Source organism: Agelaius tricolor, unplaced genomic scaffold (genome assembly GCF_023055355.1).
Source record: "Agelaius tricolor isolate 1412-34295 unplaced genomic scaffold, bAgeTri1.0.p SCAF_3, whole genome shotgun sequence".
In the NCBI taxonomy this organism is placed as follows: domain Eukaryota; kingdom Metazoa; phylum Chordata; class Aves; order Passeriformes; family Icteridae; genus Agelaius; species Agelaius tricolor.
This window is the reverse complement of record NW_027269263.1, coordinates 4612796-4737803: the sequence shown is the minus strand read 5'-3', so window position 1 is coordinate 4737803 and position 125008 is coordinate 4612796. Positions and strand designations below refer to the sequence as shown.

Genomic DNA, 125008 nt, shown 5'->3' with positions numbered 1-125008 from the left:
TTTTTAAGTGGCTCCTGTTTGCTTGATTTTAACCTAATTGGAACAAACCTAGCTGATTTAATATGGTGGGAAAAGATAACCCATTATAGAACTTTTCTGCAAGGATGAGCAACATTTACACAAGTTCTGAATGCTTGGTGGGGAGGGAGGTACTACACAACTGAAATTCATCTCCTCTTCCCCTTCTTCACAGTTTTTTTTAACATGCAAAGGAAGCCCATAATAAAGGGGACCTAGTATCTTCCTTAACCACCATATTATCTGTCTTTGCAGCTCTAAACAAGGTCATGGTTATGTGCAGAGAAATCATGACCAGCTTTTGCTACAGCAGTTGTTGCTACTGAACTGTAACAAACTGGGGTGGAAGAGCAGGTGCACAGTTGCTGGATGAGACCTGTAACTGTAGCTGTGTGTGGTGATTGTCTTCATACCAGACATCACAATCCTAGAAAACAGATGAAATCATGACAAGGGTTACACCATGGCTCCAGCCCAGTTTATAACTGCAGGTATTCATGCTTTTACTGCAGCATCCATAAATCTTGTCCACCTTGCAGCCTGAGAGGAGATCTGTAGTGGAGAAGGGATTTCAATGCCTCTGTTTCCTTCTTTACCTTTTTTTTACCTTGTTTCTGAAGTATACACCATATAAGCTACCAGCACTTCCTTCCTCTTTGAGCAGAGCTGAGTGTGTGAAAGCAGACAATTTCTTTCAGGTGGAAGTTGCCATGCAGATCCTCATTTAGTGTTTCATGGGTAGATATGGAGAAGATGGATGTGAAGGTTTGGAGAAGGAAGAATTGTTTTTATAGCATCAGCTAAAGCAATGCAGGAGGGGAAATGCCCTTAAGACACCCATACCCACATCAGTTGTCTTAACCCTTTTGTGACAAGCTTGCTGTCCCTTATGGTCCTGTGCTGTGGCTTTTATTCTGTATGTGTTCTTGAGGGCAATTGATCAGACTTCAGTGTCCTGACAGTCTCTGGGTGCTCAATAACACTGCAGCTTGCAAGGGGCTGTTTTAAAGGATGTGGCACTGATCAGTTGAGCTGAAAATGCTGAACTGTTCAGAAACTGGTTCATGAACAACTTGGGTGCCAATATGATGGGGACAGTAAAGGAAGGTTATTTAATGCTATCCATCCTTTAGTCTCACTCTCTCCTAGCTGGCTGATATTTTCATGGAGAAATCAGGCTAATTAAAGTGAGTTTGTATGTGAAATGACATCCTACTGGTTTGAAGATATCAATCCTATCACAGGGCCTAAAAGGCTGCTTCTGCAAATTGCTACGTAATGAAGCCTTATCCACTCATTTAGCAGGATCCATCTACTTAAATTTGGCTGATGGGACCCTAGCAAAAAGCTCTCTTGAACCTATAGAATCCTGTTTATTTTCAACTCTTCCAAGCTGAAGAATTGCCTGTGAAATGCCATTCTCTCACTGGAAAGCCATGAAGTGTCTGGGTAAAGACTTCAGGCTCTGACTTTCAGGTTTGTAAGACTGGGAGAGGAAGTATTGGGGGAAGAAGGATGTAAATGTTTAATTTCCTGTCTTGCTCACCAATATTCTTTAGACTTCAGAAAGACTGAACAGAATAAAATGACAACATTCCTAATATATCTGCTAATGTATCAAAATCCAAGTGCAGTTTGAACATGATTCTTATTATGTCACTAGGCTATGAGCACTTCCTATGTGAGGGGGTGGGAGGGAAATTACAGTATTGTTACTCTGTAAATCCATTTTATTTGGAAGCTTGAATATTTTTCCAAGTGCAGGAAGTGCAAAGTATTGTACACACTCTGTGTGACATCACGTGGTCATGTGAAAGGTTGCCAAAACAAATGGGGACCTTCATGCCAAGAACTGCTTTAGAGAGCCAAGTGCTTCCTACCACTGACAGCTACCCTTTAAAATGTCAACCAAGCATTATTGAAATTTTCAAAGGAGTTTCCTGGGAGAAGTTCCACTACCTTAATTACTCTTTTTTTTTCTACAGTTTTTGGGTAGAAATAAAAAAATAGCATTTACTCCAAAGATAGGTTAGCTTTTTTGATAATTGAAGTTAGTAATGGTGACTTGCATCATTTCAATACAGCTAATTCCAGGTTATGAGTGTAGGAGGACAGAATCTGAAAGATTTGCAAAATGTCTGCTTCTAAGATTAGAGCGACTATACTACAGGATTCAAGGTTAGAACTGGACAAATGTTCTTATTGTGAGCCAAGATACTAAAATATCTCTTGCATAACTAGGAGAAAAATGAGGAGCAGGGGAAACCTTATTGTTGTGTAGCTTCAATTAAGTAAGGAAGGAGTGCCTACTTTTCAGAAGGAATGTTGAAATATTATTTAAGGCACAGAACCACAGATGATTCAGAGTTAGAGAAAAGGTTGTGCAAGAGCTCATTTTGTCTTGCATTAAGAAGATGGATTAATATGTGTCACTTGAAGACAAAAAAACCCCCTACCAAAGTCCTCTCTAGCCTAGTAGGGCAATGCTGAGCAAAAAGAAGTAGCCTGAACCTGAAGTAAATTAAAAAGCATACATTTTTAGTAGGGAGATAGTGCTTTTCCCCCTTACTATCACAAACTAGGTGTGGAGGTAACAAATTCTCCATCTCTATCTTCAAAAAATTATTTCACCTCTATTAAGTTGTTTTGATAAGTTACTGGGTTTGACCCATTAGAAATTAATGAAATATAATGACATGAGCTAACAGGAAATAATTTAGTGGCTCCTTCTGGCTTCAAACCTGTGATGTATTTATATGCAGTATTTGTTGGAGGTTTTTAGTTTTCATGCAGTTGCTTTAATTATAGAGACATGCTGTGTCAGCTAACTGTGCACAGCAAGGTTATACAAGGTAAAACCTAAATAAAAATAATCTCTTGTGAATTTCCTATATCACAATCTGCAGTAATTCCCAAGTGAATTGGTGTTGTGACTGTACTCAGGCAGGCCAACAGTTCTCATAGGTGTTAGAATAAGTCTAAACAGTAATGTAGTACATGCTTGTATGCAGTGGCTACAGTTCAATTGCTGATGTAAGTAGGATTATCATTTCAGAAACTCATTTTCCCACTCTGGATGGACTCTCTGGGCAGCCTGGTATTCTGGAATTGAAAGGTTTCTGTGGAGGCCAGGAATTCTTTGATAATCAGATAGTATTTTTTGAGTCCAGCTGGGAGCAGCATGCCTGTGTACTTTGTTCTGGTAGATCTGTTCATAGTCATGCAAAGGGATCTTGTTCAGACTTTTTAATTAAAGCTCACAAACACATTTAATTTAATGCTTTAGAATGTGTTTTTGTTTTGTGTTTTTGCTAAGTCAAAATCTTAATAAAGGTGTCCTACTTGTCCTTATTCAAAGTGGTATCGTAGGTCATGAGTATGTTATGGACAGTTTTCTTTCTAATTTTTCTGCAATATTTTGCTTTTCTCTTTTCCAGTTACTTTAAATTGTAACTCTACTCCCTAAAGAGTTTTTCTTACATGTGCAAGTCTAGCTGTAGAAGTATACACCTTTTTTAGCCTGCAGACTGGGATTATGTATGAAACCATTCTTGGACACAGTGTAGAAGGTGTGAGTGGTGGGAGCTTTTGTTTGCTGTCTTTGTAGGGTTTTAGACAAATAGAGCAGAGTTTGGATTCTTAGATTGCATCAAATGTTAAGGACCTACTGTCCAAAACAGGCCATCAGAGGTAACCAGTGTTTAACCCACTGGCAGGAAACAGTTCTGCTGTGACTGAAGTATTTGAGAGGAGTATAGTGGATTTCTGCTATCTCCCATTTAGCACCAAGTGAACTGTTGGAGAAAAGGCATCTTTGAATGTGGGGTAGAGTGACTGCCCTTCAAGCAAGCTCTAGAAATGCAGCTTGAAAAACAGAGCCCTTAGCAGGGTTGCCTGTTCACTTACACTGACTAAATTGCATATTTTAAGGATTGTGATGCTGTTGGACTGGGGACAGATGTGTAAATACAGATTATTTGGGTTCATTCAGAAAACCCAGAAGGGCTTTTAACACAGAAATGCTTCAATGTTAAAGCAAGACTATTAACTGTACAGGCATGAAGCGATTCACTCTCAAAATGGACCCAATTTTAATAAAAAGCTCAGGATTTACCTTGGTGAGGCATGTCTGGGATGTGCCAAATGCCTCCTGTATTGATTCAGAGATCAAATTGCTTTTCTTTTACTGTAAATATTTCTCTCAGTATGGTGTCACTTTTAAACCATCCAGTACAGTAGTTTTTCCTCTTCAGTCCTAGCTTGGGTGGACAGATGTCTACAGGGAATGCTGCTCATCTCTGTGGTCTGTAATGTCTCTGATAACATGCCTGTGATGCATCTTTGGGACTTCTTGAAAAGCGAGGATGATGAGCACAGTCACTTAAAACAGAAACCAAGTATTGCTATGTATATACAGGGGAAAGAAGAAATTATGTAAGACTAGACTGAAAACATGGATTTCCCACATTCTCAAATGCATATGTTCGTCTTTCATTATGATTAATATCTAAAGCCTGCAAAGTCTCTTGAAAGTTCTCAGCTTAAGAAACCTTTTTCAGGAAGTGCAAGTGTGTGCTCTAAATATCAAGAGATGGTTCTGATGTGCAAAAAAGCAATTTAGGTCAACTCCTGGGGCAGGTCTTGCAATCAGGAGGTGTTCCTAGAGCACTGCAAGAAGCTCATGTGAAAATGTGACCTCTGGCCAGCTGAAAAGGAAGGACAACCATTTCTATGTAACTTTATCTGGACAGTGGGGACTTGAGAGCTAAGGCAGGAGTTATGCAGTGAAACGACACAAGCATGAATGAGGCTTTGCACCCAGACAGCCAAGTGGTAGGAGAGCAATGGGATCCTGATCCTGTCAGTCAAAGTCATGGCTGTGTGTGCAGCAAGAGGAAATCACAAACCCCAACCCAGGCCACACCATACAAATGCTGGCAGTGAAATTGTATTGGTAAAATATCAGAATAAAACACATGAGACTCTATTTTCTTCATGGTGGAAAAAGCCTATTCTTTATTCATGTAACTTGTTTTTATACACTTTTACAGGCCTCGTGTGGGACTCCTATTGGTTAGGAGCTTTCTTGCCAATTTATTGGTTAGTAAAAGGTATTTTACTTGTCCATCAAATCTCTCTACTCTTAAGTTGTTTACAAATTTTCTTCACTGGTTCCCATGGGGTAGATTTAATGTTTATGTAGGTGCTAGTTGTTTTTCACCCAGGAATAGGCTGTTATATTAATGAACTGGTCACACCAGGATTGCTTTCATGTGGGAATTTGCAAACTGCTGGCTCGACAAGGCTAGCCACTGATAGAACAGACCTGATTTTGTGAGGCCTTTATTTTATAATTTTTCTTCCTTACTGCACCAGTAAAATATGACCATGGCAGTACAACCCCCTGTATCAGCACCATTTAGCTGAGCAAGGAGGTCCTTCTTGCTGATAGGTTGTTAATTGTGGGGCTGCACTGATTCCCTGAGATTGCTCCACTAGTAGTACCTTTTAAGTACCTTTTAGAGCCCGATCAAATCCTGAGGTGCCAAAAAGAGAAAAAATGGGGAGCTGTGTCTTCAGAAACTGCTTATTCCTCTTAGAAACACTTCTGCCTTTGAACCATTTCTACGGAGAATGTTAAGATGAAGTCATTGTGCTTTAGAGCATAACTGAGATCAGGAAGAGGAGTATGGAGCCACCAGGGTGGTGAAGTCTAGGGACAGTTGGGTATCTGTGGTGTGGAACTTGTAATTAGTGTTGGAAGTTGCACAAGAAGAAAGAAGGGAAGGAGCAAGTGGCAGATAATTGCACCTTTGGGGAGCCTACAGAGAAACAATGCTGGCATGGAGCTAAAAGTGATTTACAGAACAGAGAAACAGTTGTTAGATAACTAGAAGCAAAAACATAACAAGAAGCAGAGGTGCTCGGAGATGTATCTAGAGAGGGGTGAGCCAGGAGGAACAGGAGATGTGCATTAAGTGCTGCACTTGTATCAAAGGCTGCTTTTATCGTGAGGGAGCATAGCCAACACAGAAAACAAACAGCAGCTCAAACAAAGCCAAAAAATACTCCTGGCCAAGAGGCAGTTTCTTTGAAGTGGGTATTCAGGGTAGGCTGGGAGAGAAGTGTCCTGAAGCCAGCAGCAATGTCCAATATCCAAGGATGGTCCATCAGGCAATGTCAGCTCCTGTTGGAGTCACCTCCGCACACCCTGGGCCCTATTCCTGTCTCACCACCTCCAGCTCCCCTGCTTTCCTCTCCCTGAAGGGCTGAGCCCAGCACATGGCACACACTGAGGATGAGAGAGGTAGAGGGCTGGGCATGCACTCCTGTGACTTGGGATGCCTGAGAACCTGAGACTATAAGACTGCTAGTAGAGTTGAGATAAAAACAGTTATGTGAGGTGGTTTTGAACATCACTGCCAGAATCTTATTCCTGAATATCTGTTCTTTCTGCAATGAATAAGTGGCCCAAAATAAGTTATTTTCAAGTACAGTGCAGAGCTATTGAATTTTATGACTTCACTTTTTATTACATGGATTAATTTTGTTCCTTAATACTGTTCTACTGTAACTGTATTGTAACAGATGCCAGAGTAATTTCCTTAAGCTTTTTCTCCAGAGACAAGAGCTTTTCTGTATCATAGTACAGTTCCATCATGAAGAAGTTTGTTTCTTTAGAAGCTGAAAATACTACCGTTAGCCTTTACTTTCACTTTTCCCTTCCCTCCATTTTAGTACAATGCTCGCTAGAGAAAAATGTGATTACTTATTTTAATATGCAACAAAGTGAAGTTGTTATTTTTCAAGCATAAGGTTGTTCATTTAAGAAATGCAGACAACTTTCTGCTAAGAATACATCATTAAATTCTCATTCTTTAAACAAAGTTAAATTTAGATCTGTATTTATTACACACTTTTCTTAGTATTTTCTGCCTTTTTTGGAACACGTATAAAAATTTGGTTTATTTCTCTCACGCTGGATAAACCTCAAACTAACACACCACCAAAAAACTCTAACAGTGTCATGTCCCCATGAGAATCCTGCCTTGTTAAACTGCACAGAGTTTCCCATTTTTAGTTGTGTGTGTACTGGTGTTGTCTGGCTATTGGCAGCTCTTTCTGTTTACACTGGAGGAATTATCCCCCATTATTCAGGCTTGGATGATGGATGTGCATCTGTGGCCTCAGATGGGGTAGGAAGGAGGAACACAAGCATTGCATCCTCCAAAGCTGCACCATGGACCTCGTCCCAGGGAGGCTGGGGGAGCCCAAGGACAGAGCCACTTACCAGGCTCCCCCACCATGGGTTTGTTTCCAGCTTGAGAAAAGTCTTTTCAGCTTTGCCATGGGGTACAAACCCTCTGGGTGTGCTTTCCCTGAGCAAGAGAAACATCTCCAGCACAGAGCTGAAGGGAGATGGCTCTGAAACCTTTGTGAGATATTCATATAAAGGAGATCTCTCGTCCCTTGGTCCATCCCAGTTCTGTGACAGGTGATAGCAATGTTTCTTGGTGCTGCCTGGATGCTGGGAATGTTCTGCTCAGTGTTTGATGCCCGGGACTATGGATGCTGCTCCAGCTCCCCAGCCAGTGCCAGCAGTCTGCCAGTGTCAGCCTGTCCCTGCTGGGACTCACACCACTGTTCTGTGTCCCTCAATGTCATTTAAAAGGCTTTTGGCACATTTTTAAAGCTAAAGAACAGCAAGCATCCTTTTGCACAGCCTCACACTTAAGAAGGCTACTTCTAAATAGGGATCTCAAAAAAAAAAAAAAAAAGAAAAAAAGGAGTATCATAATTTCATTAATTTAAAAAACTAAAAAACCAACTTCAGCCTGAGAGTTTCTGTTCATGGTCCCACACAGCACACAATGGTGTGGTCCCACACAATGGAACTGCATTGGTGCAGGAGTGGAGCTGTGAAGGAAAACAGTTGCCACCAATGACCCAATACCCACATCACAACATTCCCTTTTTGGAAAGGGGTAGCTCTGGACTAGCTCCCCAGCTGGATACATGATGTACATGCCAGATGTTATCTCCCATTTTCCTTCACCGAGGGGGAATGCAGTTTGCAGCCTCCAAGACAGCTTGGTGATGTGAATGAAACCAACAGCATGGCAAGGACTCTGAGAAGTCACTTCAAAAATGTGCTTGAGACATATAATGAAGCAGCAATTTCACCCCGGGAAGGTCCTGGTGTTTGTGTAAACCTCTGACATCCTCTCGCTGAGGGGGCTGACGATGTAACATCGCATCTGGTCAGCTGCTTGAGAAAGCAGGTTTGGAGGCTTCACCAGCCCTCTTCCTCCTCACCGAGCGATGCACGTCCAATTACATACACCTGTTGCACCAGGTGAACGACACGTTAAATGGATTCAGCTGTGTGTAGTACCAGCGCGAATTTGAATCGTCCCCTCTCATTCTACTTCCCTCCCTGTAGAGGAGTTACCATCTCGCCGGTGAGGATCGGGATGGTAACTCCACCGGCACCAACTCCAACACCTCCAACGCTCCTGGGGCACGGAGAGCGGCTGTGAGGAGGGTCCGGCGCTGAGGTGGCTGTGTGCGGCCAGGGCGGGAGCGGAGCCCTTCGGCAGCGCTCCCCGGGGCGGAGGCAGGTGCGGGGGGCGGCGGCAGCGCGGGGCCGGGGCTGCCCGCGGGGGCGGGCGCTGCGCGCACCTGGGCCCGCCCCGCGCCGCGCACGGCGGCAGCGCCGGGGTCGTGCGGCCGGAGCGGCGGGGCCGGAGCCATGGCCCGGGGCGGCGGGGGCCCGGCGCCCTGAGCGGCGCCATGCGGGGCCGGCTGCTGGCGCGGCTGCGGCGCCGGAGGCAGCTGCGGCTGCTGCTGGCCCTGGGCGCGCTCGCCCTCGGGCTCTGGGCCGCCTACCTGGAGCTGGTGGCGGTGGCCGGCGGTGGGGCTGCCCCGGAGCGCAGTGAGTGATCCCCGGCAGCGGGGCCGGAGGGGACGGGAGGGAGCGGGGGGGTCCCGTCCTTCGCAGCCCGAGCACCCGCGGTCCCCGGGAGCCCGTGCGGTGCCCCCTTCCCCGGCCGAGTGAGCGCAGCCGCGGGGGTCGGAGCGCGGCTTTGGCCCCGGGAGCGGCCGGGCGCTGTGGCTTCCCTTCCCTGCTTTTGGCCTGCCTTTTGGCTCTCGCCCCCTCTCTGCCGGGAGACCTACCCAAAGCTGACCGTGCTGGAACTGTAGAGCGCGGAGCCGCGGCTTTGAGATGTCTGTCGTTCTTGCTGCTTTGGTGTAAGGCAGCAAGGATGCTTTTTGATGCGAGGAGAAGGAGGGGATGCGCACCCGCGAGAGGCGCCCTGCCCGCCCGCTAACGGGCTCGTTGCGTGCAAACTTTGGGGAGTACAGCGGGGCTCGGGCAAAGTGCAACGAGCTGCGCTTTGCTCTCTGAAGTAGAGGAAAATTCTGTCAGTGTCTTGTGGTTCGTTTTTGAGGCTCTCTTTTTTGAGTTACAGAAAAGTTTCGAATGGCTCATGGTTTGGTAAAATTGCCTGCGATGTTGGTGCTGTTTATTAAACCATGTCAGTACTCGGTACTAATCTAATTTGAAAGGATGTTTAACTACATGTTAGTGTTTAACTGTTGATACTTTCCAGTATATTGGTCCTTTCATTATGCGTTATAATCCTCCAAATTTATACTCCCACGAATCAGGCTTGGTTTCAATCTTAAAGCTTTGGACAGTGGCTGTGCAAGGGGCACCATGAAGGTCTACTCCCACAAAGTCCATCAAAGGACTTCAGCTTGTATATTTGTTCTGTATTATGCATGCTATTAAGGCTAAAAAGACATATTTATTATTCCAGCAGTGTAACAGGTCTGATTTCTTTGGCTAGGATAAGTCCTCTAGTAATAATCCTCTTTTTATGCTTGGCAGAATGAGAAGATGAATTGCCCTATGAGTCTGCTTTGCATTACATCTTTCATGCAATCTCACCATGCCTTTTACTGTACATCGCTTTGGCAAAACCCCACCAAAAATGCTTAGAGACGATTTGTACAGGTGGGCAGAGGGCTCGTGCAGGAGCAAGGGAGAAAACAACTGAGAAGTATTTAAAATAGTGGTTATGGGGAGAGAGGGGCTGGGTAGGGTGTTTGGAGTTGCACAGCTGATGGTCCTTTCACTGCCAGCAATGCGGAGGGAGAAGGAGGGTGAAGCAGAGATGTTCAGGAGAAAACAACTTTGTTAGTGAATTGGGTTATTCCTCTTTGCTCTAAGGCAGGGTTATTTTTACATCTTTGTTACAAAAGTCATTCTGTTTTAAGACTGAAACTGGAAACAGTGAGATGACTGTAGTTACTACCAACCAAAACAGAACATGAACAAAATAATTGCATTATATTAAAGTTCAATTATATAAAATTCCAGATTCTCTCAAATCCACCAGAGACGCTGCTGCTCATTGCAAACAGGAGGTATTTAAATGCTGCTGGAAAGGGTGGGAGGGTAAAATCCTCTGGCAGGCAGTTCCTCATGGCTTAGCATCACAGGGGGCTGTGGTCACACTGGGCACTTGGTGTCATGTTTTCCTGGCCTTGCAGCCAGAATCCTGGAACCTGCTAACAGGAGGAAGGTTAATCTGTGACCTTCCCCACCCTTCCTCTTGCCCTACTGCCTCTAAAAGCCTGTTTTGTTTTAAGAGAAATCAGAAATCTGAGCAGAAGACAAATAGTATTTGTTTTCTTTTGGCTGTTAAAACTAAGTAATATTTTTTTCTTTGGGGAGAGGGATGGCTGTGCTTGTGACTCCATGTGGTGACTCTTTCCTGGGTCCTGGGAAGCTGAGGGGGGGAGGGACTCTGCAAGCAATGAATAGTTTTTTGCCTTGTTTTCTGCATTGTTTTCTGTTGCATGTCCCAGGTGGGAGCCCTATTGTAAATCACTCCTGGGACCAACCAAGAGCTGCCACCCCAACTTAGCTGATGCAACAGTTATTAATGATAAAATTCAAAAGCTCTTTATTGGGCAGTTTTTCTGGACAAAAGGCTCCTCCATTGGGGCCAGAAAGGTGAAAAGCTGTTGGGCTTGAAAGATCTACAGGAGATCACTGTTTCCATCTCCTGTGCCTGTAATGGAGTTTCTTCTTGCCTCACTGAAAGGCATAATAGTACAGCCTGTGCATGGAAAGCCAAGTTTGTTTTTCTCTTTCCAGAGAAGTGAGTCTCCCTCTTGCAAAGCTGTAAAGTCTCAGAGAAAATATTGCTCCTCCTCTCAGGCCTGCATGTGATGGAGCACAAGCCCCTGTGATGCCCCCACAGCATCCCGGCTCTCAAGTCTGTGTCTTAGAGCAAGTCTTCAGGCATGGTGGATCTTCCTGAGCTTTATGCTCCTCTCATCTTACCCCCCAGGTCAGTGTGTGCTGGAGAGAGCAGATCAGCACCCAGGGATGGGTGTTTGAGTAAGTGATGCTGAAAAATTGGGGCCCTGACTGTCCTCTCTTGAGGTGTGTGCAGCTCTGCTGTGCAGCAAAGTCAAGCAGATAAAATAGTTTGGATAAAAGTGAATGAGGAATTTAGGAGAATATCATGTAATCATCAGTATCTATTGGCATTCATGATGCTTCATCACCATGTGCTGAAAGAGTCTCTGGCCTGAGGAAAGCTTTGCTGTAATGTTAAAGTGAAAGGTTGTGAGGGATCAGCCTGAGGTGCAGAACTCGTGCCTGGTGTATGCCATGGCTTGGCATTTCTGTGTGCCAAAGCTGATTGGGAAAGTTGAGCTTTCAGGGAGGTTGGGATGGGCTGGACTGGCACAGAGGATAGTATGGGCTCTTGTGAGTGATGGCTTTCCTTTGAAGGTGATGCTGAAATGAGTAGTTAGTCGGGTAAAGGAAAAGAACTTGGTTTTTTTCCTTGTGATGCGAGTGTATTAAGGTGATGCTCTTACATATTCTTTCCAGGGAGCCTTGTTGGCAGGACTGTTTGCTCATGGGTAGGAGGGTGTTTCTGTTGCTGAGGGGTTTGCCTTCTGGTTCTTTTATTTTTTTTTTAATTGAGCATGTTTGGCTGGTTTGCTGCTCAATAGGTGTTTATAGGAATCTTAAACATGTTTACAGCTGAGTGAAGAGAAACAAGCAGCCTGCTGTGAGCTGAAGATGGGCACACTCTCCTCACGTGGAATGTGGCCTGTTGTCATCCAAAACAAGTTTTAACAGGCAGGACACTGCCTCCCTGCCAGAAAACCCAGAGAGCTGGAGACAGTCTGTTTACTGCTGCTGCTGACAGGCACTAACCTCTCTGGAGTGGGCTCTCCACTAGGAATGTTTTCCTCATCTTTATGAGCTGCTACACAGCACACTTTGCTCCTGCTGGAAATGGGGAAATTTTATTATTGAAAGGGTGAATGAGGTGTTGGGAAGGGAGAAAACACAGAGGTGTGGAGAGCAAGTCCTGCATCTCGCCTTTACTGCTGTAATGCAGGGCAGGGAGAGGTCTTTGCTCAGGGAAAACCCTTATCCCAAAACACTGCCACTTCCAGAGCTGCTGCAGTGCTGTTTGGATTGAAGAAGTGGGTCTGACAACTGCTCCTGCTCCCTCTGTTTTTCTATTCTGTGCCCAGAAGTGTCTCGTCTTGCCCCCCTGTGCAGAAGGGTGTGACTGAGGGAGTCACAGGGCTTGTGAGGCTTGTGTCAGTGGGCTGTGTTTGCAAAAAAATCCTGTGTCAGCATAGTGAAAGCACAGCCCCATCCCTGTAGAAACTTGGAGGTGAGGTCATTCCCAGCCATTGCTGTGCACAATCTGTTTTTTCTGCTGAAAAGACCATGGTATTTCAGGAGTCTATAAACCATTTCAACTGATTTCTTTTATTTCAGGTTGTGCTCAGTGTCACACTGAGCCAGGCCCAGGGAAGGTGTTCAGGATCAGGTTGGAATCCTGTAGGAACAAGGAGTTGGGGGCCCCTTTCTTAACTTGCCCTTCCCAGCTGCTTCGACCTACTCCCATTCCTCCACATTTGGTTGTTGTGAGTAAATAGCACTGGGAGTGTGTTATCTTCCTATCTTGGATTGTGGTAGTGGTTTGTGTCTCATTTAGGGTTTCAGACTGCTGCTTTGCTAACTCAGGAGTGCACATTCCCGCTCTCTGAAGTGGAAAATAGGAGGGTTCAGAAGAAACCAATAAAGAAGTCCTCATGGCAAGACTTCCAACTCCCCAGTATGAACATCTTCAGTATCCCTTTGCTTTCCCAGAACGTTCTTATTCCTGCACCATGTGAGTTCTGACCTTCAGGCAGCCAGGCCACTGCAGAGCAGTGCAAGTTGTCCAAGTATTGATGTGAGTGGGCAGGTGAATGTGTTTGTATGAGAAAACTGTCTGCCAGGAAGGTGAAGTTGGACATTTAATGTAATGTATCAACTTCCTCCCCTTGCCTGTGTGCACACACCCTGAGGAGCACACCTACACCTGCAGGTTCATTCCCATGCTCATGGCTGGCTCCTGCAATCCCTCACACGCCATCTCTCCTGCCTGGGCACGCACGGTATCGCTCTCCTGCTGAGCTAATTGCCCCCAAGGTTCTTCAGTGCGTGTGGGGAGAGATGGGGCCATGTGGTGTTTGAAGGGTGTATTTCCTCTCTGTGCAAGCTGCTAACCCAGGTGTCCCCCTCAAAGCAGCCTCTCCTGAAGGGAATGTCTGTACCATGAAGCCTGCATGTGGTGTTTGTGTGCTTAGAAGGACACTTGTGAGGCCTGTGCCCAAAGTACATTGTGGGCCTGTAGCTGTGGGGAGAGGGATGTCTGAAGTGTGATTTCTTCTCTGTGCAAGCTGTTAACCCAGGTATCACCCTCAAAGCACCCCCTCTGTACCATGAAACCTGCATGTGGTGTTTCTTTGCTTAGCAGGACACTGGTGAGGCCTTTGCTCACTGGGCAGCGCCATTGCCAAAGCACATTGTGGGCCTGTAGCTGTGGAGGGAAGGATGTCTGAAGTATTTCCTCTCTGTGCTGTTAACCCAGGTATTCCCCTCAAAGCACCCCCTCCTGAAGGGAAGGTCTGTCATGAAGCCTTCATGTGGTGTTTGTGTGCTTAGCAGGACACTGGTGAGGCCTTTGCTCACAGGGCAGCGCCATTCCCAGAGCACATTGTGGGCCTGTAGCTGTGGAGGGAAGGATGTCTGAAGTGTGTATTTCCTCTCTGTGCAAGCTGTTAACCCAGGTATCCCCCTCAAAGCACCCCCTCTGTACCATGAAGCCTGCATATGGTGTTTCTGTGCTTAGAAGGACACTTGGGAGGCCTTTGCTCACTGGGCAGCGCCATTCCCAGAGCACATTGTGGGCCTGTAGCTGTGGGGAGAGGGATGTGCCCTGCAGGCAGGGCAGGGGTGCTGCCAGGGGGTCAGGGTGACCAGAGGTGCTGGGGCATCCTGCTCTGTGTGTGTAAGGGGTGCCAACATCCCCAGCCCATGGTCACAGCCCAGACTGCTCCCACAGGCTCCAGGAGAGAGCCCAGGGTGTCACTGTTAGGCTGGACGTGACATACACACACGTGATCAGGGTGGAAGAAGAAAAAGGTTTTTTATTCTGCGTGTTCTCCAACTTATATATTCTTAACAAAGCGTGATCTTCATTGGTGCAAAGCAATTAACATCAATATAATTGGCAAAAGTTTTACAGAAATTTAATAAGGCACGTATACACATCTACTTATGCAGGTAGTCTAGCTTACAAAAATTTTCATGTATCTTTTCTAATCTGTTTCCTTGCTGATGGCCTTGTCTTCTTCCTTGCTATATATACACTCGAAAATCATCAATTGTTATTTCTTCTATTAACTCAGCTTTGCTTGCAAGCCAGCTGTCAAAGCCCTCCATACCAGGGTTTTAGGGAGCAATGTGGATCACCCTGGAGTTTGGTTGGGAGGTTCATTGGTGCAGCTGGTGGGGAAGCCCAGATCTCAGGTGGCTGTGCCATGCTTGTCCTGGGCCAGTACATCCCTGCCCTGCTGCTGGGGTAGGTGCTGCAGGTAGGGTGTGAACCTGGTGCTTTTTCACCACTTGACTTCCTGTCAGGTGAGTGTTTGTTTTCTTGGAGCTTGGCCTGCAGTTTGTGTGGCCTCAGCAGATCCCCAAATAATTTGCCAAGATTACATACCACCTTTATAAATAAACTCTTGTGTCATCTCTTCATGTACTCATGTTAACTATGACAGATTTATGTAGTGGTGTGCCAGAACAGCATGTGTTCCTGCACACACCTTCCTGTCATGAGTGGGACTGGGTTAGAATAGCTTGGATCTTACAGGGGTACCCTCCTGTGCATCTCCTCCACACCACAGGGGGAGGGCAGAGAAATGATGCTGTCTTCTGGAGATGTGTCTGTGTGCTGCAGTAACAGAGAGGCTCTGCCTTCTCCCACCTGCAGGTCCAGGCAGATGTGAGGGAAGATGGACATCATCTCTCATCTACTGGTTTGAAATTACTGACACCTGCAGGATGGAGAAAGGCAGGATGCTCTCCTGAGCACAGAGACTGCCTTGTAGGTTCTGGCACTTGGGAATGGAGTAATTATGGGGTTCTTCCTCCTAGCCTCAGGAGTTTATATGTTTTGTCCAGTTTCCCTTTCCTATTTGTTCTTGCTCTGCACTGATGCTGCCTCTTACAGTCACTTCCCAATTCCACTGCTTTTTTTTTTTTGACTTGCAGTAATAGCTGAGAAAGACTTTCCAGAAAAGGAAATAAGCTGGCAGATTTACATATGGTGTGAGATTTCAGAAAGAGCCATGTGCCTTGGGTGGAAACAGTTGTGAATCTGGGCCTTGGACACTCACCCTTTTCGTGATGTTAGAAATTCATAGCCTGTGTGTGTCATGAGCCAAGCCAGAGTACACTGGGATCTTGACCAGAGCTGCTCTGTGTTTCTGTTTTCCTGAGAAGACTTTCCTGTGCCAAAGTGCAAAGGCCTTTGATGTTCCTGATCTGGAGAGAGTTCCTGATGCTTTGATGGTCTGGGATTGTGCTGACATTAAGGAAAATAATTTGTGTTGCCATAATAAATAATTTAAATCAACTACACAGAATAATAATATTCAAGCAGTCAGTCTTTAAGATGTTGAATCATTTTAGACAATCCAAAGATTTTGGGTGGACTTGAGTCCCCTTGAAGCATCAGTGCCCCTCAAAAGATCACTAATTCTGATTTTATAATTTCCTAAGGCTTAGTTATTTCAGCATTCTCAGACTATTTCCCATTTGAGCTGTCTTGGAGGTTTTTTGAGGGATAAAAGAGGTCAATGTGGAGTTTTTTTCCCCAGCTTCTGAAAGAAGGGGAATAAGCTGTCACAGATTACTTTACAGTGTAGGTCTGATACCCTCATGTGGCAAAACTGTCACGTCTGGGGCTATTTTTCCTTTTCTGTGTCACGGTTTTCCATCAGAGATACAAATGGTCTCAGGCCTTTGCATCATCCATGGGGCTTTCCCTTCTTACTCCAGTGACCTCGATGTTAATTTCTGACAGTTCAAATATTCTTTGTTTGTTTTTACCAGTTGGAAATTGTCAGCCAGTGCTAGTCAGTAATGTAAAAACACTGAATACAGATCAAAGGCTTGACGGTAACAGGCATGTGTTATCTTTTTGACTTTCTTTTCCTCATGTGTTCTGAGTTGTGAGCATTAGGAACTAGTAGCCTTACATGGTAGCCTGTGTTTCACTGAAATATGTAAATTCACACTCACTAAACAGTAGTTCATTGTCACATACTGTTGTGTTCCATTCACCAGTAAAAATATTTTATCTGTGTCATTGCCTGTGATGGCCACAGAATTGCCTAGTAGAGCTCTCTTGGAGTGGGGATAATCTGCATTTATGATATGTGTAATTTTTCCTGCCATTCTTAGTAAATCTTTTTGCCTCTCCTTGAGGAGGCTATTTATTTATTTCAATGTCATTAGTGTGGGCTTGGCCCATATATTTGGTGTTGGTAACTCCCAACAGCTTTCTCAGAGCTGCCACTCCTTTCAGCCTAGTTAAGATGTCTGCAGCCCTTCTGGTAAATACTTCACTTCCTAAATTAGTTTTATTTATATTGCATAATGCAATTTTCTGTAAAATTGCAGTAGTCATGTCTGGATGCTATTAACCCCATCTGAGCTACAGAACAAAATGTATAATGGGCTGAGAAGATCCTGTCCAGACCACCCTGTACTAACAGCCTCCACTACCTGCTGCAGCAGCTCACTGCAGTAGCTGCCACAGTCCATGTTTTGTTATAAACAGGCCAGTTGGGAGTGTTTTGTTTGTTTTCCATCAAAAATACAAAATAAACAATCTGCCCAAACCAAGTTTTTCCATTGAACCTCACTGAACTATAATTTCCAGAGGTGTTCCTTGGTAATAATTATCTGCTTTACATAAGGAGTAAATAGCAATTTCAAAATGAGGCTTCTCCCATGCCTTGAAAACATCAATGCGTGCTTGTGTCAGAGTGAATTCTGTGACCAACAGTTCTGCCCCACAGCCTGCACTCTCACAGCAATGGGAGGGAGTAGTTAGCTGCATCTACTTGGAAATTCAAAGTAACATCCAAGCCAAGGGGTTAAGAACAAAGGCATTATTAAGTTCTTTCCCAGCTCGTGTGTTGCTTCTTTTTCTTGCTAGGGGAACAACAACAACAAAAAGGCAGTGAGAAGGTTTGTTTTTAAATCTAGAGTGGAGAAAGGGTGAAGCTTGAACCTCTGTGAGACTCCTGTTATGCCAGCACAGTGGCCAGAGGGAGGCTGAGCCTCATCTCCCAGGGAGCACCTCTGCTGAGTGTGGAGAACTGAACATTTGCAGGGAACTGCATCAGTGGGGGCAGTCACAAAGGACCACATTCCCCCTCCCTATTCCCCAGAATCTTGTAGGCACCATCTCATCCAGGGAATCCCAGGCATGGGCTGAGGAGGAGGCTGGAGCCTAAAGCACCTGAGGGGAGGTGGAGAGCAGCCCAGGGGGCAGCAGAATGGTGGGATCCCCAGGAAAGGGGCAGGATGTGCAGGTGGGATCTCCAGGAAAGGGGCTGTGAGCCACCTCTCTGCCTTCTGTTCTGGGCCCTATAACCACAGGGACTGGTGACCCACAACTCCCTCAGGTTCCAAGGGTGTTCAGAGCAGAGGTGTCCCACAGCAGCAAGGCAAGTGGGTGCCCACTTTTTTGTGGGAAGGCAGATAGGGACACAAAGGAAAGATGAGAGATGTCATCAGCCACGTGGTAGCAATGTAAAATATCTGCATGGATCTAAATTCATATGGATTCTAGAAAGATTTTCAGCACTAAACACAAGCCTGAATGGTGGTTGTGGAAAAAAGGTGTTGCCAAGTTGGTGCTTGGTTTGTCTCCATGTGCTGGCTGGACCACCAGCTGTAAGCACCTCAAGCCCCAGAAGTGGTTTGGTGTGGACCATCATTCTCCTCTCCCCTCTCAGGCAGGGGCAAAACCCTCTTTACACAGGTATTTAATTAATCAGGACCTAAGCAGTCCTTGGTTTGTAGGATGAGGAGCACAGCAGAGCTTGTTGCATCACCTTTTTTTGCCCGTGTGCCTTGGCTGCTCTCTGTCACCAATTCCCAGGGGCATTCCTGATCTTGCTCTTTTTCAGCTGCTTCCTCAGTCAGGAAGAACTTTGTAAGTTGCATGAGTTGAAGGCCAGTTGTACTGCTCCGTGTTTTGCTATGTTAGGAGCTTATTTATACTTGAAAAGATGTATTCTAATTTTGCTTCTGCTGTTTTGGTTACTTTTTCTTCAGGAAATTGCACACACTTTGTGGTACCAGAGTTTGACAGAATTTAACCTTGGTAATGGGTGTTTTCCTTTTCCATGGAATTACTGGCTGTAGCTGATGATCTGTATTTACTTGTTCACATTGCTCACCTGCTCCAGTAGTGGAGCTAAGATTGTCAGCATTGAGCCTGAATTTAATTTGCTTTTTCTGCCTGTGCCTTTCATCCACTGGCAGTTTCTCTGTTGCTGCCATGGTGTGCTGCTCACCTGCACCTGGCCTGCAGCTAATAAATCCTTCCACCTCTCTTGTTCCTTTCCCTTCTCCCTGAGCCCTCATCACTGCTGCTGCTCTGAAGAAGTGCTGATGTTGCTAGCACATCTCTGCACGTGGGATTCCTCCCAACATACCACCCTTCCTTGCAGGTCTTCCAAGGCTTTTCCAGGCACATGGCACTTCCTGCAGTAGGGAAGAGGGTCCTTGGTGTGTGCTGGGGGGCAGGGGAAGGTGCACTCCCTCTTTGAACTCCTGCTGTAGCCTGCCCCAGTCTGGCCAGTATTATTTCAGTTTGTCTGAACTGTCTGATCGCTGTCTGCATTCCATCAGCCCCAGCCATGTGGCCGATTTCCTTTGGTTTGCAAATTGTAATTGCTCTGCCAATTAACTCTGGGTCTTCCAGTACACTTTCTTGAGTGCTTTTTCCCAAACTCCATGCTTCCCAAAAGACATGGCTAGTTGGGTTTTTTCCTGTTCTTTTTTTTGTGGGTTTTTTTTTTTGGTTGTTGTTGTTGTTGCTTTTTGGTTTTGGTTTTTTTGTTTTGTTTTTTTTAGTTTTTTGAGTTTTTTGTTGTTGTTGTTAGTTTGTTTTGTTGTTTTGGTTTTGGTGGGTTTTTGTTGGTTTTTTGTTTGTTTTTTAAATCTTTATTCTTTGTAAATTTTGTTTTCACCTTTTTCTTAGAACTCTTTGTTTGAATTTGATACACAATGCAGGCAGATCGAGGAGGGAAAGAAGCATTTTAGCAAGTTCAGCAGCTCACGTAGAAGTAGAGGAAGAAAGAAACTGGAAGGTAAAATCAGCAGAAGAGGAAGCATTTGAAAGTACAGATGACAGGAATTATTTAACAAAAGTAAGGATTTGCCAAAAACGGGAGATAGTAAGATCAGAGCAGAGTGATCAGAAAATGCCAGTGGCCCCTAAAATATTGTGATGTGTAAGGAACTGAAGGCTAGATTAGAAGGAAATACTTGGGGTTTCAGTGGAGCAGGGACTGGAACAGAGATCAGAAAGAGAGATGTAGAAAGAAGAGGGTGCAGAATAAACCACTATTTTAGGTTTAAAAGAGGTAGAGGAAAATACTGGGATAAAACTTACAGAAGCTTGTAGGAATCATAAGCTGCTCTACTAGGATGGTTAAGAATGTATTTGGTCTCATAAGGGTGTTGTTTGGTGCCTTGAAAATCAGTAGCATGATGGCTTTTTACTGTGGTTAGTGTCTGTGTAGGGCATTGTGCTCAGTGCTGCAGATGCTGCTCTTGACTGGCAGAGTGTGGTTACCTGGTTTGTCCTGGGTGTCACACAAATACTCAGCACTTGGTCAGTTTTTTCTGCAGAAAAAGGTTTGCTAATATAGTCAGAAATTTTTTATGTACCCCTCCTTATTTGCAAAGGATGTCAAGTCCCTTTTCTCAATGTACAGTGAAAATTGAATAAGAGATGCTTGGTTTGCACATAGTCCTATGGTTCATGGTCAGGTAGCATTTAATCCAGAAACTCTCTAAATTTGCTGAGGAATTGCTGCCTCTGCTCCTTTCATAATCCTCAGGGCCCCCTTCCAGTCTTGCCATGCCTTTTGGGGCTTTTCCTCTTACACAGAGGGATAGGGGTTGTTTGCTGGAACCAGTGCAAGTTTGCATCTGGACACGGGGAAATTGTCCCTGCTCAGCTCGCACCCTGAGCACTGATTGACAGAGCAGGGTTTGCATCAGCAGGGAAGGCATCCCATCCCTGGGCAAGGATTCTGTCTGTGATAGGCAGCATGCTGGAGAAGAGACCATTATGGGAAGGAGCCAGACCAGGCTCTCCTATGAGCAGTGTTGATGCTTGTTCAGCATGGCACACTGGGGTCCAGCGTGCACCACCTCCAGGACTGTCCCAAAGTGTGTAAAACTCATGGCATGCTGTTGCAGGTTTGCAGCCTCAGTTGTTCCTCTGGGCAGAAGGAGAATGCTGAGAGCTCCCAGAGATCCCCTGGGAGCTGCAGTTTGTCCTTGCTCCATCTCTCAGCCATGGGGAGGGATTTGCTTCAGCCCACATCAGTGTGGCATGCCCTGCCCTCACCTCGGTGCTGCCCAGCTCTCCACAGCTGAGCTGCTGCTGCTGCCTGGGTGGAGAGCCAGAGGCTAAAATTAGCAGGGAGCTCTTCTCTTGCCAAGTGCTGTGTCTGACCCAGCTGGGCCTGGCAGGGTAGAGAGGAAAATGCTCTTAAATCTCTCCACACAGAGCACCCTGCATGCCTGCTGCCTTCTGGGAGGGCTCCCTGAGAGGGTGGGGGTGCCCTGCCCTGGGTATGCTGGAGCAGTTGGGAGAGCAGGGTAATGCCAGGACAGTCCTGGGACAGGGTAGGAAATCCTGATTCTCAGAACTCTGTTTCCTTCTTGTTCTCCTTTTGAATGTCATATAAACAGCTGGGGAGGCCAGCTCTTGCTCCTGGGCACTTTGAGAGCTTCAGGCGTATCCTCGCTTGTGGAAAGGTTTTCTGGGCAAATGAGGGGTTTGGCTGCCCTAAGAAAATTAGTGTCTCTTCACCACTGCCAGCCTGCCAGAACAAGCTGCTAGAGATTTCACTGTCCCCAGGAGCTGCCCACCCTAAATGAGAGCTTGTTTGTTCTGTATTACAGGGTGGCCTGCAGGAGGGGCCGTGGCCTGGTGGTTACAGCACATATTTGGGCTAACAGGGACCTGGGCCAGCCTTGTCTCTGCTGCTGAGCAGCCAAGGCTTTGGAGCAAGCTGCTTTGACCTCCCATGCCTCAATTAAGCTCTATGTCAAAGGTGTCAGTGACAATTGTTATTTATTCTTTTAAAATGAATGAAAAAGCATTCTCTGGGCTCCAAATGCGTTCGCAGCTAGGAGAGAGCCTCTTGTTTCATTATTCTGTGGTGCCAAGCCTGCCCTGCTGGAGCAAACCTGCTGGTTTGGCTTCCCCAGGCATGCTGCCACCCTGCCTTTTGTGAACCAACTCTGCCATTGTGTGTGAAGCAGGGGCAGGAACTTGTCTGGGCCCCCAGAATACAGATCTCATCTCTGACCTTTCCCATTCATTGCACTTGCCTGAACTGCACAGCCTGGGGCAAAAAAAGGGGTGGAAGAATGCAGCTGAGCTGAGGACTTGGTCATTAAACCCTTTTCCTTTAATTCTTTTAATTCTTTTATCCAAGGCCCTTGGGTAGAGCTGTCTGCAGTGGGTGCAAGGGCAGCACAGTGGCAAAGTGTGACCATTGTAGGCAGAACTACCAAGGAGGACAGTCTGAGGGACACCATGGGTGTGGTGGAGCAAAATGAGCACCTCTTGAGTCTAAAAAAGGTCAGAGTAAATGTTAACATGGTTTGCATTGGGATTTGGGTTTTATCTGCAGTGGGTGGTGGGCACTGCTTTTAGGGAAAGCTGGGCCAGCTGCAGAAAAAAGAAAAGAAAGGAGGCAGGCATGTTCACAGTCTGCCTGGTGACTGTTCCTGCTGAAAGGGATGTGAAACTCCCCTTTTCCTGCAAATAGCAGAGAAACAGGAGCAGCTGGGATAGCTGCACTAGCTGTCTTCTGCATTTGATCAGCCAGCTTGGAAAGTGGCCTTTCAGTATCTGGAATTGTACAGATGATGTGTGCCAGCCTTCTGCCAGGTCTCCATCACTTTAGGTGGACAGGGAAGAGAGAGAGCTCCAAGCACTGGAGGGGATGACAGGGGATGTGGTATGACAGGGTCCACCCTTGCTCCTGTCTCAGCTCTAGGCCACAGGTGCCTCCCTCCTCTGTGGTTTCATGCTGGTCAAGTAAAGGAAACAAAATTGTTAAGTGGGTCTCTGGCTTCACTTTCCTTTTCCCTGCTGGAGATGGAGTGAGCACTGCATGTGTGAAGGACATCAAGGTATTTTTAGCATGGGTGAAGAAAGGCAGAGTATAAAATACATGGGCAAATATGCCTCCTACAGCTGCAAGAGAACCTGCTCAGGGCTACTGTTTCTGCTGGAAAGGATTTATTTGCCTGAAACCAAGCAAGGTGAAGAAAGCACCACTTTCTCTCACCACAAGCTGGGGAAGAAGGCAGCTGTGTCTTGGTCTTCCCCCTCACACAAATCTGGCAAGTCCTAGTAGAGGATTTTTTCCTGGTGCTGGCAGCTCCTGGCTGTGTGTGCTGGCAGTGGGAGTGCAGGGGGGCTGGGGATGGAGCAATCCTGTGGGGTAGTGATGCTGCAGGGTCAGGGGATTGAGGCATTTGTGTCACTTCAGCTCACAAGCCTGAGGATGCACTTGCCTTTTCCTGGATGAGTCCTGTTCTGTGATGGAAAAGTGGCTTTTTCCTGCACTTGCTGGTTACAGTGAGAGTGACCTCCTTGCCCTTTGTCATCATCATTTACTGAGAAGTGGGTGAAATGCTTTTTCCATGTTCCCTTCCCCTTGCTGAACTCAGTTTTGATGCTGACTACTGGCAAAAATACAGATTTCTAACCAGGCAGCCAGTGGAAATGGCCTGCTTTTGCTGTCTGAGGCTGTCCAGGAGGAGCCTGTGCTCCAGCTCTGGGCTCCCCTGTCTGTGCCAGTCAGGCTGTGAGCATTCCTGCCCAGGGCCCTGCAGAGTTGCTGGGAGGATGCTGGGTGACATCAAGTGCTTTAGGCACTGTGCAGTGGGCTCCCTCTCTGCCCTGGAGAAGGCATTGGGAAGGGACTGGTGCTTCCCTGAAGCTGGAACAGCATGCATTGCCAGCACTTGGGCAAATGAAGAAGGGCTGGAGTATGACTTGAGGGGTGCCCCTGTGTCCCTGTGCTAAATTCAGCTCTGCAGCCAGTTTGTTGAAAATCCACCACTGCAATCTTTTGCTGCCTTCCCTCTGGAGAGCTGGGCATTTACAAGGTCTGCAGAGATCTCTGCTCAAAGTTAAGCTGCTAAAATTCACAGAGATGCCTTTCTTGGGTTCAGCAGGTCTCAAGACTCTTTACAAGTCTTCTCTCAGACCCTGAAACTGGGTGGTTTGAGTGACCTGCTACTCTTTCCCTATATCCCCTGGTGTTAGAATGGGGTGTATGTCTCTAACTGTTGAGTGAAATTAAAAGGCACCTTAAGGTTTTAGTCACTGGAAAGCTTTTTTGGGAGAGTGGAGCTTCATACATTGGTTGGCTGAAGGTAGAAGCCCCTAGAAGGAGGACAACTCAGGTGTTTGATACTTGGCTGGTTCTCAAATCAGGTAGTGCTTGATGGGGGGGGGGGGGGGGGGGGGAATCTCCCAGAGCAAGCATATACAAGTTTAAAAAAAAAGAAAATAAAGAAAAAAAAAAAGAAAATAGGGAGTGAGAGAAAGCGGTGATAGCAGGGAGTAAAGCATTTGAGCCACCATTGTGCTTGTGGCAAACACTCAGGACAAGCCTTGTCTAGCCCTGGCCACCTTGGCAGGCAGAGGCATGAGGCTTTAGTGATTTTTCTCATGAATGTGGTAGATCCATTTGTGCAGTTGGAGGCACACAAGTTATCATTTTTCTTTAATGCTTTCAGATTTTACCAGCAATGTCTGTTGTGGGTGCTTAGGAATTGTCATTTCTCTATATGGCTTAAATGAAACCATGTGTACCTTTCTTTGCAATTCTTTGTCAATAATCCAGATTTTAAAAATTACTAGTATTATTTCAAGTAGATGTGATGGTACTGTGATGGTACTATAGCTTTGTAAAGAAATAAGCATAATTTTATTCTCTGTAGGTGTGTGCATGCTGCTGTCTCCCATGTAAAACTGTCCCAAGGAACCATGTACTACATGTAGAGGGTCTCTACATGTATGATCTAAGCACTACAAAATCAGCCCAGAGTCCAGAAACTCAGAAACTAGCAATTGAATCTCCCAAGAAAACAAAGGCCTAACCTAATTTTGCATTGTGTGCCAAGTAGCCTCATGATAGCACCTTTTAAGCGTCCTGTGCTCCAAAGGCACCTGTGTTCCTTCTGTTTGCTGAGCATATCTAATCAAACCTGTTTGTTCCAGGTTAAGAACTATTATTTCCCATCAGAAGAATTGCAGCACCTGTACTTCACATTGTGTTGTTTGGGAATTTGATGCTGAGCTCCACTTCTAGGGCAATTTTACATGCACTTCATTATTACCCAAGGTTGCCTGTGTGGAGCTGATCTGTAATGAACATCCAGTTGCAGCTCCTCCCTCTCTGCTCTGAACCAGAGGAGTCAAGTGGAGATGAGGTGAGGGTTTTGGCAGCTAAGCAGTTAAACAACTTGCTGAGAGTGCTCAGTAAATTGTTTTGTAGACCGGAGGGACATCTTCAACTCCAGCTTTATTATTCTGTATAAAAGCCTTGCAGGCTGCAGTGGTTTCCTTTGTGTGGAGCCAAGGTGTGGGAGGCATCATTACACCCTGCCCTGATGTTTTAACATTACAGTTAATGTTGAGATACAGCCTGGGATTCATGGGATCAGTGTTAGATGCAGTCTGAAATCATCCTGAGTGATACAGGCTGTCTTGTGCATTTGGTGTTCACTAGAGAAGGTGCTTTCAGGCACTTTCTCTTCAGTGCTGGTCCTTGCTGACACAGGGTTTCTCTTGTTGCCTTCCCTCGTGTGTGGTGGTAGCCAGGGATCCTCTCTGTTGTGGGGTACTAATGCAGTGAAGGCACCTCAGGTGAGAGACTTCAGGAAACAGCCTGTGTCTATTGCATGCTGCTGTCTCCCATGTAAAACTGTCCCAAGGAACCATTTGTAGGCACATCACAGGTGTGTGCTGCAATTCCTGTACCAGCTCCCTGCCCAGGGGAAGTCAGCAGCACCTGGATAACCCCAGCCTGTGCCTCAATGATTGCAGCACTTGCTCACTCCTTTATGTTGTTGCACCAGTTTTGCCCTCCTCCCTCCTTCCACACCCAAAGCCCTGTATCGCTCTGCTCCTCCCTGCAAAACATTTCTGCTCCTGCCAAAAGGCATCCCTTCATCTCTGGGGCTGTCCACCCACCTCATCTCCCAGCTCCATGTTCCTCCCTGTGCTGTCTGGGTGTTTGGATGTGCTCCCCACACGTTCACTCCTCTTCATACATACCTGTCCACCCCAGCATGCAAGTGCCTGCTTGTTGCTGACCTCACCTACTTAGTGCTGCCTCACTGTGTTCCCCTGAATGTTTTCATGACCATAAAAGCCTTGCTATCTCCTGCTAAACTCCTGGGACTGCACAGCTTGCAGTATGTTACAGTCCTTTTACCTTCTGGGATCCTTTAAGGTGGAGAACAATGTTGATGTATTCAAGAGGTCAGATCCTGAAATAAATAAGGCATGACATGGCCATTGCAAGTTTCCTTTCTAGGGTTGCAGTCATGCATTTACATTTCAAATTCTTCCACTATCCCACAGCATTTCCTCACCTGGAGGGGTGGCACTGTGTGTAACAGAAGGGTTACCATGTACAGAGCTCACAGCTGGCAGTGGCACAGCTGGGAGCCTCTGGGTAAGAATCAAGGAGCAAACAAATAATGCGAATGTCATTGTGAGAGTCTACAATAGACCTCCCAGCCACAAACTGGGACACCAACTCCCACTGACAAATTCTTCTTTGAGGCGTTAAGGGAACACTTCCAGGTCAACTGCCCTGGTCCTTTTGGGGAACTTCAACCTGCCAGAAGTTAACTGGGGGCATCACACACGTGGTACAACCAGAAGATCCAGAAAAAGTAGATGACAACTTTATGGAACAGGTCCTAAGGGAGCCAGCTCAGAAAGATGCCCTCCTTGATCTGCTGCTTGTCTATAGAGAAGGTCTCATTGCTGAAGTGGAGATTGGTGGCCATCTTGGCCGCAGTGACCACAAAGTGATCAAGTTTAAAATCTCTGTTGACAGGAGGAAAAGTGCCAGCAAAACCTCAGCTCTGGACATGAGGAGAGCGGATGAGAGTCCACATGACTTGGACACAGGGCTGGAAGGGGATGCTAAGCTGGTTTGCAGAGGATACAAAACTGGGAGGAGCTGCTGACTCCCTTGAAGGCAGGAGGGCCCTGCAGAGAGACCTTGACATATCAGAGGGCTGGGCAATCACCAACCATATGAGATTCAGCAAGGGGAAGTGGCAGATTCTGCACCTGATATGGGGTAACCCTGGACGTGCAGACAGACTGGGGAATGAGCCCATGGAAAGGGACCTTGGGTCCAGGTTGATGGAAATTGAACATGAGTGGCAGCCAGGAGGGACATCTGTGTCTGGGGGGCATCAGGCACAGCATGGCTAGCCTGGTAAGGGAGGGGATTGTCCTGTTCTGCTCTGCACTGGGGCAGCCTCACCTTGCTTATTCTGTTTGGGGTGCCACAATGTTAAAAAGACATTGGGCCATTAGAGAGTGTCCAATGGAGGGCAACAGAGGTGGTGAGGGGCCTTGAGGGGAAGTTGTGTGAGGTGAGGCTGAGGGCACTTGTTCTGTTCAGCCTGGAGAAGAGGCAAATGAGGGGAGAGCTCATTGCAGGCTACAATTTACTCATGAGGGGAAGATGAGGGGCAGACACTCATCTCTTCTCAGTGGTGATCAGGGACAGGACCTGAGGAAGTGACCTGAAGTTGTGTCAGGGGAGGCTTAGTTTGGATGTAAGGAAAGGTTCTTCACCCAGAGGGTGGTCGCAGCACCAAGCCTGACAGAGCTCAATCACTTGGACAGCAATCTTGGACACCTGATGCAACTCTTGGGGATGGTGCTGAGCAGGGCCAAGAGTTGGACTCAATGAGCCTTGTGGCTCCCTTTCAACACAGCATATTCTGTGATTCTGTAATCTCAGGAGACAGAGTTAAAGAGTTGTCACTTGTAGCTTACTAAGAGTAAGTTGTCACTTGTAGCTTACTAAGACGAAAAGAATGTTGTTACTGAAAAAGTCTAAAATTCCAAGAAATTATTCTTAATTGGGGAGTCTTGTTTGTGCTTCTATTAACCAAGATAACAGATATCAGTAGTAGTTGTCTGATCTCTAGTCTGCAGGGATCTTAAGATTTCAACCCTGTAACAAATTCTCCACGTTTTTTCACAACCAAATTTGGTTCTGTTGATGCACTGAGAGGGCCAGGCCTGCTTTGTCCACTTCTGAAGGGAACTGGTGCAGAAGGTCTCCTTGACAACCTACCTTCTCTGTGGCATTTGCCAGATTTCCCATCCTGGCAGAGCCCATCAGTGCCTGACTCTGTAGCTACCCTGCAGGAAGGCTTTGATGTGAAGGTCTGTGCAGGGAGTTGGTCTCAGTCACTGCCTGTTGCCTCTCTGCTTGTCAGAAAAGGCTGTACTGGCTCCTAAGAACAGGGTGTCACAGTGAGCCTTTCTCCGTTCTCCCAGCTCTAGCTCATGGCCCTTCTCTTCATCACCTGAAAAATTTGGATATTGAGGATAAAAAGAAGGAGGGTGCTTGTGAATAGATCAAAATGCTTGATGTCAAAACCCCTCTGACTATCATTGTGGTGCTGGAGATGTTGCAGAGAGGAGGCTGACTGGTCATGGCCAGGGAACTGGATGGGAAGTGGGTGGCACTGGCTGAGGGTGGGTGGAGATGCAGAAACTAGGGGTGAATCCAGAGCCCAGGCACCCTTCTTGCTCAGTGTGGGTTGGTGCTGGTCTCTGGGGACCAGCTGCACATGGAGTTGAGTACAACTGTCACAGGTAACAATCACATGGACAGTGCCCTGACCCAGGACACTTTCTCCAGGCCATGTGCACACAGTTGTTTTTATCCATCTGTTTAATCTGAGGGCAGGCTCTGGCTCTGTCAGGTCATCTGGGCTTCTTGGCAACTTCTAGAAACCTCCTTGTGCGGCTGTGGGCTGCTGGTGGCAGTGAGCAGCAGTAACTCTGTGGTTCCCCAGCACACACCTGGGGTGCCTGAGCACACCATCAGCTGTGCCACAGCAGTGCTGGGCAAAGCTCTGCAGGGACTCAGGTACCAGCTCTGTGCACTTTGCCCGGGGATCTGGCAATGCTGGAGGAAGGAACTGTTAAACAAGAAGGATTTCTGAACTCAAAGGTGGCTGTAAGGAGCTAATTAAAGTAAGGCTGTATGAGATTTGAGATGGTCAAACCAATACATCCTTCATCTGCATAACTGGATCCCTCTTAGTTACTGGAGTTGTTTGGGACAGCCACAGTGAAACTGGACACCTTACACCTGAAACTGAAAAATACAAGGAAACCTCTTTCAAGTATGGTCACACAGGCACTGTTCAGGAGGAAAAGTGACCCAGGAGTCACTCACCAGTGTGTGACTTGTAAAAAATTGGTCGTGCAACAAAGCTGTCTGCCTTGCTTGCTGCAGCTCATCAAAACATAAATAGAGTGAGGCCACGGGCTGGATCTGAGCCCACAGAAGCCAGTGGTGGGGCTCCCACTGGGCTGCAGCCAATATGGTCCAGAGCAGCTTTGTTTAAAAATGGAAGAGAACATAAACAGGCATGACTGGGCTCTGACATGCCCTTGAATGCAGATACATCTCTGTCTGGAGCAGAGCAGCTAGCTCTGTGTGCCTCAGTGCTCAGGGATATCATGAGGTCTCAGAAGGACCATGGGGAAGGAGCAGCAGAGGTGGCTGAGGCAAAAGAGCTTTTCTTGGGACAGGATTTGCTTGTGTCAGATACCTGTGTCTTTATTTTTTTCCCCTGTGAAGAGAGACAACTTCACACCGGTCCTACAGCAGAATTCAAAGAGGCTTTAGAGATGAAATCAGTCTCTTGATTTCCCTCAGCACTGTAACATTTAATGGGAGTTACACCATGAACCTGTAAAGCATTGTTTGTAAAATAGTCTATTGTGTGTGTGCTGGGTGCTCCCAGCATAGTTAATCCAGTGTTGCAGGAGCAGTGATGCAAGTGGTGTGGCTGGTGTTTTTTTAAGGGTTGGATAATTTTATGACTAACAGTAACACTTGCAACTATGCATGGTAAGAGAAGAGTAATTACAATTTGTGCTGCAGGGCATACACTGACTGTTTCTGTAGGTCATGAGGACATTTTTTTTTTCTTCTCTGTAAGGTAATACAGCTAAAGGTACTTTTGAAGGTTGTTTTCTTCTGCCTTTTCAACATTAGATGTTGGCTGCTGGTCAAAGGTGGATTATCTGATGGGATGAACCAATGGCCTGATCTTCTAATTACTGAATTCCTACGTAAGGCTTTTATTTCCTGCACAGTGAGGTACTGTGCATATGCTGTGACTTTTCAGAGAGCCCTTTTTTTGTAAGATGTAGTTAAAGCCCCAGCTCTGGTCCCTAATTGAAACCAGCAGCATTCAGTAAGTTTGGACCACGTCTGCCTGCTGAGTAGCCCTAGGCAGGCCTCTGTGGTTTCTGTTCCATGCACAGGAACTGTATCTCTGGCAGAGGGTCTTAGAGCTGAGTAAAGAAATTGCAATAGATAAACTACCATATTTATCTCACTTTGTTTGTTTGCTTGTGCAACTTCCAGGAGCAGATCAAAATCTCCTGGCATGTACTTGATACTGTTTAGCCATTGTATGGGCACTGCTTTTTCTTTATTTCCCTCCTGATCTGGCTAAGGCCAGCCTTTAGACAATCCAGGCCTGTTGTGCATGCTTGTAAGAAGTGAGTTAAAAACTGGCCCTCTCTGAGTAAACCAGAACATGGTTTGAAAATATGTTGGAGTTGATTCTTCCAGGGTGGTTCAATCACTCAGAAAACTGGAAGAAGGCTACTTTAATTACTAAGATGAGTGGTAAAAAGGATCCTTTTAATGTTGCTGGTTGTGGCAGCTTGGTTTTGCTGTGTTCCTTCCACTCCTGTAGCTGTACAGCTCTGTACAAACTGTATACAGCTGTGCACACAAATGAGCAGCTGGGCAGTTTTGACCATTGGGCAAAATCCCTGGTGGGTGATGTTTTTGTTTTTAAAGAGCAAAAAATAACCTGACTTGGTTCTCCAGCTTGCAGTTTGCAGCACTATTGGTTGGAAAACATCCTTTTGATATAAAAGCAGAGTGAACTGGAGCAAGCTGCTAAAAAGAGAGAAAATTCAGGATACTGAGATGCTGTCCTGTATCACCTCTTTGACTGTAATTGCTTTTTGGCATCTCATGGGTCCTACTTAAAGTCTGCACACTGAGTTGCTGAACAAATGTGCTCCCTTGGGGCTCCTGCTTTGCTTGTGGTATTGAAGCAGCCAGGATTTCACTGGGGGTTTATTCTTCTGTCTCAGGTTCACAGGTACCACAGCCTCCCCAAATTTACTCCTCCAATGGGAGCAAATCCTGCTCCCATCAATCTGTTAGAGGTCAGTGCTGCATCTTGTCAGACTGAGGAGGGGAAAGGACTTGCTTTGCAGTGAGAAATGTGACCCTGCACTGTAAGGAGCACTGCAATCCCCCAGGCCTTTGAGACAGGTCAGGAGCCATTGGATGTCCATCACACCAGCCCCTGCTGGAGCTCTGGGAGCTTGCTGTAATGGTTTCATGGGTGCTTTTCTCATGTCTGAGATGGGGCAGTTCTGGGTGGAAAGAACAGCTTATAATTTTTTTTGGTGTGACAGTTACTCTTTTTTCTCCTCATCCTTGCATCTTTCCTTAGATTTACCCTGGGGTGAGGGATGAGTCAGAAAATGTAATGGGCTTTTGTAAGAAGCTCCAGGCAGGGAAGGAGCAGGGAGTGGTGGCTGATTCCTGGGAGCAGTCTGTGGCCAGCAGGTGAAATGCAGTGCTGCTGGAGCCACCCGGTGTTCTCCACTCCAGGTGCTGGCAGGAGGCTGGCCCAGCTGAGGAGAACATTTTGGCTCAGTCACCAGCCTGCTTAGACACAAACCTGTCCTGGAGTCAATCCTGGAGCTTGACAAGGCAGCCCCACAGCCTGGCCCCTGCCTGCTCCTTGCCTTGGGAGCAGGTGGATTGCTTCCAGCCAGAGAAGAGGAGATGAAAGGGAGAGGAGGGACCAGCTATCATTTATTAATGCTGTTGAGTTGTGTTTCTTTCCAGTGCTGTAAGACTGGGGCAGGGCTTGCAGGCAGCTGATGAAAGAGGAGACAGAGCTCACCAGGAAACATGAGAGAGCTTTCAGGAGGGCCACTGGGAGATGGGAAGGTCTGTGTGCTCCCCCAAAATAGTCAGAGGCTGTAAGAGTCTGAGAGGGCAAGGGAGTGGCCTTAAGGGAGAAAAGAAAATAAATAAAAAGCATGGAGAGGCCAGCTGAGAAGGGGTGGAAGAAACTGTACAGTCATCTTGTTATTGCAGAGTTGGTAGACAAAAATACAGGTTTTTTTCTCTTCTGCAATATTTCCTGTTTGCTAAAAATTTTAAGTGAGTGTTATGCCCAAGGTGTATTTCCTCTCTTTTGAGCTAGTGCTGGGTGAGAACTTGCTTGTCCAGAGAGCCCACTACTTTGCTAGCATGAGTGAGCTCAGGATTTGTGAAAAAGACCCATAAGACTTCCTGGGGTTAGATAGAGGGATAGGTTTTAGAAATATGTGAAACATTTCTATAGAGTCTGGTGGAAAATTATGCCTGCTCTGGTTTCTTGTAACTCTTCACAGTCTGCAGCAGGGATGAAGTTGCTAATTAAATTCTTCTTTTATTTGAGATAACCCAAAATAGTTAGAAATGTTCATAAAGGATACCTCTCCACAAGGGCTGCTCACAGCAACTGAATGCTTTAGGGACCAGATTTCACCTAAGTTCTGGGACATGCTGTGTGTCTCTGGTTTTGTGACAGTCATGCTTTTGATCATATGCAGAAATGAATAAAAAATGTTGCTCTGACATTTCCAAATTATGCGTTACAAGCATTTGAAGTTAAACCCAGTGAGGCTTACTTTGCCAGCTTCTGAGATACAGAGATCAGATTTTTTTTAACTAGAAAGCAAGTTTTTTTTTTTCTTATTTCTAATGAGGATCAGAGTGCCCAGAGGCCTGATTTTTCCAATAGAAGCAGTAGCATTTTTGTAACAAATCTGTGTGAGCCTGAGTGCACAGATCCTGTGAATCAGACTCTCCACACTGGTATTTTTTGGTGTTTTAGAAAGTGAAATAATTGACCCTCACAGTACTTCTGTGGATCAAGTTTATGTTACTCTCACCATCAAATGTTGACTGAAAAATAGTCAAGGAGAGCCTGCTGGCATTCAGGACATGCTGGAATTTACTCATTCTGTATTTACTCCTCACAAGCTTTGTCCTGATCTTTCACCAGTGCTGCTGTTAAGGTTACTGAATTTTCAAACACCAGCACAGCTGCTTTTCAAGAAGGGTGAAAGCCCCATCTCTGCAGTGCTGTCTGAACCAGTGCTGAACGAGCACCTCAGATTTCAGTCAGTATTGTAGAAAGGTGTGACAAAACTCACTTCAGCAGCCCAGATCTTTAAAAGCAGGTAAAACCCCAGTGTGTGATGTCTGTTGTGTGAGTGTCACTCTTGATGTTGGCTAAAAGAGTGAGGAGGGTGTAGGAGAGCACATTGGGCCATCCTGAAGTGGTGCTGTCTTCATTTTGTGCACTCTTCCTCTTGGCAAGAGCCAGGGCAGCACAGAAAGGAATGTGGTGGAGATGAGCAATTTTGGTTTGCTGCCAGTTTACCTGTTAGCATATTCCATCCGAGCAGGACTTAGTTGGATGGATAAGCTGCTGGACAATAGACTGCTGAAATTCCCATTGCATTATTTTGGCATCAAAAGCAGGAGAGTGTGTCTAACAGTGGCACTTATGTGTGTTATGAAAAATAATAGACAAAGCCCTAAAATCCTGCAGCAAACAGGATTTGCTTTCTGCTCCATGTTTTGTAGATCCTATGAAATTCTGATGTGGTAACCTGGATACTATTCTGTGGTTGCTTTATTTGAATGAAAAAAAGTTCTTATTAATATAGTAGGGATATGAATAATAAACTTAGGTTGCAAAACCTTATTCCTTCTGGCATTCAATCTCTTCTCTTTTGTCTCTCCATTCTCGTTTTCCAGGATCACAAAGGTTTTTGATCACAGACTTGAAACTTGCTGTGAAGAAGGTTCATCTCTAATGGAGAGATGGAGAGCACAGAGTGGGAGAGGAAACCTCACAGTATTCTTGCAAACTCTGAAGTAGTTAATTGTATTGCCATTTCAGGTTAGGCTCTAAATAGGCACATGTGTGGCTTGGCTCAAATCCCAGTACTTTCCCTTAGGACTTCTGCTTCCAAGGTACTTAAAGACAGATTTTTCAAAAGTAATGAAGTTGTAAACTTTTGGGCTTGAGAGTTATCAGTGTATTTAGATGGATGGCTGTCGGTCTTAAAACTACTTCACAAATTATTTTTGTCTTGTGTGGTGAACAGTCTGGAGTAAACTTGGAGCAAGGCAAGTTACAGCCCAGGACTTCATGAAAGAAGACTTGGCCATGTTCAGGGAATTGCTTCAGAGAATCCCTTTGGAGGTGGGGAAAAAGAAAGGGAAGGGAAAGGGAAAAGAAAGAAAAGGACAGGACTTTGGGATTCTGGTGCAAGCTGCTTTAGGTGACTGTGATGCTGCTGTGAGCAGGGGTTCAGACCAGATGATTTCCAGAGGTGCTGCCCAACCTCAGCGATTCTGTGCTTTGGTATTAGCATGCATTAAAAATAGATTAAAAGAGTATTGAAGAATGAACTACCCTGGGCTGTTTTGGAGCCCTGGAAGTCACAGACACACACAGTCCTCATCTTCATCCCAGGAAACACTGCACTGGGAACTTTTCCTATAAAACAATGGGTAGCACATAAATGCACTGTAATGTTTCAGAGCACCAGACCTGAGGTCTGATGCTCTCCCAGCAGTGTAGAACCTGGAGCTTGTGAGTGATTTGGGTCAGAGGAACATAAAGGACAGACAGTAAACAGCTTTTGGCAAAATGCAGGTGAGAGGACAGCTGCTCTCTCTGGCCTTCAGTTTTGGCAGAACATGCTAGGATTTTGGGTATTTTGATATATGTGATTGTGTAAGGCAGTGCACTCTTACCATTATGGAAAAGGACTCAAATTTAACAGAGTCAGTGGAGCTTGGTAGGAATCACAGCAGGAGCCTGTGGAAAAGGTCAGTAAAACTTAGTAAAGAGGCTGAGGAGAGTATTTGGATGAAATCTCAGGTCAGCTTAAATAACCAATAAATAACCAATGTCAGATGGCATTTTCAGTGGACATTTATTCTGGAGCCAGTACAGGAATTACTTTGTGAGTTTCCTGTACCGAATTACACAAGAGGAAGATTAGACAGTTGTTAGGGTTTTGTTTGTCCTGAAGTTCATTAGCTGGATGAGTGCTGGGCAGTAGGAAGCCCTCTTCCTTGGCTTATGGAAATTTCTAGTGTGTTGGAAAGAAAATTATAATTTTGCAATCAGTCCTCGCAAGCCACCTTAAGCAGTTGGAAGGGCAATTTTAATGCTCTGGTAGAAAGCTACAGCAAAGTTAAATATTCCACTGAAACAGGATAGCTCTGTGAGGCATGCTGGCCCAGCTCCAAGGCAACTAACCCAGCTGTCTCCTGCTGGGTGAAGGATCACCTCCTGGAAGCCCTCAGGAATGCCTGCTGGTGGCAGGGATTGCTTGTGGAAAGCAGGGGCCCTGCAGCAGCATTTGGCTGGCCCCTGCAGCCTGGGCTCCAGAAAGTTCAGCTACAGCTCAGCTCATGAATGGCTCTCAGCTTGTTCTGTCTGGGGCAGAAGCTTAGCAGAACTCAAACCAGAAATTTCCCAGTAAATAATTATTTCCCAGTAAATAATTTTTCAGTTCCCTCCAAATTCTGAAGGAGCAGTAGAAGTGGTTCCCCTGATTTTATGAAATTTAGGGCAGTGTGATAAAACACTAGACCTATCACACAAGTCTTGTTAATACAGAAGGTAGCACAGAAATGAGTTAAATTTGTAATACAGCTTAAATGTCATTCACAAAGTGCAGTGATGCACAATGTTACCATCATATTTCCACTGTTAAAGCATTTTAATTTGTGTTTCCAACTCCCAGCTATAATAATAATAGTAATAATAATAATAAATATTAATATATTTAAGCTGCATCACAATGAAAAAAAGCCCCAACAATCTCCAACAACTCAAACTCTCTATATAGGGAGAGAATGACAGGAGATGTAGTATATAAGGGATTTTTTCCCCTAAGAACGTGGATCTCTTTCAACTTGGTCTTCAGAAAGGATCTACACTTGGAATCAGCTAAAAATGAGAGATGCAGTTTAACAATTGCTGGCACTTCAGATAAGAAAGATCTTTATCAGTTTCAAAACCCCTCTCAGTGAGGGATGTGCCTGTGGATCAACTAGGAGCAGAATAGTTGCTTTGTTTCTTCTCTTTCTGCACTAAGTGCATGTACTTTGCTAAAGCAAACTGAGTCTTCTCTATCAGCCATTTAAAACTCCTTTAAACTACTGGAATCCTAAACCTCCCTGCTTTCTCAGCTGTGCTGTGCCTCACACAGGGGTCTTATTTGTACTTCCTCTAATTGTATTGTCTGCACATCTGCAAGTGTGCTCATGGTGAGCAGGTGACAGCAGCACACGGGAGTCTTTTTAGAGGAAAGTTCAAGGGTAGAGGAGACAGAGCCGGGTGGGGCAGAGCCAGACTGGGCCAGGGGTGGGGGAAATGTCGAACTGAGCTGGGCCAGGTGTGGAGTTTGGAGGCTGCTGGTGCCCCAGGACCCCCTCAGTTTGGTCCTGGTTCCGCTGGGCCAGGGGTGTCTCCTGACTCTGCCGCCTGGAGCATCCCTCCTCCATCACCATCCCTCTCCAGGGGATGATGCCATCGCCATCCTTCTCCAGTGGATGATGCCATTGCCATCCCTTCTCAAGTTTCTGTGGTTGAGATGACCCCCAAGGTAGTAGAAAGTCTTTTTTTCCCAGCCCTGCGACCACCAAAGTCGAGATTTGTTGGTTCTGCTTTTCAAGGTTGTTTACCTTGGGGTAGTGTTAACTTTTTATACTAAGAACTACATGTACTGTATTTACAATAATTTTCCAGTACCTATCACCTATGTCAGACAGTCTGTCTCTATTCTAAACCAATCAAACAGTGTCACCATCACAGCAGAAGATGAAGGATGAGAAGAAGGACAGGACACGCCCAGATTCCTCCATCTTGCTTCTTGAACTCCCATTCTAAATCCCCAAAATTCTACTTTTTCACCCTGTGACAAATTAACTATCATTCTACTCAAACTCTTGTGGCTTGTAAATCTTCATACAAAGTTGGTATTTTTTTCCATGGGTTAAAATTGAAGGCACAGGTGTTTTTGACTCTGTTCCAAGGTCTTTGAGCTCCTTGCAAAGGTCTTGAATCACCCAGGTCAGCCAGAGGAATGTCCTGGGTCCTGACAATCCCTCTTCAGCTGGATCCTTAAAATCCAGCTCCAGTGGATTTTAAGGATCCTGGGATGCCAAAAAAAAAAAAAAAAACCCAAAAACTTTTAAGGCAAGAGTTACAGAGCAAACTAAAATTGTTCCTCTTGTGTGGCGTCTCTTAAGTCTTCTTGAGAAAGTTTTTAATTGGAAGACACCACATTAAAAAAAATAATCCCAAGTGAGAGTGGAGTCTGTCCCAGTTTAGCAGGCTGAAAATACTCAGCAGTCTCAGTAAATCTTCTGCCAAACAGTGGGATTTAGGCATGAGTGTTTTAGCAAACTAAAAGCTCTTTCTTTTTGTCTCTGTGGAGGTATAGGTTGAATATCAGGGAAAGGTTTTCACCCAGAGGTTTTTCAGGTACTGGAACAGCTCCCCAGCATAGTGGTCACAGCTCCAAGCCTGACAAAGCTCAGGAAGCATTTGGACAAGGTTTTCTGGGATTCTTGGGATTGACCTGTGCAGGGCCAGGAGTTGGGCTTGATGATCTTTGTGGGTTCCTTCCAACTCAGCATATTCTGTGATTCTGTGGGACAAAAAGTAGTTTCTGTGAACTCCTTCTGGTTCCCGCTTTTTTAATTATTTTTGTCAAGTGTGTTGCACAGGCTGGTTTGAGATCCAGAGCAGGACATTGACGTGGGAGTTCAGACAGAGGAGAAACAATATTTCAGAAGTTCATATTTTGGAATTATGTCACTGGGTAAAAGCTCTATAAAAGAGAGTTTACACAACCCTGATTTTTCTTCATAGCAACCCATGTTGTGTAAATAAAGCTGTCCCAGAAGCATCCTGTCCCATTGCACAGCATGCATTTGCTCAGAGGCAGGACTGAAGGAAGGATTGGAGCTTGTTTTGTCCATGTGAGTTTTGAGTCATGGAAGAGCTTGAGCATGCTCTTGCCCCCTTAGTACTCTGAGGCTTGATATTTTAGGTCATAGGTACATAGGATTTTCCATTACTTATCAAAATGTTAGCCTGTCTTCGCATGTTTTTCCGCCCTGACTAGCAGTTGGTATTTGATGATGAATCAGAGGAAATCAGTGTTACAAATCTCAGCTTTGCTAAACAGAGATGCTGGTGTCAGGTTGCATGCACAGTTCCACTGCAAAGACAGATGAAAGCTGGCATTTAAACTTAGAGGTCAGATAAAGCTTTGAGCCTGGATTTAGTGCTGTCAGCATCTGATGAGAAATTTCAGACATTCTTGGAGAATATCCTGATTTTCCAGTTGCCTTTTGCTGCCATTTTTATCGATGTTTGATCATGTTTACAGCAGCCTTCCAGTACCTAAAGGTGGCCCACAAGAAAGCTGGAAAGGAACTTTTGATGGGGGCATGTAATGATAGGACAAGAGGGAATAGCTTCAGACTGAAAGAGGGCAAGTTTAGATTAGATATTGGGCAGAAATTTGTTGCTGTGAGGGTGGTGAGGCACTGGAACAGGTTGCCCAGAGAAGCTGTGGATGTCCCATCCATGTAAGTGTTCAGGATCAGGTTGGATGGGGCCTTGAGCAGCCTGGTCAAGTGGGAGATTTCCCTGCCCACAGCACAAATCATTCAATGATGCCTAAGTCTGAACCAGGAGTTTTGAATTTTGAATCAAAATTGTGGAAGTAAACCTGTGAACAAAGATTGCATCCATGGTCCTCAAGTACTTGGGAGTGGTTTTAGAGCCTCATCCAAACCCCAGTAACATTATTAGAAGAGCTCCATCTGACTCAAAATGCAATCATCAGATTGTTTCCAATGTGACATACCCAGGGAGCAGCACCAGAGCAGTGCCTCAATCCCTGCACTCTCAGTCCCTCTCTTATATTGGAGATTGTTCTATCCCTGTGGCTTTGATGTTTATCAGTATGTGTGCTGCTGGTCCCTCCTCAGCAGAGCTGTTGGAGAGCTTTTGTGTTGTCCCACAGTTAGAGGTGCCTCTGTCTTCCTTCAGGGCTTTGTTTGATGTCAGAGCAGGATGTCCTGTGCAGAGCCATGGGCAGAACAGTCATTCTGCTGTCCTCAGTTTAAAGTTATTTAAACAAATTTAAACACAGGCAATTTAAAGTCATTTAAACAAATCATAAGATATTTTCAGGGTGGCCTGCAAGAGTGTTGGTTTAGTTCACCTCCTTGCCATGAGGTCAGGTCAAACCTGTCTCCACCATTTCTGGCAGCTATTTGTCCAGCCCCTTCTTTATATTCCTCTGCCCATTGTCACGTAGTCTCTGCCTCCTGTCCCCACTGAAACTGAAAGTGTAGGATGGTAATTTTGTTGCAATGCTTCCAGAGAAGCATTGGTAGGTAGAAGCAATGCTTCCAGAGAAGCATTGGTAGGTAGAAGCAAGTGTAGGATGGTAATTTTGTTGCAATGCTTTCCATGTGGAAATGACAATTTCAGCAGTAGTGAGTTACTGCTTTCGAGGTGAATTCAGGGGAAGAAAATGGTTGCAGCAGCTTTGAGCAAAATAGCAAATAGAAATGGCAAGTAGAGATGTAAGTGAAGTGTGGGGGTTTTTCTCATGGAAGCAGTGAATGGCATTTTCTACAGCACAAAGTCCCACAGAACTTGACCGAAAATCTAGCTGCAAGAAGATATTTTGGGAGTGCTGCATCTGTGTGGAAGTAGCAAGGCATTGAGTCCTCAGGAAAATCCTCAGCCAAGATAAAAACCCAATGCATTAGCTGTGTTTGGTAAAGCAGTAACAAATGTTGACTTGAAGGTCTGTTGCTCAGTTGATGTTCAGTTTCACATCCTAGATGGATCCTGTATTTAAAAAAAAAGGAAAAGAAGTATTGGGAAGCTCTTTGGGCAGTCTGTTGCTGCAGTGTTTGGATCACTTGAGAAAAATGCAATTACCAAAGCTTTCTGAAAGCTTTGTGGATGACCTTGTTGAGCTCTCTTAGGCACAGTCCTGTTGCAGAAAGAAAAACAGATGGCAAAGACTGCTGAGCATAAAATTGCCGTTTTCTGTCTTGATTTTTGTAGGTACCTCCCCGTGCTCAGGGGAGGGAAGCTGCCTACCTGTGTTACTTCTTATTAATTACATTTATTCAGCTACTTCTTATTAATTGCATTTATTCTGCAGCTTTATTCAAAGCAGCAGATCTGTTGGTGGTAGAAAGCATTTAGAAACAGGCATCTCTTTGCAAAATCAGTCGTCACTGATGTTGATGATGATGCAGTAGGCAAGAATTAGAGCAGGCAGGGAGCCTGCCAGGTCTGTGCACAAGTGCATTGCCTGTGCTGTGTTGCACTGAGGTACTGTTAAATGGAGGCAAACTTCAGCTTTTAATAATTTGTTGCCTCAATGAACAGGCGTTTGTTGCCTCTCCCGTCTCTAAGGGCACAGCTTCACCAAATGGTGGGAAGGGTGCCAGGAATACCACTTGCAGTGATCAAAAACAGCTGGAACATCTGCTTTTCATGCCAGTCTCCTTGAGGTTTAGGTAGGAATTTTTCAAGTTGCTACTATTACTTGTATTAAAAACAAAACAAGGCAGAAAGCAGAGTGTAAGCCACGTTGAGGATGTTCTCACTGGGAGTGAATTGGTAGAAACCCATGCAAATGTTTCAGGATTAATGGCATTTTTGAAGCAAAAACAATGCCTAATGTTGCAGTTCACCATCAAAATAGCAAATTACTTTTACTTTAGAAGCAGGAGTAAAAAAAATCAAAATCTAGCCTGGTATACCAAACACCTGGCTCTGTGTTCCTCTCACAACCTGCTGGTTTTTCCAAGTGTGCCAAGTACTGAAGTTCGAGCAAAGGCAAATCTCACACCAGTAAATGTTTTGATGCAAATCCTATATTTTGAAGACAATGAATGGCAAAAGGCTGGCTTGGTAAGTGTGATTCCATGATGAGAACTACTCAAATACGTTTGTTCTTGGCGTGGCTGGAATCAGCTCCCTTTGACTGGCTGTTTGAGAACTCTATAGCTGTTTTGAGAATTCTGTAGCTGTGCCTGAAGACTGTAAAAGCAGAGAGACTGCTTTTGATGGCAATATTGTGCAAAGAGGCAGACACAGAGGCAGCCTGTGTGCAGCACAGTGTCTCAGGGACAAGCACACCATAACTGCAGCACAATTCTGTTCTGTAAATTAAACAGTGGAACTTGCCAGCAGTTAAGGATTTTAACTGCACAGCTATCATGGCCAATAATGTTGAAAATATATTTTATGATTTAAAAGCTTCTATATGTGGTTTAAGATGGCCCATGGAATACCTCAAGAGGGTAACAAGCTAGCCAGCATTTCTCTCTGCTGTGCTGCAGAAGTTAGCAGTGCCAAAACCATGGGCTTTCATCTTATGCTGCTGAATGCAGCTGTAGGTGTTCTTCTGCTCAGTCTTCATTTGAGCCAAAGTTTCCTCTTTTTCCTGCAAAACAGAGTGCTCTGCTCTTCCCCCTTCCCCAGTCTAATCCTTCAGGACCCTTCAGTGGAGGAGAGGAGAGATTCAGTTGTGTGGTTGAAGAGATGAGGATGGGCAGGAGAGGACCCAGGGTTCTTGCGGGCAGAAGTCACCTGGGGCAGGGGGCTGTGACTGCACAGCCAGAGCTGTGGTGGGCACTTCAGCTGGCTGTGTGCTCGCCCTTCCATGCTCACATGAACTCCTGAACCTCCTGTGCCTTCAGTGTGGAACGTGCAGACAAGCAGGAGTTTACAGTAGTTTTGCTCCAGTACATTCTAGGTGGAAACAGAGGCATTTCTGGAGCTGACAGGAGCTCAGCCCTGTAATTTTGCAGGGTAGTGCAGCTACATGATGGTCTTTCTCACTCAAATCCAGCACTGCATCTCCATGTATCATATCCTCACTGAGCTTGCAGCCAGCAGGCAATATTTGCTAGATAATTGTGTGGCATGGGTGGTTTTAATGATTTAACTAGGGCAGTGGAAAATTTTCATGACAGAAGCAAGATTTTAATTGTATTTTCTGTGAAACCAGTTACTGCTCCAGCTACTGTTTATCAGTTCCTCACTTGCTGCATAAAATACATTTCCTATACCTAGAGGGGAACAGCAGCAAGATATTTGTGGGTGAGTCTGGCAGTGAGACTGCATTAGGTTGTTAATGTCTGCTGATTTTCCTCTCCTTCCCAAGTGCAGTGCTCTGCCTTTTCCTCCATCATATTTCAAGTACCTTTAATGTTCTGCAGCTTATTGTCAGTTTGCAAAGCCATTCACATGGCAGTGAATCAGAGTTGTACCTGGGGGAAGAATGGAGTAATTTATTTCTGCACACAAGGTTCCTAACTTGAGCTTTGTCCCTGGAGGAGGTCAGCAATCTTATTTGTGGGTTCTGCACTAACCAGAAATGAACAATTTGCAGGGCTCCCTCTGTAACAACTGGGTTTCATGCTCCTTGAATCCTTTTAACTGCAGGAGTGATGTTCCAGTCTTGACCTGAGGACAAGAAGTTCACTCTTTTATGTCTATCCTTTTAATTGACCTAAATAAGTATCCAGAGACTCCCTTGGCCTGGCCCTACCCTTGAATTGGGGTTTTTTCTTCTCTGACCCCATCTGTGATGCATGACTTGACCTAATTCACCCATCTGTCCAGAAACTGTTGGCTGTCTCTTTTCACTGTATCCTTCACCCACAACTCTGTTTGTGGAAGGTCAGATGACTCCTCATCCTCATGGTTTTGGGTGTTGTGGGGCTGTGTTGGTGTGTGTGGTAGGCCAGGAGAGGGGCATTGCTTCCTCTACAGAGTGGCACCAGCAGTAGGGTTTGCTCTGGTGTGTGAAATGCATGTCAAACTCTCTAACCATCTTCTTATATTCAGTTTCAAGCAACCTTCACAGCATCTTTTTTAGTGTGTTTGCAAGGCACCTAGTGGTAATGTCAGGGGGTATTGGGTACTGCACCTGCATTCCTGTTCAGCCAGGAGGAACACTGGCAAATGATGCTGAAGTCCCATGGAATAGCAGTAAGTTGAAAATATTCAACCAGGATAAGAGGAGAAATGAGACCATCCAAGGGAGGGTTAAAGCATCAAGCCACGGTGAGGGCTCTGTGGATGGTGGGAAGAATGAAGAACAACACCCTGCTTTGTTCCTGCCAGTTTCTCTCTTGCCCTATCTTTACAACACAAAGAAATGAGAAGGGTCTCATAAGAAGGAAAATGCTTTTGTGCAAAACAGCCTGTAGACCTGCTCTTTTCTGAGGCTGCTGAGTGAAATCATTTAGCAGGGTTATAAAAGGGCTGGCTACAATGGGGGTGTTAATAGCATTTGCAGCTATGTAAGCAGCAGTAACAACAGCAGAGTAATCAAATCTCATCTTTCAGAGGGGAAGTTGATCACCTGAGTGGGTCTGGGATTTCCTCTTGCACCATTGCCAGGTATCTTCACAGGCTAATTGAAATGTGGAGTGCAGTCTGGGGCCAGGGGCATGGCAGTGGCTGGGTGCCTCTAATCTCTGAACACACACAGCAGCTCTGGTCACACTCCTGCCCTGAGGCCTGAGAGCTCCCTGGGTACTGCTGGCTCTTATCTCTGGCTGTGGCTTTCTGCTTTTTTTTTAAATTTTGTTTCCTCTTGACCTGGGCTTCAAGTGCATTGCTGTGGCAGAGTCATAACTGCTGGGTGAGATCTCTTCATCTAAACTTGCAGCTTCCTTTGCTGACTTTTAACCCAAGAGCATTAAAAAGCATGGCTGAGAAGAGGCAGACATGGTGCTAATGCCTGACCAGACCCTAGGCAAGAACCATCTCCATCTTATTTTCTCTTGGTACAGCTTTTCTGTCTCTTAATGGTTGATTCACTGGAGCTGTGGGCAACTGGCTCCAGACTGGCTGCCTCTTGCAGGGGCTCTGCTGTAGGATGCAGCATCTGTTTCAGCCTCCTCTTCAGCTTCTTTGCCTTTTCTTTGTATTCAGCTGCCTCTTACTTCCAGTAGGAAGCTCAGGTCCTGAGGGCTTCCCGTTGTGAAACCAGAGGAGAAGCTGAGGGTTGGCCCTGCTGGGCATTTGGATGCTCAGCAGGCATCTGCCAGCCAGCCTGATGGGAACAGGGACAAAAGGACCACTTTTCTCTGAGCAAGAACCACCTTCCTGGCTCTGGTTGGTCCCTGTGAGGGACCACTGGGGTACAAAAGTGGAAAGAAAGATGGACCTCTGCTTGTAGAGAGGAGATCAGACTGGTGCCAAGGAGGGGGGGAGTATGTGGCAGCAAGTCTGGCTGCTACTTCTAGCAAGCTGTGCCTGCATCAGTGCTGCCTTCCTTGGAGGTGTTTGAGGTGAAAAAATAGCCTTGGTGTGCTTTGGGAAGGGATGGGAAGTGAAGCCCAGAAGAGAGAAAGGCAAGGAGCTGTCTCATGCATCTGACAGGCTGATGGCAGCAAGGCCTGGCCCAGCACCTTCCCCTGACTTTGACACAAATTCTTCCCAAGCCTTTGATTTCTGCCTTCATTTTTTTCTTTTTTTTTTTAGCCAGAACCAGTTTTGTAGAGGGACTGGAGCAAAACCATCAAAATTAATAGTCCTGGCCTTCCTTCTCAGCAACATTCAAGTGTTTGCTGAGGTATTTTAGTTCTTGACTCCTGCTTTTTTCCAGGCCTGGGCTTGTTGACTTTAAGTAGCCATCAGGAGAGTGCTCAAGGCAGTGAGCAGTGCTCAGGGAGAGCTTGAGGAAGGGCTGAACCTGTGGTAGATCACCTTGCCCAGGTGCTCCTGAGACAGGGCAGTGGATGTGGCCTCAGGGCTCCCCTCTCCAGCTGTCACACAGCAGTGGAGACCTGTAGGGTCATGTCTTGAATCCTGTGACGTGCTGTGGAGAAAATCTTGGTGAGCAGTTGGCCTTGGGAGGTGTTCTGACTGCAGGAAGCTACAGGAGATCTGAATTTTCTGTGGTTTCCTCCTTTTAGTGAGGAAAGCAGGGGCCAAACCAGGTCCTTCTTCAAGGGTGTCCCGTGGAGACCCCCAGGGAAAAGCCAATCTTTTCAGAAGGAGCTGGAGTGCCAAGAACTTTCTCTAAGGGGGGTGTTGATCCTATTATATTCTGAAAATCATTTCCTACCACGCTGGAGAATTGGCTTGTCAAAGCACAAATTACCCAGCAAGGAAATCACTGCCTGCAGATTAATTCGTAGCTCCTTTGTCTGTTCTGTGCTTGGCTGGTGTGTTAGGTAAATATTTGTACAACACAGAGAATTGCCTCCCTTTCTTCTCTTTTCCAAGGGTCAAAGAAATGTCAGCCATTGGCACTTGTGTGCAGCCAGGCTTCTGTGTTTGCCTGGAGGCAGGCTCCATGCCAGGATGGAGCAGCCAGGGTGGCTGGCTGTGGTGGCCAGCAGCCCTGCCCAGGAGAAGCAGCTTACTGATGCTTTGTCCTGAGCTTATTCCACAGGGCAGTGAAGTGCTGAGTGGAACAATGGAACCAAATAACCTCTCTCCTCTGCACAAGAGAAAAAAATCCTGCTGCTCTTGGTGTCTTCCCTCCGTGAATCTCCAGGGGTGAACTGATTTCTGTTGCCTGTTTTTTTTTTTCCTGATTTACTTGTTTCCTCTCCTCACTGGGCTTCAGTGATCCTTGTGGCTCCCTTGCAACTCAGGATATTCTATAGTTCTATGGGTCTATTCTCTGAAAAAAAAGCCTGCTGTTCTCTCCTACTATTATAAGGAGCCCTCAATTAGCAAGTGCTGAATTTCACATGAACTAAAATGTGTTTCAGCCCCATTCCTAGTATGTCCAGTTGCAGCACTCTCAAAAACAGTAGTTTCTGCCTCATTGCTCTGAGCAAGGGGGAAACTCACCAGTTGCACATAAAATTATATAAAGACAAAGGATTTCCTCCTTTTTTCCCATGACAGTCCATGAAGTACAAGTTGTGGTTAGCTGCATTAATCAGTAGGTTACTCGCCCAGTAGCTGAAAAATCTTCTGCAGAAGATAAATACTGACCTTGCTATTTTTAGTCATAAATTTAAAGGGCTTCAAATCAGAATCTGGGGGGTGAGAAGATCTTGATCAGAAATTGTGACTGTTCAGCATCTAACAGGCCTGAATGAAACCCACACATCCAAGCCAACAACCCCATCAGGAAAGCAGGACACCTTAGTTGGCTCTGAGCCTTGTCTCTCACTTGAATCTCTGCCTATTTTCACGTTGTTCACATTTTTTGCACTTTCTGTTTATTAATTGCCCCCCTTTGATCAGCACACCGTAGGAGGCAGCTTTCTGCTCACCTCTGCCAGACCCTGTGGAATTCAGGAGCAAGCAGAGACAGAGTTCTGCAAACCTATTTGTACTTACAATAACAGGCCAAGAGCTTAGCACAGCCAGGGAGAGGGATCTGGCAAAGGGCTGTTCGTGAATTCTGGGGTGGTTCCTGGGGTGGGTTGGGGTCTGCCTTGGCCTCTGTGTAGCCCAGAGGTGTTTGGGGGATCATCTAAGCCATGTGGCTTGTGCAAGCCCCCTCCAAAGCGAGCAGATGGAGCATGCTCCTGCCTGAGGCACAGTGAGTCTCCCATGCTGCAGATTGGGTGGGCAGGGTGTAGGTGGGTGAATTGGGTGTGCTGCCTATGGAACAGCAGGTGTTTCCCCAGCAGTTCTTCCCCCTCAGGACCTGTTCCTGCCACTCCTGGCTGTAGGAATAATGTAGAAAGGCTCAGACCATTCATCTAAACACTCAGACTTGAAGCTGTTGGGATGGTTCCCTGTATCTACCAAGGCAGCCAACTTCTTTGGGCTTCCTAGAGCTTTGGCGATGATTTCCTGTTGTAAGGAAAATGGGGAGAGAGCCTGGCTGCTCTCCCTGGTGTGTGGGTATTGAACTGGTTTGCCACCAGCCTGGGAGAAGCCAGGGCTGATGGAGCTTTTGGAACTCCACTCCAAAATGTTTGTTCAGAGCTGAAAACCACATAGTGTGAGGCACTGTAGCACTGCTGGGAGGTCTGAGCTCTGCTCACCAGCACTGATAATTTGATTCAGCCAGCCTGTTAGTGATAGGGGCAGCAGGCACAGGGAGAGCTACGAGGTGCATCTGCTTGTCTTTGCTCCTCCTGAACCCAGGAGGTCACTGAAGCTTTGGAAGGAAATCACAATTGACCCTGACTTCTGGATTGAGCAGAATCAGAGGGGAAGGGAGTTTCAAATGAAGTTGCTTTGAACCTGGAAGGTGACTTCACTTGAATAGCAGTGTCCTTGACCGCATCTCTGCCAATATTTTAGGCATGGCAGATGAGTATCCATAATTTCCTTCAAGAAAAGAAAATTGAAGCTTTTATTGTGAAAATAGGTGCATATAAGAATAATATTCTTTTGATGGTTAAGTTAATTAGTAATCTAGTTATTGTCTTATTTTTCTTTGGCAGTGCTAATTGAAAAAAAATGATATTCTTTTGTTTGACTACTGGGATTATCTGAGTAATCTAAAAAATATTCCTAGTTGTGTGGTGATTAATGAAATCTCTGATATCTATCTTAGAACTATGAATCTTTATTTAAGTATTAAATGAATAAGAAAGAGGGAAGAGCTTTTAAGGAAGATACAGGCAGTTTTTCTCTCTGTGCCAGTTTGCCAACTCTGAGCAACATAAAACAACTCCTGTGTCTCTGCTGGACCATTCCAGACTGTTAGAGGTCTCTCAGCCCTGCAAGACCAGTTCATACTGGTGACTGGTCACTTTCCTTTTTTAAGAAAAAAAAAAAGTTCCCTGACACTTTTTTGTTCCCTGACACCTTTCTGTTTCCTCTGTACAGGATATGAAAGCTGGAGGGAGCTCGCTAAGGTTCTGTCAGACCCCAGTGCCCCAGGAGGGGACACAAGCCTTCAGCTGGACTATCCACAGAAGCTGGGACACCAGGTGAGGGTGCTTGGGCTGCCTTCTGAACATGCAGAAGGGCAGCCCTTCCTTTCTGATGCTGGCCCCAAGAGACAGCTCTCTCTTCACACAGGAAGGAGAGCTTGCCACAGGCAAAATCTGAGCTGACTCACAGCAATGTGAACCTACAATGGCCCCACTGTAGTCAATTAAGGTATTTTAGATGTACCAAGCCACGGCAGTGGGATGAAGCTGGCTGGGCTTGTGGCACAGGAAGGCAAGATAGAAGCAGAAGTGAAAGGTCTGCAGAGAGTTCATTGCTCTCCAGTGAAGCACATCTCAGTACTGTTGAGTGAAGGCAGTGCTGGAAGAGCTACTGCTTGAACATTTTTGAAACATAGATGGGGGGAAAAAACCCCAGAGAATGACCTAAGTTTTAACTCTGTACTAAAGTTAACTCTAGCAAGCAGTTATAAAATACTGGTGTTCTTTTTCCTCAGCAGCTCACCATGTAAATGTGCTGTCAAAAAAAAAAAAACCAGGGAGCATTTTCACCCTGTTACATCCATCATATGGGGCTTGTCCTTTGGAAAGGGAGCTTGAAAACTTGTTTTATTTTCTCATATGTTCTTGTGATGAGGTTTGAGCCCTCTTGTAGAGCTTGTGTAGAACCACCTTGTACTTGTCAGTGCCATGCCATTTTTCAGGTTATTTTGACTTTTCTCTGCTTGTATTTCAGGTCCAAGAGCTGCAAATAGGTGGGAGGAATAAATCAAATTTCGCAGCTGTTGGCAGCCCTGTCCCATGGATGCCAGAGGTGGGTGCCTTTCTCCATCATTTTGGGTGAGGGGGGTTATGGCTAGAGACCTGAACAGCAAAAATGAAAGGCATGGAAAGGTATGGCTGGAAATTAATTCACTTTACTAGAAGTCCACTCCCAGCTTAATGACACTTACACACCTGAGTAATCATCTGGAAAGACTGGAGTGTCCAGATTCCAGGTAATTTGGTGTCTCCACAACTCCTCAAGGCTCCAAGCACCCACCTGCAATTCCAGGCAGCCCTTTACCTCCCTGAAAAGTGAAGTTTATTCAGGGCTGGGGTGTGTAGGGCCAATCATTCAATGAGCAAATACATGACTGTGGCACACAGAAGAGTCCCACTGCTCTTGCTCTGGCTTTTGCCATCCTGTGTGTCATAGGTGGAGATTTCTCCACTTCAGTGGCACTTCCATGAACAGAGACCCTCTCTGGTGACCCTTGCAGGCTGGGGTAAACACTCCCTTTGTTTCCTTCATGCCTCAATTATTCTTTCCTCCCCTGTTCCCTTATCTCATCATTCCTCTTCAGATAAGGGAGCAATGCAGCCTGCTTCTAATGAGAGGGACACCAGCCAGGGGGCATTTAGTTAATGGAGCCAGCTCACTAAATTCCTCAAGGTGATTAGAGACCTGCACAAATTAAGGAGCCTCTGTGAGTCTCCAGGGGAGGGAGCAGGCTGCTGGCCCTGCACTCAGATCTCCACATCTCACTGGTAATGGAGGGAGAGTGTATCCATCCAGCCACAGCAAGGAGCAGTTCAGGTCCTTCAGGTCCTATCCTGAACAGCAAGGAGCAGTTCAGGTCCCTGCAGCCTTGGCTTTCCTGGCAGCAGGCAGCATCAGCCACCTTCCAGTGCCCAGAACCAGAACTGTGTCAGAGCATGGGCTCTGGAGTGCTGGTCCCAGCTGGAGCCTGGGGTCTTCTCCAGCTGCAGGGCCTTGCAGGCAGAGCTGCCTCCCAGATCAGCAGCTGCTGGCTAAGAGCCAGCAGGATGTCAGGGACAGGGCTGCTGCTGTGTCCAGGGATGACACTGAGCGTTTGCTGCTCCCTTCTCCCATGGCACTGGGCAATACAGGCTCTGTGTGGCATCTCCCAGCTTCCCCAAGGCTTTGCTCTGTGTCTCTGATCCCCTCCCTAGAGATTTCCAAAGCAGTGAATCTGGAGAGTGGCCAGCTGTGGTGTGCAGTGAGCCTTTGCCAGGTTAGAGGTGCACTCTGTGGCCTGGACACTTTTCTCTTTGGCTGTGGCACTGTGTGTGCCCAGGGGGTCAGCAGAGTCCCCCTGACTGCAAACAGAGGCCAGTGGTTCCCCAGTCCCAGCTGCAGGAGCTGGAGAGGGATCTGTGAACACAGCTCTGTACAGAGCTGCTTGCTGTCCTCCCAACCACCAACTGAAATTTCTCCCAGCCTGGGGATTAAGTTTTTCTGTGGCTCTGCCCAAATTAATTACCCTGGGTCTGTAATCCCATTGTGCCCTACCCACAGCATCTCTAATAACTTAATTGCAGCCTGATTCCTGGGGCGAGGGACACCAGGTTGCCTCACACAGCTCAGGGAGCTGGGCTTTGTGTTAATAGAGAGACATATTCCTGAAAAACATAAATAATTAACAGGGTTGCAGAGTGAGCTGGCAGCTAGCATTGCCAAAAAAGGACAGGTTTCAGTTTTCCTCTCTCAGTTTCAGGATATGAGATAGGCAGCTTAAGTCTTCAGCCTTGGATAATGTGGTAGGAAAGTGTGCTCGTTGGAAATCCCAAATTGAAATTTTGCTCTGGCACCTGGGGGAAAGGAGGGTTCACCCTTGCTCCTGGTTCCTCAAGGTGCCTGTGCACATGATGGTTGTTATCCTTACTGTCACTTCCAGGCACCCAGAGCAAAGTCTTCCAGCTCCCAGCATCACACACTGCCTGCTCAGGCTGGAGAGGTGTGGGGTGTTTTGTTTCATTAATTCAGAAACGTGCCTGGCTATCGTCAGGGCAGACCTGTGCTGTGGGGTATGAGTGTCACCATCTGACACTGCTGTAGGTGTGGGCAGGGCTTTCAGAAAATGACTGAAAGGTTAGCCAGGCTGTTCTCATTTACCTCTGCAAAAGCATCTGCTCAGCTCTGAGAGGAGAAAGGTCTGGGCAGTGCAGGGGTGCATTTAAAATGTCCTTTCCTCCTTCATGTCTGCACAGCCTTCTCTCTGCAGGAGGTGTGAGGGATGTTCAGGAGCACAGCCCCTTGCAGGCAGCACTTGTACAGTTGCACAGGTGCTGCACAAAACCAAAGGATTGTGCTCGAGTGTTGTCCTGCTACCAAACCTGCCCCAGAGGACATCAACATCCTTTCCTGAGAGGACTGAAAGACAAAGCTATTGCTGCTCACTCTGTCTCTGCTGATGTCCCTTCCTTGTCTACCCGTGCCCATCCAGACAGGGGCTATCCTGCTAACTTGTCTTGATGGATTCCCACAAGTGCCCAGCACAGCAGAGCGTGCTGCCAAGCCCAGCTGCTGCCTGCTCAGTGTCACCCAGCCAGGGGAGCTGGGCCAGGCAGGAGGAGGGGCCCCAGCCACTCTGAGGAGACAGAAGAGTCTTACAAACTCAGGAGTTTCTAGTTGGCAGCACAATGTCGCCTTTCTTCTGTGGCTCAGGCCCTCTCTGTGCCCTGTTTATCATTCCCTGGGCTGCATGCAGCTATGCAGCTGATTTGTCTCTGTGATGCCAAAGCTGCCCAGGATTAAATTAGGAAAGCTTCTCCTCTCCATCCTGCTCCAGTTACAGGCCAGGAGGTCATGTCTCTGCTGCTGCAGTTCTCTCAGCTTTGCTGCTTGCCTGGCTCTTTCTTCCCTGGGCTCTTTGCTCAGCAGGAGCCCCTGGCTGTGTGGTGCCACCCCCAGATAGTTTGGACATGATAGGGTTTGGGCTAGCAAGGGGTCTGGGTTGTCTATGTCCCTGATCCTCCTCTATGCTCAGTTCTTGTAGCAGGGGCTGATACTCTTAACATTTCTCACTAGAAGGAAGCAGAAATACCAAAATCTTTTACTGCAATGCTAGGGCTGCAGACAGACATTTTTCCAGTGTGCTCAGTGGGGAGGGTTGGGCTGGAGCTCAGGCCAGCCACAATCCCACAGCCCTGGAGGGGCACAGCTGCATCAGTGCCAAGCAAAGGCCCAGCCCAGCTGTCCCCTCCCTGCCCTTGTAAGGGTTCAGCTCTCCCTTGCTGGGACAGCACTGTCACAGTGCCTGGGGCACTGTGCTCAAAGGGTGCCAGCCTGCCCAGCCTCCCTGGGGAGGAGACTCAGGTGCTGTGTGCTCCTGGGCACACTCACACTGTGCTCTGTGTGCTCCAGGGCACACTCACACTGTGCTCTGTGTGCGCCAGGGCACACTCACACTGCTCTGTGTGCTCCAGGGCACACTCACACTGTGCTCTGTGTGCTCCAGGGCACACTCACACTGTGCTCTGTGTGCTCCAGGGCACACTCACACTGTGCTCTGTGTGCTCCAGGGCACACTCACGCTGTGCTCTGTGTGCTCCAGGGCACACTCACACTGTGCTCTGTGCTCCAGGGCACACTCACACTGTGCTGTGTGTGCTCCTGGGCACACTCACGCTGTGCTCTGTGTGCTCCAGGGCACGCTCACACTGTGCTCTGTGTGCTCCAGGGCACGCTCACACTGTGCTCTGTGTGCTCCAGGGCACACTCACACTGTGCTGTGTGCTCCAGGGCACACTCACACTGTGCTGTGTGCTCCAGGGCACACTCACACTGTGCTCTGTGCTCCAGGGCACACTCACACTGTGCTGTGTGTGCTCCTGGGCACACTCACGCTGTGCTGTGTGTGCTCCAGGGCACGCTCACACTGTGCTCTGTGTGCTCCAGGGCACGCTCACACTGTGCTCTGTGTGCTCCAGGGCACACTCACACTGTGCTCTGTGTGCTCCAGGGCACACTCACACTGTGCTCTGTGCTCCAGGGCACACTCACTGTGCCTGTTCTGTTGCCCTTGGTGTGTGACCTGTGCCTGTTCTGGGCCTGAGCTGGGATCATGCACTGCTGCTATTTCAGCAGGGAGATAAGCAACAGGGGAAAGGTGTTGGAGAAGCCTCAAGGGCAGTAGAAACCCTCTAAATGGGAAGGTCACATAAAATCAGCTCCTTTGAATACTCAGACTCATGGTTTCTGTTCCTGGTTCTTGCCAAATCAGTCTATACAGAATTTTCAAAGCTGATGTTTTTAGGGGGAGAAAGTAAACTTGTTGCTTGCCAGTTCCTAAATTTCCAGCCCTTTGCAAAACAGAGCCAGGTAGGAATTCAAACATAGGCCAAGCTGGGAAGTCAAATACAGTAACCATGTTTTACAATCATGTTCTAAAAATCATATTTTAGAAAATCCATTGACATTTCTGTGCACATGAATTGGGAATGGTGGTGATGTTGCTCTGTAACTGCAATCTGCAAAAGCCCCAAGCAGGAGATTTTTACAGTATGTTGTATGAGAGGATAGTCATATAGCAAACAGAAGAATTTCTCAGCTGCCTGTAAGGGGCAGCTGTGAATTGAGTTGGAGGGACAGAGGTGATAGAGTTTCAAAACAGCTGCTATGCTGATGACTCGTGGGTGCCTAAAATTAAAGCCTAGCTCAGTTTTCAGTCCCAAAGCAGCACTTTGGGCAGCCAGCACTTATCTGTCAATAGTGTTCTTTTTTTCCCTTTAAGAGGAAACAGAAACTAAGCTAAGCTGCCTTCACTCAGGAGAAAATTTGTTGATTTAGAAAATATTTTAAAATCGCATGCAAGAAATATTATTTACCAGTTAATTATTTCTAGTAGCTGTGAATGCAGGAAAGCAAGGTGATCTCTTTAACTCCTGCCAGAATCTCCTCTCTGGAGGCTTTGTAAAGACTTTGGAGGTAGGAGTGTTGGGCTAGAAATCTCAGGAATTATCTCTATAAGTATTGATGGTGTACCTAGTACAGTTCTGTCTGCCTTATTTTTTATTAGGCTGCCCTCTCCCTAATAATGCCAAACTGCAGTGAAGTTTTGTGTTGCAATGGGACTAGTCCAAGTTTTACTCTGCAAACACTTGAGCAAGTATAGCCAGTCTTTTGGGATATGCCTTTATAAATATCTGGTTTTGCATTTGGGCTGCCCCATGTCAAAGCCAGCCCAGCTTCGTTGCAGTCCTGAGCTTTGAGATCATCCCCACGGTCTGTCTTTGGCAGGAGTGAGCTGCAGTACCAGCCTGTCCACGGTGTGGGAGTGTTGTGCTACATTTCATAGAGCTCTGAGCCTGCTGCCTGCCCTGTGCAAGCAATTCTCAAAAAAAAAAAAAACTAAAAAAACCAGAATCATTTGTGGGTACCAGCAGACTTCCACAGGACTCAGCTTCTGGCAGTGATTCTCTGTGGGAGCCCAGCTTGTTCCTCTCCCTTCATGTTCCACGAGAAGCAGCAGTTGTCATTATTTGATTTGGCTGAGAAAAGCAGTGTAAGACCCTTGGGTGTGAACCTGGATTTGGCCAAGGGGCACGGGACTGCACAGCAATTAAATTAAATTCCAATTCGGTGTTTGTCACGCTTGCAGTGATTTATTTGTATCACAAGTTCCTGCAGAGTCCCAGGTTTCTTTTGGCTGCCTCCATCACCCTGAACCCTCTGCCTGTCTCCACTCTGATTCTGTGCATTGCTCTGAGGAATTCCATCCACTTTGTCTCACTGCTTTTCCTCTTGCCTGGTGGGCAGAATCCAGGCTGATGGATGTCAGCAGAGGAGTGAAGGGGAGGAGATGCTAGTGGGGGGCATCATGGGCTTGCAGACATCCATCAAGCCTTGGCAATGGGGACACCAGTGAGAAGGGGCTGATGAGACCTCTCCAGAGCAGCAGTTGTTGTGAATGTGCTTTGCCTGGCACACAGAAATGGTTTTCACATGCACGACTAAAAATCCACAGCTCTCAAGGAGCATTGCTGCTGTGGAGCTAAATCTGCTTCATAGCCTTGCTTCAAGCCACAGTTTATTTCAAAACACACCCCCAACCCACCATCCTGGGAAAAATAACTCAGTGAAGAAGTTTCTCTGGCAGAAGTGCACTGAGAGGCTGGACCCTCCTCCACTGTGCTGCTTCAGGCCTGCTAGAGCCTCCCCAGCAAAAACTAAGAATTTGCTGCCATCTGTAGTCATTTGGGTGCTGTTCAGGCTGTTTCCCCAGCCTTGCTCCTACAGCCCTTATATAGGCAAGACAGCCACAGCAAAACCTCCCCGGTCCCAAGGCAACCTATTCTTTCTTCAGCCTTTTGCCATCTAAGGTAGCTTGTACCGTCTCCAGCTTATTTATTCTTCACTGTTGGATGCCAGTGCTGCAAGGAGGATTTCAGTATCCAGCTCCACTGGTTGCAGGCAGAAAGCTTGGACTTTGCTGGGGAGCAGACAGTGATTCCCTTCTGAATGGCTCTGACAGAAATAAAGTCTGTGTTTTGAGGAGTGTTTTGCTGAAGTCCCACAGTGGCCAGCAAGCTTTTCCCAGCCCAGCTGTGCTCCAGGTCTCAGCTGGACAGTGGCAGCCTCTCCCGATGGGGCTGGCTGCCTGGCAGGGAGCTGTACTCACACTGCACACCCTTCTGTGCTCTCCAGGCTGGAACCCCCACTTCCCTCAGTGTTTCTGTGCCTCTGCAGGCACACAGAGGCTGTGCTGCTGCTCCCTGCTCTGCTGGGCCTCCATCTCCCTGTGCCCCCCATCTTCCATCAGCTTTACTGCTAGGATGTGCTTTGAGAAGCATCTCCCCTCCCTAGGGTGTTCCCTCTTCCTCAGGTCAGGAAAATAGCCCTGAGATGGTGAGGGAGTCCAAAACACCTTCTTGCAGAACGTAAGGTGTTAGATCATGGGGAGCTGCTGTGTGTTCCACACCATGGCCTCAGAGCACAGCCCTCTGGTGAAACACCTCCTTGATGGAGCAGAGCCCAGCCATGGAACTGAGGTGTCCCAAGCATTAGCACAGTTCCCTGGTGCCATTCAGGTGGGTGTGTACCAGCCCCACACCTTCAGCAGATGAGCAGCAGTGCTCTGGACCCTGCAGACCAGTCCATGATAGCAAAGGAATCTTCCTTCACTCTCCCAAGCGCTCCTTCACTCTCCCTGCGCGGCCAAGGCTGTCAGAGCAGAGCAGGGACACAGGGGTTGGATGCAGCAGTTCATGGTGCCCCACTTCTGCCTTCTAGTTCCAGGGCCAGGCCAACCTGCATGTGTTTGAGGACTGGTGTGGCAGCTCCATTGAGCAGCTCAGGAGAAACCTCCACTTCCCTCTCTTCCCTCACGTGAGTAAGACCATGGCATCCACTGTCCTGCACTTCCCAGCTCAGCTTCCAGGTGGATCACCCTTGTTCCCTTCACATCCTGCCTCTGTCCTGCTTTTTGTTAAAATCCACCACCTCCCTCTCAACCACCTCCTCTGTCCTCCTGCTGAGGGATCAGGAAGCTTTCAGAAGGGCTCTTCTGCTGCACAGGGGAGGGTCATTTCACACCTGCTGGCCTGCCAGGGCTCAGACATAGGGTGAAGGAGCCCTGTATTTGGTGCTTTCCTTCTTAGTGGCTTCCATGCCATGCCCTGTCCCCACCATCTCAGTGCACCCCCTTCTCAGCAGCACCTGCTCCATCTCATTTCTTACTTGGTTGGCTCTTTCACTTTGCCTCCATCCTCCTCTCAGAGAAAACCCTCTGCCTACCTGTCCCAGGGTTTTTGATTCTTCCCTTCTTCCTGTCACATCTAAAATTATTGTTATGAATTTTTTCTTCTTCCATTCCAGACAAGAACTATGCTGAAGAAGTTGGCCGTATCCCCAAAATGGACCAACTATGGTCTCCGGATATTTGGTTACCTGCATCCTTTCACCGATGGTGAGGGCTCTGAGTGCCTTCACTCGTGTCTCTTGTCACCTTCCCCTCCCTCCCCTCCTGGTGCTGCACCACTGGTGCCCTCACCCTGGCAATTCCAATACCAGGTCTCTTGTGTGGGTGGTGTGTGTGACTGGCCACAGCCTTGGCGTGGCTGGAGGCACGTCTGCCTCTCCCTGGTGAGGAGAAGCACAGGAGAAAGCAGATGGGAAGTGTTGATAAATAACAATGCTGTTGTAAATTCACAGTCCATGGTGTGTATGTGGCCACAAACAATCCCTGGGCTTTGCCTCCCTCCCTGGCATGGCCAGGACTGTCCATGACATCAGTGATGTCCCTTCTGCTTGCCATGAATGCCATCTGACAGCAGTGACATCTGTGTCCCCCAGCTGCATGCCTCTGCCCCGAGCAGCCTGCTGGCACTCAGCCTCTGTCACTGGCCTGCAGCTGCCATCCCCGTGACCCTGGACAAAGGGTGAACCTCAGGCACTTCTGTCTCCCTCTGTGGCTCATTCCTCCAACCAAACACTGCAGCTCACACACAGTTTTGCTCTGGAAGCAAAAGGGATGTCAGGGGAGGCTTTGCATAGACTTCTTAGCTTTCCAGGTTAGATGTCAGGTGAAGCCAGTGCAGGAGGGACACTGAACCAGTGACATCTGTAAAGTTTGTTTTCAGTCACAGCAGAGTTAGCAGAGAGGTTCAAAGGCAGGAAGGTGATAATATCAAAAGGGAAAGGGATGATGGTCTCACCAGGAAAAAGGGTAAAGACAGCATTTTAGAGGAGCAGGATCCGTTCTGTGCACAAGCCCTTACCCCAAAGCCCTACTTACTCCCTCCATCTCTCGACAGGGGAGTTTCAGTTTGCCATTGCTGCAGATGACAATGCTGAGTTCTGGCTGAGTCCAGATGAAAAGCCCTCTGGTCTCCAGCTGCTGGCCAGTGTAGGCAAGGTACAGTACATGCTGCATGGCTTCTCCCATCCAGGCTTTAATGTTCCTGTGGGAACAGACACCTTCCTGACTTCCTTGGACTACCCAGGACACTGCTTCCTTGGACTACCCAGGTTTCTTTCCCTGCCCAACCACATACAGCATCAGCACTGATGCCAGATGGGGTATGACGTGATATCTTAAGCCACTTACCTCTTGGTAGTGCTATTGGGAGTCCCTTGTTCACAATTAGGGGACTTAAAATCTGTCCACAGGTGATGGATTTCACAGATGACTTACCAGGAGGAATTGGAGGGAAGAGGGAGTTAAATTTTCCTTTTTTTTCATTGTCAGTGCAGTAACAAGGGAAGAAACTCATCTTAACTAGAGCCATCTTCTGTCTCTTCACAGACGGGGAAGGAGTGGACTGCACCAGGAGAGTTTGGGAAATTTCACAGCCAGAAGTCAAACCTGGTGAGGTGAGTGAGCGAAGTCCCTCAGTCCCAGCCAGCTCTGCACATGACCAGGAAATCACAAGGATAAGGGAAAAGCACTCAGGCTTGCCCTGAGGAGTTTCGCAATACAGAGAAAGGGATTACTCTGGGGTATTGCCAAAGCCTTGCTGATTTACTGCAGGAATGCAACACTGGGTTTTTCTTCCCTGCAGCAATCAACCACCAGCACATCCAGGCTCCCCTATATGAACTGTATCCCAAGCCTCCTGCCTTGGAACTGGCCAGGTTTCCTAGCAGGCCACACTGAGAGGGAGTTATTCAGAATTAACTGAGAAGGATCTGGAGTGCTCCAGGTGCATAAGTAAAGCTGCCTATCTCACTGGGAGGATCTAAATTTTCTTGGCAGCACTAACCCCGCCTACCCTGAGAATTAGGTTGTTTCAGGGGTGTGGTTGCTCTGCACTCATTGTCTGCTGACAAGCTAAGAAATGTTCCTTAATGCTCCTGGTGACAGACACCTTGTTCTTGGCAGGTTGTCAGCAGAGGGCAGGTACTACTTTGAGGTGCTGCACAAGCAGGATGACAGAGGAACAGACCACGTGGAAGTAGCAGTGAGTCTGTGGAAGTGGTGGTCCCGTATATGTGTCCCCACAGAGCTCAGGAATGACGTTTGTAACCATTTCCCTCCTTTCCCTGGCCTCAGCTCCTCATTGCACGAGAGGTAGCTCATCCCTTGCAGAGCCCTTACCTACTTCTGTGTGAGATAGTCCTGGCCATGTGTCAGGACCCCTTCCTCTGCTTATTTGGGATAAATCTGCCTTCTCTGGGGTCTGTTGCAGCTTTTTGGCCTTTCCTGGCTTGAATGTGTCCTGAGGGATCTCTGCTCATTGCCAGTCTTTTGCTGCTGGGTAAATTCAGTCCTAGTAGGGGTAGCGTGTTCCTTTTGTTCAGGCTTGGTTAACTCCATAGGTACTTCATTTTAATGTGTTTCTCTGTTCCAGTGGAGACTGAATGATCCAGAAGCAAAGTTCAAAGTCATTGACTCCCAGTATCTCTCCCTTTTTGCTAGTAAGTATCTTCATCACAAGTTTTCCCAAGCACCTCCCCATTCTTCCTAAATGTATCAGCATCCAGTGTTTCACCATGAATCATTGTCTAGCCAGGAAAATACCAGGCATACACATCATTGGGAGAAAAAGGTGGAGACACTTCAGGAGAAAGCCTTCTGGACAAGAGTGTGATTCATTATTAAACCATAGGAGAATCAGAAGTAAGATTGGAACATTATTTCCAATCTTACTTCTAGGGAAGTCTAGAGCTAGTGAGGAAGGGCAGAGAGGAGAGTCTGCAAAGGTGAGAAGTGTAGTAGATGGAGAGTAACACAGGATGGAGATTGCTTGCTCAGAGCCAGGGGGAACATGAGTCCCAAAACATGGGAGCTGTGGGGGTGTGCTGCCAGCTGAACACAAGCAGGGAGAAGGGGCTGCTCTAGCACTTCAGGAGATTTCACTCTGGGTCCTGAACACAACAGGATACTCTGGCAGTGATGGGGGATGGTTCTTTCTTCTGTCCCAGCCTCAAGTGTCTTTCAGTTGGTGCTGGATTGCTACAAACACATCAGTCCAGTCCCTCCTGTTTTGTAAACCCTTCTTAGCACATCAAGTGATGGTGTTATCAGTTAAGAAGCTCCTTAGTCCTGTTTACCCTTACCCAGCTTTATCATCATCACTTTCCTCTGCCAGCATTCCCCCTTTCCATATGTACTGCTGTTGCCTTCCAACATTTCTGGGCTTTTTTTCATACTAGCCCTTTTGTGCATGGAAGACTCCCTGATGTAATCAAGGCATCTGTTTGCTGTGGATCACAACCTGCTGCTGTATTTTCTGAAACCTCCCATGTGGCTAGGACTAGGCTTTCCATTTGGTCTTCCATTTTCATCCTTTTTCCTTCTGCTCTTTTCTTCTTACTAACTACCTGTAGAATAGAAGACTGACATTTCAGAAGATCCCTTCACTTTTAGGTGCAGTGCTGCAGTCTCATTTTTATCTGTTGCCTTCTGCCCATAGTTTTTTCCCTTGTTCATATTATGTGGCTGTGGCTATATTACATCCCATTCTTTCTGGGGTCCCATGAAGTTCAGTACCCCAAAATTGCACACCAGTGCCCTTGGCAGGATATTGCTTTTCCTTCATGGATATTTATTCAACTCCCCTCATTTTAGAGTAAGATCCATGGAGACATGAAGTCCTGTAACAGCAGCACTCAAGGAAAAATGTAACCAATACCCAGTCTTGAGTTTGAGCTTCCTGTTGTTGTTGGTTTACTGTGGGACTTCATTCCCTTTCTGGAGTAACATCCTCCTCAGCCACTGAAGATCCTTCCTTTGCCCCTCAGGTTTCTCCTCCCATTCATCTCTATTCATCTCCTTTGAAAAGAAGCTTAATACTAATAACACAGAGTTCCTGCCAGCATGGAGCTTGTTCAGTGATGGTGTATCCAAGGCAGGAGGTCATTTTTGCCCACTCCTCATCACTGTGTGTGTTTGCTTTCAGTGAAAGCTGTGTTCCCACCCCACAGCTTCTCTGTCTGCAGATTTCTGGGTCAGAGCCTTTCCTTTGCCTGTGCCAGAAACAGCATTAGTGCCAGGGATGCAATGCCATTTAAGAAGGGCTGGCACTGGAGAGAGGTGTTTTTTAGGACAAGGAGCAAGTTAGCCCCTGTCTCCCCCTTGTGTTCTCTCTCTGGTCTCCAGATGAGACGCTTCTGAAGATGGATGAGGTCGGGCACATCCCGCAGACGCTGGCCACTGGCAGGAGCTGGGCTGCTGGCAGCGCTGGCAGCAGGGTTCACCCAGCTGACATGTTGAAGCCTGACCCCCGGGACACTCTTTATGAAGGTGAGACTGGGAAAGCAGCTGAGGGAGTAACTGCAGCCCGTGCAGGAGCACAGCTGGGAAGGATTGTCCTCCTGCACTGCAGTTATCCAGGCCATGCCTTTTTATTCCTGGTGTAAAAGAGAGGAGCAGCTACAGTATCAGTCGGTGTAGGAGACAAAGCACAGACTAAAGCCAGCTCCTCTTTCCTGGTATCCAGCTCAAACCACATCCCCAAGCATATTTTTGTGTGAGCGTCTTAAAGGAATGTAAAGAGCTGAGCTGTGCAAGAAGATTTGTTTAATCTATTCCTTAATATTTCACACAGACAAATAGAACCAGGGACAGAAGTAGCTAAGCTGGTGTGTGGTTGCAGCAGGGCTCCTCCTGCAGCCCTTGCCTGTGTGTTCCTTGTCTGCAGTGCCTCTGCTCAGCAAGTCCCGCGTGCACCGGGCCCTGCCGGACTGCCCCTACAAGCCCAGCTACCTGGTGAATGGATTTCCTCTGCAGCGCTACCAGGGGCTCCAGTTTGTAAGTTGGGTTTCTTAACCTGATTCTTGCCCAGGGATACACAAGGAGGAAGAAGAAATCCTGTTAGCCATGGGGCCTGAAGCCCCATGTTAGCCAAAGGCCGCCCTGCCTTTGCAGGAAGTGTCACAATGGTTGAGAGGGTTTCATTCTCCATGGGGGGGACTCTAGTGTGTGTGGATTACTAAAGCCACGGGCATCTCTTCAGGAGGACTTGGCCACCTCTCTCCCAGTTAGTTCTCACTCTGTTGCAGGACTTAAGCTCACAGTTAGAGAGGTGGGCAGATGCTGAGGGAGAGGGTAAAAGGCACATGCATACATACATGTATCCTAGCATGCTTCCTTCTGTCTTCCATTCTCACAGCCTGCTCCTGGACAAGGGAAAGAGTGAGCAACTCCTGCTAGTTATCCTGCAGCTATGTCTGGGTCACCTTGCGTCTGATGTCTGGCATTTATGAGGGTTTCACTTTGTCTTTCTCTCTTCTTCACAGGTTCATCTATCCTTTGTTTACCCAAATGATTACAGCCGCCTGAGCCACATGGAGAAAGACAACAAATGCTTCTACCAGGAAAACCCTTATTATTTGGAAAGGTAGCATGCTGTAAATTTGGGGTTACTAGCAGGGTGGGGAGATGTTTGAAGGGTGGAATTGGTGTGGAATTTCATGTTCGCTTCTTAGTTCTTAAAGATCCCTTAAGTCTTGCAAAACATTAAAGCATTTATAGTTTCTTTTGATAACTTAAGTGAAAATATGTTTAGGTCTCCAGGGGAAACTACCAGTGCTTTTCTTACACTGTTAACCCATATCTGAGTCAGAGCATGTTTGTTCTCTTACATCAGGCAGCGTATTCCCAGCAAGCTTGGCCTGCAAGTGGCTGGAGCCTCCTGATAGCTGTCACTGTGAAAGCCAAACTGTGGCCACCACCAGGTCTCTTTCTGGGGAAAAAATGCATGTCACTCATCTTCACTGGTGCCCAGATCCCAGTGGTGGCCCCACAAGGGAGCTGCTACTTGCATGCTCCCTATTGCAACAATCAGACACCTTGTGCAAGGACTCCAAGACATTCAGGAAGACTTTTTTGCAGGATAAAGAAGGTTACTCTCCCAGTAAGATAGCTGATTATGGCCTCCCTGTGCTCAGGATCTTCTGCCTTCTTCCAGGAAAGGGCAAAGTAACATTCATCAAATTTGTGTTTTGCTCTTCTCTCTGCAGATTTGGATTTTACAAGTACATGAAAATGGATCGACCAGAGAAGAGCCTGGACTCTGGAGAAAAGACAGAGCAGCCAGGTATGGGCCCTAATGTCAGAACCCAGAGGATCCTTTTATCTGTCACTTTGGTGTGTGGTCTTGCAGCACCAGCTGAAGGAAGCTGTTGACTTCCCATGCCAAGGAAGTCTCAGCCTTTCCCTGCCAGATTGCTGTGTCTGGGAGGAGACTTTTGCTGCCACTTTTACTTCCCATAAGGGCAGGTTGGGAGCTCACCAAACAGTGGGGCTGCATGTAGACAACATGACAACTCTCAGACCCAAAGCTTAGCTGAGGGGCAATTCTAGCAAAACCATGGGCAGGAGTAACACAGGAGAGGTGTGCAGTGTGGCAGCCTGTGGTCACACCTGCCCTGCAGAGCTATGGTCAGACCCACAGCTGAGGGCAAAGCCAGACAGCTCCACAGCCTTTGGCAGTGGTGGGTGAGGGGTGCTGAAGAGGCTGAGCATGGCTCCAATGTGGGAGAGCATCCCTGTCCCTCTGAGCAGGAGAGACAACACTGAGAGAAGCCAAGAAGGAGCTGCCCCCCTGCCTGGTGGGTGCCTGGGCAGGGCAGGGAAGGCAGCAGGAGGATGCCAGAGGTGTAACTTTGATTCATCCTGCAGGCTCCCAGGAGGGGAACCTGGATGACCTGCAGTACGAGGAGCAGGACGTGGAGAGCACCAGTGCCCCTGAGCATGCTGGCACAGGGAGGGCAGGGCCTGCGGGCAAGGTCCCCAGCAGCATGCTGGGCAGTGACAACATCCACCAGGACTATTCCCTCCGGGAGCGCCGCCGGCTCCTCTCAGTCACGGGGGACCATGCAGGAGAGGAGATACAGAGGAGGAGGAGGACAAAAAGATCTGGTATCAAATCAGCCATGCTGGCCTCTACCAACCAAAGCCTCAGCCTGACTGGCCTAGAGGGAAACCCAGTAACGAAGAGACCCCGTGTGAAAGCTGGCGTCAAAGACAACTCCAGGAGCCCTCCGCAACATGCCAGGGCCATTCAGGGGAGAGTGGGGAGAGTGCCTGTCAGAAGGACAATCCCTCCTTCTAGGACTGTGTCTCAAAGGCAGCAGTCTCTTGGCGACCCCAGGGACTCAGGGGTCACAATTCCCAGCAGGGTAGGACCTCGAGGAGATCTCAGCACCACAAAGGACAGGCTGCAGGCAGCAGGCACCGTGCCAGCTGGGAAAGGAATGCCAGTGTCTGGCAAAGCTGGGAGACAGGCAGTGAGTGCTGCCAGCCCCAGCCAGCAGCCCGGGCTGCCACAGTGGCTGAGCCAGGTGCAGTCCTACATTGCTGAGCAGAAGGCAGCCAGCGATGGGGATGTGGGTGAAGGAGAGGCACAGGTGGCATCTCCTTTGAAAGGCAGGTCTGGAGGAGCAGCAGAGGAGGAAGAGGTGGATGGGGAGCCAGCAGAGGAAGATGAGGAGGATTTTGATTACGTACCAGTGTTTGACCAGGCAGTCAACTGGGAGCAGACCTTCAGCATGAACAACCTGGACTTCCATATGCTGCGCACGGACTGGATTGACCTGAAGTGCAACACCTCAGGAAATTTGCTGCTAAGAGAAAGGGAGGCCCTGGAAGTTACACGTGTCTTCCTGAGGAAGCTCAACCAGAGGAGTAAAGGGTAAGGTGCAGTGAGAAAAACAAGGGGCACTGTCCCAGAGCTGGTTTACTGTGCTGCATGGGGAATACCTGTTATGTGAGTAACTGGTGAGAATCAGAGGATGAACTAGATGTGGTAAATAAGATTTCAGGCGAGGAATCTGTGTAAAACACTGGACTTTAGGCACACTTATTTTTCCTGAGAAATGGTACCAGCTTTAGCTGGTACTCTTTTGTTACATGGTCTTGGCATGGTTCTTTTTCTTCTCAAGACTTACCATCCCTTCTGGCAAACAGACACACTTCCTCTAGCCTCCATAAGCTAAACAGTCTAACTCCTGACCCTTCTGTTTGGCTGGCCTTAATTTTTATAATTTTTTTACCAGTCTTTTCTGGTTTCAGTTGGTGTTAATCTTCCCATACATAAGTGACCAATGTCCTGGATGTTTTATGGAATGGGTGTTATTAGCTTCTAATCCCTACTGGAGGTAGGCCTGATGTTACATATTAAGATCACATTTGCTTTTTCAGGGTCACACCAGGCACAGCCAGGTGTAACTGACCAGTACACACAAGATTTTCTCAGGATTTTTAACTCACGAGCATCTGGTTTATAGCAGAAACTCTTGTAATGATCTGAAAGGGCATGACCTGGCATTTCATCCAGTTTTGGCCATTCTGAATCTACAGCTCCTGCCAGTATTTATTGTATGATTGCTCAGTTCTACTCCATATTCCTATTTGATAAGGTGTCATGAGCCAGTTTCAGCAGCCCAAACATGCTCCTTGTGCCAAAATCATTGTAGGTGGTGTTGAATACACTCACTATTACCAGCCCTACACAATCATTCAGACACATTTGTTATTTTCTGTGTCACCTTTATTTCATTTCTCTTGCCAAATATTTTTCTCTTGGCCAGAATCCCAGGTCTAATCCCACACGCTTGTGGATTTAGGAGAAACAGGTGCTAAACATTCCCATGGAACTTTGGAAGCGGTGCAGCAAAGCAGGGGGGAGCTGGGGACAGAAAGCTTTGTGCTGGCCCCAAGGAAGGAACCCAGCAGGGCTGGGGGAGGGCCGGGGCCAGGATGTGCCCACGGCAGCTGTGTCTCCTGCAGGCGCTTCCAGCTGCAGCGCATCGTGAACGTGGAGAAGCGGCAGGACCGCATGCACGGCAGCCGCTACCTGCTGGAGCTGGAGCTGCTGGAGCAGGGCCGGCGCCGCGTCCGCCTCTCCGAGTACGTCTTTGCCCAGGGCTGGCAGGGCAGCAGCAGCCACGAGGAGGACGAGAGGAGGATGAGGAACCTGGTGTGGGGCCGCCGGCGGCGCCTGATGGCCGCGGCGAACGAGCCAGAGCTGTGCTGGCCCCAGGGGTTTTCCTGGAACCACCAGGCTGTGGTTCACTTCGTGGTGCCAGGTAAGGGGATCTTCCTTCCTAGGACATTGAGGGGTGGCACAGTGGCCAGTTCTCATGAGGGAAGTCATGGACAGTGGGTCTGAGCCAGTCTCAACCATCTTACTTGGGTCGATGTCACATTCACATTCTCTGGAAAAATCCCTTCACCCAGGATTTTTTCTCCTGAGAAGCCTCAGAGAAAAAGGAAAGCAACCTTTATCTCATTTGCTTCTCCTGTGTTGTGCTCACATGTGGAATGTGTTTGGAGATTGTTTATATATCCACGGGTAATGATTGTTTCATTGGTTTCTGGTGTGAATTATTTTGCTCTTTGGCCAATCAGTGCCAAGCTGTGTCAGGACTCTGGAAAGAGGCACGAGTTTCCATTATTATCTTTTTAGCATTGTGTAAGTGTCCTTCCTGTATTCTTTAGTATAGTATAGTATTCTTTAATATAATATAGTATCATAAAATAATAAATTAGCCTTCTGAGAGCATGGAGTCAGATTCATCATTCCTTCCTGCCACAGGGCACCCCACAAATACAATAGGTCACTTCCAATTTCTGTTCTCTCCAAGTTAAATATCCTTAAAAATAGGATAGGGCCCAAGCAGCCATGGCTTGTAAGCTCAGAGAAAGCCTCTGTCACATGGTGGGGAAGAACCCACACTGATTCCTTGGCTCTGTGGTCCAGGTTTTCAGCCTGGGCCTATTACATCATCCCTGAAAGGTTGTTGAAGTTTAACAGAAGGCAAGAAGCCCTGCATGTTGAGAAAAAACACCACCATTTAAATTAGTTTGCTTTGTTTCTCTCCCTGTTGCAATACAACCAGTGAAGAACCAGGCACGCTGGGTGCTGCAGTTCATCTCTGACATGGAAGAGCTGTTCCGAGTCACCAAGGATCCCCACTTCAGCGTCATCATCACCGACTACAGCAGCGATGACATGGATGTGGAGAAGGCTCTGAAAAGGTCTACCTTGCACAGGTGGGACTACTGCTTGGTGACAAAAAGCCACTCACACACATAAGCCTGCAAATAGCACATTTGCCAGTCTCTGTGTGTTGACCAGCCACAGCCTGCTGCAGCTGGAACACCACAGACACCATCCATCCAGACCCTGCACGTACACAAGAATGTGTTTTTGTTATGATGTGCATACACATATATGCATGGAACACTGTTAGTAAAGTGTAAGGCAATACCTGGTATAGTCTTCCAGCTAAATTTATTGAATTTGTCTCTTTTTTCAAGATTGCAAGAGAGAAGAGAAAGCAAGTCTCCCAGTGGTGGGGCAGGGAGAGGACAGAAAAGATCACAAAGCTCTGAGAAGTGGGACAGAGCGTGGAGACCTCTGTTTGCTGGAATGACCCTGCTCTAATCTGAAACAGCTTTGGCTGGTCATTTCTGTTACATGCCAGGGTTTTCCAGGTCTAGTCCTAGGGCAGAGCTTGGCTAGAGCTGAGAAGAGTTTTGGTAGGCTCTATTCAGGGGCAAGACTCTCTGGGCAGACTGGACAGGGAGCAGTGCACTCCCCCAAAAGGTTTCCTCTGCTTCAGAGGATGCACAGGGTGAGGGCAGCTCCATGGCCCAGTGCTGTGTGGTGCTGCCTGCAGTGCCTCCTGTGCCACTGAAATTCCCTTTCCCCTCTGACCCCCAGCTATCGGTACCTGAAGCTGACAGGGAATTTTGAGCGTTCTGCTGGGCTGCAGGCGGGGATAGACCTCATAACGGTGAGTCTGGGGGCCTTGGGTGGGCAGGGCAGTTTGTGGTATGTGTCTGCTGTTGCCACTGCCTTTGGTACTGAACACCCTGGTTTTTAGGGGAGGGAATAGCCTGGCAGACCAGTTCAAATGTAGTTGTGTTTCCTGTCCTTCCAGAGTAAGGGTCTCTTTATTCTGAGGAGCCTGTGCTCTGATTGATTCTTGGTCCATCTGCTGGCTCTGCCAGGTCACAGTCATGGTATTTCACACTCATCACTGATCAGCCAGTGGGCATTTTGCCAGCCCTTGGGATCTCAGTTTCTGATGCAGCAATGAGATTTTGACTCCCATATTTCTGTCTTCCTGCCCTTCAATAAATATTTACTGAAAGTCAACCTATGTTTTTTTCCCAACCGGTACAATTGGTTCCAGGACCCACACAGCATTGTCTTCCTGTGTGACCTCCACATCCACTTCCCAGCTGGAGTCATCGATTCCATCAGGAAGCACTGCGTGGAAGGCAAGATGGCCTTTGCACCCATGGTCATGAGGCTGCACTGCGGGATGTCCCCACAGTGGCCTGATGGTAAGAGGGCTCAGACTTTGGGAAATGGGGAAAGAAGGAAGTGCCTGCCTCCTCTGCATTTGTTCCTCTGGCACTGTCAGGGTCTGGAGCTTGAGGTACTTCCAGGTCCACAGGGTGAGTGTGTGTTAGACATAGGATGGGGCTTAAAAGCATCACGTACCTGGAATTTGAGATCAAAAAGCTAGCAGAGCCCTTGATCTGATGTTTCTCCTGGTTGTCTCCTAGGGCTCTTTATGGATATAAGAACCTTGGAAAAACCATCCTTTGCTCCTGTCTGTCCATATCTCTCTTTTCTGAGGGGGCACAGCCTGTCCTGAGGAGAGCTGGTAGACCAGGAGTGAAGGAAACCAAGCCAAGTTGGAGGGACAAAAGTAGTACATCATAGGATTTCCTTTAGACAGAGGTGGCCATCCTGAGCCGTTTAGGCACAGGGACAACCCTGGGAAGCTGGGACAGTCCAGGAATTGTGTTGCCAGACAGGAGATGTGAGAGGCTCTGCTAACAAGTTGACAGGACAGACCACGCTGTCCATCCACAAGCCTTTCTCATTCCCAAAGCTGGTTGGCATGGTTGGCTCTGCCTTGGTGCTGAGTTTACTCCCTGGTGTCAACATTGTGCTAAAAGTAGCTTGAGTCTCACTCCAGCAGCTCTGCTGGAGCCATCAGTGGTTCAAAACCCCAACAAAGCTGTGCCTCTTTTGTGCTCTTCTCAGGCTACTGGGAGGTGAATGGGTTTGGTCTCCTGGGCATATACAAGTCTGACCTGGACAAAATTGGAGGCATGAACACAAAAGAGTTTCGGGACCGCTGGGGAGGAGAGGACTGGGAGCTCCTCGACAGGTAGGCATCCTCTGTCATTGTTCAAGTGCTCAGGAGGGGAAGCCCATCAGATCCTGGAGAACCATTGACCATGAGAGTGGGGTTCTAAGGAGGTTGAGATGACTACTGCCACCATAACCTTGGCCAGAGGGAGAGTCTTTGAGCATATCCTGACCTCAAACCTAGTAGGTGAGGACACACAAAACACCCTATTGCAGCCAGCCACTAGTAAGAGAAGAGCTGTTTTCTACTGCCTTCCAACCACACTGCTGGTTGGGCTCCTGCAGATCAGGCCCTGGTGATTGTGAAGACTTTGTCCTCTTCAAGCACTCAGAGTACACTGTGATCCCTCACATTTCCCATATAACATTTAGCCTTGAAGACCAGCTGGTGGAGAGGCATTTAAAGATCATGAGGCACAGTTAAAATTTCTGAGGATTTTGTGAGGAGGGATGCACAAATCCTGAGCCTCTGGATTTGTAGTTGTAGGGTTTGAGTCCTGTCCTGTCTTTTCTGTCCGCTGACTGCAATCCAGTGCTGCCAGCCATCTTTCCTCCTATCTTGGCATATGCAGGCACTCCTGACTAGTTCTGTGCTCAAGGGTGCATAAACACTCAGAAAGTGTCATTAGATTCCTGCTTATGGCTACAGGATACCCCTGAGCTATTCTGGACTATCCAATTTGCTTGCAGTCTCTTATCAACAGCACAACTTAGAAAAGAGTTTTCCTGGAGCTGAGTCCCTCAGTATCTTTGTGATGAAATTTTCCCTAAGTCTGCTCTTCTGTCTGCCAGGATCTTGCAGGCTGGGCTGGAAGTGGAGCGTCTCTCCCTGAGGAACTTCTTCCACTGGTTTCACTCCAAGCGGGGCATGTGGAACCGGCGCCAGCTGAAGACAGTGTAGCCTTCAACCCCAGAGCTGTTTGGCAGCTCTGTCCACCATCTCATCCAGATGTGCACTTTACTGGGGCTTGCAGCCGAGTGCCCGAGCTCTTCCTCTGCCTCCAGAGACCTCTGATGGCATGGCACAGCTGGGGAAGGGGTGGTCAGGCTGGTGGAGCAGGAGCTGCTCTTGTCAGCCGCCGCATGCAAGACACGGGATCCGCGTGTGGCTGGGAAGGCATGCGGCAGAGGTGTCAAGGGAAACACTTGAATTTCCTGCCATGCAGTCTGTGGAAGGTACAGGGGGAGAGGTGCTGTGTTTCCTGTTGAGTCTTGCACCAAGCAAACACAAATCCCAGCTAAGCCTTGAATGGTTTATTTAGAGCAATGCAGCTTCTCTTTCAAAACTTGAATGGAAAAGAAAAATAGAAAAGAACCCACAACCGTCCCCATTTCCTCTCCTTTGCCTTCTCTCCAGTACCCATTATTTTGGACAGGAGACCAAAGTTCTCTGATCTTTGTTGCATCCACATGCCCATGTGCCGACTTGAGGAAATCTGCATGCAGAGGAGCTGATAAGCACTTTAGGCTGCTGGTGCTTAGATGTTTCTCTGTGCTTTTCACTTTGGTCATTATGAAAAATTGTGCTCGTGTTCAGCAAATTATGGGCTGTGGATGGAGTTGTGAATACATTTCCCTTAGAGGAGCCTTGTTTGCCTGTAGCTGGGTGAGCTGGCAAGGGTGATGTTACAATTCCACCTAAATTATTGACCCACTGCCTGAGGGTAGTGGAGGGGCTATACAGAGAAGCTATCAGAGCATCTCAGGAGGAACTTTGCAGCCTTATCTGACAGACATGTGTTTGTCCTAACAATATCAGGGAAGCCCTAGCAGGGAAGAAGTGGCAATATTTTATTAGTTGAAGTATTGTGATTTGTCAGAAGAGGAGACGGAGTCTTCTGCTCTCAGAATCCTGTACATGTATGCAGCATCTAAAAGTTAATTTAATAAGTTATGGCCTCACAGTTGTGTCTTGTCATAGTTTGACTCTTAAGTATAGAGCAGGCTTCTTGGTTGGAGAACCAAGACAGCTGTTGGTGCTTCATCTCTGGAACAGCCCTGGGAGCTCTGGCCTGGTACGGAGGAGGTGGCCTCAGGTCTTGGCACATGCACTGGGTGTGACAAACAGTGAGGACAGAAGAGCGTTGAGTGAACAAAAGGATGGGCAAACCCATGCTGTCATTGATGGAGGAACTGTGGAGAGAGCCCACAGCTGGCCTGGTGCTACAGGGAAGTCTCATCCCCTAAAACTCCTGTTAGTGTAAGGCAAGATTTTTTTTTTTACACTGTAACTATTTTAGAAGGCTGTTTAAACCCAGAAATACCAGCTCACTCAGTGCTTTACACTGCAGCTTCAGTGTCCCCATACCATGCTGAAAAAGGCTCAAGCTTGAGGGGACAGTGTGACATAGGATGCTGATCATGATGCCCAGTTCTGTGGGGAGTTGCTGGGAAGGAGTAATGGATGTAGTATGCAGAATACAAGCAAAGCTGGCTGGTACTAGACTTTTTTGCTCTTTGCTGATGGAGTGGATGCCAGTTCAGAATAGGCATTCATTTATTACTGTGTCTGTGGTGCTTGACAAGTCCATCAAGTTCCGCTATTGCAGTAGGAAACTGAACATACAAGTTCTGGCACGTGAGATAGGAATCATGTCAAATCATCTGTTTGCATCAGTCTGGGTTTTGTGAGTGATGGATTTAGAAAAAGTCAACCAGATACCAGAAAGTTCTGCTGTGCAGTGTGCAGCTGGAGATGGCTGTGTCTCTGAATCCATGGAGCCTTTGGCAGAATGGAGACACTGAATATCCCAGAAGAGGCAGCCCAAGCCAGAGTAATCTTCCTATTGAGGGGAAATACTTTACCCACACAGATACTAAGAAATTAAATCATGGCAGTTGGTCTGAGAGGGAAGAGGCTGACAACAGTCAACACTTTTTTTGAATTTTTTCTCTTTTTTTGAAGTATTATAGGAGCTTGTGAGACCAGAGCCCTGTGATGCAATGTTGCAATAAGCTGTGTTTCTCCCTGGAATGTGCAGTGTCAGTCATGCTCCCAGTGCAAGTCAGAGCCTGTGCTTCCCTCAGACACAGGCACAACTCCTCGAGTGTGTAGGTGAGCTGCTTTCCAGGCTCCAGGACTGTGCCTGCACAGCCTGTCCAGGCTGGCTGTGTCACGCAATGCCTCTGGAATGGGGAGAGGCTCTGGGGAGGGCAAGTGCCTGGACATGGCCAGGCTTTAGCAGCAGCAGCTGGGAACACCACGGTGCCTGCTCTGCACATGGAGAACTGCTGGATTTGGGGGCAGCCCAGAAGTCAAGCACGGGGAGGAGGAGTTATTTGTACCATGTGCTTTCACACCTGGCTGTGGATGTGCTCTGCAGCACCTGAAGTTAGCAGCTGGCATCCATCTGTGGATACTGACAAGAATTAGGTGCCTCCAGAAGGTAACTCACTTGGCATAAATGCCATGAGTCTTCCCCACCACAGGGGACAGCCAGCAAAGATTGGACTGGACAGTAGGGTGCACACCTCAGTGCAGGACTGCCAGCAGAATTTGAGGATTTCACCCCCATTTTTCAGCTGTGACTGTACTCCTTCCTTCACACCTTGTAAGCCAGGCCAGTGGTAAGCAGAACTACCTCGTGAGGACTCCTTGATGGAGATGTAAGGAGTTCCTGGTTTTCAGTCCACTTTCCTAATGGCCAGTTTGCCCACTGTCAAAGCTGCCATCCCAAATGTTCTTCCCTTCCAGTGGGAATACTCAGTTGGTATCCAAGCAAGTAGTAAATGTGATTAATACTAATTGGCACTAGCTGGCAGCCTCCATGGAGGAGCTTGGAGAGCCCATGGGAATAAAAACTCTCTTCCAGCCCATGTGCTCAGAGACCTCAGTGGGAGGTGAGAAGCAAACCTTGCAGGAGCAGCTCTGGGCTGCACTCTGAGGCTGCTGCCCCTCTTCCAAAGCAAGCTACAGTTTTTCTCCCCAGACAGAGTTACAAAGAGGGGGAGAGCAGGAAGCACAGCAGGAGCAGATCCCTCAGCTATGCAGTGAAAGGACGTGGCCAGGAAGCTGACTCCCCTCAACAGCTGGTCACATTTCTGTCACCAGGATCTTTTTAGGAAGCTGTGCTGGAGTTTCTGGCCTTCATGTGCATCCTGGCTGTGTCCTGCCTGGACAGCTGGAGGAAGTCAGTTGCAGAGGATTTTTCTTGCATCAGGCCAGGAGCAAGCTGCTCCGGAAGCCCTGTGGCTGGGGAGATGATGGACAGTGCTGCAGAGACCTTCTCCAGGGTAGGATGTGACCAGGCTGGGGAGTCTGAGCCACCAAGTGTGAGGTGGCTCTGCCTACAAATGTGACTGTGTACTCAGGACTGGAGTGTGGTGCTCAGGCTTGCTTTGCAGGTCACCAAGGGAGTGAAGAAGGGCTGGCTTTTAATCTGAGCAAAGTGTATTGTGTGAAAATTGTTACTTGTTTCATCATTGTCCTAATGTTTGCCCGGCATGAGCATCTCTCCTCATTGCCTACAAATGTCTGAAGTTGATTGTTTTTTAGATACAGATGCCTTGTGTTGAAAGTCTGACTTGTACCTGCCTTAAAAGTGGCTCTGTGCCTTCAAGATCACTCCTGGGCCACCTCTCTGTTGGAGCTGGGGGATATTCAGATTCTCCCTTGTGTTTTATAAATACATTGTCTTCCTACAAGAGCTCTCTTCTGTCTGTGTGTTCACTTGCACCTGCATCACTGTGCAGCAGGAATTAGAATCCAGGTGTGCTCCTCTGTTTTCATTAGCTGAAAGCACAGGCAGTACCAGAGAGATCACTCTCAGCAAGAGCTGTGCAGCAAGGGGTGGGTGGGAGATGCAGTGGGCAAGGCTAGCCCTGCTTCAGTCCCCTCTGGATCTGTGGAAAATGGGATGGCAACAAAACAGTTTTCCTCCTGTCTACACGGGTTTGTCACATGGAACAAGGTGGAAACAGTGGACAAATACGCATTCCAGCAGAGCATGAGTGTGATGTGATGAGAGAACGTGGAAAATGTGGCTCTCCTGGCCAGCAGAGGACAGTTCCTGGAGAAGACCACAGGTGGGAGCCTAGACCTTTGCAAAGGGGAAGTCAGCTCTTTCACAGCAGCTGCTTACTTGAATTCAATTTTGGCCCATCTTCGCTTCAACTGTGTCTTCTTTGAGTCTCAAAAGCTTGGCAGCAATGGGAGTCCCACACAAAGAGGGGGAAAGGCAGCCAAGGTTGCTAATGAGTATGATTTCACTATAACAAGAAATTATTAATATTAAAGGAGATGGAGGGAAAGTATTCCAGTGTGCTGCCAGCCTGGGATGAGTGGCAGGGAGCCCTCTCTGCTTATGTGCTCTCACGTGCTGCCATACCCGATCCAGTAGCTCTCTGAAGCAATGATGAAGTTAAGATCTGCTAATGAAATTTCCCTCACTGCTTCTTTCCCTGCTGAATCTTTTCTATTTTCCTCTCTCTTTACATTCAGTCATCAATGCTAATTGCTTTGCCTCCTGCTCCATGAAGCAGTGAGTCCTGGGGTTTGGGGTCTGCATGCAGGATATGTAATTTTTTACCTTTCCACCAACTCAGCCAGCCAGCAGTGGCTGACAGCTCTTGGCTTGTGGTTTTGCTGTGCCTACAACTCATTCTGCTACCTCTAGAATGAAGCATTTTTCTGAAGGAGGCAGGATAACAGGCTTCCCAGAAACATCCACCCCTCTCTGCTGCTAGTCAAAGCAAAGACTGAGCAAACCAAGTTGAGCAGCAAACTCAGAGTCACCCCTGACATGTCATCCCCAAGGAAAAGTGGAGGACAAGTCTCTGCCTGCTTCGCCTAACAGATCTCAGACTGTGCTCAGCTTTACCACTTCAAGTTCTGGTAAATACATAACTAGTATTTTCCATCCTACCCTTATTGTGCAACTTTCCTTCAGCTCAAAAAAGTCACTGTCAGTTTTAGGTGCTGAGCTGCTGCTGGCCTTACCCACCAGTTCGTGGGCAAGATCATTCACACCCTCTCAGAAAAAGCACCACGTGTGACTGACACAAATTTGGTTTTGTAAAGACAAATCCAGAATACAAATGAAAACTGAGAGTCAGACACTCCCAGTAGCTCCTGAAGACTGATGTGAGGATGCTTTCATGGCATTTCTCTCTCAGGCGTGGCAAGGATATACAAAATGAGAAGTCCATATTAAACTCTGATTCTGCAGTACAATGGAAAAATCATTTAATAATCAAAAGAGCATGTAATTATTTAAATAGGCTTACATAAGGCTATTAAAATACCATTTTTTAGCATGACTATAGAGTTAAAAAATTTAAGATTGAAAATTTTTACTCTTTCATAAAAGTCTTGAAACTCATTAATTCAAAGGATTTTTTTCTTATGGAAACAAATGGTTCTAATACAAGAGAATTACCAGAGCTGTCATTATAAACCAAATACATTTTAAAACATTTATATTAGTGATAAGAATAAATCATAATGGTGATTTTTAAAATAAAGTAATAAGCTATTTAACTGTAATTTTTCATTGCAGCAATAAGCCTAGGCTGTGGCCTTATGTATAATGTTTCTTCATTTTCTATTAAGTATTGTCAGGCTATTCTGACATCATTCCTGATAGGTCACTGATGATGACATCAGACCACAATAATTATTTTCTGTCCTTGTTAATATCCCAGTGCTGGAAATATCTGATTGTTTTCTTAACTGTGTAACATTTAATTTTAAACAACTAGGAAAACATTTGAACTGGTTCTAGCTATCTTCACACACACCATTCTATCCTCCTAGGAAAACTTCTTTTTTAGTTTGAGAAATCCATTCCAACATTTGGGAGGTAAGCTATTACATAGAATTGCTTTAAGGGCACCAACTTATGTTTGAGACAAAAAAGAGCTGGACTTATTTATTTAGCCTACAAAGTAAATCATTCAGTCTTCTCTACCAAATGAGCCAATATTGAATATGTGAAGCAGGCAGCTAAAATAAGAAAAGAGATTTACAGAACTGCACTTTCAAAATGTATACCTGCTGCTGTTCCTGCAGTTTTCTCTTGCAAAGTTTGTCCTAGCTTGGAAAGGCAATGTTCCTACCCCTCAGAACTGCAAAAGCATTACAGCAAGGGGCCGGTATGCTATGATACACACAGAGTTTTGAAGTTTAACCCAGTTTCCTGGATTCATCCATGGACTCCTGCTGAGGTCAGTGGAAGCATGGAGGAGAGCTGCACTGCTCAGATCCTGCAGGGGAGACAAGAAACTCTGGTAAGGTCACCTCGGACTCCTCTGTGTGCATGGCAGAGAGGAGCAGTCACAGCCACTGCTCGGCACCACAACTGTCCCTGCTCATGTGGGGTGCTGCTCTTCAGCACTTGCCCCTCTCTGCATCCCAAACCAGCAGTGTTTCTGTGGAGGCTTTTGGCCTTTGCATCAGTCCTCACCATAGCATGTGTCTGTTGAGCTTTCTTGTTGGCTGTTGCCCTGGTATGTGGCATTTAATCTGTGTTTACATCTTGCAGGTCGTGTAAACAAGAAATATTAATTTTGCTTATTGAGCTAAAGTGCTTTTGATTTAAGAACATGTCATCCCCTCGCTGATGTGACATGGAAACCCAACCATTTGGATGAGCTCTTATTTACAGGGCTTCCTTGAAAATGAGCATTAGGTGCTTAAAACAGTCCCTGCCAAACTACAGTGGCTGTTGTAGCGAGCTCTTCCTCCTGTGCCTTGCCCAGCACGTTCCTTCAGCTCAGATGGTGCTGCTGTCTTGGGATTCCTCCCAGAACACTCCTAGTTTTCTTCCCCAGCATTAGCTCCCATCCACAGCTGCTATTTGTATCTAGCATGAGCTCTGCAGCCTTCCAAAACCCCCTTGCTGCTGATAAATCCCAGCAACTGCTTGGATTAGAGACCAAGTGAGGAGAGCTCCTCCTCCTCTGAGACAATTTGTTCAATGGCTGCAGGTTTTTGTGGGACAGCAACATGCCTCTGGAAAGGCTCTGTTAATTTGTGCAGCTTTGCCTTCGCCACCTTGAAGTGATGTTTTCTGAGACTGAGAGCCCTCCCAGGGGCTGGCAGTGATGGGAACTCACCCTTTCTTACCTGAGTCCATTGCCCCACGAATTAATAAGGGCCAAAATTCCTGCTAGGGTAGAGGCCAGTCTTCTGCACCCCAAAGGCTGTGATGAAGATGTTGAGGATGACTGTGATGAAGATGAGAGCTGTGGCAGCGTTGTTGAGTATGTTCAGGCGGGGTTGCTTTGCAATATCATTCAGGTTCAAACGAGCTGTGCAATACAGTGCAAAAAGAGAAAGGGGTTTGCAGGCTGACTCCAAGTGCCCCAGCTCCTGCAAGCCTCCCCTGCCTGGTAAATGTTCATGGTGCCTCAGAGCTGAGGCCACAAAGCACAGGGAGTAGTCACAGGAATGCTACAGGAGCCACAGCTTGCTCTAGGAATACATAGAAGGCTGGAGCAGAGAAAAAAATAATCTTGTTTTGATTTTTTGGCAAAATTCTTTGTTTTGCCATGGAGATGCCATGGCCCTGCAATGGGTCAACCCTAAATAGGGAGGTTACTGCTGCACACTAGCCAGACACATGCCATGGTCCCCCCAACACTGCCTGGCCATGGGACATGGTGAGGGCAGGCTGGGGGACAAGGGCAACAATGCTCTGCTTGTACTAGGAGGCCAGTTCCTCCCTAAAACCCACAGATGTCACCTCTGTGGTGACACAGCTTTCAGCCCTGGGCACATGAATGGGCTCAGTCCTGGCTGATGGACATTGATGCCCTCAGACACAGCAATGCCCTGGTTACCAGGGCTGTCTGGCCAATAAGCCAGGCAAACAGCAGCCATGTTGTGGTCCGTTGTCCCCTTTCTCCTCCCAGCTGGTTCCAGCCATCACAGCTGGCTCCAGGAAAAATCTGAGGTGTGTGCAACAGGGGAAGGAACATGGCACAGATTTTCCAAAGCCTCCAATCCTCTGTCCCCCATAAAAACCCATGTAGGATATTCAGGAAAATGCAGTATTTTGCAGGTTTTTAATACTGGGAATCTGTTGGAGGCTGAAATACAGCAACTCCTGTATCAGATGGATGGATCACTGAGCAAGCACTGGCAAAACAGTGCTGGTGTTAATGTACTGTACTGTCTGTAGGCCACTAGGAAAACTGTGGGATTGGTTAAATGTGAGGTAAATATGGGAATACCTCTGCCAAAATTGTTCTGTTAAGTCCCAGACAAAGTAAGATATAAAATACAGCTAAAATGTAGTGTCTGCAGGAGCTGCATGAAGGAGCACACAGCAGTAGGGGCAGCAAGAGGCCCATCTTGGCCAAATCCCCACTCTTTTCCTGGAACAGGGGGTCAGCAGTGGCAAAGTGAAGGAAGAGGTGTGCTCAGAGATGTGCAAACAAGAAACAACCCACCACCATTCTGAGTAACACTGACTGCCCTACCACCCACATCCAGCCCTGGATGGAGCCAGAGGGGAATACTTTGGGGGAAGAAGCTTCTCCCTTCCACCCCCACACCAGCCCATCCACAGGGCACCCCGCCCCTGCACACTTGCCTCGGTGGGCACCTTACCAGTGATGATCAGGAGAATCCCAATCAGCACCTGGAAGAAGAGGGAGATGCTGATGAGCACGATGAGGGTGGCGTAGTACTGGAAGGACGTGCCCTGCTCCAGCACAGCTTTGAGCTGGGTGACATTGGCCATGAAGAGTGCCACGTCCAGCATGCTCTCCGCCACGCTCTTCTTGGTGGCATAGTGGTTGATGTTCATGGGCCCGTTGACCCGGAGGTGAGGATTCATGCCCTGGGGAGACAGGAGGAATCACTAAACCAACAGACACACCTGTGCCCAGTGGGATGCTGTCTTCTCCCTGGGGTTTGTCTAGAAAGCCTGGGAAAGAGTCAAAGTTGCATGTTTTAAAAGTGTTGAGAGTAGGTAGCTTCCCCTCACAGTTGCCTCGTGGTATTGTGAGCGAACTGCTCACTTTGAAAATTTAAAAAGGTTTATTAAACCTTAACAAAAATACAACAAAGGACTACATAAGGAAAAAGCTGCAGTGCTGGGAACTGCCCCTTGTGCTTACCACATGGCCAGTTCATCCTCAAGATGGATGCTCAGTCTATTATACCCCTGGGGGTTACATCAGCCGGCCCTGGCCCCTCCCAAAGTCTGTCAGTCAGCTCTTCTTTGCCATTTTTCAGTGGAAACTGCTTTCTTGTAACTGGATTGGAGGTCAGGTGTTGCCATGCCTCACACCCTAAGCACCCCCAAGCTTTTCCATTCCCAACTGCCCCATGTGCACACCTTCTTTCTACCTGGTTGTCCTAGACAAGCCAGGCTGTCTGATGACAACAATACACGTGGGGAAAGGGAACCATGGGGAGAACAGAGGACATCTAAACTACAATAACATAACTATACATCGCTAAAGCTTTTCTTAATATTCACACCATAGTTATCTTTTAATTGCAAGAGCCAATCATCCCATTGTCCATCTATAACAGTATTAATAGGCACAAAATACTTGCTGTGATCAAGAACTCAGCAAGGCTAAAAAAAAAAAAAGGGGTATATTTGTGGAAAACAAGCTTGTCCAGAGTTACAATAATGTAGATTATCCAAAAGCCAGGGATTTTGCAAGGAATATTAAATTCCCTTCCTTCAGGACATAGACCAGACTCAAACTTACAGGGGATTAGAGACAGATCTTCTCTCTGGGTTGGGTGTTGTGTTTACCAATGATCAAGGTTGAAGATCATTGGTGAACAATGGCTAGAGTGGCATTCTTTGATTTGGGAAAGTGGGAACAAAGCCAGTGATCCTGGGAGAGCAGTGTATGTGGGGTGTGTGTGATGCTGAAATTGGGGTGAATTTTGGAAGGGGGTTGTGGCCCTGGTGTAGTGGTCACCCTGATGTGACAAAGACATGTATGAACACATGAGTGGAAAGGCCATGTCTGTTTTGAACTATTGGTGAACTGTGATCCCTAACAAGGGGGTATCTTGGGGTAGGAAAGGGCTTTTGGTTTGGTTGGGTTTTTTTAAGATGATAGCTCAAAGGATTTAGTTCTTAGAGTTTCTGACAGTGACATTCCTGTGGTTACTTGGCTCCATTGCAAAGCCTATATTTTTTGCTCTGGAAGGTGGAAGGTGAAAGATACTGGAAGGAAGTTGAAGTCTAAAGAACTGGTAAAAACTCCAAGGCTGTGTGTAGGTGTTTGAGACTTAAAATATTACAGTGTGGTGTCAGGGGCAGAATAGAGGCATCTTGAGGCAAGGAGGCCAGCAAAAGGTCATGTTCTATGAATGCTTTTTAAAAACCTGTCTTGAGGGACCTCTCCCCCTTAGATAGCTTAAAAACATGTGATCCTGTTGGAACAGAGGAACTAATACCAAATTGTGCAGGGTTGGTGATTTGATCCCTCTCATGTGCTGTTTTCCTTATTCCTGAAGAATCAGCCCCCCTCCTTGCAGCATCACAAGGCTGCGCATTGATAGTTTATCTCTGTGTAATGATGAGTTAAGGGTTTGAGAACAAGGGAGCTGTACAAACAGGGCAGAGCTGCTGGTAAATGAGTGACTGGTACCAGGAGGCTGAGACATCTGTTTCTGGCTGCTTACGTGGAGAAAAATAAAGCAAGTCAGGAGCTTTTGTTGAATAAAAACACATCCTTCTTTTGAGCTGCCTCTATGTTCCTTTACCTGGAGTGTGAAATTGGGCAGAGTTGCAACATCCTGAGTTCTGTGTCCCAGATGATCAGGCAATAAAAATACACAGCTTTGACATGGACTTTTCTCACAGGGATGGGTGTGAGGGCATGTTCCCATCTGGGACATGAAAACACAGGCAGGTGCTTCTCTCCTATGTGAAGCAACTGGAACTGGAAAACCTTCACAACGGAAAAGGTGTGACTCCAGATTCAAAGTCCTGTCAGTCCAGGCAGATCCAGAAGGATCTGCAAAAGGGTAATGGATGATGGAAGTTGGACACTAAACTTGAATCTGGGTAGCTGAAGGTTTGTGATGGGCAACCCCCAAACACCCACCTGGCTACAGCCTCCTCTCAGGCAGTTGCAGAGAGCTCTAAGGTCCCTCCTGAGCCTCCTCTTCTCCAGGCTGAACAGCCCCAGCTCCCTCAGCCACTCCTCATCAGATTTGTGCTCTAGTCCCATCACCAGTTTCATGGCCCTTCTCTAGACACACTCCAGCACATGGCACATGACTCCTTATGATGCAGGGAAAAGTTACAGAGATCCAGGTTCTTGATGGATTTGTCCCTCAGTGTTCCATCTAGTCCAGCAGCTAAGAATGGAAGCCTGATGTCTCAGATAAGGAGAGGCTTAGACAGACCAGGAGTGTTCAGAGACCTGGCATTTGGGTTAATGCTGGAGGAGGGATTTGCTTGGGATGCTGGTGCCATAACTGTCACCTGTGAACCACTGTTTGTAGGGTGTGAATGCATGGCTGGGACACTTCTTTTGAGCTGCCAGAATGCACACAAAGTTTTCCAAACCCCACTTCTGCTTTTGCTTTCTTTAAAGTTCAGTCCTCTAAACTCCTGCAGCTCAGGAGCTGATTCACAAGCAACTTGGGTTCCCCCATAGGAGGCTTGCCCAGACAGCTGTGGGAGGTTATGTGGAATCACTGCGGAGATTCAATGATTCTCTTCTGGCAAACAGAGCCCTAAGTGGAGTCACAGGACATACCTGAAGCTCACCCAAGTGATTTATGCCACCAGGTTAGAGCCTGTGACTTTCTAGTCACTTTGAAAGGATTCCCCTTAGGCAAGTGGGAATCCTTTTCTTCTCTGTAATGTATCAAAGAGTTGGATGTGGCAGTCACACACCAAGCCCACCTTGAAAGCATGGCTGCAGAGCCAGCACATCTGCTGGAAACAGCACTTCTGTCCCCAGAGGGGGCTCTAGCACTATTGCCCACTTACTAACAGTAGGGGAATTAGGACCTGAACAATTCCATCCCAATCATACAACAGTGCTGGATGAACTGGTGTTGGAGCTGCTTTTCTGTGTCACATTTCTGGGTGTTTTATCTTTCCCTATGAGGCAGCCTCTCTCCCTGCAAGGACCCTGCTGGCTTCAGTCTGACCCCAGGAAAATCCCCTTCCCTTTTTCTCTTGTGTAAACAGATCCCCTCAGGGGCTGAGTGAGGCACCCATCTATGTTTTCTAAGTCAAAGGCTTAATTCTTACCCAAAAGTGTGCACGCACACACAGATATTCAACTCCCACTTCTATTTTTATTTTTAATTTTTGTAGGAATTCTTATGGAAAGAAGGATCAATATCACTGCCAAAAAAAAAAATAAAAAAGAATGGATTTTTTTTAAATTTCTTTTTCAACTTTTGCTCTGATTTTGCTGTAGGGAGCTCTCAGGTCTCCAGGCCTGTGAAGTCAGACTCTACCAGAAGGTATGCTGAGCTTCACAGCTCACTGAAACTACCTGAAAAATTGCCACTAAAATTAATTTTCAAGAGAAATTCTTTGGGGTTTTCATGCTTTTATTTTTACAAGAAATAGCTACTCTCTTCTGTAAACTTTTGGAAGAGCTTCATCTAAATATTTCTTTCAAAGCTAGCAGATTTTGGGTCAAGGGGAGCACAAACCTTTTTGAAAATTTCTACAAAATCTACAGTTTACTTGTCACATTTTTCAGATTAGGGGGAAAAAGAATTAGAGAGCAGATCTTATTGCAAATCTCTGGTTTTTCTGGGGTTTGTGACCCTATCCCCAGGAGAGAACAGCCTGAAAAGGCAGTGGAACAGCATGAGGCTCCCAAGCATAAGAATGATAATCTTTATGGAAGCACTCTGTCAGAGGGTGATATCTGAGTAGGAACTGTATTATTGGCCATTCCTTCCAAGGGAAATGCTGGAGAATGCCAAAGAAAACAGACACAAATGGAGAGGGGTGAACACAGAGACGGCCACCACGGGGATCCCAGCCATGAACAGCCAGCCACACACAGCATCAGGCACCGGGGAAAACCCAGAAAATATTTCCCCAGCATTGGCCAGTCAGCAGCTTTAGAAATACTGTGTGAGCAGTGGCTGATGGAGGTGAAAGCACTCTGACAGTCACCATCACCTTGCAGAGCAGGAGAGGAGCACAGTCCCCTTTCTGTGGGAAGAAAGCAGAGGGATTAAAGCCTGGCCCTCAATCAGTGCTGCTGCTTCTCAGGGCACAGTTATTAGCTACTCTCCTTCACTCCCTGCAGCTCCTGACCACTTCACCTGGGGTGAAGGGAGCAAATTTTAACATTTTAGCCCACATGCCCAGGCACAGAGAGCAGCAGCACTGGGAAGAGCAAGGATTACCACATGCCTGCTCCCCTGATGGGTTGGGATTCCCTTGCAGAGTTTTGTGTGGCAGCTCATGGCTCTGTGCACAGCCACATGTGCAAGAGAAGAGACACCCAAGGTAACTATATTGTGAACTTGGTGAGGCAGAGGCTGTTTTTCTCCAGTTTGGCACAACAGCAAGTATCCTGGCTGCTTTCCATGAACAGGAGTAATAGTAAACCTCATCGTGGATACTGCAGGCAGAAGGAAAATTGAGTGTTCAGGGCCAGTCCCCCCTCCTCAGCCTCTGTGGAGGCTCTTGGCCAGTCCAGTTGTGCTTAGGGATTTTTTTATTTTAATATAGCCATCTGTTCTGCTCACCAGGGGTCCTGTTTGGAGCCAAGTGTTGTGTTGCCTTCAGTTCATATTGTGTAAATCCCAGAAAATAAATCAGAGGTGCTTTCCTAGTATGCCTCCCCATGTATCAGACTGGTCCTGATGGAGATCTGTCTCTGAGGTGTCCTTACACTTCTGTGACAGGTTACTGCTGAGTTTAACAGAGAACCCATTGACACTATGAGAGTTCTCCAGCCAAAAAGTGACTTCCAGGAGCTGGGAGCCAGTTCCCCTTCAGAAGTGAAAGCCTAGGCAGGTGGCAGGCACAGATTCCTGGACTTGACAACATTGCTCATGTTCTGTAGTCTACCAAATTTTCCATTTGCTTTGTCTGCCTCCTGTGTTTCACCTCATACCTTCAAGTGAGCCTGCTGAGATCTCCTGGGCAGAGATGCCACACAGTGTGGTGTAGGAGTGTGTTTTTTGTTGACAGAGTGACAGAACTATTTTTTGTTTCTTTAAAAAGGAAAGAAGCTTAGAAGTTAGGGGGTTTTTTGTTGTTTTGTTTTGTTTGGTTGGTTTTTTTAAAATTTTTATTTTATTCTATAAGCTTAAAGGACTTTAAACTTAAGGTTAGCAAATTGGACAGAAGCTAAAAAGTTTCACTTGAGCAATTAACTAGAAAGGGATGTGAACAAAGAAACTAACTGGTTTTGTAAGGTGTTTTACTAAGAGCAAGAACGTCTAGCACCTAGCTCGTTTTTCTGTTTGTTATTTTGCCTTTTATTAACCCTTTTTGTTTCCAACGCTGCAACAGAAGCCATCCTGCTAATTTTTATGCCTTCAAGAGTAGCTAAGATATCTTAAGTGTGTTACAAGCCTCCAAGAGCTTATTAGACCTAACTCAAAAAAATGACTATAACGGTGCACCATTGAGGCCCCTCATCCTTGAGCCAAGGGGTGCCAAAGGTGTCACTCAAGGATGAAGGTGACACTACCAGCAGAGCCTGTCCAACTTCCCCAGCTGAAAGGGCGACTACAGCGCTCCCTGTTCTCACCACAGCTCCTGGAGTGAGGCAGGCAGGGCAGGAGGCTGGCAGGGAAACCCAGCCCCACAGGGTGGGAGTGGAGGGGAAGCCGGGCAGTGCCTGCCGGCAGCGGGGTGAGTCTGGGGCAGCACAGCCCTGGAGGGCCAGGAGCTCTGTGCCCCTGCCCTGGGCTGGCTCTGCTCTCTGTGCCCCTGCCCTGGGCTGGCTCTGCTCTCTGTGCCCTTGCCCTGGGCTGGCACCGCTCTCTGTGCCCCTGCCCTGGGCTGGCTCTGCTCTCTCTGTGCCCCTGCCCTGGGCTGGCACCGCTCTCTGTGCCCCTGCCCTGGGCTGGCTCTGCTCTCTCTGTGCCCCTGCCCTGGGCTGGCACCTCTCTGTGTGCCCCTGCCCTGGGCTGGCACTGCTCTCAGCTCTCTCTGTGCCCCTGCCCTGGACTGGCTCTGCTCTCTGTGTGCCCCTGCCCTGGGCTGGCACCGCTCTCAGCTCTCTCTGTGCCCCTGCCCTGGACTGGCTCTGCTCTCTGTGTGCCCCTGCCCTGGGCTGGCACTGCTCTCAGCTCTCTCTATGTCCCTGCCCTGGGCTGGCACTGCTCTCAGCTCTCTCTGTGCCCCTGCCCTGGGCTGGCACTGCTCTCAGTTCTCCCTGTGCCCAGCTGTGGCACTGCAGCCTGCAGAGCCCTGCTTGCCGCATGGGGTGTTCATGCTCTGCTCATCATCTCTGCCTTTCCGTGCCCCTTCTCAGCTCTCATTCATCCTGCAGACCCTCTTGCCCGTCTGCACTTTCTGTTCAGCTCCTCCTCTTCTCCTTTATTCTCTGCTTTTCCATTCCTTTCTCGCCCTGTGCCTTGTCTGTCTTTCACATTTTTTCCTGCTATTGAGCTCTTCAGTTTCATTCACCTCCTTCCTGGGTTTTCTCCCCACTCCTCTCCCTCTTTGGCACTGTGTGCTGCTGTCTGGCAAGTTTCTTGAATCTGTTCACTCTGACGCCACTCAAGGCTTCCTATGCCACAGGGCAACATAAATTATGTATCACTCAGAGAGCTGCCTTACCAAATCTATATTAAACTCCCTTGTTAAGTATATTTATGAAACTGAATTGAAGGCATCCAGGAATCGACTGGCAGGCTGCAGGGCTGAGCTGGAATACAAGATAATTTTCCTTTTCCAGTAGCTGGGATGAGGACAAGGTGGGAAGGGTGGTGGCAGTGCTGGAGGAGCCTTCATCCATAAGCAGTTTGTGAGTTTGGAGCTCAAGGATGGAGCCAATTTCTTGGCACCAGCAATCACAATGTGCTGATGCATGATCTCTGCTTGTTGAACAGAAGCAATTGGGTGTGTATGTGTATAAGGGGGACAGCTCTTTGAATATATGGAATTGGGAGTGCACTCAAAAGGATTAGTGGGAACAATTATTTCCAAAGTCAGGATATAGAAGCTGGAGCCTATTCAAGTCACTAGTGTTTTATCCCAGTGTTTTTGGGGAGAAAAAAAAAAAGAGGGCAGGGGAAGACTAAAAACAGCTTTAGAAGAAAAAAATCAAAGTAGGTTAGCAGAGAAAATGAGTTTATAAAAAATGGAAGAGCAGCTGGGAGGCACAACAGTAACTACTGCATTGTGCTTACAAAGCTAAACACGTTAAGATGAATAAATCCCTAAGCTGGATGGCTTATGGCCCAAAATATTAAGAAAAGCTGGGTCTGATTGCAGGCTGCAGCCAGATCCAAAGAGCAAATGTGTTCATATAAATCATTTTAATTCAAAACATTCATAAAGCAAGGTCCTAAAACTGAACCCCTTCCAAGTCTAAGCATGTTTGTATCCAATGTTGAGGGGTCAGGTTGATTTCTAAAACTGAGAGAACACAGTAACAGCTGTACTGGATCAGACCAGAGGTCCAGTTCCCCTCTGACTGTGCTTTGTAGCAGATGTTTGAGAAAGGGAAAAGAAAAATTTCAGAATGGGACAAGCATATAGCAATGGTCCCTTGTGACCTGTAACTCTGTATTTAGGACTGCTCCAGCCCTGGCCTGATGTTGCTTTTCATGTGAGGTAGCCCAACGTTAATTTGCCATTTGCCAGGTGGCTCAGGGCATCCTGGATTTTAGTTTTCCCTATCTGCGGATTAACAGGAATTCTCCTATGGGTGATGTGTGGGGTGAGAGAGATGGGTAAGATCTCCTGGAGAAATGCAGTATGTTCCTGTGTTGGGATCATAATCCACCTGGACTGAATTCATCAGGCAGGGAAGCCCCTGAAGCTGATGAAATCAAGTAGGTGATTTTTTTAATCTCCAGCATTTCCCAGGTAAACCTCACTCCAAGGAGCTCAGGTTCATCTGCACCTTTTGAGCTTTCCATGCCCCTGGCCACCCTCTGAGTGCTCCCCACAGAAAGGAAGCTGTGTGAATCCAGGTGGAAAGAGGGAAGAACGTGGTTGAGGGTGTTGACAGAGCTGACATTCATGAGCAATGGGATTGGGGGTTCTGGTCTCTGACAGGCACATGCCACACACACCATGGACACCACAGGCCATGGACACCTGCCACAGAGAGCTGCCTCATCTCCTTCTCAGGCATTCTCAAATGGGGATTAAGAAGAGAGAGCTCATCTATGCAAGACAGCTCTTGAACATGTCAGTGGTAGCTCTGAAAGGCTCTGCTAATCTGGTGGGAAACTTTTATAGGGTCAGAGTTACAAAGCAATGGAAATAGTGGGGGGAAAGAATGTCAGAGATTAGAGGTGGTGCAGGAGGCAATCTCACCCCTGAGGAGTTGCAGCTGTACTAATTACCAAGGATTGGGAACAGGCCTGCCCTTAACAGGCCACAGCTGTGTCCAATGAGGATGAATGCTAAAAAAGAATGGGTTAGCTAGTAGAGAAGAGTTGGAGTTTGTTGGCTGTGCTGTGGAGAGGAAGGAGTCAATACTGCAAGGAGCTGCCCATGAGATCTCACTGAAAAGGTATGGAAATTTTGCAATAAGATGATAGCAGTAAATTACTCAGCAAAATGGCTTAGTGTCCTTGAGGTGTTCCTTTCGAAGCAGCAGAGGTTGAGTTTTGTGCCTCTGAGCCTGTAAGCAGGTTAAGTGGTCAGTACCGTGGCTCTTTGCTGCTTTCAGGAAGAATTGCCACTGCAGTTCAGGTCAGGAAGAAGTTGCCACAGTTGCAGAGGCAGGGGATGTGTCCCACAAGGAGGGGATGCTTCTATTTTCAGAGTCAAGTGGCACCCAGGCTCCTCATCACATCATGGCTGTCCTGTTCTGACAGGCAGAACACTTGCTTAGGAGCACACAGGCAGCCTGCAGCAGAAGTAACCCAGAATGTGATCCTGTTTTCTGACAGATGCAGCATTGCCTCCCTTCTGCAGCTTCCTGAGTCCTTGCTTGCTGTTGGAACCAAAAAACCTCACTCTGCCTCTTCCTTTCCAATTTTCCTCTTTCATTGGTGCATTCAGTGTCTTTTGTTTGTGGGGACACAGACATTGGTTTGGGGGTGACTGTGCACAGGAGATGTTCAGGTTTCTTTGCAGTCTTGCTGTTCTTGACTGAAGTTACATGACTCTGAACCAAGAGGAAAATATGGATGGGGTTTTGTACCAGAACCTGTGTTTTTGGCCATATGAGACAGAAACCTGAAGCAGACAAAACCTTGAGATAGAATTGCCTCCCATTAAAAGGCAGACACAAAACAAGAAAAAGGCTTCTAGTTTGTAGAACTGATGTGTGAGAATAGACTATTAAGCTTTTAAAATAATTGTGTGTGGGGAGGAATAATTTAATTAGATAAATGGTTGGATGAGGCATATTGACTGTTAACTGGGTCACCAAAGGAGCCCTTCTTATGTTCAGAGCAAAAGAAAAATGCAACACAACCTGCACTCAAACCCTTGGATGCAGAAGGAAGATCTGAAATCAGCAGATCCAGAGGTGTGTTGCTTTATAAGGGTTTAATAATTTGGCGGTTGGGCCAAGGTCCTGCCTTAGGATGCAGTACAGTAAAGCTCATAGGGGAGGTTTAAGGTGGTTCTAGAATGGAAGGTTTTCCCTGGTAATTAAAAATATTAAGTTTGGCTTCCCATTGTTTTCCTGGAGTTCTTTCAAGGGTGGGGTCATTCTGTTGTTTGGGTTTATAGCTTGCTATATTGACAGGATTAATAGGATGAGATTATTTATGCTTTTTCTTCTCATCTTCTAGTCCAGCTTGGTGATGCTGTAGGAGTTGGGTATGCTAAGTTCAGGGCAGTGATTTAAAGGGTAATAAAAATGGTCATTGGTATATCAGTACTTTAAACATGAATTGTGAGTTGCTGCTGGGCAGAGATCAGAAGTGAAACAGCTGGTGGGCAGGGATATCTCCCACTTTGGAAAAATGGTACTGGGGCTCCCCTGTTTGACTTCCACTGAGTTCAGTGGAAGTTAAACAATTAAAACATTTATCTTTGTCTATCTCAGCCTAAGTTCAGCAATGATAAATTAAATTATACTCAAAAAGTGTGGCCCTGAAAGTGTCATCATTAAGGTATTTTATTATCCTGTGCCTCTGCTAATATAGTAACAATTTTTTTTCCAGTGGATTATGAATTTGGATATAGCTATGACTAAAAAGGGTTATATGCCTTCTAGACAGGCATTCTGGATTAGGAGGTATTGCAAAAGTGCATTGAATAATTTGGGAACTTCTCTGAGCAGCTGCACAGCAGGGATTGAAGTCTAAGGGAGAAGAGTTCAGAAACCATAATTCTTTGGTCTTCAAAGATGCTAATATAACTCATTCAAGATAGTGCTGGAAGTATCCATACAGTAAAAGAAATGCAGCAACTGTAGAGCTTTCTCCTTTTCCTTCTATTAATTTTCCTTCTATTAATTTTCTGTCAAATCTTAATTTTATTTTAATTTTATGCTTTTGTATTGCATTTTAAATAATACACAAGACCCTGGAATAAGCCAAGACTGAAAGGTAGCAGTGAATATTGCTTACAACAAAGCTTGGGAGGGGAACTGTAAAAAGAGTTACTTCACAAGTTTGCATGAGAGCTGCTTCAGAAGTCAGGCATGTAAAACTGGCCCTTATTAAATGTGATATATTTTCAAATGGTTGCTGTAGCCCTATATTTTGTTCTTGTGAATATTGGATACAAACCACATGACACACATTCTTCCCATGAAGTTTCTCCTCAGTTAAAAACTGTCTCTCTTGCTTTAACACTACATGTCCTGAATGTCAATTTTAGCCCCCTGAGGTCTTCAATTTTTCTTTCCTACACTGCAGGATGGACACTGCAGTAGGGCTTGGAGAGGTTTTATGTTTTGGGTTCAGATTATCATACAGCTGATGCTGTGGCTGTTCAGTTTTATGTAAAAGGAATGCTAAAGATCAGATTAGAGAGTGGTATAGAAAAAAAAAAATTGGCCTTCGCCTAAATTCTGTGCAACCTCACTTGCTTATAGCACACAGACTGCAAGCAGACATAAATGTCATTCTCATATTTCAGTTTTAAAGTAATGATTTAGAGCAATTGTGCTGGGGAAGAAGTGTTCTTGTATAGCCTTAAGTGGTGAAGGTCTGCTTGTCCCAGACCTGGCAGGAAAAGGAACCCACACCATCACTTTCTACCCCAGGTCATAGCCAAAAAGGCTTAGGGTACCACATCTCAAGATTAGATAGTTTAAGTGAGCCGGGAAATGGGGTTTGATGCTTCCAAAAGTGTGGAGGTTCTTTCTAGATTTTGAATAGAAGTTAGTTAGTAAGCATTCATGGGCTGTGAAGGAAGCTCACGTGGCTGAAGCTGTGCCTGTGAGAAGCTCTGCACACAGCAGATGTGTGGGGAGGAAGATGGGATGGGATGGCTCCTGCTTCCTGCCTGCCCAGTGGAGCCAGGGTGGCCTGGGTGGGTTTGTCCCTGATCACAGAGCAGGACACCAGACCTTGTTACTCATCCAGCATTCCAGACTCATGGAGGCAATAACTGATTTATAAGATTAACAGTGATCTCTCCTAACCATTAAGCTAAATGTTGATCCTTCTAATGAGCCTTACAGGGCTGGAACTTCTGGTATAACCAGAGGGAACTTCTCAGCCACAATACCTTGCTCAGGCAGCTGTTCCAGGCAACAGTGGAGGAAAATACTGCTCTCTGCAGAATTAGGCTGTCTGAGGCCTTACTAGTCACTTGGAAGGAGGTGGATGGGAATAATCTCCAAGCTTCATTATGCTGACATTTGTAAGGTGTCACAGGAAGTGCTTTGCATGGGGGAAGCCAAAGCAACATTTAAGCAAATGGCTGTGGAATGGTCTTCCCTTTGAGGCAGGGATGTGTTTGGTGTGTGCCTGACTCCATGGCCAGCTGTGGGGAACAAGGATCCACTGGAGCTGGAATGGAGTGGGCAGCCCTGGGGTGTGGCTGTCTGTCCAAAGGTGCTGATTAATAACTCCTATTGGCTTTGGCATGCTTTCAGCATTTATGTGGACTTGAGGCAATCTTCTCTAGTGTAATTAATTAAGATCAATTTAATTAGACTGTAAAAATAAATTAGGAGAATCAGTTCAGCTGGAGCTGTGGTTTGGTTGCTTTAGACAGATAAAACAATGCCTTTGAATCAGTTTTCTTGAATTAATCTCAAACAAGGAGTTTCCCTGTTCAATATCTTTGCTGATAACAGAATTGTCTTCAGAAGAATGTTACATTGTACATTGGAGGGAACAAAATCCCCCCCCCCCCCCCCCCAAACCAAAACCCCATGCACACACCCCCTGAGATAAGATAAATCCAGAACTACACTTGGTTATTGGACACACCTGGTCATTGTGAGATTAGTAAGTGATGTCTGAGATTATAGCAGCAGCTGTGGATGCCCAGACAGAATGAAATCATCACTGCTGACAGGGCAAAGGAGCTCAGATGGACATCCAGATCTGTCACAGAGGTCACATCACTCAGATGTGTCTCATCTTAATGTGGAAAGTGAGATGGAACGTTGAAACCATGGCCAGGGAAGAATTCAGGAATGGTCATTGTCTCTGGCTGTGCTGTCAGCTCCACTGCAGCTGCTGATATGGCACCTGCACTTTTGGATTTGTGTTCTCTTATCACTGACGCACTGCAGGGTTTGGCAGGTGATTCATGAACCCTGATTCACAATTCATCCTGGGGGAAGTTTGCAGAAAAAGCTGTTATCTTTTGGTGTCATGGACATGTGGAAAAAGCATAACCCATGGTCAGATTCTTTCTTAGCAGAAGTTTGCCTCTTTGTGGCCTGCAGACTTCTGCCTTCTGCCTGGGAGGTTGGAATGGAGATTTTGTTCTGGCAATTTATGCACCATCCTGTCACTGCTCTCCATGTGGTTTATACAGGTTATGGATTAACTAAAAAATCATTTAGTGACCCCTTGCTCTCTACTGCTTCCAGTACAACTTGGTATAGCAAGACATCAGTTATGATGAATACCTTAAAAAACACATGAACTGATTTAACTGATTTTTTTCGGGTTTGTTTTTTTTTTTTTTGGCAGAGGAGGGAAGTATATCCAGGACAGAAAATCCCAGCAGCTTCTCCCCTTTCAAACAGTTTTTTTTTTGATGAAAGAACCATGCAGTGCCAGCACAGTTGATGGCTTTGAAATGCCAACAAGAGCTGTGCTGGAGCATCCTCTGTACTTAGACACCTGAATAAGAGCCACAGAGCTCTCTGAAGGGACAGGAAGGCCCATGTGTCAGAAGTTCTATTTCTGGAGCTGACATCCCTCATGCCAGGAGATTGTCACAGAATTGGCACCGCTGTCCTGCTCTAACCCTTGAGCTGCTGCAGGATTTATCCATCAGGGCTCAGGGCCCAGCCAGACTCCACTGGCATTAATGGGATGTGTAATTGATTTTGTGGTGGAGTAAAGATCCATCCCACAGCCTTGTGAGTAGAAAAGCTCTGTTCCCTTAACAAGGAAGGAATCTGATGCCTGTAGTCCTGGAGCACCTCAGAGTGACCAGCTGCTTTCCCAAAGCCAGCTTACACTGTCATTGTGCATGTTTACCTCCCCAGTCCAAACAAAAAAAGGTGTATTTATTGAGGGGTAAACAAGTCCAGGTCTCTGCCCAGAAACCAGTTGGGTTAGTCAGCTGGGTGTTGACAGGAGAGGGAAGGAAATCATTATGACAGACTGCATGGTAGGCACGATAATGAGCCATGTGGTTGGTACCAAACAATAGAGGCTTGTGTGGAGCCCAGGGAATGCAGAGATAATTTTACCTCTCCAAACAGGAGGGCATCAAGCTGTGCTTCTCTGCCTGGGAAGTAGGTCAAGAGGAAGTGCACTTTCAATTCATATTCATCTCATAATTATTTCACGTACTCAAGAACAGTATTTCTGTCAAGGGGAGGCTGCCTCTGTGGCCAGTCTCATGGAAGAGCAATCCTCCCCTCAGAGCAGCAGCATGCATATTTGAAGCTTTCAGCAGCAGCATCCATCAGCACTGCCTTCCACATGAGCTCTCCCTGCACTTGTGCTGACCTTGCCAAGCTCCATGGTCGCTCCTGGCATCGCCATCAGTGGATCCTGGGTGCCTGGTCCCAGCACCACTTTACACTTGCCAGGGGAACTTGGTGGAGATGTCATTCATTGCTGCTCCTGGTGCTGAAGTCACCCTTGGAGGTCACCAGGTCCAACCCTCTGCTCAAAACCTGGCCAGGTGTGGAGATACCTGAAGTTCCTCAGGGTCATATCGCTGAAGTGTTAAATGGGTGGAGTCTCCAAAACCTCTCTGAGCAACCTACTGCAATGTTTGACCACTGTCAGAGGTTATTTTTTTTCTCCTAAAGATCTCAAAGGTGTGTTTTAGAGATGGATGTCAAAGGTTAAGTAAGGATAAATCTGTATTAGACTGGGCAGAGTCAGAGTCGACAGCCAGCCACAGTACCTGCTCTTGTTTCTTGGGTTTATAAGAACCAATACATATACCTTGCATAGATATATCTACATCTCTCTATCTCTAGATTTATATTTTTGAAGTGAAAGACAGTCTTTACCAGGAAAAAAGTCAAATAGTTATGTTCAAAGTAATTTTTTCCCATAATTTGAAGGAATGTGTAAAGGAACACTGAGTAGAAAAAAAATCCAAAACAGCTAAGCTTAGAGAATGATGACAATGTGACAGCTCTAATTTAGCATTCAACTGTAGAGAAGTGTAAACATGAGACTAAATACAGCCACTCTAATTTGACAAATCTTCTGTTGTTTACTGAAAAACAATAGACATAGGATGGAAGATGCTACTGTTAAAAAGCACTTTTCTTTCAAGCTGCAGTGTATCATCTCCACATATGCCAGTTACTAAGGTTTCCTTGAAAAAGTGACCTAATTTTTAAAAAAGTATTGCCAATAGCACAGAAAACCAAATCTGCTGCACCAAATTGTGTGTGTTCCAGATCTCTTTCTGTAGTAAAATATTTAGTAGCTAGTTCTAGTCTCTGCCCCAGTTAAACCTTTTCTTTTTTTTTTCTTTTCATAAAACTTTCTTGGTTTCGCCATAACTGAGAAATAGTTGCAGCGTCATTTCATCACCACATTTCCAAGATAACTAAATTGAACTCCAGACTATGTGGGTGTCATTTTCTTCTGGAAAGAGATTTGAAACTTTAAAATCAGCTAAGAAAGGAGGCTAGGGTTGATGGAAAACAATACACTTTTTTTATTCCTGCACTGAAATTACTTCTCCTGTTGCGTTATACATGAAACACAAAACTCAGCTCTTGCATCAGTTATGTGGCCTGAAGGAGCAGTAGCACACCTGGGATGAAGAAGTCTTGTCCTGAGGTTTACAATTGTCATTTTCCTCCTGACAGATCCATGTTTACTGCATATCCCAAACCCTTGATTCTGTCTGCTGTGTTTCTATTTTTTCCTGGCTACTAGCCATTTTTACCTGCTTTGTGCACTATTTCTCCACAAATAGCAGCATTAAAATCAAGTAAATAGCTCTCATGCTGGAGCAAAGTTTCTATAATGTTTATTGGGTAGACTTGCCAAAAGTTCTCTTCCTTCTTCCTCTCCCTTCATGCTACTGCAGTTAACTTCATTTAGGGAGGAAAAAAAAGGGGGGAAAAACCAACCAAACAAAAAATCCCCACCACCCATAAAACAAAACCAGGAGTTCTTATGCATAGTTAGATGCTTCTTTTGTTGTGTGTTATCATACTTGCCCAAAAAACAACAACAAAAAAACAACAACCAAAAAATCTACCAAGAAATAGCTTCAATGATTAAGCTACATTTTTGCTTAATCATTGCTCAGTTGTAATCAGGACTCTTAATTTCATAATCATTAGCACTTTCAGTTCTGGTAAACTGCATCATTACGTCCACTTGCCCTTTGCTTCCTTATCATTCTCAAACACAGTGTGCAACAGGAAGGAGGAGCATGGATGAGGCAACTCCATTCATCTGCTCTCAGTTTTTTTAGGGGACACTACATTTTTTTCCATCTTTCACCAAGGTGCTCCTAAAAATCTGGACTCCCAAGTGCAAAACAGCTGGGCTAACAGCACATTTAGTTATCTCTGCTGTTAATAAAGCACAAGCTTCTGAAAAGTTTAATAGGAATGAGTAACTAAGTATTTGGTATCTTAGTGCTTATGAAAACTTCCAGACTTTTTAATCTCATTTTCTCAGTAGCCTCTCTTTTTTGTTGGTAATAATGCCTAAAACATATTTCCAATAACTTTCGAACTGAGTAGGGCTGGTTAATTCCTAGAAAAGAGAGTGCCTGTGCAAGCTTAGTAATTCCTGGTAATGACTCTGTAATTAGACTAAATGAGAACAGGACCTGAACCCCAGTCCAGCATATTCTGAAGAGGCATTGAAAATAATCTCATTTTTCATGTTAGGATGTTAAATGATGAAGTTTCCATCTTCTACCCTGTCTAAGGAAAGACACAAGATTTACTTTCTAGTCTATTTTCTGTATCTCTGCCTAGTCTTGTGTGTGATGCTCCCCATGGCCTATTTTGCAAAGCAACCAAGAAAATGATGAATGGACGTGTTTGGGAAGAGAAGCTTGGACAGAAGTTGTGAGATCTGCACAGGAAAATGTGAGTGAAAACTGGAAATTACTCTAGGAAACTTTACTAGATGACTAAAAACCACAATTTCATAATCATGAACAAGGACGTCTTTGGTTAGTGGCACCTCCTTTTTAAGTGAGGAAGTAGAGGCAGCTATTAAAAATATATCAGATAAATGGGGAAGAGGAGAAGACAGAGGAAAGAGGCAGCAATTAATGTAAATCAGAGCCTGTGGAAATATAAAGAAGGGAAAGACTTGAAAGGGAGCAAAAGAAACCTCTACCTTGCAGCCTAAGGACAGTAAGGCATTCTAAAGGGTAACAGCAATAAAATAATTTCTAACAATTGTATGGCTCACTTGCTTAGCAGAGGATGGTGAAAGTCTTAGTGATTCAGGAACAGCAGAAATATTCAGCAGTTCCCTTTTGTGTTTAAAGAGAATTGGGATGATGCAATCAAGCATCACAGGGAACGCAGCAACACTTTCCAACCCTCACAAATGACCACAAAAGATGAAAACCAGCAGCTATAAAGAATAAAAAAATAAACCCCAGCATGCCTAAACAGCACCAGATAAGCAAAAGAGCTGTGTGAGGTGCACAGCTTTCTCTTGCTAACTTTTAATAAGTCTCTGAGCAATAAGCAAACTTTTGAGTCTAGAGGAGAGTTACCACAGAGAGAGGCAAACCAAGATGACCTCAGCAACCCTGGTTCAGCTTCTTTGATGGCAGAGGGCAAATATTGAGAAAGTTTGAGTTTGACATGAGATTCAACTAGCAGAGCAGGAAGGGAATAGACAATATTGTGCCCAGTGTAAAGTGAGGTTTGGCTTTTTGTGCCTTTTTTTTTTTTTGTTTCAGAGAATATTATTTGAAAATATTGATTGTGTTAAATGATACCCTGTCAGATTTATTGCTCTTTGCAGCCTTTAATAAGCCCCAGTGATGTGCTCTGTTGGCCAGAATTAGTTTGTGCTTTAGCTGGCTTTGGCACAGATGTTGAGTGCTAGAGCTGGAACCATCCAAAGGTGTTGACTGCTGCTGAGGCAGTTCAGCATTTTTATCTGTGTCATTTTTGAGCCCAAAGCTGGCTTGAAATAACTGTTATAAAGGACCCTTGCAGGCCTGGAGAATAGAATATGTGAGAGGCAGCCCGTGGCAGGGGCCATGAGGCTCCAAATATGGCTAAGGGGGCAAGTGAAATTAATGCCATTTGACAAAAATCTGTTCATATTTATTTGTGGAGATAAGGAGGGCAAGAGGGGATCATTTAGCTTTGTGTGTCACAAAGTGAAACCAGCCTCAGTTCAGCCAGTATGAACAAGTAACTTGATTCTAATTAACATGGCCATATGCCAGGTGATTTTGTCAGGCCAGTTTGCATTGATATGGCATGAAATAATAAAGGTTACTATTTTTCTAAGTATTTTTCATATCTAGTCTAGCTAGATATGGAAAACTACTTTTCATATCTAGCGTTTCTCATGATTTCTAAGCACAATACAAGTGAAATACAGCTTATGAGCATTAAGAGCCATCCAACTGGAAGGCAGTTTCAGAAATGCATTTAAGGATCCTAATGGAAACAGCACTGAACATGAGCTTGCTGTGGGACATGGAAGTTCTGCAGTGATGACAGGAGCAGAGCTGTGTTTGTAAGATTAATTTGTTTAATATCACAATGACATGAGAAATTTGTTCACAGCTGAGAAATCTATAAAAATTGGAGACTGCACAGGAAAAAAACCTATACAAATTATGAAGATGCTATAAAATATCTTGCTATGGGAAACTGAAAGAGATGCAGCTGTCCTGCTTAAAAGCAATATTAATTCAGATTTAATTAGTATGAGGTACTAAACCAACTTTTAAATATTGCTGGAGAATGCACACAAACCTCCCTCTAACAGGAAGCCGAATTGAGGTTAAGTTTAAATTGAAAATGAAGACAGGGAGATAACTTGACAAGAGAGTGGGAAAATTCTCCACCTCTTGAAATCTTTAAATCAAGATGCATCACCTTCTTATGCTCCAGTCAAATAGCAGTTACTGGATTTGGTACAGAAGCAGCCAAGTGGTGCAGCATCAGCCTTACTCAGAAGGCAACACTGAATAATTCAGTGATCCCCAGGGACTCCTGAGTATCTGTTTCTCTTCCTAAACTTTTGAAATGTATTGCTGTACACTGGTAAACTTGAGTCAGCTTTGCTGCTGATATAGCAGCAATTCTACTCATCCATTTCACTGCAGGTGAAGTTAGGTTTAGTCAGTTTTTCAGTTTAATCGAGTAATTGTTTGTCCTCTTTTTTCAAACAGATCTGTGGAATCAATATGTTGATTCCAGAAAGTGTAAATTTAAGAGATTCCAAAATCAAGAGTGTTTATAGGGACCTTGCCATGTGATGATGACAAAAGTGCATTTCTCTTAGTACTGGATATTTATTTTTTTAGAGAAGCTGTATTTTCCCCTGCAGTGATTTCTCTGCTTTCCTGTAGCTTCCTGCCAGACAACATTCTACAATCTCTGCCATATATCTGTATCTTTTATTAGTTTCCTCTCCATAAATAATCTAGCCTGGCTTTAAGAGGCAATAAACTGTAGAGTTAAGTAGACAGTAAAGGCAGTGCATCATTTGTATCTGGTTGTGTCCTGACATCAAAAGTTTCTTTTGTTGAATGGATTCACCTGGCTACCATGAAACCCCAAAGATGTAAATGGTGGGTGAGCAGGATTATGCAAAACTTCACTGGGTTTATGTCCCTTGAAAAGGCAGTGGAGCTGTGCTCACTGCTGCAGCTGCGTGACAGGGTGGATGGGTACTGAACCACCTGAAAGATCTGCTGGATTTGCCTTTTCCTCTCATGGCTCCTTCAATAATTACGTAGCAGATAACTGTGTTTAGATCTTCCTCTGTTTCTCAAGATCAAGCAAGGGAAATGTTTTAAGCAAAAAATCTCAGTTGTCCACACAACAGCCCCATGAAGCCCGAACTCCTCTATTTTATTAATCAGTGCATTAGAGGCACAAAGTGTTTGTTCAAGATATCTTGCTGCAGAGTTTGGAATTTGCTCTGTGTTTACTGAGACCACACACTCAGTGGTTCTTACAGCACTAGAATTGCAGAATCCAGGGAGTGAGGATTCTGTTGTGGGAGCCAATGTCCTGACACTGAAGCCTTAACCAGAGAATGTCCAAAGCTGATCCTGCAAGTCCCTGCAGCCTGAGGTGAGCAGCCAAGCTTTTCAGAAGAAAGCTGAATCCAGACCTTGTGTGGCTCTGATCCAGAGGAGAGAGGGTAACATGCACTCATTCCTTGCTTACATTCCCTTTACTTTGCTCTGATCTGCAAGGATGATGCTGAATGCTTCAAAATTGTCTGGGAAAGAAAAGTTCAAGGGGAAAAATATCCTATATTGTGTTGTGAGAAAATGTTTCAGCTACTCAAAAAAATATTTTTAATGTTTTGTAACATAAAATACCAGATCAATCAAATACAAAATTAAGAGCTATTTCAAAGTGAAAATATTAAATGTTTCATTCTGAAACATTTAGATGGAAAACTTTCACAAATTTTGGTATTCTCAACACAGTTCCAAAAAGATTCATTTGAACATTTTCCAGTGGAAAGATATTCCATATCAAGATTTTATTCTAAAATTTATAGCTGAGCTGTTATATTGCTGGAAGTAGATGCTCACAACACTTGTTCAATATTTCATCAGCAGCTCTTTCAGGACTCTGAGCTGCCTAAGGGAAAAAAAAATACAAATCCAAAAACCCTCCAAATTTCCTGTGAAATGTCTATATGTCACAGTTGTCAAACTGGCAACAGCAACACCAGCATAAATTTGCAAAGATGGACTTTTTTTGTTTAAAGAGAACTTTTCATTCCAAAAAACATTATAAAATCATTCCAGACTACAGGGGGAGAAGCAACTTCCCCTGTGACCTGCTCTGTAATGAACCCAGATTGTCCACATGTGTAGCCCCACCTGATAATATTCATGTTTAATGGTTTACAGATCATAATATAAAAAAAAAAAAGTAGACTAACTGTTTGAATAGCAGCTGCTAAGGAGAAGATTCATTAATTTAGATCACAGCTCAACAATGTGGTTCAGAAAACTTAGTCCAACAGTTGGAAACACATTGAAAATGGTTTAAATTTTTCTTTGTTTTTCATCTTGGCAAATATATCCACAGAAAAAAGACTGTTGGATGATTGCATAGAGACATTGAATGCATGCCACTGGTGAATAATAGCATATATAGTGGACACTGATTCCAAAAGAAATTTTAATGTGTTGAGCTATCAAATTATATTTTGGCAAAAAACTTGGTGGTTAGCATTGTATTTTGTGGTCAAATGATGTCAGCCTCTGTGGACCAGCTGGGTCTACGGAATGAAGAATTAAGGGCTTCCTATCAAAAATACCCTGTCCCTGTGGATGGCCAGGTCACTGGAATGTTAGCAAAATCCCTGCAGTGGATCTCAGCTTTTCCAGCTACAGCTGGGGTCAGAGATGGCTACTGCTGCAAACAGAGCATGAGTACTTTTCAAAATGCATTTAATCCCTTGAGTAGACCTAGAAATGGAGGGGGAAATGGAAAAAGCACTTCTTAGCTCAGCTATATACTCGACAGTTAAATGAATAAGCAGCCCCATTTGGACCAGCCTGTGTTTCTGGGCAACTTGCAGGTTTGCACTATCAGGAATATATTGTTGAGCTAACTGAGAAAGCACTGCCTTGTGGAAATGACACCCCCATATGAAAGAAATTATTGCAGCTACCTGGAAAAATGCACAGAAAGGACCTTGCTGGCAATTCTTTTCCTTTGGGAATCCAGGCTCCCATAGAAAGAGAGACCACAATGAAATTTAAGAGTAGCACAAACGGTTTTCATTCTCTTCGCTTCTTTCCCTGCCAAAGACCCTCCCAAACCGTTCCTGCTACTGTGGCAGGAGGATAGGCAACATGCAAACCCTCCAGATGTGTTTGGAAGTTGCTGAGGAGTAAAGCAGCTGCTGCTCCACCACCGTGTCCCCCCAGGACCCCACATACCACAATCATTTTCACAACGAGTTTTCAGTCGGCGTCCTGCTGCGTCTTGACACGGAGGAACCGGGAGGAGCAGATCATTCCAGTGGGAATGTTTACTGTGTCTTGAGGATGCCCCAGCTGAAATGGTTTAACCATCTACCTCCAGCATCCCTTCATCAAGGTCAATCAGAAAAAGCTCACGTGGCTCCCTGTGGAACCCCTCATGATGGGGACATGGTTGAATGTGCCTTATTTGCCTAATGGCTGCCCCCAGGCCTGCCCCTGCTCCTGAGCTCCCTGTGCCCATGCTTCATTCTGCCGCTGCCTCCAGGCTGATCATCCATCTCATCAATCTCCTCCTGCTCACATCTCTGCGTGTTTTCCATGTTGCCATGTGTTCTTGGGAGCTTTGGCTTGGCACAGCAAGTAATCTTGGGTGCTGCTGGGTTTTTGTTATTATTATTAGGAAGAAATTCTGCAGGTACAGAGATTGTTTACTCCTTTATGCTACCAAGACTTGCCAAAGAGAGTGCTTTTTTCTGGGGAAAAAAGCTATTGATGCAACCTAATCAAAGTTGGCATCAAATCAGACTCAAAGGACTCGGAGAAATAATAAATCCCTACAGAGTACTGAAGTCAAAGTTAATCACATATTTCTTAATAACAAGTTATTAGAAGAAATGTTGCCTTAATCAGGCTGAGATGAGTTATCACCCTGCCATTCAGCAGCACTATCAAAGTGCTTTGGTAAAGGCCTGGACTAATATCCAGCAGATGTGGCAGACTGACCCTTGTAAATCATCTTCTTCCTACCACAAGAGTAGCCTTATCAGTCCTGATAACAAAGTGGGACTCATTGAAATCTGCTTTAGAATTAGAAAGGGAAGGTGGGTTTGTTTTTTTTTTTTTTTCCCCATCTTAAGTAAGATGGAGAAATAATTTTTATTTCATTTCCATTCACAATAAATGGAGTATGACTCCATAATAATGGAGAAAATAATAAATGGACAGTTGGGAACACCTGCATGAGCTGAAAAGCTGGATAGCTGTTAGGAAAGAGGAGGAAGGCTGTGTGAGTATCAGCTTCATGTGTCTCTGGAGTGCTTCTTGCTTTGTCTCATATAAAAGTCACAGGAGGGAACTGATAATTTCAAGCTCAAGCCCTCTCAGTGACAACAAATAGAGTCAAAGTATGAATCTGCTTTGCACCCTCAGGAGAGAAGTCCCATTCTCACAGAGTGGAGGTTGAAGAGTTCCAGATGTCCTCCAGGTTACAGGCAGAGGTACTGAATGTAAATCCTGCCTTTCTTTTCCACCACTGTGGGTTTGGCTGGGGATGCAAATGTCCTTGCTGTTTTACACTTCAGATATTTAGCAATGCTTCTCACACCGGGAGAAGTTTTAAATCAGCAATTTAAAAACCTGAAAGAAGAAAGGCTAATACCCATGTTATTCTTAATTAGTAACCCAGAGCAATTGTGTATAACTAAATTAGAGCCTGGAGTGTGAATTTTGCAGGAGTTATGAAGTGATGATTAATCCCTAAATAAGGATTCCTCTCCTGCTCTTTAAAATCAGGGATTTTTCTCCCTCTTAAGGGAGGAAAAATCTTTGTTAAATTATGTTTGCCAAATCCTGCTGGCAAATATGCTAGCTGGTAAAGACAAAAACTGTTGGGCTATTAATGCATCAAAATTAATTATGCCAGTATAACTGGTTATCTTTGGCACCAGTACAGAGCTTGAGGGACCAGACATGGCACTGCCCTCTTTGTTACCATGGTAGACAGTTATGAAAGGAGTACAGATCTGGACTTGCATAACTCAAAGCAGTTCTGACCAGACTGTAAATTTCCAGGTTAAGAGTAAAAGAAATATTCCTTTCTCAAAAGCTGTTGTTTAGGAACCCAGAAGGAACCTGACCCACTTGCAGGGGAAAAAAAATACAGATGAAAGAGATATGATCAATGTTGTACTACAAAGGGATTTCCACAAACCACTCTGAAAAATTCACTTGATGTGCACTTACCCTGGTACAAGGTGGTAAAATAACCTAGGTATGGCACAAGATTGGTATTTTCAGCTTGAACTTCTCTGGCCATATCTTCTATGTTTGGGGCTGAATATTCGAGCAAAATAGTGAGCTGCTTCTGTGAGACTACAGTAAACTCTCCAGCCTGGGTGGGATGGGGTGGTCTGGGTAAGATGGTATTTGTTGCTTTTGACAGCTGCTTTTCTTGAAATAGAAGCTTGGTCAAATTGTGAGCACTTAGAGGTACAGTGAGGTAAACAAATAACATCTGGGATGTGGGGATACCTTTTTTACTTGCCAAGGATGAAAAGCACCTCTTTTGAAAATCCCATGGGTGCAAGGCTGCAGAAACTTCATCAGGAAGTGGCAGGCAGCAGTGAGCCTGATCCATAAAGAATATCAGCAAAAGAGGCAGGTTTTGTGTCTCCTGCTTACAAAGGAACTTCTCCAAACTTGTCTGCAAAGCAGCCTGCAGTCAGCAGCAGCACATGTGAAGCAAGCAGTGTGCTCTCTGCATGTGCCAGATGTAAGCAGGCTGTGATTTATGTGTGCAAATGCCTCCAGGAATACAGGCACATGAGCTCAGGGAATTCAGCACAAGAGCTTTTGGAAACTTGAATTCTGAGTTGCTTCCCACGTTGTTTGTTCTTTTGCTTTAGAACAGGATCTGCTTCTGAAAAGATACAAGTGGAACTTGACAAGAAGCTGAGGGGATAAAAGTTTTAGCTCAGTAACAAATGGAGGTGAATGCTGGTGAGTCATCTGCTGAGTTTTGAGGGCAGATAGCTGGACAAGAAATTCCAAAACATTCTTTTAACACCACAGAAATCTCTCTAATGTCTGACCATAACTATAGGGCTGCTCAAAAGCAGAATCTGGGAAGATGGGAGTGGTTCACTTTCTCAGAATTTAGCTGCTAAGACCAGTTTGCAAACTTTTAACCTGTCTCTAACAACAGCAGTGGCACATCTGTCACCTCTGTAGGGGAACCGAGTGCTGAAAGAAACAGCTGCATGTGCATTTGTAGGGAGGCAAAACCACTCCAGTAATGCTGGTACTGAAGGTCCTTTAAGGATTCTGACCAGGTGCCCTCCAGATGTAGGGCAAGCAAAACTGGACAGAGAAAATGGACTTGAATGCTGCAGTGACTCTTGGGGAGCTTCTCTGTATTTGAGCTCAGTGCTAGATGCGGTTTCAAGCCACAGGGAAGCCATGTGGGTATATCTGATAGTGAGTAAAGCATTTCACAGCTTCTGCAGGCTGCGATACCTTGCCATCATGCTATGTTCAACCCATAAAAGCTAAGCCAGTCATGTGTCATCAATTCCAATTTCCCCTCTTCATTCTTTTGTGCTATTGTATAATGGCTCTAAGAGGCCAGAATCATTCTCTCTTCTTCGTTTGTAGCTGAATACAACTTCTGAATTACACCAATTATTCTGCTGACCTGCTTCCTGACTTGGCTGAATTATCTCAGAAAGTAGCTGTGGTTAGCAATAAGAAAAAAGTGAAACTAGCACCCACAGAGTATCTTCTGTTCAACTCTGAGGGTTACACCTTGTAGCTGTGATGATCTTAAAGTCCACAGCAAATGCTCCTGCTATGAGTCTTGTGCTCTCTTGCACTTTTGCTTTCCTAAGACTCTGTTCTGAGCCAATCCAGCTCAATAAGCTAAACTAAATTAAAATAAATCAACAAAAAAAAATTTAAAAGTTTAAAAGAGACCATTTTCTCCAGCTTTAGTGAACTGAATTGTCTGTGAAAAAGGTTTGGCAAATTCCACCACAAGGGCAAGGTGGGATGAGTTTGGGAGCAGGAGATGAGGAGGGAGCAAAGGGTCAGAGGCTGAAGTGGAGCAGGGCTTCCCCCTTTTGGGAGCAGCAGGCTGTTAGATCATCCCAATATCTAATCTTTCTGCCTGTTAGTCACTGCTGAAACTGGGGCTGCCTTGACAGAACCTTCGTTGCTGTTGTTGTTACCCTTATGACACAGAGGAAACATGACTTGTTTCTCACCATTTCCTTCGTGTAAGCAGTGAGTAGGAATTCCAGGGTCTCTGTACTCCAGGCACAAACAATGAGTACTCAACTGCTTTTGCTGTCTGAGGAGAGTGCTGTGCTGGGAAATAAGAGTGATGTTGATTCAAAGTGGCTACAAAGAGCAAGATGTAATCCTCATGTGAAAATATGAACTGAGAAACCCTGAGGGAAGGAAGCATTTACAACAATATATGTTGTGCTCTTAAGGTCACTTAGGTAAGGTCAGGGCAGCAACATTTGATGATATGTTTGTGCCAAAAAGTCATATGCAATCCAATCCAGCCATAAAAACTGTTCTTGGTGCTGTAGAAGCCATATTTCACTGCAGGTTTTGCCACTGTGACACCACAAGCAACATCTTCACAGTGTGGCATATGAAATATAGGCTGAGATTGTTGTGTGGCCCAGAGTGATGCAGAATTTCAGTCTTTGTGAAAGGTAGCCACACTGTGGAATGGCTCACAGGGCAAAGTTTTGGATCTAAAACTTCTGGCAGTTCACACGCAGCCTACACCAATCTCTCACTTCTGGTCCGTAATTTTTCATACACTTGCATATGGTTATATACAGATTTCAAGTCCAGACTAGTCTCAGAAAACATACAAGACCATGCCAAGAAGGAATTGAAGCAGGGTACATAGAATTTCACATTAGAGTGAAGTAGCTGTGAATGAAGTCAGCAAGTGCTCTGTGTATTTGCACAAAGTAATCATTGGTTGCTTGATTTGTGTACAGGTGCTCAGGTTGTGTATGTGGAATGCCAGCAGTGGATTTACTGAAAACGTTAAAAAATACAATACAATATCCCTGTAAGTTCACCACAAAGAATGCTGCCAAGCTTGCCTTCACATGTTAACTCTTTCCTGGGTGCCCTCTAAAGTCTGCACACAATAACCTACTTTCCACATCACCAAGTCAGTGGCAATATCTGTGGAGCATCAGTTTTATTCACCTCTCCTCGAGAAGTCATTCATCATTTGCAGTGAGCCTTAGATAAAAGACTCTTCATCTGTGTAAAATATTATTATTATTATTGTTGTTGTTAGGCTAGTGTTTTCAGAGGGTTTTATTGGAACCTGATGTCCTGCCAAAAGTAACACCCTGGGAATCTTTCAACAACTGTTCCTGGGTGTTCTGTAGATTACTGCTGTTTTCTCATACACTGTCCCTGGGAATTAAGTTCTCAGATTAGAAAAGTGTCCATCCTCTTCCCTCTGTGAGAGGAACTGCTGTTCTGGCTCTATATTAAAGGATCAGGGTAGTGTTGTTTTTTTTCTGGTGACTTATTATTCAGGTTGTGTTCTGTTTTCTCATTAACCCCTTTGCAAAACAAGTTCAAAATGTAAAATAAGATTGATGTGTGAATGATCCTGTAGCATTATGCAAACACTTTGCATAGCTGAGAATGGCCAGTTAAAGGAGGACTGGTGGAAAATTGGACCCAGACATTCAGTCAGCAACTTTCAACCCTGAAGGGACAAAGAACCTTTAAGAGCTCCCTTTATAATGAGGAGCTATAGTGCAGCATGGCAGAATTTAAAGGGAGACCCAAATCCCCTTAGACAATTGTGTTTTTCAGGGATCTCCTGAGTAGATGTTGCTTTGAGAGGCCTTTGGAAAAGGGTGCAGCCAAGGAGGCCTTCCTCAGTGGGAGACTGGACTGGGGAAGCAAATACCTCAGAGCCAGAATAGGAATGGGAGGGGATTAAAGCAGAATAACCGTTTCTATGACAATTGAATGCCCAGATTCTGCAAACACAGTCTTGTTCTGAAAAGACTGTTCACATTCAGACACTGACCATGTTAAGTTTTCGGAGTGGGAAAACAAAACTTTGCAGGAACTGGAGTTTGTTATGATTCCTTTCTCACTGTACCTGGAGTTTGTCCTGTAGTTTCTCCTTTCAAGATGGCCAAGGGACAGAAGTGGGAACCACTGGTGCAGAACAAATGCTCTGGATTTCAAGTGGGGTTCACTCAGTAAGCACTGTGTACTGAAGCTGGATTCCTGCAAGGGGATAGCCAAAAGCTGTGTCCAAATGAGCTCTGGCATGTTGGAGGAGGGATAAAAGAGTTGGGGAGGAGGAAGAAAAATCCTGGACCATGTGGGACAGACTGGGCACAGGATGAGTGTGCTTGAAGGGCAGTTGTGGTGGTCCTTACTTGGCATGGGCTTAGACACATCAGTTCCCAGTTTTAGTTACACACTGAAACATTTGCAACACCTAGCATGAAATGACTGAGGAGTTTCTCCCTGTAGTTTATTCACTCCTGATCACACCCTTCCCTTCTGGGTTTCTGCCTCTCCCAGCAGAGCTCACCCCTGTTGGAGCAGCTCAGCTTTAGTTGTCAATATGTTGTGCAGAAGTCCTGGGGTTTTGTGGTGCCTTTCTGTGCACTCACTACAGTCTTTTGACTTTTTTTTTTCCTAAAAAAACCTAAACAAAACCCAAAGAAAGAAATGCCAATTTCCCTCTTTTTTTCTTATTCACCACTTCTCATATTCTGTTTGGGCACCCTGATACTCTGTTTGTGTGTTCTGCTGCTAGCATGACCAGAGAAAGTGGGCAAAACAAGCTTTTTTGCACTCATTAATATGATTACCATGACCAGTGACTTTTAATATATATTTATCCCCATGAGACAGGGGATTTTATTAATATTTAGTGATATCATTGCAATTTTTCTCTCCAGGTTTTGACCCTGGCACCAAAAAGTTTTGTTTTCTCGGGCCTTTTGAAGACCTTTTACCTTATAATCCATCCTCTGCCCTCCCTGCATCACCTCAATGCCTCAGCTCGTGCAGCACTTGAGTACAGAATGTGAATTTCCCTCTGCTCACAGGTAGCAACATGTCAGCATTGACTGTATGTAACGTGTGTGCCTTGGGCAACAGGCAGACTGAGTGCTGCTTTGTAGCAGATACAATATACCCACGATTTTAGGTCCCCAAAATATCATTTACAGCCCCACCAAGAGGAGTCACAGAGCCCTATCTGTCCTTCACAACACACCAGGAGGAGAAGAGGGCCTTCAAAGCCCATAGATCTTTCCACGTAAAGATTGTGATCAGTAAATCACAGCCTTCTCTCAGCCTGTGTGCTTGGCTGCTCCTGACACAAGCTTCCCACAAGAATGGCTCTGATTTCTGCTGAATCAGCCTCACAATGACGCCCACTGAGCAGATGATAAGGAGAGAGAAGCACTTTGTCAGTGTGCAGGGTACAAATGTATCATGTGCATGGAATTGACTGATAGAGCTGGAGGCGTTGCTGCCCCTCAGTTCTCAGAGAGGTCAAGAGCAGGGCTAGAGACAGTGTCTGCTGATTTAGGGATAGCCACTGGGAACAGCACCTGCCAGCCTTCATATCTTCATCTCTCTGTACCCACAATGCACCCCATAAACTGATTTATCAATCCATGGACATGCCTCTTTAATGTACAGGGCTTGTGGTAAAGCTCAGGGCTACTTGCTCTTGCATAACTCCTTTGAGGTTTGGTTGGCTGAACTTTACTTTTCATAAGTCATTTGATAATATGTAAAACAAAAAAATGGGAGGAACGTAAAAATGATCTTAGGCACACCAATAACAGACTGACTGGGCTCCTAGCTGAGAAACAAGCTCTCATCAGATAGGAAAACACAGCGAGGGGAACAAAGGAAGAACAAAAAATTGCTTTTGGATCAGGATAAAGAGGAATATATTGTTGTCACTTGCAGCCATAGAATGATGCATCTTTTTATTTTTTAGCCATTCTTTGCTGTTGGTCATGACAGGGACACCTTTCCCTTCATCTGGCCAAGTGTGTGAGTCAGCTGCTCCCTCAGGAGAGAAAATGTCCCTGTTTGTGCAGTGTGAGTGAGGCAAGAGGAAGCACTCTGGCATGGCCCTGCTGCACCCTGGCCCTAAACACCTGAGTGTTAAACACCCTCAACACCAAACTGGCCCACAGCTGAGTCCTGAGCCCGTTCCCCTTCCAGAGAGGGACCTGCAAGGGAGCTGCCACTCTGGCATGGCCCAAAAACTGAACACTGCCAGGCTGACCCTGCTCAGTACCTCAGCTGGAGGCTCATGGCTGAAGGCAGTGCAGAGGGCTTTGGAGATGAATCAGAGGACTCCTCAAGCCCACATCACTAACCAAAAGCCAATCTAATTAGTAGCCACCAAGACCTGTTGCCATCTGCTCTTGAATTGCTTGTCTGAGCCTGGTCCTGAGTTCAAATCTCTACACAAGGATACAGATCTGCAGTGTGCCTGTTATCTCCTTTTTTTTTATGGTCTCAGCAGAATAATTGGGCATTGGATCAGCTCAGGGATCAAACACACCTCTTGCTATATGCAGTATCTCAGACCAGGAGGACGTGGGGCGTTCCATCTTCTCTGGTTTCTGGGGACAGAGGCCTCTGGGACTTTGTTTTTTGTATCTGTCCCCCCCAGTTGGCTTACTAGCATTCATAGGCTGTGATTTTATGGAACACACCCTGCTGGAGCTCTCTTCTGGGATTGTGCTCCTCTTTTCTCTCCTTCTCCTTCATGATTTGCTCCCTATACTTACTCAGTGAGGTTTTGGTGTATTTGTTTTGGTGTGGGGGGTTTTCTTCTTATTTTTTTTCCTGCTTCTGGGATACTGAAGTGATTCCTTCCTCTGCAGATATTAGCTTTTCATATTTTGGTAGGCCCATGTCTCTTCCACCTGCTATCTGTGTGGCTGCACCTGGATGTGAGCAGTTTTCTCCCTCAAACTCCATTGCACTCCTGGCTCCTCACAGGAGAAGGAGGTGAGAGGGGCTTTTATTGTACCAGAGGACTTTGCCCATCCCTCTGTGGGTCTGAACAGGCCAGCATTATTTCACAAGTGCTAAATCCACTCACAATGGTTTTAAATGGTTGAGCTGCTGAGCCAGCTGAACAGCAAACACCAGCAGGGAAACCACATTTTGTGAGCGCTTCAGATTCCTTCAGCCTGTACGTGGAGCCATTAGGAGCAGAGTAAAAGCCCTTTGACACAGCTCCCTTCGGCAACTTTTTCACAACCACGTGCCAAAAATGGGGGCTGGCTAAGGAATTGGGCCAGAGTCAACTCCCAAGAATCTAGCACGTGAGGATGGAGTTCAAATCTGGTTTGGTTAAAACAAAACAGCAGCCTAGAAAATTTTCTTGTAGTGTATCAGTCCTTTGCTGGGTGTCTCCCTGATCAGTGTGGATTGCCAGTCAAGGTGTCACCATGGGCAAAAGATGAGCAAAACCCCAGGTGCCAGTGTTATGTAGGGATAGTTTTTATTGTATTTGTATCTGTTAATTGTTTGCCTTATTTTATACAACTAAGTGAAGAAGAACCCAGACTGTGTATCTGTTGTCTTCTGATAATCATAGAATAACTAGATCTTCAGCTAACATAACCAGAAATATATGAATATAATTATATTTCTTATAACAATAAGAAATATTCAAGAATTCAAGCAATTATCCCATTGTAGTAAGATAGATTAGGGCCTGTGTAAAGGAGCTGCTATTTCTGTCTGTGTCCAGACATATTCCTGAAACAAGATCTTTCACAATGATCTGGGTTAGCTTAGGCACTCAGCAATGGAGGTTTCCTAGCCCAGACAGCCTTGGCAGAGTGATCACTTTGAGCATTGCATTGGGGCAGCAATAATTATTGATGGTGGTCATGAGGAAGGATGAACCTCCCTGCTCCAGCCCCAGTCAGCAAAAACTGTGTGGCCACAGCCTGAAATCACACAGGGACGTGCAGCAACATTTCAGCTTCAATCAGCCAAAAGGAGGTGCAAAGTTCAAGCTGAAAAGTTGCATCAAGAACTTGTATGGTCATTCTGAGTCAGAATTTCTGTTTAAGGTATTTCAGTTTGTTTCACTTTGGTTTTGGGGTTTCATCCTGCACCAGTGTGGTTGAGTGACTCTAGTTCCAGCGAGAGAGGTGCAAACACAGCTGTGTGCCTGAACTTTTGAAAGTTTGTCAAAATTTTTTTCCAATGGCTGTTGAAGTTAACATTCAGCAGGGGAAGGAGTTATGTGTGGTCTCTTATTGACAGCTTCAGTTAATGCTCTTCTTTACACTGTGTGAAGTAACAGAGTGTTCTCTGGTGACTGAAAAAATCTTCAATGATTCCTTCAAGAATTGATGGAGATTAAGAATTTAACCTGTGAGAACAGAGATGAAACCAAAAAATGCTGCTCTGTGGCAATTTGTCCATCTAGAGATGTTCAGTCTGTCCTGTCACCTTCCACTGGTGTGCCCTTGGGTACCTCAGTGTTCATTTAACCATCTCTGCCTTGACTTAATATCTGTAAAATAGGCAGGAAAACACCTCTTGCTCCATGTGGAGATTGGGAAATTAAATTCATTGATATTCATAGCACTCTTGGAAAACTAGGGACAGAAGAACTTGGTTCTCACACAAGTCCTGGGAGAGTATTTCTGTGTTGTTATTTTCTGCAGAAATACTCCTTCAGCAAAACATAGGTTACAGAAGAATGGTTGGCCACCCTTTGGCTCTTACTAGGTTGGTAGGAGCAGTTATTTTTGTCACTTCATCAAGGTCTGTGGTGAATTTGGGCCTTCTTTTAAATCTCACAAAATATTATTTTGCAAAAGAGAAAACTCCTGCAAATATGCATAAATATTAGGGAAAAAAAAAAAAAGAAAAAAACCAAGAGAGCGTGAACAAGCCACAAACCAAAACATGATCTCATTTTCTTGTTCTTGTTTCTCTAAATCTGCCAACAGGATTCCCCCAGAATTTCCAGCACTCACTGAACCTTGACCCAAGCAGCTTTATGAGAAATTTCTTCCCCAAGGGTTATTTTGGATAGAAAGTTCTAAGATCCTGTGTATAATGGTTTTCACAGCTGTAATTACAGAGTCACATATCTGATTCATGTAATTTGACAAGGAATTATAGCTTGGCTAGTTCAAAGGAGTGTGTCAAGGTGTATGGTAACCGGTGATGTGGATCTTGCAGCCTCTGCACTTGGGCCCTTCCATCACTTTGGTGTCCAGTTCAAATGTTTCTGTTACATGTTTACATACCTGAGGCAGTCTAGATTACAGTATTAGAGCTCACTTCTTGTATTGCCTTTCCCCAGAGGCAGTTTTATAAACACTTGACTCACAAGCCAGGCATAGGGAAATGGCAGTGAGAATGCCCATTCACCCTTCTTGTACTTAGAGAATCTCACACATCTGTGTGTGGCTATTGTATGCCTGAAGTGCTGCCCATTTTTGGTTCTCAGCTGAGAAGCATAGCAAAATAATACAGATTTTGCAGAAAGGGCTGAGAAAGGGTGGCTTGGACTTCCTTTTTCTGTGGTAAATGAGGGAAAATGTTGTACCTGTGTGTCAGCTGGGGGCAAACAGAGTGAAGCAGGTGCATGGACCAGCTCTCAGGCACAGGCTGGAAAGAAAGTGAGAAGGGCAACTGTTTGACAAAAGATAGAAAAATTCAATTTAGCTGTGTTTTAACAGATATTTCATGTTGTAGAGGATTCCCAGTCACAAAGATGTCTCAGTGGTTTACTGCTGGCCAGACAGGAGAGCTGGGCTGCCACCACCATAACCAGGATTATGGTTACTCACTGCAACCAAAACTCCTTGTGCACTCGAATCTGCAAGGTGCACATGTCTTGTATTTGTGGGGTTCCCAGACAGAGAAAGGAATGATGCACCTGACTCCATGTTCTTAGAAGGCTAATTTATTATTTTATATTATTCTATGATACTATTTTATTCTTTAATATTATATTATATTATTTTATTCTTTAATTATGGTATGATATTATATTCTAATTATATTCTAATTATATTCTAATTATATTCTATTCTAATTCTATTCTATTATACTAAAGAATACAGAAAGGATACTTAGAGAAGGCTAAAAAGATAATAATGAAAACTTGTGACTCTTTCCAGAGTCTCGACACAGCTTGGCACTGATTGGTCATTAAGTTCAAAACAATTCACATGAAACCAATGAAACAATCTCCAAACACATTCCACACTGTGAGCACAACACAGGAGAAGCAAATGAGATAAGAATTTGTTTTCCTTTTTCTTTGAGGCTCTGTCCCTCAGAAAGGCTCCTCCTTTCCTTTCACTGCCCCTCATAGGTGAAGGGTGAGGGTCCAGCTCAAGCACTGCTGTAAGGATGCTCCAAGGGTATGTTTAACTCCATGTGTGTCTCATTTTCCCCAGATACCTTAAAACCCAACATGAAAAATGCTATTATCCCTGTGTTTGGTGAGGGCCTAAGCAAACATTCACCCCAAGAGGGAAATCTGGCCATGTCCAGGTAGAGCAGGCAGGAGGAAAGTAAAGGGAAGAGGGGAAATGTCACATCTGACAATAGAACCAAGAAGTAATTAGTACTAATTGCAAGAGTTAGTCTCCTTCTCCTCAGCAGCTTGAGACCACATTTTTCTGTGTTCTGGTGTGAATGTTGCTGGTTTCTGGGACCAGCACAGGTAATGCTACACACACTTTCAGGTCTGAGAGCAATCATTGTTACTGTTAGGGCCCTCCCTGCTTCTCCACTGGCTACACCAAGACCTGAATCTTCAGATTCCTGATCTGAAGTGAGAGGTAGCTGCCACTGAAAGGAGATATTCTATGGTCTGTACATGGCCATGCACTCCCAGTCATGGACAGGTGTGGGATCCTCCCAGGAGCCACTGCAGGACAGCAAAGCAGAACTTCACCCTAACAAAAAAAGTGCGTAGTTGCCTTTGATTTTATCTCTTGAACCAGCTTTTCCAGAGTTCAGAGAGATAAATTCAAAGGAATTGGTGTAGGTGATGGAGTGTAGCCCTGGGAGTGGGGTCCTGTTTGGAAGGCTGGAGTAACTGAGTTAGTTTAGTTACAAACACAGTGAGATGAGCTCCTCAGCCCCTTGATGACTGGATTGCACACAATGCACAAGGATGTCACAGAAGTGGATTTTTCTGCAGCATTTGGGCTTCTCTTTGAAAGGCTCTTTCTCAATGCAGATTTTCACTATCCAGCCCAAATTACAGAGCCCAGGTGATGCTGCTGAAGTGCCCTGGGGCAGTTGTGCCATTGCTTTGATGGCAGCAGGACACTGCTGCCATTCCAGGAATGGCCAAGGAGAGGTCCTGGAGCACTGGGGACTGCAAACTGGCTGCTGCTGCAGAAGCAGGTGAACACATGCCCAAACCAGGAACTTGTAAGCACATCACAGCCCTGAGCACAAGTTAAAGCCACAAAACACCAAAAAACTGAAAGTCCAGCCCAGCTGTGAGCACACACTCTGTGTGTTCAGGTTTAGACTGAAAGTAGGATGTGAGAGATGGGATTTGCTGTGGTAAGGGGGACTTTCCAATTGTGTGGGGGCATTTTGGAAAAGTCCACACTGGTTATATCTGTAGCTGACTCTATTTATCTGCCTTTCTAAAGTCTGCCTGCTGTAGATCTGGTCAAAAAACTGAGCACTCGAAGTAAATTATGCAATTACTTTAAATAATTTTTTCCCTTGCAAGTTACTTGTAAACCTGTCTTTATTTCCACAGATGTATTTTCCATTCAAGGTATTCATGAAGCAACTCCTGCCAAAAAATTTCAGTGTAGGGCCTGTTTTCCAGAATGATTATTTTAGCTGTTTACTCTTTTTACTTTTGAAGTATGAATGATTCCCTAAATGGTGAGGTATTACTTCTGCTTCTCATCCCAGAGGATTGTAATTTTTTTTTTTTATCCAAAGAGTAAGAAACTATAAAAAGAAAGACACAACATACAATATAGGACCTCTTTTGCAGTATGAACACGGATGACATTTCATCCAGCACACATCCCTTAAACACCCATTTGTACAGAAGTTAACTGCAAGAAAACATAAAAATGTAAATCTAATAAAAATACGGAGCCATTTAGCATCAGCTGCTGTGCTGGGAGTGGTGGAATGATGTTGTCTCAGTCACCCCCATTCAAAATTTGGGATATTGGCTTAAATCACCAATGAAACAGGGCTGTGTTGAGATGTCAGATGGTGAGCTGAGGCACACAGCTGAACTGATTTAATGGGCCTTGTGCTGCTGGAAAGAACTGACCTGTATGGCTTCCTCCTCCCTTCTTCCCCCTGCAAGTCTCTTGGAAGGGTTGGAGAGAGTCAGGGGGACAATAGCATAAACAAGTACAGGCAAATCAGCCAGAGTGTTTCTAGCAAAGCCATACTTTTAATTTATAAACCTGTGTTTCCTGAAAAGGAAATTGGTGGTGGGATCTTGTTGGATTGTTTTGTTTCCATCCCAAATGTGTTTTTCAGATCCCAGCTATCTCAGGATGTACTCTGCTATACCTCACCAGGACACTGCTCTCTGCCTGGTTTCTTGTCAATGACAGGTGTTTAATAGAGGAAGGTGAAAGTTTCACTTGGAAGCCACAAATAGAGCCACAAAAATGCATTATTCAGATTAAATAATGTCAAAGTTTTATATTTTAATAGGTAAATTAATATTTTAAATAAAATATTTTCATTAAAGTTTTATTTATTTTCTTAGCACTTGACTGGCTGGCATAAATCAAGTAAGGCTACACATCTTATGCCTTTTTTCTATTTCAGCACCATTTCCTTTTTGCATCTCTCTCTACACCATTTGAGGTTTTGTTGGTCTTCCTAGAAGTCAGAATGGGAAAACAGACTCATTGGAAACACACAGAACAAGGGAATTTTTGTAAAGGAGAAAGTGGATTGAGGGGAGACACTTCTTGCTGTTAAAAAGCAGTCATAGGTGCCACTTACAGAGAGCTGGTGTCTAATTTCTCTACTGCAAGCTACCACTTGTAGTCTGGTCAGCAATTGTGCCAGGGCCTGTAGGGAACTGAAAAGTTCCAATATTTATTTTTATCCTGCTATTGGCTTATGGAATTTGAAGGTACCTTTTTTAGCTTGCATAACTGTAAATATTGTTACTGGACCTCCCGACCTCTTTTCTATGTTTGCACGCCCCAATATTTGACCTCTTAACCTGCCCCAGGAGATGGCAAATTCCACAGGCTGATGACATGCTGGATGTGGGAGTCCTGTTACAGGCACTTTCAATTTTGCTGATTGAGCTCTTGTTCATGCTTCAGAATGAGCAAAAAACGTTGGGGACTGATCAGTTCTCCTTAGAGCCTTCTTAAATCTTGATTGCCTCTTCCTGCTGTCTCTTACATGAGGACAAAGGTCCACTGTTTTCATTCCAGCTACCTGCCCAGGCTGTCCCTGTTGTGTAAGAAATGCTAGGAGGTACTGGCAACTGCTTCAGACACAGGAGCCTCAGTCTATAAGTACAAATTCCTATTTCTGTATTGTATCATAGTCAACTTCATGACTGTTCCTGCTACTCCATCCAAAGGAGCTCTTTGAGGAGGAGTGAGTCAGGAGTTACAGTGTGCAGTGCACATTCCCCAAGACCTTCCTAAACCCACAGCTGGAAACTTCCAAGGAGATAGCTGCTCTGCATTCACTGCTCAGAGCAGGGACTCAAAAGAGGATTTTAAATGTACTTTCCACTGAAAACCACTTTTTTTTTTTTTTCTACTGACCACTGACCACTCCTCCCCTTACCTCACACTTGACAAGTCACATCATTTACAGGACTCTCTGCTTGTCTCAGCTATTGTCCTGAATCCTGATTCAGGACTCTGCTAACTACACCAATTTGTCATGAACAAATGATTTGGGACTTAGATCACTGCAAGAATCATCATCAAAGATATTTGTGAAGGTGATTTTAATATAATGTTGTAAAAATGTTTGATGGCAAGCTGTCTGTTATTATACAGCACAATCATTTGAACAATGATTTGAAACTACCAAGGCACAAGTAAAAGTAACCAAGAAAAACCAACAGTTACTGAGATAAGATCAAAGGTACCAGGGCAGAAATCAAAGCTACCATAGCACAGGGTTCTGTGCAGTATCAATCACTTACCAGAGATCTGCTGCTGGTAAAAGGTCTCTGCTTTGAGAGGCAGCCTGGAGGGTTGTCACAGTGCAAGGGGAAATCGCTGCCATGCAGTCAGGAGAGCTCAAAGAAGGCTCACTCAGGCCTTTATTTATAGAATAAAGTGGTTGGCTTGCCGTCAAATTACATGTGATAGTAAAGGTATGCATGAGACTCCTTGTACCCACAACTTACTTTGTTCCTTGATAAATGAGTCTTGGAAAAGGCGCTCGCTATTCATGTGTTAATCGCATGATCGGTGTTCCAAGCTCATGCCTCGATGCTCACTGGGTCAACTCTGCTTCTTTGTGGGTTTTCAGAAAGCAGATTGAAACCAGAGGAGCTCTTGGTCCATCCCTTGGAGTCTGAACCAAATGAGATTCGTTTGGTTAAGGGGTTTTATTTATTAAACCAGTGGGTAACACTCCCTCTCCCGGAGCTCTGAATTTCCTGATCACGAGTATGCCAGAGTCTGTGTGCATTCACCTGTGTTTTGTGCTTCCCCATGAGGTTTCACAAGGGAAACCTTAGCAGCACAGTTATTTTTGGGGCAGTTTGTAGTGGTGCACACTGTACACCTCCCTGCTCTGGAAACAGATGGGATGTTCTTCTCAGTCGTGCAACTCAAGGAACCTTTGCCCTTCTGGACTTACTTATTTGAGTATTGTCAAGGCCAAGGATGCTGGTGTGATCACTTTTGGCTCTTCACTTAACCTCGAGGTGGGTTGAAAGAGAAAACTCTAAACCAAAAATTTTGCAGTAGTTTATAAGATTTTTGATCAGTGAAGCTGATTTTTTTCATCTATTATACCTGGACTTTAAATTCATGATAGACCTGAAACTTTTCATTGAGTGGAGTGATTTAACATACAGGGAGTTCATTGGACTTTTAATTTAGTATCATTTTCTTGTCCTCTCTTTACCATCAGTTCCTGGCTTAATGATGTCTATATTTTACCCCTTATTGTCTAGTTCTAGGAAAGACTAACCTTTATCTCTCCCTTAATAAAGTCTTAATGAAGTACATTTTCACTGTCATAGCTACCTGTGCATCTTCCTCACTAATTGTGTCTCTTATTGAGCATAGCTACTCCCAGGTCTTCAAAAGCTGCTCTGCACCCAGTATCTCACTGGAGATACATTCTGCAGGTTTGGGCAGTCTCAGTCCTTCCTTCTAGTTAAGGAACGTTGTCCTGATTATTTCCAAGGGCACAAATCTTACCATTTTAGTTTCTTTGACATGGGCTGAAGAGACAAAAATTGTGATCCCAGAGTGACTTCCCCATTGCCAAGTCTAAGGATGATTAAGACCATTTCAGACAGAAAAATCAGCTGCAGAGTTTGGACTCTTATGCCACCTACTCAGGGCTGGAAGCTGTGCCCTAGGCAATGCCTCATATTCTTCCCTTCACAGTTTTCTGAAGTGCAGATCTGGACTTGAACTTCTGAGGTTTGATGGGTGTTTGTGATCTGGGCTTTTGATTCCATTTCCTCTCTTTTTCCCAACCCTTGGGTAGTTGCCCTTTCTGAGAAGGCACGCTGCACACAAGAAACACCCTTCTTAAAAAACACAAACACTCAGAGCAGGAACACAGAGAACTGAAAGAGCTTCACCAAGAAGTTTTGTTTCTCTGTAAGCCATACATAGGAAACCTTGGCCTCTTCACTCCCTCAGTGTTTGCTGTATTTATTTCTTTTTCTCCTCTCCAGATTGAGGGTACTTTCTGCCAAACAGAGAAAGGCTTTGTGAGATGAGGGACAGATCAGACTTATGCAGCTTGTAGAGTTTGTGCTGCCTCCTTCTGAGGGCTGAAGGCTAATCTCTTCCTCCTCTACCTTTCCTTCCCTAAAAAGCATCTCTTTTTAGTAATATCCCTCTTCTAACCCTTATATTTTTTGAGAAAGGCTCATAACTGCTCTTGGCAGAACGCAGCAGACATCCTGCCACTGGTTTTTCTTCAAAGGGGAACAGAGGAAAAAAGCAGAACTGAGATTTCAAGGGAAATTTGCTGCCAGAGCTGAGGAGCAAAGGATAGCAGCGGTGGATGTTCCCCCCAAACCGGGGCCCTCCCCTCCCGTGGATATTTCCCCGAGCCAGACTCACGTGGGGATTGGCGCTGTCCCTGTCCGAGGCCATCCTTGTGAGTGTCCCCGGGTCCGTCCCCAGCAGCCGGAGGAGCGCAGCGCTCGGTGCTGCCGGAGCTCTGAGCGGGGCAGGGCGCAGCTGCTGGAACAGACCCGCTATTCATGTGCCGGCATCCCGCCCGCGCTGGCATGGCCCGGGGGGCGACACACGGCCTGGCAGCCCATTCTTCATTGTCCAGGCAGCCCTGGAACAAGCGGCCCTCTTACACTTTCCATGACAGTCATGTTCGTGGTGCGTCTGTGCCACCTCTGCGAGCCCAGCTGAGCCCCATGAGCTCACTTGGGCAGGGAGCTGGGGATGCAGCCAGAGTACCAAGAGGTTCCTGGCATGGGATGAGCAGCCATAGCAGCCATCCCAATCTCTTCCCTCCCTCCCTCCCTCCCTCCCCAGCACACAGCAGAACTTACAGATGAAAAACCAAAAGGTGAAGAAACAAAATCCACAAAGTAGTGCCTGCTAGTTGCTGCTGCTAAGATAGTGTTACATCTCAGAGAAAATTCACACTTTATGCTTTTAACAGTCCCTTCTTCTCCTTTTTCTCCCCGGCCAAAATGCCCTTCCTTTTCCCTCCCCAACATTTTTTTTTTAGTTGAATTTGATATGTCTGGTTTTAGCTGAAATGAAAACTTGCTTCTCGCTGAAGTTAAAAACAACTGTGAATGACACTGGAATGGAAATGTGTGCAGCCAGAATCAAGTCACAGTGTGGAAAAACATGTTATTATTATTAGGTGGGTTCCTCAGGCAGAAATATCAGCAATAATTCTCTAGATTTTAAAGAAAGTGCTACTTTGTGCTACTTGCAAATCAGGTGGGCACGTTTGGCTTTTGAAGGAGAATTTCTGTAGTTACAGTAGCATAGAAAATTTATGGTGAGGAATATATTCTGTTTAAACAGTTCAGCCAAACACGTGTTCTAATGCTCCAGCCTGCCTAAAAGTGCTGACAAGTCTGTCAGTAGATGATCCTGTTGCATTGATGCTTCCCAGCAAAAGGCCTCCTTTTGCAGTGAAAATACTAGTGCTTAGTACTGCAAGTTCATTTCAAAATGCTGATGAATGTAACCTCTCTGCATTCCTCTTATACAGCTTTTTTTTTTTTTTTTTAATGTATGGATGTATGAGCTGAAGCAGTGGGATGTGTTTAGGGACTGGGCTAGTGTTACACAGGAAAACAGGCCGGGATACAGCTCATTTCATCCTGAGGATTTGGCCTAAGGCTGAAAGCCCATCAGGAACCATTAGGCTGATTCTATAATCAAAAGCCACCACCAAGGTTCCTACTTTTGGATGAAAATTGAGGTCCCTGCTTCTTGTTATCACTGAAGTGATTGTTTGAGTTCTGCAGGGAAGTGCAGGTGAGAGGAAAGAGGTTACTCATTGCTGCTCTCCAGCACATGTTGGCTTTTGCCTTTTTTTTTTTCCCATAGTATAAAGAGCATTTAACCCCAAATGCAGCCATCTGCTGCTGTTGTTGACTTGCTGGCCTGCTAGGAACCTATATGTTAACTAAAATTCTCTGTGAGTATACTATTGCACAGATGCTAATATAGATAATTACCTGCTTTAATTTACTTTTTTTTTTACTGTATTCTATAAAAAGATGTTATGTTTAATCAAGGTATAAATATATGTTGTTTATTAATAGATAATTTACCCTGGGTGGGTGCCAACAGTGTTCATTAAGGCATTCCTGGGAGTTAAAAGGGCTTCATCTTGTACAGGTCCTTTGTGAACAGGCTTCCAGCAAACAGCCCATGAAAGCTGGCCAAAGATTTTTTGAGTTTCTATATAGCATAAAACCAACTACAAAATATTTTCTAGTGGTCAGACAGGAATGAAGTATCTATGATTTCATTTAGTAGATGGACAAATATTACCAGTGCACAGATTTCAAGCAGGACTGCATGATACATAACAATGTGTCTTTTTGAAACTATTTTTCTGAATATATCTAAATGCCATGCTAGGAGCTTTTTCTTTTAACACACTCTCCACAGAGGTATTGCAAAGAGTAGTAATCTTGTACTGTGCCCTCAGAGTAACTGCAGAAATCAGTCAAAACTTATGGCAACCCCTGTATCCTTGGAAGTCCTTCAATCAAACCAGGTCCTCCCTGCCCTCTCCCAGGACAACATGAGAGAGGCTTTCTGCCTCCCTGGAAGTCTCAGGAACCAAACACATCAAAATGAGAAAACTCCAAATGATAAAATTACTCTTGGAAATGCTTTGTCTATGTCATTAACAGCAAAGCTCAGAGCCGAAAAATGTGAGAAGAGAGGGGAGTTTATTTTAAATTGGGTTATAATAGCTGCTCAAGAAAGGAGTGCCTCAATGAGCACAGTTATTTAGATATATTTGTTTCTAAATGTGATTACAAAGAGCCACATTTTCCAAAATATCTTTCCAGTAACTGTTAATTATGATGCAAGAATGCACAATTGTAATGGTCCAAAAACTCAGGCACAGAACATGCAGCCCAGCTTCCAGAAGGGATTGTGTGACAGGAGGAGTAGCACTCACCAGTTTTAGATTAAGCAGCCCCTGAACTCCCTTCTTTTGCATAACATAAGTGGGACACCTTTGAAACCAGGCTGTTCTAATGGGTGTTAATTGATTGATTGGAGAGTCTTTCTGGTACAGCATGCTGGAGCAGAAATGGATGGCATGGGGGAAGAGCAGCATTCCCTGAAAGGAGGGTGGGGAATATCTGGGGCATGACGGAAAACAAGTCCATGATTTTCCTTGTGAGATCAGCCAAGAGCAGAGGGGAGGCTCAGCGGATCAGCCCCACTCACTTGGGAGCAGCACACAGGGCAGAGCTGCTCCTTTCCATCCCCATCCTCTCCCCTCCCTTGTGCCAGCCCAAGCGCTTGTGCAGCCACCCAAGCAACCAGACAGAACTTCTTCCAGCTGGAAGCAAAAATCAAGTTGCAGGCTATTTTTCTGGCTGGGATCAGCTCCCTGACCTGGTTCTGCACATAAGTGAGCAAACGCTTCCACTGGCAGCAGGGAGGGCGTCCGGTGGGAAATGGAAAAAGCAGCTGGGAGTGGAGGAGGGTGGGGACGCTGGATGCGAGAGCACAGCCCTGCATGCTGGTGCCCCTGCTGGGGCTGCCTCTCACAGGCAACGTGGGGAGAAGAGCAGAAATCTGTGGGTGCAGCTCTATCCAGCAGAGACACCCAGCAGCAGAGAGCAGCCATGCTCATGAAGGCCGAGTTCTCTGCAGAAATGCTCTCCTCTCCACTCTCGGATTTGTTGCAGCACTTCAGAGAGTATCCAAGATGGAACAGTTTCAGTAGGACAACTGCACTTCTAACAGGGAGGCTTCACTTCTTAACTCTTGACAGGCCCTTGTCTTGTATTGCAAAAGTGGCTTGGGTTTGGTTTTGGGGCACTCTTTCTCCACCCTGTAATTCTGGGTGACCTCTGCTCTGTCTCAGGCAACAAGAGTGCTGTGGGTGCATTCACCTGACTGCCTGGGAAGATAAGAATACAGCCTGACCTGTTCAGCCTTACAGAATGAAAACCAAGAGGGATCCTGATGCCAGTTACTGAACAGGAAAACTCCGGAGAGATGGAAATGCAGCCATAGCACAGGAACCAATTAATAAACTGGCCAAGAAAAAATGCTGGGTTAGAAAGTACAGGAAGGTTCTTGGCTGCCTAAGTGCTCATGTTCTGAAGAAACCAGCCAGTGAGAGCAGCAAGGACAAACAAGTGAACCAGGCTGGGGATGGAGTTTGCAGAGTTTGCCACAGGGATCACCTGTGACAGCCAGGGACTGCCCCTGCCAACCCTTCTTGTCCCAGCTCCTCTTTTCTGTGTTTCAGAACACAGAAAAGAAGCAAAAGCTTGAAAAGGTGGAAAAGCAAAGCTCAGAAGAACTGCAGTGCATGCTACTGTAGTGAAGGCAAGTGCCTAGGTAGGCAAAGGCCCATTTTCTGTGATTTCTTTAGGAATATTAGTCCTTTTAATTATTGGTAGGATCCCAGCTCCTGGTTGGCCAGACTAGCTTCACCTGTTAGAGGAGAGAGCCACAGAGAAGAGCCCAGTGTTTGGAAGAGTAATTAATAATCTCAAGGAAGGCTCTGAAAGCAAGGAGCACACACGTGCAAGCAGTACTTCTAAAATTCTCCCAGAGGGTGAAAAATGAACATGTATGTCTCCAATGAATCATTAAATTTTATGAAAGCAAGGCTAGAAAGGATATTAGAGAGTCACCCATTCCTTCTCCAGCTCCAAGGGCACAGCAGGTCAGGGGTATCTGCCCTGTTAACACAGATGTTGATCCAGCCTGCTTTGAAAGTGCCCCAGACATGTTGATTTCCAAGGCAACCTGTCCCAGTGCTTCAGTAACACCATCCCAACAGTTACAAGTGGTTTTGGTAATACTTAATAAAAGAAAAAATGTCCCTGCTGCAATTTTAGCCTGTTATTCTTATCCTCTCCACGTGGGAGAGAAGAGATTATTTCCTTCCTCTTTGCTACAGTTGTTTACATTTTTGAGGACTGTTATCATGTCTCTGTTCAGTCTTCTCTGTGTTTAAGAAAACAAAAATTCTTTTGCTGTCTCCTCATAGGTTATATTTCATAGGTCTCTGAGTGCTGTTGCTGCTATCTGAACTCTTTCCTGTTAAATTATCAGAGAGTTTTGGGCTGTTGGGAGTCTGCATTAACACAGGTGAAAATGGTCATGGGGATGCAAGTGGGAGAAATAATAGAGGAATAATCCTGTGTGTATTTGGATTGATAATGGGAGTCAGGGGCAGAGACTGTAATTTTTGTGGGGTCTGACTGAGTAGTAGTTTTCTGTTTGTCCTTGAGAGAAAAATCACTATTTTTTCTCCAGAAGGCCAGGACAGATTCTAGACAAGAAAAATTCTTTTAGCACTCTTGCACTTTTTGAAATGTTGTGGCAAACCACAGCGAGAGTGAGAAAAAAGGTGGATCAGGTTGTAAGGAGCCCAAGGTCACCTCCTGAAGCTCAGGTAACTGACTATTGATGATTCCCAGAAATCCTAGCAGCCCAGACTTGCTTTGTCTGACAAAAGAAGGATGTGTCCCGTTTGGAGAAGAGTTTTTAAGGCCTCAGTGTTCTTTAGTGGTTGCTAGACTATTAGATTTTTTTCTGCCTTAGTCAAAAATCTGCACCTGGAATGTAGATTAAGAATATTAATTAACCCTGGCAGAAGATATCACTCCAGAAAGAGGGAGTTTGGTTTGACTACAGCCCTGACTGGCAGTTTCTTGAGCTCTTTGAGAGCTTGAGTGGACAAATAACTCCCATGTCAACCCTTATCTCCAACAGGGGAAGGTGTGAGAGGTTAGAAAAGGGTTATGTGCATTCCAGCACACACCCCCTCTTTTTAGCAGCTCAGCCACAGCCTACAGAAATTACAGGTTGCTTCATGCTCTCTTTTTGTCTCCTTAGCTTGAGACAGACTGATACTTGAAATGTTTTCAGCACCAGTGGGTCAGGAGGCACACAGGTGTGCCCCCCTCCACACAGCCCCAGTTTCATGATCAGTGTTAACATTGCCTGATTTTTTAGTGAGCCATACTACAGACTTCTCATTTCTCAACTGATTACCAAATCATTTTCCATTTTACTTCTACACCTAAAACTTGCTGACACCTAAACTTCCCTGTGGATATTTCTACTGACTGCAGTGCTTACGGCCTTGGTCCCTATCTGAGTTTGGCCTCAGCAGTGTTTCCCAGCCTTGCAAGCCATTTTCCAGGGTAAATCTTGGAAAACTCATCTAATTAGGAGTCTCTCTTATAACCTCCTTTAACTATTTTTTTTTCTGAAAGTCCCTGCATCTGGCCCTTGGGAACAGGGCAAAGTAAAACTTCCTCTCTTCCCCCTTTTTGCTTGAACAAAGTCTTCCCTGACTCTGACCCTGGCAGCAGATCTCCCCAGGAGCACATTTTGCATGCTGTGAGCAAATGCTGCCCGGCTCCCTGTGTGGCATTTCACCTGTATGGCATTTAACCAAGGACCTAGAATCTGAAGCTGGAACAGAGCTGGGGTGTTCACAAAGACTAATTCCCATTATTCAGATCACTCTGGTGTGCTTCAGCTGGAGCTGAAAGCATTTTGAAAGCAGGAAGGGAATAAAACCTCTACAGTGAACAACTCCCAGATTCCTTCTCCTGCACCCTCCTTCCTTCCAGGGCTCACCCC

The 125008-nt window shown here is 45.9% G+C and overlaps 2 protein-coding genes across 2 annotated transcripts; one reads left to right on the top strand and one right to left on the bottom strand.

Moving 5' to 3' along the window:
* Window positions 1-8614: 8614 nt before the first annotated feature.
* B4GALNT3 (beta-1,4-N-acetyl-galactosaminyltransferase 3) lies at window positions 8615-73538 on the top strand. The gene is made up of 20 exons (XM_071422244.1): window positions 8615-8953; window positions 47981-48084; window positions 48782-48859; window positions 56063-56158; window positions 56648-56738; window positions 57586-57686; window positions 58077-58144; window positions 58653-58731; window positions 59122-59188; window positions 60873-61016; window positions 61414-61523; window positions 62012-62112; window positions 62735-62811; window positions 63396-64407; window positions 65505-65803; window positions 66617-66770; window positions 67444-67516; window positions 67919-68072; window positions 68785-68911; window positions 69685-73538. The coding sequence occupies exons 1-20, from the start codon at window positions 8812-8814 to the stop codon at window positions 69791-69793; spliced, it is 3186 nt and encodes a 1061-aa protein (XP_071278345.1). The 5' UTR covers window positions 8615-8811; the 3' UTR covers window positions 69794-73538.
* Window positions 73539-75059: 1521 nt separating this feature from the next.
* Window positions 75060-118929, bottom strand: NINJ2 (ninjurin 2). Its single transcript, XM_071422243.1, has 4 exons — window positions 118778-118929; window positions 78446-78677; window positions 76958-77142; window positions 75060-76095 (listed from the first exon to the last, which is right to left on the bottom strand). The coding sequence occupies exons 1-3, from the start codon at window positions 118808-118810 to the stop codon at window positions 76979-76981; spliced, it is 429 nt and encodes a 142-aa protein (XP_071278344.1). The 5' UTR covers window positions 118811-118929; the 3' UTR covers window positions 75060-76095; window positions 76958-76978.
* Between the last annotated feature and the right edge of the window lie 6079 nt (window positions 118930-125008).

Bases quoted from the DNA above. Each gene is read 5' to 3' on its own strand.
- B4GALNT3 (XM_071422244.1), top strand. From the start codon at position 8,812: ATGCGGGGCCGGCTGCTGGCGCGGCTGCGGCGCCGGAGGCAGCTGCGG. The intron at 56,159-56,647 runs GTGAGTAAGACC...CTTCCATTCCAG, and splicing joins ACTTCCCTCTCTTCCCTCAC to ACAAGAACTATGCTGAAGAA. The intron at 61,524-62,011 runs GTAAGTTGGGTT...TCTTCTTCACAG, and splicing joins GCTACCAGGGGCTCCAGTTT to GTTCATCTATCCTTTGTTTA.
- NINJ2 (XM_071422243.1), bottom strand. From the start codon at position 118,810: ATGGCCTCGGACAGGGACAGCGCCAATCCCCAC. The intron at 78,678-118,777 runs GTGAGTCTGGCT...CTGTCTCCCCAG, and splicing joins GGGACAGCGCCAATCCCCAC to GGCATGAATCCTCACCTCCG. The intron at 77,143-78,445 runs GTAAGGTGCCCA...TGTATTGCACAG, and splicing joins GATTCTCCTGATCATCACTG to CTCGTTTGAACCTGAATGAT.